This window comes from Papaver somniferum, unplaced genomic scaffold (assembly GCF_003573695.1).
Source record: "Papaver somniferum cultivar HN1 unplaced genomic scaffold, ASM357369v1 unplaced-scaffold_10, whole genome shotgun sequence".
Taxonomy (NCBI): domain Eukaryota; kingdom Viridiplantae; phylum Streptophyta; class Magnoliopsida; order Ranunculales; family Papaveraceae; genus Papaver; species Papaver somniferum.
In genome coordinates this window covers 9,757,231-9,885,571 of record NW_020618825.1, presented here as the reverse complement: position 1 = coordinate 9,885,571, position 128,341 = coordinate 9,757,231, and the positions used below count along the sequence as shown (strand labels likewise).

The window sequence follows — 128,341 nt, the reverse complement described above, 5'->3', positions numbered from 1 at the left end:
GAAAACCATGCCCAAAATACTTTAGTATTTTCCCCTACTGCATTTCTATCTCCTCTGCAATTTTTGGTCCGCCATTGTTGAAGATTGTTCTTCCTGCTGATGTTAGGAATTATGAGGAAACCTACGCGTAAGGACACGAGGCATAGATCTTCTGTTGGGTCTCCTCCGTGTATGGATCATCCTGATGATACTCCTTCTCCTCCTCCTGAGGAGGTTGATATTACATATGGAACTGAGATGGTTGCGGTCCCTGAGGTTATTGCGCAGTCGGATGCTGGAGAAGTCGCTTCCGAGGTTCTTCCTTCTCCTCAACCCCACTATGAGCTCCAGAGGCTGCACCTTCGTGACAAAGATATCTACGCTCATCTTTCTTTGGCTGACATCTCCAAGTCTTTTCGCCTCCATAAATTTGAGATCTCCTTTGTTGATGGCCCTGACGTTCTTACTGAGTCTTTGATCTGAAGCTTTCCTTATGATTAAAATAACTTTTTGATCAGCGTAGGTCAGTTGGCTGTAGGTTTTATCCTGCCTTTGTATAGTAGGAAAAATCCTTTCTACTATGATATTTTGTCCGCTAGGGATGATTCGGTGAACAAAACTCAAGTTCGAGGAGTAGAGCAGTATAATGGTAATTACTGGAGCGCCCTTCATGAGTCTTGGTACCGTAGCAAGAGTAAGACTACTTTGGAGTCTTACGACTCTTTTGCTCCAGGGAGATCTAAGAAAGAGGATTATACTCCTGCCAATTTCAATGCCACCTATGTTGATGCCATTCAGAAAAGCAGTTTTATTCCTTAGAGTGTTGGTCCTCGCCGTATTCACGTTACCGCCAAACAGATTAGGAAGGGTAATAAGCTTCATTTGTTGGAGGAAATAGGTAATACTAGGTTGACTGTCATTTCCTATTCCGCCAGGATTCCTTTGCCAAAAGTTGATCGCATTCGACAAGATCATGATGATTGTTGGTATCGTACACCCCTTCGCATTACTGGTCCTTGGGATTACGGATTTACCTCTGCAGACCCCAATGTTCCTCGCACAGCTTCATCTCTGCCTGCTAAGTATGATGGGTACCAACCTTGGGTCTTCAATCCTGCTACTTACGAGGTAAGATTTGTATAGATCATTTTTTTCTGTCTTGGTTTCTTTTGTCTTTTGGGTTTTGTTAAGCGAATTTTCTTGCAGCCTACCCCTACTTCTTCTGCTGGGACTGCTCCGGGCTCCGCTAGCAATTCTGTGGCTGCTAGGACATGGAAGAGGAGGGCTTCGTCTGAAACTGCCATTACACCTGCGGAGGTAAGGATTACAATCCTACCTAAGTGTTCGTAGATTCCTTAGTATCTTTCCCCTGATCTTTAGCTTTCGCATGTGCTTTTCTCTTAGATTTCCAGAAAGAAAGGAAAGTTAAAAGCTGTGATTGATGTTGAAAAATCTGATGATGACCCCAAATCTGGTGAGGAGGAGCCTTAGGACGAGGGCATGGAAGATATTGAGGATACCTCCTTTAGTCCTCACTTGGATGATATGGAGAAGGATTCTTTCAAGGATGTTCCCAGTCCTGCTCCGGCTAACTCTGTGGAAGGTGATAACCTTCATGGTGCTAGCGGTTCTTTGTCGGTGAGTCAAGTCAGCACCCAAGTTGCAACTCTTGTTTCTGCAGCGAAGGTACCTTCGTTGTATACTCCTGTTAGTTTTCATCCTGTTGCTTTTTCCATTGTTGGTGCTTCGATGATGTCCTCCAAGAGTCTTCCTTCTTCTCCTGCCATTTCGCTTCATTCGATTGGTTCATTTTCGAAGGATGTGGCTCCGGTTGTAAGAGATGGTAGTTCGGATTCTCAGCCGAAGAAGAAGATTGTGATCTCCCTTAGATTTTCTTACAATGTAGCCCCCGCTTCTCTGGGGAGTGCTCGGTCTATTTCTACTGTTCCTGTCATCAAACCTGTTGGACCTCCGCCTTCTTCTCCAGATTGGACTGTGCTGGGTAATCTTCCCTCAGCTGACAATATGGAATTGGGTGATCCTTCTAGCCAAGCTCATTCTTTGGTTCCTAGCTCATCCACCTCATCTTCTCTTCGTCTTGGTGACGGTTCATCCCTTGTGCCCCGTGCTTGCTCTCAAGTGATTGGTGGGGTCTCGGCTTAGAATTTGAGCCTTGGTAGCTCTGATGATGCCATTTTTTCCGCTATTCTTCGGGATTCGTAAAGACCCTTTTCTTCTGAAGTTGATCACCATTATCTGTCCAGCTCCTTCGACATTACCACAATGTTGGATACCTTGACTGCTCAGTTTCGAATGGATAAGGATCTATTCTTTGATCCAGATTACCTTCGTTTCAGTCAAGGCTTCGGAGAGTCTCGCAGAGGTAGTATCCAAGAGACGGAAGATTTCATGGATACCTAAGCTGACTTTCTTCCTCGCCTGTCTATATCGTGGGTAAGCAGTATTTCTATTACTGATCTTACGCCCTGTTTTGAACCTTCGTTCATTTTTATTGTCATTTGTTTGCAGCTTTGCAGCTTTGCAAACAAGTCGATGTTGGATGTACCCTATTCAAGTTCTAAAGGGCTAAGTGAACTCGCTTAAGTGCTTTACTGGAGCGTGTTCGCCAGTATTATGTACAACAACCTTCTTCTAGTTATTTTTCCCCGGCTGCCAAGATATCTTTGTTGGAGGGTGAGCTAAAGAAGACCCAAAGGTCCCTCGAAGCTTATTTGTTGGAACTTGAGAGAGCCAATAATGTCGCAAAGACTGCTGAGGAAGGTCGTAAATCTGCTAACTCTGCCCTTGATGTTGAGGCGTCCAAAGTTATAGGTTCGTTTTCCTTTACCCTTATATCGTTGTTTCTTTATTTTTTTCTGGTAGCATAGTCCTGAGTGAACCTACGCCTTCTAATTAGTAGATCCAGTGAACTTAGATACCTCATAGAGCAAGTATCCAAGCTAAGATCCGACGTTTGGTATTATCATAAGAAATCTGACAGATTAATGAACGTAACCGTTCATAATGAGGCCCAAATCTCCCTTGAGTCTGCTCATAAATCAGATCTTGTGAAACGCCTCTCAGCCCAAGAGATTATTCGTAAAAAACACCATACGACTTTCGAGGATGCTTGTGCTTCCTTATCTAAGATTACTGCTGAACGCAACATATTGGCTTTTGAAGTTTGTTCTCTTAAGAGCAAACTAAACGAAGTTGCCTCCGCTTCATCTCCATGTCTCATATGGATAAGGTAAAATGGTTGTAAGAGTTAGAAAATATTTACCAAGACTTATCCTTTGAGAATGCTTAGCTCCGGATTTATGTTGATGATCTTCGCACCGAACAGGATTCCCTTGCTGAAGATCTTGATTCTGTTGAAGTGGATCTTGCTGAGGCTCAATATAGTCCAGAAGAATCCCTTAGCCATGACGGAGGTAGATTAGGATTTTTATTTTCCCGTACCCTCCTTTGCGCCTTTGATGTATCTTTGTTTGTTGCTTATGCGCAGGTCTCTAAGAACAGATTGTAGGTTTGGATGCCAAGGTTAGCCATCTCGAGGGCCAAGTATCTTCGTTGGAAATATCTCGCCAGTTTGATGCTTCTACGAATTTTAAGGCCGAGTCGCTTTAACATGCCAATGATCAACTTAATGCTCAGTTGTGGGAGCTTCGTCGCAAATCGATCTCATAGTTGGAAGCTGAGTCCTCCCTAATGAAGTTGGAGTTCGAGCGCTCCACTATTGACTATATTAGTAGTGCCTTTGATGATGTTGAACTCTAGGATGAAGGAGTTACCTATCCTCGCCTTCCTTATCCTTGATCTGTTTTGAGCTTTACCTTCGTATAAACTTTTCCTTGTTGTTTATGTCCTCAGTTGAGGTGTCTTTCTTAGTTGAGATGTCTCATTTCTTTGAAACAATTCTCTACGATGGTTTTAACCTTCTTTATATGCGATTTTCTAAGACATGTCAGTCATATTTTGGTAACATTATCAGTTTACCCTTGTTATTGCATGGATATTTCATTTGTAGACGTATTGTGTCTATTCGATCGCACATTCTAGTCATCACTAGGTGCTAAGGTATGTTTAACCTTTGATGGAACATTGATCGTACTACCTAAGTATCCTTTAGTCAGAAGGTACCGTGGTGGCGAAGGTCCCCACGTGGGCAATAGTTTTCCTGTGACCCTACGTGTTCAGCGCTGAGACTGCTTTACTTCGACAAGGTATCTCTATAGTGGATATCTTAATTTTTCTTACTGCTTCTTTAGGGGTGTTGTCGCTCCGGGGATCCGAGTATTCACATATACGCAGTTATGTCTTGCCTTGTCTCATCGTCAATCCTGACAGAGGGTGTCTATTCTATCCCAATTATACTAATCAAACTTAATTTTATATCAAAAAAGTTTCTTTCATTGATTAGTTAAGTTTATAATACCTTTGATTAGGGATAGAACATGGTGGGCTACGGACCGTTCCTTTCTTCTCGTGAGTAATCACCATTCTCTTACGGGTAGTACTTTTTTTAGGTACATTGCATTCCAAGGGTGTTGTAACACTTCACCCTTCATGGTCCTTAATAAGACCCTTTTCCTGCGATGTCATGTATTATGTAGGGTCTGTTCCATGTAGGAGCTAGTTTGCCCCACTCTTTGTTCCTTTGATATGGTGGTATCTGACGCAGTACGTATTCCTCGACCACAAAGCTTATAGAAATAACCTTTTTGTTGTACTCCCGAGCTAGCCTGCGTTGGTAGTTCACCATCTTTTGCAAAGCTACTTCCCGTCTTTCTTTGAGATCATCCAGCTTTTCTAACATCAAATATGTTGTTAGGTTCTTCTCTCATGCCTCTGTTTTTGTTGTTGGAAGTATTATCTCCGTTGGGATGACTGCTTCGGCTCCGTAGGTTAGTAAGAACGGAGTTTCTCCGGTGGCTGACCTTCTTGTAGTTCGATAGGCCCACATGACATTGTGCACCATCTCTTTTTGTATGCTCCTAACTTATTTTTCAAGTTCATTGCTATGGTTTTGTTGGTCGCCTCCGCTTATCCATTGCTCTTAGGATATATAGGAGTAGACTTGTTCTTCTGAATGTTGAAGGTATCGAAAAACATATAGATGTTCTTTCCTTGCAGTTGTTTGCCATTATCAGAGACTATGGAAGCTGGTATTACGAACCTGCATATAATTTGTTCAAACAAGAACTTGAAGACATTTGTGTCTCTAATTCTTGCCAAAGGCTTGGTATAATACCTGGCATTTTTGAACCCGGTCTTAAAGACCGTTTCAACTCATAAGAGTTGACATAATGATTTGTATATATGTGGGTGTACAAATCCTAGTTTATTTATCATAATTTTTGTGATGGTTTTTGGGGTGCATATAGCTCAAATTAGTGGGTGGCTAAAAGAAATGGTTAGCACATGGAATGATGGGGTCACTACCTAGTAGAGCACATGATTTTTATGGTTCGTAATACGTGTGGGAAAGAGAATAAGTCTTTCTCTCTTTTTGCATCTACTTTTAGGGTTATTATATATATATTGTTTTGTCATTTTCCCAAAACCCTTGAAAAGAAAAAGAAATCATCTCTTTTCCTTCCTCTTTTGATTTCTGCTACTCTACAAAAAAATAAAAATAATAATAATCTGTTTTGTTACTTTACTGGCTTGGAATACCGATTGCTTGGATTGATAAGGATTTCTGAATTTTTCTTGGATTGCGTTAAAGGTATGGGTTTCTCGTAATAAGTAAAAACTAAAACTATTTTTCATGATTTAACTCTCTGATTTGCTGAGTATCATATTTCTAAATTATGTCTATGGCTATACTTGTCCATATATGTCAGTGATTCATTTGTTTTCGTGTAAATCTCGTTTTACATACAAAGATCCCTGTTTTATGCAACTATGTCAGTAACTTGTTGTTTAAATCTGATTGCTAATGGTGGTGTTCCCTAGTTTTTGTCCTCATTATGTTATTTGACTCCCCTGATCTTGTGAAAACAAAAGTAAACTCCCCTCACTCCTTCTGATGCCTTTACCAAACAAATGAAAAGAAAAAAAAATCCAAGCTTTTGTTTGATTGTACGCTTCTGTTAAAAGAAAACATTTAAAAATATCTTGCATGTATAAATGTGTGCTTTATGATTTGAGTTAAAGGGTCTTGTTAACTTGTATATCCGTGTGTATTTTAAGGTTCACTAAAACAACAATTTCTTGCATTGGAAACCAAATTTATTTGTTTTATTACATTGAAAACAGTAATTCTTTGTATTGGGAACAAAAAATGTTGTTTTTAGTGTAAGAATAATAAATTTCTAGTAGAATAAGACAAACAAATATAATTTCCAAAGAAATAAAATAATTCTTTATTAAACGTTAACATGTATACGGGTATATAAGTTAACAAAAAACTTAAATAAAGAGAAAAACTATTTTGTTCCCTAGCCTTTGGTTTTAACAAAACCACCTACAACTGTTTGACTTCTCTGTTTTTGGTGTAACAAGAGTAAGCCTTTGCATTTTTGAAAAAAAAGTTAAGAATATATTAAGGCTTTGTCTTCTATCCCATTTGATACTACTGTCCCCACTCACAATCACTATTACTTGTTTAGATTTTGTTGTAAACCTCTTACATTTCTATTCCATTAATCTCCTAATGGTTCTAATGTATAAAATGAGAAGTCTAATTCCTTCATTTTCTTGCCAATCATTTGGCTACGTCTGTAGCCGTAGGAAGTTGTTGTTATTTAACAGGGAGTCAAAACAACCTCTTGTTTGATGTGCAAATATAATCAAAATGGTTTTAATTCTTTTCCTGTTTAAGTCAGTGATTTGACGTGGGTTTTTCTTTATTGATTCTCACTAGTAGAGTCAGTCTGATTTGTGAACTAGGTGTCCTATGCATATAAAATAAAATTCTGGTTTTGAACATGGATGCATTTTGTCTGTTACCTGTAAGTACTACACAGAGGCAGTGATAAAATTTTCGGGTTTCGAAAACATTTTCTTTTTGTACTTGTGTGTACGTGGATATATAGAAGGTGTTGTTAGAAATGAAACATAGTTGTATAACCTTTCTGCTGCTGAAGTGTCAGGCCTTTATGACATCCCATTAATGTCAGGCCTATTCTTAGTTTAATAGTTTTTAAGTTATTGTTCTTACTTTATGAATTTTGAAACATCATTAGTGATTATTATTTGGAAACTCTTTATTTGGAATTTAATTTGAAAAGCCATTAGGTGATATCGTTTTTATTCATTTTATATTTTTATTCTGTTTTATTAGTTGTTTTTTTAAATATAGCATGTTCCATAGTCATGTCTCAAGGATCCGGTCTTGTTAGTTGGATTGGAATTGATCCATTGGGTTAAATCTAGCTCAATAGAAGCACGAATTTTTGACGGACGTGACAGTTTGGTATCAAAGCATGGTTCCGATTTACTCGGACAGTTAGGTATTTGATTAATTTTTTATTTTTTTGATAATATATTAACTTTGATCCTATGTTAGGTATTTGATTTATTTTTTTTGATCATATAACGTGATCTTATATTACGTGGGTATTTGTTTTTCTTTCTTTTTGTGATGTTCCCGGTACTTGATCGTGTGTTAGGTATTTGAATTAATTTTTTTTGATCAGATATCAACTTGATCTTTTTATATTACGTAGGTATTTGATCTTGGAACGGTGAATAAGATAACACAAATGAATCGTTTAATAACGATGGTACATACAGTTTTTAATTTAGGTGGCTTCATAGTTTAGGTCTACCAGCAATTTTCAGTTGGGTCTCTGCAGGTAATTTAATGGAATCGTATATTAACTTCAAGTTCTCTCGTATGATTTGATTTGTCATATTATTGTTGGAAATTGTATTTTGTAATCTAGAGTTGTCTAGATTAGTTTAGAGGAGTGTAGAGAATTCTACACCGTGATGGTTGTGGAGTTACGTAGTTAGAATAGTTTAGAAATTTCTAGAGTTAGCTACAGTTGTTGCTTCTGTAGCAATAAAACACTCAAGAAAGATGTTAGAGAGATGTTAGAATAAAAGGATTAATTTCTGGAAAGTAAATAGACACTCAATTGGACTGCAAACAGAGGACAGAGTCACGTGTTCAACACGCTGTCCTTAACACGATATTTGACCGGTACGCCTCAAGAATGAGTGATGCCTATACCATGTGGTCAAGTTCGTATCCAGGATAAAACTGCCCGTTGCAAGCACTGTTAGCACTACAGTACTTGCCCACTCTTACGACCTCAACAGCAATTGCGCACAGAATGAAAATAAAGGACCACACAGGGGGAGAAGAAGAAAAGAAGAGGATAGTAGCTCTTCTGGACACGAATTGAAAATGAAAAATTTGGGCGGTTTATATAGAGGAGAAATGAGAGAAGTCTCATTGATGCACATTAAATCGAATGGAATTAATTTCACTTAATTCAAATTTTTCGAAACAGTATAAAACGTTCATGTATTGATTTAAAAAGTTTCATGCATCATAATGTGGTTATAAAACGTTCATGCATCATAATGTGTTTGTAAAACGTTCATGCACGTTTCATGCATCATAATGTGTTTGTAAAGCGTAAGGAAACATCCGCCGGGTCAGACGCCCCCAACGATTAAGAAATGATTTGTTTAAAATATTTTAGATAATAATTCAAAGGAAGTTTCGCCAAAAAGATAAGTCACACCCACACCCGAATCCGAACCCGAGCCCGGCCCGGCCCGCCCGACCGCACGGACGGCGGCGGCGGCGTGCTTCGCTGCGAAGCACCGCGCGTGTGTGAAAATGTGTGATTGCACCAACTAGCCCATTGCCTAAGTCCTCTCCCTCGCACAAAAGTGCTAATGACCCAAGGGCCACTCTAATATCAAAATTTTCAATACTTATGGAGAGGTATCATCTTTAGTTTTCCCTATGTGGGACTAAAGGTTCATTCACAAATAGTGAAAATGAGCTAGTGTCCTTAGTGACCAATAGATCCTAAGTTCCAATCCCACCAAGACCAAAAACCAAACTATTTTATAAACTCATTTGCTCTAACAATCCCCCACATGAATGAAATACCGATAAAAAAAATCAGAAAACGGAAAGCGAAAAATACCACTTAGGCAAGAGGTGTCCATGAGGTCTTGAACCTTTGCTTAGTGAGAAATTGCCGGAACTACTTGATGGACAGTGAACGCGATGTCTTGAACTACCATCGTTTGGTGTAATCCGCGATAATAACCACGCGTGATATCTCTCTAGGTGTTGTCGAGTTCGTGTCGTTGTGTCCTTTTTGGCCCTGGAAAAATCCCGTTTCTCAGAATGCTCTAGAGAATCAGCTCTTTTCTCATAGGAAGTGACCCACTTCCACATTCAGATAGGTGAGTTCCATCAAGAGTGTTTACTGCTACACCCCACTTCAATCTAAAATTGAAACTATACAACTCATTAAGACTTAATACAAAGTCATCATCACATGCAGTCACACTATCACGTCTACACCATATGGAAGGGGCAGAGAATGAATTCTCTGATAGTGTTTACCTTGACCCGCCACAAATTAGTTTCTCATTCGAAACCTTGATCTTGGGATCTCCAGTCAGCAAGGTTGAGTATCCTTCATGGCAAGTTTATTTAATGAGCCTAAGCCCCATCCCCTTAGATGCATTACTAACTATCTCCTTGGACAAACCTTTCGTCAAAGGGTCCGCGATATTCTCCTTGGACTTAACCCAATCAATGGAAATAACGCCTTTTGAGATTAGTTGTTTTTGGGTATCGTGTCTTCTTTCTATATGTATAGACTTCCCATTATAGTAGCTGTTTTTAGCTTTAGCTATGGCAGCTTGATTATCACAATGTATAGATATAGTCGGCATAGGCCTATGCCAGAGAGGAATGTCTTCTAAAAAGCATCTTAGCCAAGCGGCTTCCTCTCCTGCTTTATCTAGCGCAATAAACTCAGATTCCATAGTGGATCGAACTATGCAGGTCTGTTTGGAACTCTTCCAAGAAACAGCCCCACATGCTAGAGTGAAAACATATCCACTCGTAGACTTAGACTCTCTGAGTATGATATCCAGTTTGCATCACAAAATCCCTCAAGGACAGCAGGATACCTTTCATAGTTCAAACAAAAGGTCAACGTGTATTTCAGATACCTCAACACTCTAAAAAGTGCATCCCAGTGTTCCTGCCCTGGATTACAAGTATACCTACTTAACCTACTCACAGCATAAGCAATGTCTGGCCTAGTACAGTTCATCAAATACATCAGAATTCCCATAAATCGTGAGTATTCAAGTTGTGATACTCCATTACCTCTGTTCTTTTTGAGTTTAAAACAAGGATCATACGGAGTATAAGCAGGTTTACAATCAAAATGATTGAATTTTCTAAGCACGGATTCAACATAATGAGACTGACTAAGACTATAACCGTTAGAATTTCTCCTAATTTTCATCCCTAAGATTACATCTGCAGGGCCTAAGTCTTTCATGTCAAAGTTCTCGTTCAGCATGTTCTTAGTGGAATTAATTAAATCCATGTTTGTACCAAGTATAAGCATATCATCAACATACAAGCATACAATCACACATGCATCATTTACAAGCTTAGTATATACACACTTGTCAGATTCATTGATTCTAAAACCACTAGAAAACATTACAAGATCAAATTTTTCATGCCATTGTTTAGGTTCTTGTTTTAATCCATACAAAGATTTTTTCAGTTTACAAACTTTGTTTTCACAACCTTTCACTACAAATCCCTCAGGTTGTTCCATGTAAATTTCTTCGTATAATTCACCATGTAGGAAAGCTGTCTTTACATCCATTTGATGTATTTCTAGGTTATGAACCGCGGCTATAGCAATTAACATCCTAATGGAAGTAATTCTCGTAACGGGTGAGTAAGTATCAAAGAAATCTACACCTTCCTTTTGTTTGTATCCTTTGACTACTAACCTAGCCTTGTATATTTGAATAGTTCCATCTATGTTACGTTTCCTCCTGAAGATCCATTTACATCCTATGGCCTTACACCCTGGAGGTAAATCTACTATCTCCCATGTATCATTTTCTTTGATGGATTCCATTTCACTAATAGAAGACTCTTTCCACCACGGAGCTTCAGAAGAAGTCATGGCTTCTCTATAAGTCTGAGGATCAGACTCTGCTAGTGTTATGAAGTCAGGTCCAAAAGAGGTTTTGGTTCTAGCCCTTTTACTCCTCCTAAGATCAAATTCCACTTCATCTTCCTCTAAAGGTAAAGTCTGACTGGTTGAAGGAACATCTAGGGGATCAACACCTCTCTTACGAGAGTCATATTTTAAAGGAAAAACATTTTCAAAAAACACAACATCCCTAGACTCCATAATAGTATTCACACCAATTTCAGAAACATCAGAATTCACAACCATAAATCTATATGCAGGTGTATGCTCAAGATACCCTATGAAGACATAGTCAACAGTTTTGGGTCCTATCTTGGTTGCTTTAGGTTTAGGGATCTGAAACTTAGCCAAACACCCCCACACTTTAAAGTATGCTAAAGAAGGTTGTCTACCTTTCCACAATTCGTATGGAGTTTTGTCTGATCCTTTAAAAGGTACTCTGTTCAGGATATAGCAGGATGAGAGGACAGCTTCCCCCCACAAGTTCGAAGGTAATCCTGAACTAATTAACATGGCATTCATCATCTCCTTAAGGGTGCGGTTCTTACGCTCAGCTACTCCATTCGACTGAGGTGAATAAGGAGGGGTAACCTCGTGTGTTATGCCATGTTCTACACAGAAATCTCCTATAGGAGTTATGTACTCACCACCACGGTCATACCTAATGGTTTTAATGGTAGTATTCAATTGGTTTTCAACTTCTAGTTTATACCTCTTAAATGCTTCTAAGGCATCATCCTTACCTCTAAGCAGATAAATATGACAGTACCTAGTACAGTCGTCTATAAAGGTAACAAACCATTTCTTACCGCCTCTAGTTTGAACTGATTTCATGTCAACTAGGTCTGAGTGAATTAATTCTAAGGGTTTAGAATTTCTATGAACATTTTTGCTAAAAGGTTTTCTAGCATACTTTGATTCTACGCATATTTCACATTTGTGTTCCTTTTCCAAACTAAATTTGGGTATGCAACCCACATTGGCTAGTTTAAGCATTGATTTATAATTTACATGTCCAAGTCTACCATGCCAAATGTTCAAAGAATCACAAACATAAGTAGAAGAATCATTATTATTCATTACAGCAGAGTTTACATTAAGCTTATACAGACCCTCAGTCTTATAACCCTGCCCCACATAATCCTTACCCTTAGTTACAACACATTTCCCAAATTCTATTACAATTTTAAAACCCTTATCATCTAAAACAGCACAAGAAACAAGATTTTTGCAGATGTCCGGAACATGAAGAACTTCATTCAAAGTGAGAGTCTTGCCAGAAGTGAGCTTAAGCCCAACTTTGCCTTTTCCTACAACCGCAGCTGCAGATGAGTTACCCATATAGAGTTTCTCTCCTTCCCCTACCTTACTGTAGGAGGTGAACATTTCTTTGTTCCCACGGACATGTTTGGTAGCCCCAGAGTCTACCCACCAGTCCCTCATATTTGTTACCAAATTTACTTCAGACACCGTGCCAGAAAATTCATCTTTGTTGTTTTCAACCAAATTAGCATTATTTTTATTTTTAAGGTCCTTACGGTTTCTACAGTGAACCTCCATATGGCCAGGATTTCCGCAAGCATAACAATCACCCTTAATTTTATTAATGCTAGATTTAGGTTTCTGAAACATACCTTTCTTTCCTGGAGGTTTCTTGGAGTTGTTTCGGTTCTTATCAGCATTGGAACCTTTATGTTCAGTCACATGAGCTTTGTAAGACATGTCCCTTGAAGAAGATACATTTTTTCCCTTGGAGCACAACAATTCTTCAACTTGAATTTTCTTACCCAGTTCAACCATAGTAACTTCAGCAGTTTCATGTCTCAGTTTCTTCTTGTACTCGGACCAGGAAGTAGGCAATTTCTCGATAGCAGTAGACACTTGAAAAGTTTCATCAATCACCATACCTTCGGCAAGAATTTCATTCATAATTTGCTGGAGTTCAAGGAATTGATCAACCACAGATTTTTCATTCACAATTTTATACTCATAAAGTCTGGCTACCAAAAATTTCTTACTTCCGGCAGTTTCAACTTGGTATTTTGCCTCCAAAGCAGCCCATAAATCAAAAGCAGAAAAGTTGTCCTTAGCATTGTAAAAATCATACAAAGCATCCTGTAAACAATTCAGAATATGATTTTTAGCCATGTAATTGTTCCTCTTCCATTCATCAAAAAGAGACTCACTACCAGCATTCTTCAATGACTCATCAAACGGTTTCAGAACATAGGAGTCCAACTCATGATAACTCAGAAAAAATAACATTTTTGACTGCCACCTCTTAAAGTCTTTTCCAGAAAACTTTGCTAGTCTTTCAACATCGTTCTTACCCATTGTTACAGACAGAAAACAGAAATATCGTGTTAAGATTGTTGCTTCTGTAACAATAATACACTCAAGATACATGTTAGAGAGATGTTAGAATAAAAGGATTAATTTCTGGAAAGTAAATAGACACTCAATTGGACTTCAAACAGAGGACAAATTCACGTATTCAACACGCTGTCCTTAACACGATATTTGACCGGTATGCCTCAAGAATGAGTGATGCCTATACCGTGTGGTCAAGTTCGTATCCAGGATAAAACTGCCCGTTGCAAGCACTGTTAGCACTACAGTACTTGCTCACTCTTACGACCTCAACAGCAATTGCGCACATAATGAAAATAAAGGACAGTAGACACTCAATTGGACACTCAGGGGGAGAAGACGAAAAGAAGAGGATAGTAGCTCTTCTGGACACGAATTGAAAATGAAAAATTTGGTCGATTTATATAGAGGAGAAATGAGAGAAGTCTCATTGATGCGCATTAAATCGAATGGAATTAATTTCAATTAATTCAAATTTTTCGAAACAGTATAAAACGTTCATGTATTGATTTAAAACGTTTCATGCATCATAATGTGGTTATAAAACGTTCATGCATTATAATGTGTTTGTAAAACGTTCATGCACGTTTCATGCATCATAATGTGTTTGTAAAACGTAAGGAAACATCCGCCGGGTCAGACGCCCCCAACGATTAAGAAATGATTTGTTTAAAATCTTTTAGATAATAATTCAAATAAAGTTTCGCCAAAAAGATAAGTCTTGACACACCCACACCCACACCCACACCCGAGCCCGGCCCGGCCCTGCCCGCCCGCCCGCACGAACGGACGGCGGCGGCGGCGTGCGTGCTTCGGTGCGAAGCACCGCGGGTGTGTGAAAATGTGTGATTGCACCAACTAGCCCATTGCCTAAGTCCTCTCCCTCGCACAAAAGTGTTAATGACCCAAGGGCCACTCTAATATCAAAGTTTTCAATACTTATGGAGAGGTATCATCTTTAGTTTTCCCTATGTGGGACTAAAGGTTCATTCACAAATAGTGAAAATGAGCTAGTGTCCTTAGTGACCAATAGATCCTAAGTTCCAATCCAACCAAGACCAAAAACCAAACTATTTTATAAACTCATTTTCTCTAACAACAGTAACTCAAGTATAGAAAAGTATAGAGTTAGCTTAGTCGAGAGAGTTCTATAATGTGAACAGTTGTGTAATTGGTAATGTGGTTTAAAAGTGTTCTCTAGAAGTATCTAGAGGTTGTCAGGCCGGGCTTGTAGTGCCTATAAATAGGCAGTGATACATTCATTTGTAATCGTAACGAAGCAAGAAGTTAATAATAAGAAGTTGAGTTTTGTAAGAGTTAGTCTTCCTTCCTAGGAGCTCTATACGAGCAACATAACCATGCTCGTATATCTCCGAAGTTTCTATATCCAAAATTCCAACATGGTATCAGAGCGGAGGTTCGATTTATATGGGACGTCAAAGTCGTCTGTGCAAATTGAAATCGTTTATGGAGTCCGAAAGGAGATGAGAGGATGAAAGGTACGAGTCTCAACTATGTGCAATTTGAGTTTTTGAGTTTTGGATGTTTGTTTTAGACCCCCATATGAATGCTATCACCCATGTCTACGATAAAAAGAGAATTGTGAGAAAGAAGAAGATGTTGCTCGTGACAAGACCCAAGTTAGTTTATAGTAGTTTGGAGTTTTGAAGATATGAAACTTTCTTCATCAAATGAGAGTTAGAAAGAAAAAGAGAAGTTGTAGGGAGTGCACATAAAAATGCAGTTTCGAACATGGCATGAGAAAGCCATGTTGTCACGAGATACTAATCCTCTACTCGTGATGAAAGTAGCCGAGTGAAGGCTAAAGGAAAGCCGAGTGAAGGCTAAGGGAAGGCCATGTAAAGGCCGAGACAGTGGGAACGCACCCACTGAGAGGCTAGCAGAAAGGGTAGGCTAGCTTGAAGAAAAGAGGATAGAAGACGAGCTATGGAGACATCACGAGAAGGTGAGGCATGTCGACGCAAAGAAATGTCGGACATGAAAGAAAGGAAAATTAGAGTACGAGCATGAGAAGTGAAAAATGAACGAGAAATTGGGTGAAGATCCAACTACGAAATAGAGATTACAAATTAGGACGGGATGTTGGAAATTGTATTTTGTAATCTAGAGTTGTCTAGATTAGTTTAGAGGAGTGTAGAGAATTCTACGAAGTGATGGTTGTGGAGTTAGGTAGTTTGAATAGTTTAGAAGTTTCTAGAGTTAGCTACAGTAACTCAAGTATAGAAAAGTCTAGAGTTAGCTTAGTCCAGAGAGTTCTATAATGTGAACAGTTGTGTAATTGGTAATGTGGTTTACAAGTGTTCTCTAGAAGTATCTAGAGGTTGTCAGGTCGGTCTTGTAGTGCCTATAAATAGGCAGTGATACATTCATTTGTAATCGTAACGAAGCAAGAAGTTAATAATAAGAAGTTTGAGTTTTGTAAGAGTTAGTCTTGCTTCCTAGAAGCTCTATACGAGCAACATAACCATGCTCGTATATCTCCGAAGTTTCTATATTCAAAATTCCAACATTGATCATAGATTAACTTTGAATTCTCTCATATGATTTGATTTGTCGTACTATTTGATCATAGATTAACTTTGAGTTCTCTCATATAAATGGTGTCAGTTACACAAAGGTTATCTACATGGTTTATAACTATGATTTGATATAATGCATTCTTACATAATAGGTATGGACGAGCAAACAAACAACGTATACTATGTAGGATATTCAATTATAAACAAATTCGTGCCAGGGAGAACAGGAGACTTCACAAACAACTTGGTGAAGAGATGCGGTGTATAGATGTCGAGCATGGAGCACCAAGAGAAGTTTCTTTTTTTTAAGGATAGTACCCTTTTTGTTTTGGGGTGTGTTGTTTTCTCTGCATCGTTTCGTGATTTTCTCACTCCTCAATTTTGGCTTTTTAGTAACGAATATGTAAGATGTGTAGGCAAGCTTGATCAAGACTACACCTAATATGCAGGTGAGCAATCTGAAAAAGGGATTGAGGTAATGTTTATCCTTTGATGATTACATTAATCCTGAAGTAATCATTTTCCTTCCACTGTCGTTCTTTTGTATATCTTGCAGACGCAGCTGAAATGAATGTTCTTCACTTTGTTAGTGGCCTTAGTTATTCCAACTTTCCTTTGTGTATAATCTAAGTAGATTAACAGAAGTTTCCGGATCCCATCCCTGAGTTTGTGGTGGCTGTAAGTTCTTTTTGTCGCTCATTAGTTCTCCGTTTCCCGTCTCATAGTGGCCTTTTTAAAACCCACGAAGAAATTTAGGTTTTTTATTTTAGGTTTCAGGAAACAAATGGTTGGAATCTCTACTAAGGTAGTATTCACTAGTCAACCTATTATTTTCCTGTAATTTTTTCTGTAAGTTGAGTTTAAGAATCCAAAGCAAAAAGGGTCAGGTACCAGAATCAATACCCTTGATTCCAAGTCGGTTAAAATGCAATTTTATGCAAGCAGAGAGACAATCCATATGATCTAATAGAATGTCATCTTGGAATGGGGTTTGCATAGGGAAGAAAAGTTGTATAATACTACATCCGTCCCATTATTAGATGACCTAGTTCAAGTTTGCACAATTCTTAAGGTAAGGAGTGAAAGAAAGTATTTGTTAAGTATTTTTTACGATTATACCTTTATGGATAATAATTTGTCAAATTTAAAATTGATTTATCTCTCAAACTATACCAAGGGTTTTCGTAAACTTTGTATCATTGAAAAGCATTTTAAAACACCTATGTAACGAATACAAACATGAATATCAAATTATACATATTTCTTATACTACCGATAATCAATCAAAAGGATGATCTTAGAAAATACGAGATAGGTCAAGTAATAATGGGACAAAGATTTAATCCAAATAGGTTATCTAATAATGGGACGGAGGGAATATCATGAAAATGACATCACCCACTTCTTTTCATTTCTTTTAAAAACGTAATAATCAAAGCACACTAATTAGTAGGTCAATTAGTACCTAGAGCGGCAGCCATAGAACACAGAGCAATGCTTCGCATTCTGTTGTTCTATTCTTTAGAACGATCCGCCTACCGAAAACTGGGGCTAGATGTCTTGCTTCGTCTGTCATGGTGATTGGAGCAGGCATGTCAGGTGAGTAAGCTCAAATTTACTAAAACTTGCTTTGTCCAGATGTTTTTTAGGGGTTTCGTGCATATAATAATACATATGTAGCACCGAAATGAAAAAAACATAAAGAGTTCGAGTCTAAGGTACAATTTTACTAACATCATCCAGAAATGGTAATCTAAGTAAACAAAATGCAGGGTAACAAGAAAATTCCATTATACTTTGTTGGATGCAAGGCTATTGTAATAACTCAATGCTTGAGCGGATGGCCAGTACTCAACAATCTGTGCATGACGTATATGTCATCTTTTTTTCTTTTTTTTTTTGATGGAAATTTCGTATTTGTTAATTAGATATTCAAGTAGGAAAGCTCCAAACTTTACCATGGTGCACTGGGCCACTGCTACTTACTGAAGCTCTTAGGCATGGATTAGTTCTTAAAATGGAAAAAAAACATCTTAATATCTCAGACGCAACAAAATGTAACCGCATAGGTTATTTCCGTCTACTGTTATGTATCTCAATAATTGTAGTGTCTATTTCACTGAAGCAATTGCTGCTAAAAATTCCCAGAAATCTCAAAGTAATACTCAATCATTGATCATATAATTGTATGTGTTTGAATTTTGTGTTTGATTGTGATGGTTTGGGTTGCTTTTGTGCTGTAGGTTGTGTTTTGCTTTAAGAGTGGCAGACTACTGTTCATGCAATCAGAGTCCAATTTAAGGTTAGCTTTGCTGATGACGTTTTATTTAAGCTCTTTGTCTTAGCTATTATCTTATCACTTCTTTCATGTCGTCTATGCACTTTATTTCCATGTAGCAATAAATCTAAACTTTCTGGGAAATGTTTTCAACACTCTTTATGAAATATTATAGATGCACTTGATCTCCAACCATTTACTGTGAACCATTTTTATAAACTTCAGCTAACACTCGGTACATTTTGTAGCGTTAAATCATTTCAGGTGGTGTAAAAATTGTTTCATGTCTCAATCATTTCATATTGATGGAGCAGTCTTGGCTGTCAATTTTACCCCTATCTTTTATCCAAATATTTTTTGGTTCATGCATTTGTTCTTCAAATTGCTGCTTACTGGAATCAATAATGGCATCTTTAAGCTATCCATTTTTCCATATATTTTGGTTACCTCTGCATTTTTTTTTGCAATCAAGCGACAGTTCAAAGATCCCCTAATAACTCTTTTTCTTCTTGGAGGACAAGGATAACATTGCAAAACTACGGAAGTGCTTTGCTGGATTGTGGAGATTCGAAGAAAGAAAGCTTTACCACCATATGCTGTTTTTTTTTCTTAATGAGACATCTGGATTGTAGATGAAGTGGCAAGTTGGCGAGGGAAAAGATAACGTGGTAAACTGGGAACGCGAAACTTGAATATGTGTTAGGGAAAAGTGATCAGTGAACACATTAAGTGTATATGGCTGCGTTAAGTGAACTTGAATTTCAAAGGTCCTAAGAGTCGTTAAAATTGATTTGCTGTGTATTTGTTTTTTGTTCTTCAGTACGATGTTTACGAAGGGTTTTGAGGTATTACTACTTCTACTATTGTCAATTGGGAATGGTCGATACACTAATTCTTATAAAAGATTTTTGTTATAGGGAAAGCTAAATCATTTAGGGGGAAAGCCGATTCTGGTCAAATGATGTTGATTTTGTGTCACACTAGGGTGGAATTAAAAATTGCTAAAACCTCTCCGATCACACGGTACCATTCTAACTAACTTTGGATCGTATTCTTCTTGAGTTTTGATCTAAATTAGGGTTTATTATTTTTTTATCGAATCAAAGCAGAAACGAACTAACGATTCTTACCGATCTATTCCATATGAAATCAACATATCACTGCAAAATTAATAAAATTAAACGAGTAATAGTTTTCATGAGTAGTTATCAGAATATGCTTAAAGAAAGAGAAGAGTAGTTATCAGAATACTTGATGATTTACGAACTATGAAGACCTTATCTCCTAGCAACACATAAAAATATCAGTCCTTCAAAATAGTGATATTCATTAGAAGATCTCTGGGTAGTTTTCTTGGATTGATGCACCATGATTCATAACCACATTCCACAAAAACAACTAACAGCAATATTGATCTGATGATATCATTTAATTACGGGACCATCTTACCTTCATGTTTACAATCATTAATTAGTCATGTAGCAAATCGATCTCATTATGCGAGATAACAAATGTTTCAAAGATATAATTGCAGAAGCAAGAAAGAATGAATAAAGTATCAGATTATGGAGAGCCACACAAAAAAAAATCAACCACGGGTGAGAACATTAGCGGTGGTCTTTGGGGTAGTCACGGTGGTGAATGGAAAAAAAACTCCAACATCAAGAACGGCCGGCACCTTTCTATTTCACCCCCATTGACTATAAGTCAAATCCCACATATCCGAAATAAGCTTTTCCCTAAATGATTTAGCTTTCCCAATAACAAAAATCTTTTAAAACACAAAAAAAAAAACACAGGAAGATTATTGGATTCCCGACCTGAGCCCGTGCAACGCACGGGTGAAACACTAGTTCATATAGATTCTAGATATTGGGATATTTCTAGAAAAGATATCTTGCTGCTAAGTAAGCTTTGTAATCTAGACAACGTAATTTCCTTAGTTCTACAATATTTTCCTTTAACAAAGATTTCTGTTTTCTTTTTTTTTTTTTTTTTTTTTTTGCATGTTTGGGTTTCTATTAATCGACAATTTATTATTAATCTAATTGAACTGAACTAAATTTATCGTATACATTTTTCATTGTCCAATTGCACTCTCACAAAAAATCGGAGCACTTTGCTATCTTTAGCCTTTACTTTATTACTGATTTGAATTTCAATAGTTGGTTATCAATGGGCTAAATTGACCCTTTGAAGAATCATAAATGATAAAGATAAACTAAAATTACCAGCAGCTATATTTTTATTCGATCTTCCCTCAAAGAGCAGATACATATAGCTAGTAGTAAAAAAACTAAAATAACTGGTAGTGATTACTAAACGATGCAAGTAATAACGGATCACAGCTCAGCAGTAGATGATGACAATTGTGGCAGTTCGTACTTGCATGGTGACTGACCAGGGGCGGACGAGATCTGAATATCGATATTAACACCACAACTTCCACTGCAAGGGCATGGTGGGGGTGATGGGGAGGGTGGAGGATTTGGTTTACAACAACAAGGGCAGACTAAATGTTGATCGATAAGAGTTGTCGTACCTACTTGGAAATTCTGGAAGCAGACTTCCCTAGTCGCTGTAGCTCCTATGGCTTCACATTTTGTTTTACAACCATTTACACAAAGGCTGCAATCAATCACTGATTTTTGTAGGTCAAAATACTTATTTGTTTCTTCAGGTGGACATTGATTCCAAATTATTGGTTTGGATGGTGGAGTTGAGGATGGTAACCCACAACAACACTTGCATACGGCTTGTTCCGAACCCCAAAAGTTGCATTCTAACTGAGATACTTCTCTGCCTTGTGACTTGCATTGGGTTATGCACTGGTCTTGACAACCATAACAATAGATCATAGGATGAGAAACCGATCTACTCTCTGTGGAAGTTTCCCCGGGGCCACACGAAATGGCTGCAGCTGATGGCATCTCTACATGCGTATGTGTAAAACACAAAGATTAATATCGATGGGAAATCAAATCAAAAGGAATAGTCAGCTAAAAAGAAGAAAATTTTAGAATAATCCAAAGCTCGTGTGCAGTACAATGAGAGTATAAATCGAAGGAAACAAAGTAGATGATAGAAAAATCTAATTATAAAAAGAAAGCACTTACCTAACATACCAACAATCACAAAGATGAAAAGAACAAGAAGAAGCAAAGCACCGGAAAAACTTTTAGTTGCCGCCATATTCTTGAAATGGCTGGTTGAAACAGTTGGTTTTGTTTTTGTATAACCACCCCTCCTCATACACAATATGGGTCTCTTTTATAACAAAACTGGATCTTACAAGTTTAATAAAAACTTATTAAAGATGATTCCCACTCCTTTAACGCTATTGAGAGATAAACAGATTAAATATTATATTCACTAAACAGGAAACAAGAGCAGGCAACATTTATGATTCTTATAAATTTAGCATGTGAACAATCGAGAAATCTGAGTTTTGCATTCAATTTTTCTTGGAAACATTTATAGGATCCTCAATTTTAGAGATATGGTGGTGCAACTAAGATTTTGTCTGGTTACCTAAAATCAGAAACCTTGAAAGATGCAAAACCAACCAATAAATGAACCTTTTATTCTGCAATAGCACATGTAATGTATGCATGTATGCAGTGGGCACCTTCTGTCGTGTTCTTCTGATGTGATAAATTTTCAAACTTCGGGATGATGATACGCTTATAAATTACTATATATAGTAACCGTGAATTGCAGTGGACAGTGGACACATGCATGTTACCAAGTACCAACTATCAATATAATCTTCAGTCAGGAACCATCCTTCAGTAATAATGATGTAATAATATGAAGAAAAAAGAATCCTCTTTCTAGATAACTAAAAGAATTTTATTAAAAAAATTAGCCGATACTGAAATTTTAATCTCTGGCTAAGAAGTTAAAAATTCTAGACGGAATGATATGGTATCATTCTAGATTAGCTGAATGTTTTCTAACAAGTCTAGATATAGCATCAGCAACCTGATTATCATTCCTGCTAACATAAGAAAAAAAAAGTACAAACTTCAAAACTAGAACTCATATGTTTAGTTTCTTTGATAATATTCCGGTGATCCCAGTGAATGAATTACTAATTTAGCATCAGCTTTGATATGAATTCTCCTAATCTGTAAAGCTTTGGCTCATATTAGTGACTCACATACAGCTTTACATTCGGCATCTTCAGGGTCTAAACAATTTGTTGAGAATGTCCTGCATGATTTCGAAAGACCAGACCAGTACCAGTAAATTAAAGTTATTTTCATAACAAAAAGATTCATCTATATCGAATTTAACAAAACCAAAGTCAGGGGGTTTCCAATGTGAAACTGGCAAAACAATAGAGATACTGTCGATGTTAGTATTATCATGCAGGTCGCAGAGATTCCAATAATATTAATTATGTTCATGGAAGTGAAAGGGTTTAGTGATAATCCCTAAATGACAGAATCACATCTATCTTTCAAATTATCCAAGAACCAATCATAAATCTATATAACCAGCTTTCTACTCTTGTTTCTTGATTGTTGGAGAACCAACCAACACACCGTTGTTCCTCTGTAAGTGAGGTGTTTTTAACTTCATCAATATTAACATTAATGCATCGCCATGTGGCTCTCACATGTCCGCATTCTAATAGGAGATGGTCAATAATTTTCTCAACTCTGCCGCAACTACCACATAGGGTTCCACCTCCGGCTTAAACCCTGCTATTCTGCTTCCAGTTGGAATAATGTCTCTGATGCATATCCACACAAATAATTTAATTATGTGTGCAACTTTACATTTCCACAGTGCTTTCCAAGTTTGAGTTGGAACGGAAACCCTGTTATCTTGAGCATCACTCTGGTTGTTTGATAGCATGTAGTAGGCGCTTTTAAATGAACATCTCTCATCCTTGGATGGCATCTAAATCATGTTGTATTCCTTAGATGTGTCCAAGAATATTGCGGATATCCTTGCAGCAATTGGCGCATCAAACAGATCATTAACTAGAGTAATATTCCAATTACTAGAGTTTGACAGTATTAACTCACTTACAAAGATGCATGAGTTATAATTTTCAGAAGCTGGAGTTGGAGGCTGATAAATGTCTGAAATCCACATATCCTTCCAAATTTTTGTTCTTTTTCCATTGTTTACTTCCATGAAAAAAATGGTCTTGAATAACTTTGAGTCCTTTTTCAATTCCTTTCCAAACCCATGAAGAATTAGAACAAGAAGTATTCTGGTGAAGAACATCCACATCTCTAAAATATTTGGGTTTGAGAAATTTAACCCAAAGTTGAGAAGATGTTGTGCGTACCCTCCATCTAGCTTTGTAAGCAAAAGACAAATTGAGTGGTTGAAGATCCCTGAAACCTAAGCCACCAAGACCCTTAGATTTACATAGTTTGTTCCAAGCTAGTGGATTGAAACCTTTATTTAAATTATACCCCTAGAAGAACTTCCTTTGCAATGTTGTTAACTGATTTATCAGCTGTTCAAGCAACTGAAATGTGCCATATGATAGAGAGATACTGCATTAGGGACAAGCTCTACCTGCTTGAGTCAAAGTACTTGAAGACCAACCTGACACCATGTGCACAAAATTTTATTTGATATCTTTAAATGACTCTTGTTTATAATACCCAAAAATAAGAGGTGATCCTAAATACATGCCTTTAGCATTCATGGTCTTGATACCAAGAAAATGTGTAAAAGCAGAAGCAACTTCTGGATTAACAGACTTGCTGAAATAAACTGAAGATTTATCAGAGTTGATTACCTGACCAAATTGTGAGATGAACTCTTGAAGTAATTGCAATAAATTGTTAACTGACGAGAGGGATGCTTGAGTGAAGATCAAGCAATCATCTGCAAAAAATAGATGATTAATAGCTGGTGAGTTACCACCTGATACTTTAATACCAATAACAGTTGTATCTTCATTGGATTTAGATAGGTGTCTTGAAAAAAGCTTCATTGCCATGATGAATAAGTAGGGAAAAAGTGGGTCACACTACAGCAAATTTAGTGATTAGCAACAGTAGGTGGCAGATGCAAAGTGGTGTCGCAACGTTTCATCTCTGTTGTGAAAGTCGGTGTTGTAATTTTTCGCGACAGCTACATTGCCGTTAAATTTTCAGTTTCAACAGTTCCAAACTGTTGCAACACAAAAAAGCTGAAACTGCTTGAAACATTTGCGAAATTAGATGGTTGCAGCAGTTTTAAACATTTGTGAACTGGAATTTCGCAACAGCAGCCCGCAGTTGCAAAAACTTTTGCAACATAAAAAAAATAGTGGTTTTGACCGGTCAAAACCAGGTCAAAATTAGATTTCCCTGTAGGATAATCAAGTTTCCCCTACTCATTTGGAAATCAAATTAATCTAAAAAAAGTATCAAGAACGTACCCTTACAGTTGATTCACCATGATAATATATACAGAAAGTATGAAGCATATCAGAAAAAATCATATGAAGGATTGTCATGTGGGTGTATCGAAAAAACAACTCTCACATTCATTGCAACTACGAAAACCAGCTATCTGGGTGAACTTTTCTGCCGCGTAAGGCATGTCTAAAGGTTAAAGTTTAAGTTTTTATTATGCGTTGTCAGGCTTTTTTACTGGAGGAACCAGCAAGACTAATGTGCTTGGTGTAGCATGCTCATTTTCATTGAAGCTGCTCAAAATATATAATAAACAATGAACCATTTAAGTATTCAATATTGAAATAAGAACGCTATCGTTTTACTTGTTGGATGGTAGGCTTAGAAACGTACAATAATAATACTACAAGTGCACAGTGTCTAACTAGTAGATAGAGGCAAGTACAGGTCATTCCCACGAGAAGTATGAAAATACTACTGCAAGGGACGCCATTTGTTTCCATCGTGGGATGGAAAAGGAAGGAATGTGTATGCTTTCCTGAAATATCGGCTGATTTTACAAATATTTTTCATTATATAATCTGGAACACTTGGAATTAGGTTGGTCGTGTATAATCTGGAGCAAATGGAATTAGGTTTGAACTCTCTGATAATATCAGCTGCTATTCATAATTTACAGAAAGTACTAATAATGATGTAACAATATTAAAAGACAAAAAAAATTCCCAGTAATAAGAAATTTAGAAGAAAAAAAAATTCCCGGCAATAAGTGTTAACACAACATTCAGTACGAGTATAGCGTGACCCAACGTTATACACGGTAGTTTATCTTTTAAGATTTTGTTCTCTTGGAATTCATTGTATATCAGGAAACCATAAGTTAGGAAACACTTCAGCTTTAAACTAAAGCAAAGTTTGTATATAAATATGTTGTATAATCTTTACGATCTTTCTTGTACAAGTACCAATCAATGAAAGTTATCTTCTGCCCTATTTTGTTTCTCAACCTCTTCTTATTCTAGTTAACCTAAACCTGGGTAGTTCTGACTTGGTATCAGTTAGGTTTTTCGATCCTATCAAATGTCTATTGAGCCTTCAACTATTTCCTCTACAACCTCTGCTATGATGTCCTCTTCCAGCTCTTCTTTGCAAACTTTCGTTATGTCGATTGTTCAATTTTCACAGCCTCATCACATCATCACCGTTAAAATGGATGAAACCAATTACTCTTTGTGGCGTGCTCAGTTTTTGCCGTATCTTCAGGGCTATGATTTGGATGGTCACGTCACAGGTACAACTCCTTGCCTTGCGTCTGCTCTTGCTGATGAATCTCCCAATCCTGCTTACGTTTCATGGAGAAAACAAGATAAAATCCTGGTTAGTTGGCTGTTCTCATCCCTTACTCCTTCTGTTCTCCATCATGTTCATCGTCTTACAACATCCAAAGAAATCTGGACCTTCCTTGAAGCTCAGTATGCTTCTAAGTCTGATGCTCAAATCCACCATCTTCACTGTGAGTTACGTGCCCTTAAGAAAGGATCTCAGACCATGCAATCTTATATTGATCGCGCTCGAGATTTAGTTGATAGTCTCGCTGCTGCCAACACAAAAGTTATGGATAAAGAATTTCGTCATTGCCTCCTTGCTGGTTTAGACAGTTCTTATGATGCGATTTTTACATCTCTCACTACTACTATGAGCTATCTTACAATCGAGGATTTTCTTACGTATCTTCTTACGTTTGAGTTGCGTATTGAACAGCAAACTAAGACGTTAAATTCTCAGCATGTTGCTAATGTAGTCGCACCATCTCGACAACCTGCATATCAGTCATCTCGGTTTTCTATAACGAATATCTCTCTTGCACCGTATGACTCCTCATCCTTTGCTCCGTCTCGCTTCATGAAGCTCCAGACTGTTGGAATCGTTTTGATAGAAGCTTACGTCCACCTCGGCGTCAACCACCATCATCTGCACATCGCGCCTATACTACTCAAGGGACTGGCTTGCTGCCATCTCCTCCATGGACTCCTGAAAGTGGTGCCACAGATCATATCACTAATGATTTTTCTCGTCTTCAATTCTCAACTGAGTATACTGGTCCTGATCAAATACAGATTGGTAATGGTTCTTCTATTCCAATTTCTAATGTTGGAACCTTTATTTTTGGAACTCCCAACCGTAAGTTGCAGCTTCGCAATGTTCTTTTTGCACCAGAAATATCTCACAATCTCTTATCTGTTTCTCGTCTCACCACTGATAATAATGTTTTATTTGAATTTCATCTGAATTTTTGTCTTGTGAAGGATCGATGTACCGGGAAGGTTCTTCTCCGCGGCATTAGGAAGGGTGGTCTCTATCAACTTGATGATTCGTATGAATCTCCTACAGCTTGCGTAGGAGAACGTTCTAGTTTACAAGAATGGCACTCTAGAATGGGACATCCAATGATACGTACAGTTTGTAAAGTCGTTTCTCAATTTTCTCTTCGGGTTTCAAGTCATACTATTAGTTTTTTTCCATCATGTCATGAACATAGGAGTCATAAATTGCCTTTCAATTCTAGTAAAACTACTTATTCCAATCGCTTAGATCCAATTGTCTCAGATGTATGGGACCTTCTCATATTTTATCTAATGAAGGATACAAATATTATATTATTTTTATTTATGCGTTTAGTCGTTTTACTTGGATGTTTTCTATGTCTCAGAAATCTGATATCTTTTCTATATTTTTTTTGTTTCAAAAGCATGTTGAAAATCTTTTTAACCGAAAGATCAAAATATTTCAATCTGATAATGCTGCTGAGTATCGTACACTTACTCTGCATCTTCAAGAACTTGGTACATGCCCTCATACTTCTGAACAAAATGGTTTAGTAGAATTTCGTCATCGTCATATTCGTGAAACTGGTCTTACGATTCTAAACATGGATTATGTATCGTCCTCATATTGGTATGATTCTTTTTACACTGCTTGTTATTTAATGAATCGTGTTCCTTCCACTTCTATTAATAATTCTTCCCCATATGAGGTTCTTTTTGGTCTCCCACCAGACTACACTTCGCTTCGTTTGTTTGGTTGTCTATATTATCCCCACCTACGTCCGTATAGGTCTCATAAAATGGAATCTCTTTCTTTTCCTTATGTTATTATTGGATATAGTCCATATCACAAAGGTTACAAATGTCTTCACATTCCTAAGGGTCGTATATATGTTAGTCGTCATGTTACTTTTGATGAGACCACTTTTCCCTTTGCATCCGCATCATCACCTTCTTCGGCATCGACACCTTCGCATGTAACTCTTTCTACCCACTGAGTTTGTCTTTACCACCGGTATTATCCACACGTTCTACTGTTCACTCGGTTCGTCCAGAATGCCCAGTTTCCGCTGCATCTCTTGACTTCGATCAATCTTCCAGTGTACAACCAACATCATCTGATTTGGCTCCTCCACGTATTGTTTCGACAACAGATAGTAATGTACTTTCGGAAATTCAAGATGTACAGCCAACAGTACCTGCTACAACACCAACTCCTCTTTTGTCATCTAATATGCTCTTGCCAGCACCTGCTTCTGCTACAGTACCTTTGTCTGCTACAGTACCTGCGTATACTACAGTAATTCCTTCTACTCCTGTTTTGTCGACTGAAGTCTTGACCGCGCCTGCTCCCGTTTCAGCTGTGGTTCCTGCTCTTGGGACACATCCAATGATTACTCGGCAAAAGATGGAATTTTTAAACCTAAAGTCCTTGGTGCTTCCAAATATGCACTGGTATGTGATTCACTTCGTGAATCAACTTGTATTTCACAGGCTCATAAAGATCCACAGTGGCGTACATCATCAGATAATGAGATCAATGCATTGCTTCGGAATGGTACATGGTCACTAGTGCCATATGATCCTTCTATGAACGTTATTGGATGTAAATGGGTATTTCGTATCAAACGAAAGGATGATTGTAAGATTAAACTCTTTAAAGCTCGCTTGGTTGCTAAAAGGCTACAATCAACAAGATGGAATAGATTATTCCGAAACATTTAGTCTAGTTGTTAAACCATGCACTATTAGTATTATTCTTACATTGGATTTGTCTTCCAATTGGACTATTCATCAACTTGATGTGCAGAATTCTTTCTTACACGGCGAACTTCAAGAAGAGGTGTATATGAAACAGCCTCCGGGTTATGTGGATCCTCATTTTCCTATACATGTTTGCAAATTACACCGTTCTCTCTACGGACTTAAACAGGCTCCTCGTGCGTGGTACCACAAACTTAGTACCTTTTTGCTGCAAATTGGGTTTATTACCTCAAAGTGCGACTCGTCTCTGTTTATTCACAATGGTAGTTATGATATTATTTATTTGTTAGTTTGCGTGGATGACATTATAGTTACTGACTCCAGTACCATAGGTATCAATTCTATTCTCACTCGTTTACAACAAGAATTTGAGATTAAAGATCTTGGTTCCTTGTCTTATTTTCTTGTCATTTAGGCGACTCGTACTTCCTCGGGTTTATTTCTTTCTCAACAACGTTATGATCATGATATCCTTATTCGAGCAAAACTGGATGGAGTTAAACTAATTCAAACCCCACTTAGTACTTCTGGCGACATCACATCTGATCGTAGTACCTTATTATCTGACGCTACTGAATATCGTAGTATTGTTGGAGCTTTACAATATTTGACATTTACTCGTCCTGATCTTGATTATGCTGTCAATAAGGTATGTCAATTTATGCATGCTCCTACTATTTTTCACTGGGTTTAGTAAAGTGCATACTACGTTATCTTAAGAATACACCTACTTTTGGTATACTTGTTCGGCCATCCCCTTATCTACAGCTATCCTTTAGTGCGTATATTGATTCTAATTGGGCTGGTTCTCTTGATGATTTCTACTAGTGGTTATTGTGTTTACTTGGGCGGTAATATTATTTCTTGGAGCGCTGGTAAGCAGAAAACAGTGTCTCGTTCTAGTACTAAACCGGAATATAGGGGTCTTGCAATTTCCACTGCTGAAATTATGTGGATTCAGTCACTTCTTTCGAACTTCGTGTATCTACTCATTCTCCTCCTGTTCTATGGTGTGACAATCTTGGTGCAACTTATTTCACTGTCAATCCTATATTCCATGCAAAGACGAAGCATATTGAAATTGACTATCATTTTGTTCGTGATCAAGTTGCTTCCAAACTTCTTGATGCCAGGTTCATATCATCTAAAGATCAAATTTCTGATATATTCACCAAACCACTGTCCAATGATCGTTTTTCTCTTTTAAGGTCCAAGCTAACGGTTCAGGATAACCCGTTACGCTGCGAAAGGGTGTTAACACAACATTCAGTACGTGTATAATGTGACCCAACGTTATACACGGTAGTTTCTCTTTTAAGAGTTTGTTATTTTGGAATTCATTGTATATCAGGAAACCATAGGTTAGGAAATACTTTAGCTTTAAACTCAAGCAAAGTTTGTATATAAATATGTAGTGTAATCTTTACGATCTTTCTTGTACAAGTACCAATCAATAAAAGTTATCTTCTACCCTATTCTAATTCTCAACCTCTTGTTCTTCTGGTTAACCTAAACCTAGGTAGTTCTGACTGTAAGAAATTGGTCCTACTAAACCATAGAATGCCTCCCTTTTCAAACAAGAATATCAAACTTGAAATTTGGGATCTATCGGCGTTCATATGAATACATATATCTGTTACTAATAATCATAAAGAATACCAAATAAATTAACCAAATCTTAGAAGAGCTTTAGCCATGACTTATACTTCTTGCCCAATCATTGTTGTCCCAGAAAGTTATTTACTACCAGTTCCTACTACTTCCCCTACCCATTGGTCTCCTCCCCCCTAGGTTGGACCCCTATTACTATTGATGCAGTGTGGGATTCAAATTCTCTAAAAGATGGTATAGGATTTCTGATTAGAAGTGATTCGGGGAAATGTCTCTATGCAGCGGAAAATTCTACTCCTATTTTTTCAGCAGAAGAAGGAAAAGTAATTGCCGCTTAAGGAAGGTTATAGAACTGAAGATAACTCATTTGCTAATACAGAGTGATAATGAAGATTTAATGACTCGTCTGCAAAATGGAGAATTTGAAGGAAACTCAGTAACAGATGCAAGATTGAAGGATATTAAATATTTTGCTACTTTATTGTCCCACTGTAAATTTAGATTTGTTCCCCAGATTTGTAACGGAAACTCAGTAACAGAAACAACAACTCTATGTTTTGGAGAACCCCACCAACTTGGCTTTCGGCTATACTTGGAGGTGGTTACTAAGTCTTGATATATTTGATTTTCTTTTTTGCTAATAAAAAACATTGTATTAAACCAAAAAGAATTACAAATGAGTTTTCCGAAAGTCAGGGTGATTTCCCACCACTCATTACTAGAGTTTGAGCTTCTACAATGTTTAGCATCTTTGACTGCTTTAGAGTTGAAATCTCTACTAAGATGACTAGATTGAATGAAATAAAAGGAATTTAAAAGTAAAAAACAATCATCTACAATAGTAGTACTGAACGAACATAAGTTGTTGGTTTTATTTTTTAAGATATCCATGACTTTTTTTGCATTGCTGTAGAGGCAAATGGAGTAGAGATTTTTGATTTTCGCCCATTTTATGGCTTCAAATACCGCCAGACACTCTGCCTCTTCTGGATTCCTTACTAAGAAATTGACAGTTTTTCATCCCTTGTAGCTCCCTGAACCTGTAGTTACATAAATACCAATACCAGTATTATTAGTATTTTTTTCATATGAAGCATCACAGTAAACTAACCAACAATCAGTAGGTAATTGGTGGGTAGATAATGGAAAAGAAATACTACTATCATTAGTTGAAGAACTACTAGTAGAATAGGTAGATTGAGCATTCACAGAAGAGATAGAACCAATAGTATCATTGGACGGTTTTAGAGATAGTCTAGCCGTAGTTGTTGGCTGAGACATCTTGATATATTTGATTTGCTTAAGAAAAAAAAGTAACCAAATTTTAGATCCATCGTCCTTTTCATTTTTAGAAATTATTAAAATTAAAATGAAACCTATTTTGAGGCATGCTGAATTTTTTTGAGGCATACAAAATAATGCCAAAATAGGGTAACTAAATGAAAAACAACATCACCCCTTATCCACCCTTTTTGATAATGACATAACTACCCTTACATAGTTAGTATTAATGATTATGATTAGATTTGATTAGCTAGGAATTTTAAGGATTGAAAATTAAATTATTAGCGGTGAATTAGTAGGAAATCAAATTTATGTGAGAGAGTCGGGGTTTTTGAGAAGAAGAAGAAGAATAAGTGAAAAAAACTTGGATTTTGAATTTTGAGATTTTAGTGATTAGAAGTGACCAAAATGTGCGATTCAATTCAGAGGTAGATTATATACGAGGTTTAATTTCTTTTTATAAGTTGAATCTGTCTAAAATTGAAATTTTAAAACCCAGATCTACTGACCAGATGAACAGTTCGGCTGATAACTTTTCAACCGAACTTCATTCTGTAATTGACGAATTTAGGTTCGGCTAATTCGAACAAAATCTAGCAAAGTCGCATTAGCCGAACATAGTGTTTGTCCAAATCATACACTAGGTTCGATTCAAAATTGATACTCCAAGATCAGCCAACTGATCTTCTGAAAACCCGAATTTCATCTTTGAAATTATATTCTATCGATCAAACAAAATAAAATCAATCAAAAACAAGATGAGTTTGATACATATACATTCTAAAATACATCTAAGAGCAATTTATATTTGGATTTCACACTCGAGCATCGCTTACTTCTGTTCGTGTTTGCATTGCTTGATCAATTTCTTGATTGAATTGGAGTCCAAGATGTTTAAGTTTAAAGTTTATTTTGATTTTTGATTTTAGGTTTTTGAGGATAAGGACATTCTAGTAATTTAAACTGTTCACGGATATATGGGTAATCGCACTACCTTTAGACACCCCTTATAAACCCATCTCAATGGTATAATGAATGAGTATGCCTCGAAAAAATTGAGTATGCCTCGAAACAGGTTTCATTAAAATCCAACTGGTAACATTTGATAGAACAGAAATCAAGATTAAGTCCAGCTGGTTAAGCCCATCAAAGAAAACAGTATCATGAATGGGCCCACATATTATTGCTGCATATAGCTAGTAGTAGTAAACAAATTCAAATAACCAGTTGTGATTAGTGGTTACTAGTACGTACTAGTAATATGAATTATTAGTATTATTATCATAGCTCAGCAGTAGATGATGACGAATGAGGTAGTTCGTACTTGCGTGATGCCTGACCAGCTACCGACGATATTTGAATATTGATATCCACACCACAACTTTCACTGCAAGGGCATGCTGGTGGGGGTGGAGGTTTTGGTTTACAACAACAAGGGCATGCTAAGACTCCATCGATAAGAATCGTCGTACCTACATTGAAATCCTGGAAGCAGACTTCCCTAGCCACTGTAGCTCCTATGGCATCACATTTAGTTTTACAACCATTTACACAGAGCCTGCAATCAATCAAAGAATTACGTAGTAAAAAATACTCATTTGTTTCTTCAGTTGGACATTGATTCCAAATTATTGGTTTGGGTGGTGGAGTTGATGATGGTAACCCACAACAACACTTGCATACGGCCTGTTCCGAACCCCAAAAGTTGCATTCTAACTGAGATACTTCTCTGTCTTGCGACTTACATTGGGTTATGCACTGGTCTTGACAACCATAGCAATAGATCATCGGACGATCTACTCTCTGTGGAAGTTTCCCCGGGGCCACACGAAATGGCTGCAGCTGATGGCATCTCTACAAGCGTATATGTAAAACACAAAGATTAATATCGATGGGAAATCAAATCAAAAGGAATAGTCAGCTAAAAGGAATAAAATTTTAGAATAATCCAAAGCTCGTGTGCAGTACAATGAGAGTCTAGATCGAAGGAAACAAAGTAGATGATAAAAAAATTAATTATAAAAAGAAAGCACTTACCTAACATACCAACAATCACAAAGATGAAAAGAACAAGAAGAAGCAAAGCACTGGAAAAACTTTTAGTTTCGGCCATATTCTTGAAATGGCTGGTTGAAACAGTTGGTTTTGTTTTTGTATTCTGTTTGTGCTTTATATTACCATCCTTCATACACGATATGGGTCTCTTTTATAACAAAACTGGATCTTACAATAAGTTTAATTAAAACGTATTAGAGATGATTCCCAGTCTTTCTTTAACAATAGAGAGACTAACAGATTAAATATTATATTCACTGAACAGGAAACAAGAGCAAGCAACATTTATGATTTTGAGAAATCTGAGTTTTGCATTCAATTTTTCTTGGAAAGATTTATAGGATCCTCAATTTTAGAGATATGATGCAACTCAGATTTTGTTGGCTACTTAATCTAAGAAATCTTGAAAGATCCAAAACCAAACAATAAATGCTCCTTCTATTCTGCATTAGCACATGTATGTATGTATGTATGTACGTATGTAGGGAATATTATTTTACTGATGTATCCAGAAAAATGATCCAGTCTTTTTCTATTAGAGACTACATAAAATCCTCATCGGTTCATGGCTTTCACAATCCAGATATAGTATTTCTCAAAAAGATTATATGCAAGGGTTCTAGACAGATGATCATCACTTAACCTCACAACAACACCCAAGGTAAATATGTAACTAGCCTCTGGGATCAGAATTGTTTGGTCTTATAGTCAACTAGCCGCAGTAAATGATGTATGCAAATGATAGAAATGCAGGCTGGTGAGTGAGACTAAGATGCTAAAACAGAAAGTAAGACGCATTAGGATGCACATTCAACATATTTTAATAAGAAATTTGATTGTCCTTGTCATTTTACAGATGTGAATAAATGTCAAACTTCAGGATGATGACACACTTATAAACTACTATATATAGTAATCCTGAATTTCAGTGGACACATGCATGTTACCAAGTACCAACTATCAATCAATACTAGATAATCTTCAGTGAGGAACCATCCTTTAGCACGATTAAATACTGATGTAATAATATGAAGAAAAAAAAAATCCCAAGTCCCGAAGTCTCTCGATTAGAGTAACAAAGTGGCCCCACGTATGCCATAGAATGCGTGCCTTCTTAAATGATTTTTTAAATTTAAAACTCTGGATCTATCATCCTTTCCCTTTTAAGAAATGAATAAAATCCAATAGATAACTAGGGATGGCCATGGAGCGGGCATGACAATCCCGATCACTCCCCGTGGTAACATTGTATAGAACAAGAGTCATAACCCAACCAGAAGGTGTTGTGAGGAGGTTAAAGTAACTACTTACCCCAGCTGCTTAAGTCCATTAAGGATGGGCCTTTTAATTGATAGATTTACTAAATTTGGACCACAGGCTTCAGTAGAACCATACTCTAGGGTTTGTAAAAATGCAGACTGGGTTCAATGGGTTGCAGATCTAAACGAACATCATCTAAAATCCTAAACTCCATGGGACAATTGGCTAGCACGGGGAGAAATTTATAATTAGACATCGATCGATGTCTCATTGTGAATAGACATGCTCACTCAACTGTTTGGAAACAGTATAGCTCAAGATTAGCCAGAGGTAATAGAGCTGCTAACAACAAGTGTGGGAACTTGGACCTGCATTTTACGAAAATTGAACTCTAAAGCGAAGAATACTCCTGTGACATTGTGCAACTACTGTGAAAGAAGTTTTGACCATACTATATAAATGCTCTTGTCACATTATGATTCATCCCAAAGTCGAACTACATAATCTAGGATGATAATTTTCAAACAACATACTGTTTTTTTGCTTGCATTCCGTGTTTGGGGATTGTGAGAAAATGGCCTACTAGAATTAGCACGTACAGAAAAAATAAAATTCAGATTCTTTTAAATTTTAATTGGCATACCTGACAGAAACCCCCGTTAGGTCCAGAACAATGGATGCAGTTTCTGATACACCGGAATAAGTTGACTGCAACAACATAAAATTTAATGGTTAAGGACAAACATTTGACAAGGTTCTTGTCATAGTCCTTCTCTGCTGTGCCTATAAAAAGGTGACACAATATGTTAAGTATGACTGAAGATGATGCACCAAAAAGCTTAAACATAGAATGAAGCTGATAATGTCTGAATGTGTCTGTACAATTGCATATTTAAAATGTAACCAGGGATTTTAAGATGATACTAAAATCTTACCAATGTGCGCAGTTTTTGGCTTCCAAAATCCTCTGTTGAAACATTTTGTGGTTTTCATTCTTCTTCAATCCTGCTATTGGCCCTGTAAAACGCAGAGAACTCTTGTATCTTCAAACATATAACTTATTAGGGTAATAGTAGGGAAAACTTTTTGCATCCAAAAATCAAAGTAAAATAAAATGAAGATAGCAAAAATAAAAAAATTAAAAAGAAAACAGTGTCATAAGAGAGAAAATTAAAATGGAAACGCTGAGCTTCAAAAAGTTGGTTTATCTTTAAATTTTCCAAATAAAAATACAAAACTACGTTTCCCAGAAAATTGAGCTGATTACAATTCAAGCTAGAGCAACAAGTGCAAATTAGTACTACAGTTTTTGTAAATACATACATACCTGTACTAGCAGAAAATAACAGGATTTGCTATTTTAGTTAATTTTTGTATCAGCGTGGTCCAAGATGTACTCTTCTGAATCAGTCTCACTATCAAAGTTTATGTCTTGGTCTTCGCCTAGTTCTAAGGATTGAACATCTGGTTCTAAAAGATCTTTTAAATTATCTAGAATGTATGACTCTGTCAGTTTCCAAAACCCCAATGAGTTGCTCTCAAAAAAACCAATCCAAGAAACTCTTCCTTTCTTCTTAACCTTGCAATCCAGAGACATTGCTTTCAATGACTTAACAATCCTGTCAACATCTTCTCGATTACCACCCTTTAGTTTCAGCAATATATCCCCCGAGGATGTTCTACGGCCGCCATACATATACCAATAAGCTAATACACGAGGTGACAACCATCGATGGATCAGTTTTGGTATACTAGGTCTGCCCTTTGGCCAGAACTGGTGTGCATAGAAACCGAAGTAAGTGTGTGCAATGATGGAGAATTTAGATGGTATCTCTTCAACCTCCTCATCAGCCTTACTTGGATTCTTTACCCATTCATGGTATTCGTCGTGGATATGTCTCTTCAGTGCACTATGAACACTAGACTCCTGATTAAACTCAAACTGGATAGCATGGACCTTCCTTTCTTCATCTGATTCTATCTGCAAACCACCCAGCAATAAACCAATCAAGATCTCTCTCTGTTCTTTGGTGAGATTCAGCCTTGTAGGCTTCTTAATCACCTTTTTGCTCAGGCTCAGAATAGGCCCTAGCTTTTCCATTAGTAGCGGCTCAACATCAAATTTCTTCTGGCACATCAGATCATATACTTTTTCTGCTTCATCATTTTCTCCACATAAAAGATACACGCCCAATATGGTGTTGCAAGCTCGGGAGTTGACACCAATCGCCCCATCACATTGCATACGGTTGAAGATCTCTGAAGCCTTGACAAAATTACCAACTTTTACTAGAGATTCCAAATAGATATTATAAACTGTTCTATTTGGAATGCATTTCTCAACACAGCGGAGAAAAGCTGCTTCCAGTTCACCGTGCATGTTCAATCTAGAATACATACGCATTAGGTTAGTAAAAGCTGGCAAAAGAGGCTTCAGACCACTTGTTATAAACTCATCCACAAGGGTTCCCACAATTTCAATTTCCTCGGTTTTAGACATCACCTCTATGATTTTGTTATATGCCACAAAAGTGGTGAAACCCAAATGGTCTTGCATCGCCCTGAATATATCCAATGATTTCATAGGTTCTCCGATCTTAGAATAAACTTCCATTCGGTAAACAAAAGCTTGATAAGGAAGAGTAGCATCAGAACTGAGGAGTTTAAGCCATGTACGTTCTGTCCCTTCCACATCCCCTTCCTTCGAGTAAGCCCTTAATATGGACACAAGAACATCTGTCCCCTCTTCAAATCCAAGTCGCTGCATTTCTTTTCTTAATTCCATAATCCTTTCTCTATCGATTTCATCTTGGTAGCTATGCAACCAAATCAAACCTGCATATATATCCTTTTGTATCTCTAATTCACATGTTTTTATGTTATGGAAAATGAATTCCGCTTGCTGGAGAAATTGCTTCGAGGAGCCTCCTGTTTTACCAATAAGAGCTCTGAATAGAGAATTGTGTAAGCTAAGACGAGGTTGGTATCCCCCAAACTGAATCATACGGTTGTAAATCCCACATGCTTCTTCTAAACAACCTTCGTCTGACGAGCTTAGATAAGCAACTGTAAGAATATGGAATGTTGACTCACTAGACACTCGACCTTTATTGATTATATCGTCAAATATCTCACGACATCTAGAGAATTTCCGCTCCTTCCCTGTGTAATCTGCTAGCCTGGTTGCCAGTGCAAAATCAAATTGAAACCAGCGTTGTCGAATCATCCATTTATACACCTGAAATTCAAATTATCTCATTTCCCAATATTCAAACATGTAATAAAACCAAACAAAAAGATCTAATGTTGATCACTGCAAATTATACAGAAATAACCACAAAATCAAGGTTCATCGTAATAACTAATAAGGCTTCCACATGGGTAGTGTACACCAAATCCTCCACCCTAGCAAAGCTCATACAATAAACAAAAAATCAAGGTTCGTGATAAGTCATCTACATGGACAGCGTGCACCACATACACTAAACCACTTACACCGAATCTATGTGCTTTAAGTGCCAGGTTCATACAGATTATACCAACAATACAACAAAAGAGCAACAATTTCTCCTTAAATAAGTTGTCTAAGGCGTACCCTAGGTGCCAAAGTTGCATAAATTTCCACTGGGCACCAAGCAGTGCAAGAGAGATACCACTTTAAAACAGCGCCCAGGCAAGGCGCCCAAAGTGGTATTTTTCTATAACAATACTCCTTATCCTAATTTTGCCAAATTCAGTCAATTGATGCATAAATTTCACCAAACAAATGAAAATTTGAGGTTCAATTGAAAATTAATTACCCAATAAGCGGTTTCGTTGTTTTACGCATCGAATGAACAGCAATGTAAGTAGCATCTTCCTGAGTAATCCATTTCCTCTGTGCATTGAGAAGTCTAAGTGCAGTAGGTGGTTTATGAGATGGCAATTCTTTACATAACCAAGCTATTCTAGTTCTCCGCCATTGTTCAGGTAATTCTTCTAATTCTTTCACTTCGATCACCGGTGAAGATGGTAAATTCTTCACTAAAATACCACCATCATCAGAATCAGAATAATCAAAATTACTCAAATCCAAACCCTCCTCTTCTTCTTCTTCTGGTAGGATTTTTTCGATTGGAGTAGAAGAAAAAGAAGATGAAGAATATGAAGGGATATTATTTACTGAACGAAAACCAGAAGGTTTAGGGTTTAAGAGTTTGAAGGAATGATGAGGGAGAGTACTACGGTGGGAGCTATGAGAATGATAAGTAAAGGTATTATTACTACATGGGAGTGGTGGCGATTTTAAGATGAGAGTCATTATCAATGGTTGATTATGGTGGTGCTGGTGGTGGAGGTGGTGGTGGTGGTGAAATGAGAAAGAGGTATAAGAAACAGAAGAAAGCATTTCGTCCGAGAATGTACTGCTTTTTCTTATCTCTTAAAAAAACGCTACAATGGCTAAAACTAATATCGGATTTTATATTCTTAAAAAACGTTTGGGGGTAGATATTTTTATCTTCTCTCCCGTAGCGCGGGTTGAGAGTTCGAGCACTTGTAGCAGCGGCTGCTATTACTAGTGTTAACTCGCACTCCATGATACCAGTACTGTAGGGAAAAATACTGTTCACTCCATAAATACGGTTTAGTCTAGGTCGAGTAAACTAGGTACAAATTAGTAATATATGAAAAGTATACATATATTAAAGTATATATATGTTGCAGATGGATTTTACATAAATCGTCTTTGTTCGAAGATTTAAAGTATGGAATTTTTTCTCGGGTAAATTTCAATATCAATGGGAATCACTGTACTCATGGTTATTATCTTGCAGATGGAATTTATCTAAAATGGTCAACTTTAGTTTAATGTTACCGTCAGCCACCTGCCGGTGAAATGGGTCGTTCAAACTCGTATTTCAATAGTAAACCTATGAATCTAAGAAAGGATGTGGAACGGGCTTTTGGAATTCTGAAGCGGAAGTTCGCAATCGTTTGTGGGCCTTATCGTGGTTTAAGTGCTCGTGAAATGCATAAGATTATGCTGACTTGCATCATTATGCACAACATGGTTATCCAGGAGACCCGTCGTAATAAGAATTGGACTAACCATCAAGATGAAGACTTAATGCTTGAGATTATACCAGCTAGAGGATTACCTGCAAGGAACTATGCGCAAATGACCAGTCATATTGAGAACATAACTCTGTATAACATGTCTAGGGAAGATCTCAGAGCGAATTTGTGGGCTAAGTTTGGAAGAGATGGGGGACGAATTGAGTAGTGTTTGTTTCATTTGTTTTTGTTTTTTCATTATTGTTTTTTTTATTATTGTTTCACTTGTTATTTATTTTTATTTTTTAAAATTGTTTATGTTTCATTTGTTGTTCCATAATTTTGTTTTGTAGTTGTTTTTTAAGTTTAAATTTTTTAACGGTCATTAAAAGTAGCGGTCTAGACTTCATCGCTAGCGGTCTAGACTCAACCACTAGCATTCCTTATAAATCCTTCACTTCATCCGTTTCAAACTCACACATCACTTCTATACAAAAACTTCTCTACTTTCTGGTTAAATTATGGATGATCTTAGTTTCACTAAAGATGAAAATTTATCTCTTTGTAAAAACTATGTAATACACTATCCAAAGAGAGGTGAAGAACGACGGATGAACGGTTTACCTAGTATGAGTTATTTGGGTAAAATTCATGATGCCTTCTACACAGAGACAAGTAATCCTCATAACCGGGATCGTGCTGCTTTGTTTTGCCGATTCATGGATATCAAAAAAGAGCTTGTGGATTTTATAGCTATGAAAAGGATTGTCACTCGATACCGTCTTAGAGGTGAGACTAATGTTGAATTGGGAATACGAACTCGAGACGAGTGGCGAAGATGGAAACGAAAAGATTTCGAATAAGAAGCACATTGCCAAATTCTTAAGGAGTTTTTAATAGCTCGTATGAGATGTTAAGTTTAATAATGTTTTCACGGATGTTGTCAAATTTATGTTTTAATGTACTGCAAAAAATTAGTTTAAGCTTTAATATAATGAAAAAAGTAGACCAATTTGTAATTAAAAAAACAACAGAACAATTTCATTCACCATAACCAAACTACTACATATTCACTAAAATTAAAGCTGATACATTAATTAATTAAGTGGCACTACTTCATCGTCGTCTTCATCATCCTCATCTTCAGCTTGAACCCCAAATTGTTTTTCCATGTTTCTCTTGTTTCTTTTTTCTTCCAATTCCTCTGGTAACCTTTACATCTCCATCTCCCATGCCATGAATTGTCTGAGATTCATTTTCTCGGTGTTTACATTTAGAATCTTATTCTTGTCATAGTCTGAAACAAATTTTTCTTGAGTTAGTCATGTTTTTTCATCTCCTTAGTCAAGAACTTGCGGTCTACAACTCTTTGTTTTTCGACAGTCTTCTGATGCTCTATCAAAGTTTCCATAGTACTACTACCTCCTTCACTTGCTTCTCCTTCTTGGGCAGCTTTTCTCGCTGCTCTTGCATGATTTCTTCCTAATAATTTTCTCTTAATTGAAGTATTGACATTCAAGTTGGATTTGTTGTTTCTGGTGGTTTCTGGTGAAGAAAATGTATTATCTGAAAGGGGATGAGATGATTGAGGTGGTTGTTGTGAAACTGGCGTTGAAGGTGAAGAAGTGTATGGTGAACTTGCAGGTATGTTCTGCATGTTTTCTAACACTTATGGATTATATTTAGGCAACACTTTCAAAATAACAACTTTCATAAGAAAAATTTTTCCTATTTTTATGGTGCCAATCAGTTCGGCACTTTCGTTCGAAATCAACACCAACAAGACACCTCTCTCGACCACGAGCAGCTTGCATTAGAGCGGCGATATACAAGGCAACTTGGGCGTTGATTGTAACAAAGCGACCGGAAAATCCATTTGCATCACGCTCGTTGATGTTCATAGTTTCGTTTCGAAAATTAGCAAATATGTTATCCCACAACTTGGTAGATTGTTGACTGGCACCGTCGATACTATCTTGTGTAAAGAACACACAGTTTCTTCAAATGCTTTCATCTTCGGTTACGGTAAATTTTGGACCCCTAATCTTCTTCTTTTGTTGTTTAGATTGAGTATTAGATCGATACATATTAAAGAAATTGTACAATAGTAGTGAATGAAATAGTTAGATGATGAAATTTGTTTTAGATTAACAAATGTGAAGAGTAGAGAAGAGAAGGTGTGGGTTAAAATGTTAGAGAAATATGGTATTTATAGGGAGGGGGGAATTATGGATGTTGGATCAGATTATACTCAACGGTGCAAACTAAACCGGTCGGTCTTAAAAAACCCGGTAGCGGTGCAGTAAACACCTAACGGTGTAAACTGGACCGAGCGGTCGAGACTCGACCGCTCTGTTGAAACTTGACCTGGCCTGGCTAAGTGGCAAATTTTCCACTTAGCCAGGCCAGTTTTTCAGTTTTCCCCTTCAATAGTGGGTGCTTAAATGGTAAACTCTTTGGTTTGCCACACCCATAGGAAGGGGCCTAAGGCCATTTACTACACCGCAAGGTCAGGTCAAGTTTCCACCGAGCACCCAAAGGCCTTAATAACCCTTATTATTTACTCCCTCCGTCCCCTATATATAAGAGAAAAAGTGGAATTCTCTTAGAATAAGAAAAAATTTGGTTTTTATAAATTTTCCTAATTGTACCTGATTTACCCTCATCAATTCCCAATACATTTTCCTAGGAAATATGTAAAATATGAATATATTAAAAGTTTTTATTTCACTAAAGTATTTAAGAAATATAATTGTTCTTGGGCATTAACTAAGTTTATGAATATCATACTCTTCAATAAGGGTATATTGGGAATAAATCACATTGGAAATACATATCTGCCTAAATATAAGGCCTAAAATTTTTTACTTCTCCGCCTTTATAACAGGGACAGAGGGAGTACAATTTAGTCCAAATATTTGCATTTTAGTTTAGAGTAATTCTAAACAGACCGAGAAAAAGAAACCATGAGAAAACCGCCTCTCACACAACTTTTATTTTCTTTTTTGTAGGTCCCAGTTGGCCCACGCCCTCGGGAGACGTGCAGGGGGGCGTTTTGTGAGAGGCGGTTTTCTTTTAGTTTTCCTTTTCTCGGTCTGCCAAGAATTTTTGTTTAGTTTAAAATGACTGGAGATGATGTCAGCAACTTTAAATAATACATAAATAATTAAAAAACAATTAATCTTTCGAACAGCTCGTCTAAAATTCACAAATTTAATATATTTTGAAAGTTATTTTTCGAGATATCCAAAAAGAGTACCCATATAACTATATAATTTTCACTTTTTAAATTTTTTTAATTCACGCTAGTGTACAACTATGTACACATTGGCAAAATACAGAAAATCCAACATTCATGATAGCTAGACTGCCACTCTAGTCTACACATACTGGAGAAAATATTAACCATGCCAAGCTCTTGCAGAATAATGGCAGGATTTGCATAGGATGGTTTAGCAGTTAACCTGTATCCAGGAAAAACCAATAAAATATAAGAAACCAAAGCTTGAAAAAAAATTGATAACCTTTCACCAACAACCACATAAGAAACAAAGCAAAGAAACAGATGAAAAAAAAAGTTAGGCAGTTATTAAATTAAAGGGACACAATCCATTTGGGAATAACTTCACAAACTTAATATCAGCAAATACGAACCAAAGTTTCCCTTCCTGACAAATCATTCACATGCTGCAAACCAAATTGAAACATACTAGAGTTCAATAAAACTTCCACAGGAAAAATATAACTTTCAAAACATGCATAAAGCCGATCATTCACAATTGCACACAAACGTATTTTTTCATGGAAATTACCTAGGTGCACCAATATGTACACTGTTGTAAAACATGCGAAACCTACTTTTTTATGGAAAATACGCAGATGCACCAATGTGTACACCCCTTCCAAACATGCAAAAAAACCGATCACTCATAACCACATATAGACCTACTTTTTGATGGAAAATACACAGGTGCAGCAATATGTACACCATTGCAAAACATGGATAAATACGATCATTCATAACCACACATAAACCTACTTTTTCTTGGAAATTCCACTAGTGCACCAATATGTACACACCTCCAGCACATGTATAAAACCTAAATTTACAACTAAGATATCCTAATGCACAAAATCATATTATCAGCTTAAGGTGCGCATCAAAAAGGGAACCAAGTATACAATTAGACCAAATACCTATCACCATGTTGCAACATATTGGGTTGCAAGCATAGAAGTAAGGCGAGGATCCATCTTTATCATCTTTGACCTTCATTTCCCTTGCAATTGAGAGAAAGAAAAGGATTGACAATTTGAGACACATATATTTTACTAATGATCTAGTGCCTAAAAAATAATTTGATACCCATCCACATCAAAAGTTTTAACATATAAGATAAGAAAAAGACAAGCACAAAAACAAGGCTCTAACATTACTGGGTGAACATATATCTCATAATAACAACATAAACATAACTACATGCAGAGCACTCAAAACTACTAGATAAATCAAGAAAAATGTGAAATAATTAGCTAAAACAAATTCATACCAGAAATAAGAATCATAGTTTCCCTTCCTAACAAATTTGTCACATGCTGCAAACCAAATTGATACATACTAGAGCTCAATAAAGGTATACAACTATGTGCACATTAAAAATCAACATGTGTGAAATCATGTGCACAATAACGACCAATAGGTGTACAATTATGTACGCATTAACTAACAAGTGTACAACAGTGTGCACATAAAAGTCAACATGTGTACAATTATGTAGACATCAAGAACCAACATGTGTCCAAATATATATCCAATTGCATATATATAACTGTATCCTATAAGAGCATGCATACAAGTATAAGTTTAGGAGTAAGAAACCACGTAATGCTTTTCATTACACAGATATAAATCATCCTTTAAAGTATAAGTTTGCACCAGTTTGTACACCCTAGTCAAGTATAAGTTTATAGAGTTATTTTTTAACATGTGCACTAGTTTGCACACCATAATTTCCATGTAATGATTTTCATTGGAATCAGATGTGATCCTTGGATAAGAACCACAAATTAAATAAGATATAGTGCATTGCGTATAACCGGTGTACAAGCATATACACCTCGTATAACATGCACAATAAAACCGGTGCACTTCTACGTGAACCGCATACAAATAGTATACAAGAAAATACACATATATCTTAGACATTGCAAGCTGACCAACAAATCTACACTAGCTGGTCCTCCCCCAATAAACATCAAGCTTACTAGTTGGCTCTCCCCAATGATTAATTAACCATTGAAACTGTAGACTCTATCTTGTTGTAGTCTGTCATAAATAAGATAAAAATGATATATCAACACTTTAATTTTTAGAAATCATCCCTTCAATGAACTCAGTACAAAGATAAACATTTTATTGTTCATTTTACGAGATACTGGTTAGTTATCATACAACGTAAAAATCGACAGGTTTTGCATTTTATTTTTGGTAAGGGAGGATTTCGCTTGCTTACAAACCTACCTTTCCACCCAAAAATCTCTTGCTTACAACATTATGGGTTTCTGACCTGTATCTGCTAGGTATTTCACGTTTGATAAACCAGCAAATCCTATAAGTAACTTAGCGACATTTTAAATTTAGAACATATAAGGGATCTGTATCTATTTGTTCTGCTATAAACTTGTGTACCTGCTTTTTAGATTCGTCTAACATGCAGTAAAATGCTATCTGCAATCAATGATCAAAGAAAAAGGGCTAAAGTGATTATCAAAATGACTACCGAGTAAAATCCATTTCATAAGACTACTACTGTGAACTGTTACCAATAAGCAATTCATAAGGCTCTATATCAAGTTGTTGAAGCGAAGGAGATAAGACGCTACTACCATGTATATAAATATGGCCTAAAGTAGATGTGAGTCTCTGGTATCATCTTAAAATCCCCTCTTGTTAATAAGATAATTTACTTTCGTCGTACATGTCAAGCACCAATACTATCACTTGCACTTGCAGATGTAGCATCGGAAATTACTTGATCTAAACAATTTTGAAAAAATTTCCTTAACCCAATCCCTTATTTCTAAAGCTACCATGAATCGTTCACATTACTGACGGGAAGGCATGGATCTCCACATGTGTACCAGTTTGTACACCTCATTTATTTACGCAAGCATAATCTTATGAAGTAATTTTTTTCACATGTACACCATAATTATTTATGCATGCTAAGTTTATGGAGTCAATTTCCCACATGTGTACCAGTTTGTACACCCCGTTAATTTACCCCAAACATAAACTTATAGTAATTTTACAACAAATGATATTGTAGGGAATTTAAAATTCGATAAAAATCCATATTTTACGGCATCCATAAAAAACAAATAGCTACATATACTAAACTCACCAGCTTATATCCTAGTGTGATCTTGAGCTTGTGTCATTTAAGGAAGTTATACCCACTTATCTTTTAGCTGCAAACAAAAATCGTGGTAAATACGATAAATTGTGTATTGCCAGATTAAAATAACCACCTTACAAATGTAATGCAGGTTGAACTTATATACCTAAGAAAATATTAATTAAGCTCCTCAAATGATCATTGTCCCTCACTACTTCTTTAACCAACTTTTCAACAATTGTCCCTTTCTACATTCAGAATAAAGGATAGAAAATGGATCACTGAATATGTCATATACAAAAATAAAATAAAAATAAAACAGTGTTTTAAACTTTCTCAAATAATATCCTAAAATTAGTACAAACCCATATTTGGTATCACAATAATGAACAAGAAGGTACACAAGTTTTAATTACTACTTGAAACATTCTAAGGACTACTCAATCTTGTAACAACAGTAACTATAATAAACTTTAAAATGAAAACCGTTGTATAATCAACCATCGTATACCTCAACATCTCCAGATTTGATTGCAGCAGGAAAAAAAATCTGTATCACCCCAATCAGTTTCCTAGGAAGATAACGACTAATACTAGTCGGCAAGGAAGGAAAAAAAATACCCTGACGAATTTTCATATTAATGTACGGAATCATACGGATTGTGATTGGGTACAAAATCATACCCAATCTCTTTTCCCGTATCCCCAAATTTCAAATTCGTGAATTTTTTCTGTTTCGTTTTGATTTTTTTTTTCATCAGGATAGGATTAGAGTTTTCTATTGAAGATTGATTTTGAAAATTATTTGGATGAGTTTTAGTCGTCAGGTTATGAAAGTTTTAGCTAGTTTTTTGGTTTAGTAAGGACAATTTGGTCTTTTAATATTTTTTAGACACCTCTTAACACACTACTTTGGATGGGTTTAAATTTTGTATACCCCAATTAATCTGGGTATATCCCAATCCAACCAGGTTATTTTATAAATGATGGTAACGAAGAAAAATGGTTAGGTCAAAAGGATGGTGTAGAACCTAGTGATCGACAATGGGCAGAATAAAGAAAACAAAAAATGTGAGCATGGTAAACATGGACAGTCCTGTAAGCACCAAAATTTGTAAGAAGAAAACAAGATTTCAGCGATGGATTTGTCAGTGCAACCCTAATGCAGATAAATCAACTTTTTACTTATCTTTTATGCTCAAGGTAAAAAATTGTTAATCAATAACGGAGTCATGCATCTCGTTATTGCCTGATGTAGAAGTTGGAGTAATTTGGAAACGATGGAAACTCAACGGCTGCAAACCAGATTTCATTTTCAAGTTTATCGTATCTTTAAGGCTTTATCTTATCATGCTTCATATTTCAACATTCAATATTGGACACGTCAGCTAAAATCAACATCCAAGCGGATTCAAGGTTGAATCAAATTAGCGCCATATGATTTACCACCAGGCACAACTGATTTAACGCATAAGATTAGAGTTATTAGATTTTAGCATTAAAGAAAAATCTAATGGTTAATAATAGAAGTGCCAATGGTTTGGCGCGATAACCGTTAGTTTTAATTTCTAAAATAAAATATAATAGCTCGGATTTGAAGCACCGTATGATTTGACAAAAAAAGTAAATTTGGAGCGCCAAACCATTTCGTGCCATAAATTTGATTCCATATTGCATTCAAGCTATTTATATGGTCTCATATCGCTCAGGAAACATCCATACTCCATAGCCTTAGCTAATAAGGTGTGCTTCGGATCCTCCATGTTGACAAGGCCTCTTTGGGAAGTTAACCCCTAGGAACAAAATCACGTACCTGTGTAGGTGTCCAAAGGGTGGGCAATATCACCAGCCGTGGTCAAGGGGGTGTTACAAACTTGGTATCGAATCCGAGATTGCTAACTCGGGGGTGTGGGTGTAATATCCCCATATAGCTCAGGAAACATCCAAATCTTGGATGATGAAGCGCGCTTCGGATTCTCCATGTTGACAAGGCCTTTTGGGGGGCTAAAATCTATGGAACAAAAACACCTACTTGTGCAGGTGTCCAAAGGACGGGAAACATCGTTATCCGTGGTCAAGGGGGTGTTACAAACTTGGTATCAAAGCCGAGGACGATTCTCTTTGCGGTGTGGGTGAAATATTCCCATATAGCTAGCTCAGGAAACGTCCAAAGCTTGGTCAATAAGGTGCGCTTCGGATTCTCCCTGTTGATGAGGCCTTTCGGGGGGCTAACGAAAAAAACCAAAAATGGATTTTCGTCACGGTTGACATAGTCACGGTAGTTATTAGAAACGAGACTAAAGTCTTGTTTGTCCCGGGTAAATGTGTAATCGTGACCACTTCGTATCTCTTTGGGCACGGGCATGTTCGACGCGAGTCTAATACATCGATCCGCATTTTCTTAAACACGAATACACGATGAGAAGTTAGAACTCCTTCGGTTTCTTAACCCACATTCTACTCTCCCACGACCTACGTACATCTCCACTTTCCAGTTTATCTTGATGAATTTCCACTTTCATTTTTACGAACAATCTTCTTCTCTCTGTCGTTCATAATCAAATGAAACCCTTTGTATGCCCGATATGATTTCAGTTGATTCAGGAGTTTCAATCAGACAACCCATGTTGTTTTTGTCCAATTACATAGTTTGAAATTCTTTATGGTCAAAATTAGAAGAAAATGTAGTGAATAATGAGGCTTGCTCTTTTACTGTTTCAAGGTAATACTGCTAGTAATTTTTTCTTGGTGCTTTATTGGATCTACACCAATTTTTTTTATGGTTGCTACGATTTTGGATTTTTTTTATTGTTGTGCAATTTGGTTATCTCTGTGAAAATTGACTTTTTTTTGGGTGAATTATCTATTTTCTTATGGAATTAGGGCAAACGATTTTATTGTGTTCGATTAAGTTCCAGCGGATTGATTTCTTTTTTCTGGTAAGAGTCTCCAATCGTTATCAAATTTTTGGTTAATAGATGTAATAGTGTACTCGAGTATGAAATCAGGGATTGAATGTATTCTAGAGTTTTCTTATTTGAAATCAAGGTGAATTATTTCTGCAATTTTGATTGTATTTGAAATTTAAAAGTAGGTACCCTAAGATAAACATTGCTAGATTGTGGGAAATCCATGACTTTCTCTATATGTGAAAAATATGTTTGTTTCTTCGTTGGTATCATATTTTGTGTTAATTCCTATTGTATTTTAAAGATGAATTGGCTTTCTATGTTGCTTTGACAATGAACCCAAAGATCATAATGGCAACTAATCCAGTCGAGAACTTAGATTCTCGCACTTATAAGGCCTTTCTGAATCACAGACTGTATAAAAATAAGTTTCACCTTCTTGATAGACTTGCTAGTTGTTACTATATGAATTCCTTATGGGTAGAAATTAGTTAACCTTCATTAAAGCTTCCCCTGTCAACTTCTAAACTTCTGGTTGTGGTCGACTTAATTATTTGACAATCTTGAAACTTGTAGTGTAGTAATTCAGATGTGATTTTAGTTATTGAATTCATCCGTCATCCTATCTATTTGGGATAAAAAAATGGAGACAAATTAGCCTGAAAAATATTAGTAAAGTTTAGATCTTATCTGTTTTAAACTTAGTACTGTTGTATTAGCAGTAAAACTTATGCTTTGATTTATTTTTGTGTAGGTATATAGTGCTATGATGAATAGGAACAATGAAATTGATGTTGAAGACTATGTAACTCGCCCAGATATAATCATATAGTTTTCATGGATGAGGCTAGGTTCCAGCAGGCAGCATCAATAACTGAGTTTGATTGGCTTGGTCATGAATACCTGGGTTCCCATTCTGAAAGGTTTGTGATAGTGTTGTTGTTTTTTGTTTTTGTTAAAGTACATCAAAAAAAAGTACATAAAAAAAATTACATAAAAAAAATGCTAAAAGTACATAAAAAAATTCCTGAGATGGTGCTTGATTCACGTGTTTGATATCCTTAACCTAATGTGGCTTTGGTTTTATGTTACAACAGTACCTATAAGATATACCCAAAGAGGCCTTTCCTTATGAGACTTTAGATATCATGTTTCATTGTCGTGGTTTGATTGCAGGTAACATTTTGTCTCGTCAGCTGACATATTAAATAAGTATGAAATATTTTACCGAGTTTTAAGTCGAGTGATTACTTTTCTCCTGCATGTTTTTCATCGAATTATCTGAAAACTTATACGCATAATGCCAAATCAAGGGCTGTTGATGCTAGTTTTATAGACTGTAAATCCATGTTGAGTTTGTTCAGTTGGATGAACTGCGAAGGTTCGTAAATTAATGATGCAACTTCTTAATGGAACAGAAAGTTAATTGGTATAAAAACTTGCTTTATTTCATTTAGAGCCACCACAATTGGCTTGCGAAACTTACTTTTGTCGAAGGTGTAGTTTAGCTTATAGTTGACAGTCAATATAAGGAAGGGGAGGCAATTTTATCCGGTATATCATCTCTTTTCACATGATCACTTAATTCTGTCGTTGTGGTGTCCAGTTTCTCTATAAGTGGTCATTGTACTGTGTTGTATATATCTCATATGCGATTTTTTTTTTCTGTAGACTCAGGCCACAACCAAACTTAAAGATTTTTATAAACTGAGGCTTTGTTGATGAAGATCACTCTTCTGATTGCATTTGATTGAGGTAAAATTGAGTTCATTCTTATGGGGTGGTTTCTAAGCCTACTTTTTTCTTTATTTATACATTGTTAGTCTTAGGTCTTACATGATCTCTTCAGTTTTTTTGTTTTGTTTTTTGTTCTGTTGTAGACCTTTACACTTGACAGGGATTCTGGTCTCTTTTTTCTTGCAAGATATTTATTGTGTTTAATATCAATCTCCAAATTCTTTTCTGTTGTATCACATGGTTAACCACCTGACTTCATTTTGTAAACAGGAAGTCGTGGAACTTGAATAATGGAGGGACATACAACACTAGAAACACTGTTAAAATCTTTCTTTGTGATTTGAGACTGAAAACTTGCACGTCTTGTATTTGCAATAGAAATTCATATTTATGGTGTACAAATGTCTCTTCCCCTTGGACAACATAAGAATTGTATTGGAACTTGACGGATACACTTTGTTTTGTTTTTCTCTTTTGCAGCCAAGCTACATCCTAGAGATAGAGTTTGGAGGAGCTCATGTAGTGCAATTGGGCACGGTCATATTGAGTAAAACCTGGAGTAGGCATGCATTGGAAGTGCAGCTGTCCTTTGGGAACTTTTTTGAGGCCTCCCTTCCTTCTGTTGTATTTATATGTTTTGATAGTGATTTTGAGATGTCCTTCTTAACTCTTGCTGAATTCGTATATCAATATAAATGTAAACTATGTTGATTGTGCAAGATATTATCATATTCAATGCCATGTTTAGTAATTGTAATCGATAATACTTCATTGTTTTGCCATTTTCTTTTTCACAAGGCATATGAGATATATACAACACAGTACAATGACCACTTATAGAGAAACTGGACACCACAACTCATTTATGAACTCATCCAAATCTTACATATGTTTTACAGTTCATAAATGAGTAAACTTGGTCACGGTGTCTTCTAGCATCCCGTGACTAAAGAACAAACTTGTCACGGTGTATTATGAAAATCCGTGACTGTTGAATCTGTGGTCACAGTGGATTTTAGATATAGCCCCGAAATTCACCGTGACCAAATATTAGACTTTTGGACTCGCAGGCTTTGGTCACGTTTTTTCAGAAATGAATCACCGTGACGATAGACATTTGGACACGGTAAATTACTGTGACTAAAGGCCATTTTTGTATTAGTAAACTTGCCTTTCCTATCAGGTTTCCATATAAGATAATCTTCACCAGAGGAAGGAACATTCATGTTAACAATGGAAGAAGAAGTTTCATGATTAAAGAGAGAATAAATGAGCTCATGATTCCAATTCCTAGTACCAGGCACAAACAAGATCACAATAACCCTTTGTTATTAGGGTTATTAGGGTCTTCGATTAGGGTCTTCTATCAGTATGATCCAGTATTTTAGTTTAGATTATGTTTATGATCACAAAGGGTTATTAGGGTCTTCGATTTCCACCAATTCAAACAAGATGAAATAAAAATAACAAAGACGTAACCAAGAAAATGAAAGGTTTGTTAGGGTCTTCGATTTCCACCAATTCAATCATATAAAACTATAATAATCTCTATTTATTACTCAAGACAAATATCGAACTCAATCTCATGTCTCGGAAGATGGTATATTAAATTATAATATATAGTTTCTCCGCTGTAATCTCCTTCGCTTAATGGGTAGTGATTCTAAAGCATTACCTATCAATCCTAAAGCATATCACGTCAATGATTTTATCAAAGCACGAAATATCAATTGAAAAGCATAAATAATCAAGAAAATCACATGAGCAATTAAACGCCAAGCTATATTAAGAGAAAATCACTATTCAATCAAATCATTATTAGAAATATCATCATAGAGTTCATATAAATAAATTGGCTTCTATCTAAACCCTACATGGCTCTAGTTAGCCATGGCTTTCTCAAAAGCCAAAAACAAAATGGAAAAATGAAAACAAAACTCCAAACCCCTTTTTTTGTTGCGGCACTGTGGCCGGGTGACCCCCATTTTCATTTTGAAACAACACATAAATATAGCCCACAAATGAATTCACGTCGTCTCCGCATCACCTCCCAATAGAAGTCTGCCACATGTCATGAAATACAATCCGCCCAATAATATTGTGCCGCGTGTCATAATATGACGAAACATTGTAAAGTATGAGCGAATCTCCACTTTCCATAATATATGAAACCACCAAGGAAATGAATTAATTTCATTTAAAAAACATGATATTTTCTTGCATGTGCTGGGCCCACCTTAACTGTATTTGCACAAATGACGTCATTTGGTCTCAAACATTCCTTCAGATTCTTTATATATATATAGAAAGAGAACTTATGTAAGGACAAGATATGTTAATATTTCTTTTTTCTTCATTTTCACTTCATTTGCACGTGGTCATGGAGGTGATATTCTTCAATTCTTATGCTAACAATAATAAAGTCACTCTTGACCAATCTTATGTGGCATTAGCGTGCTGACGTCGACTCGCTTCACCATGCATTAATTGAAGAGAAAATTAAAACTTGTCTGCCCATTGTGACCTCGGCTGTGAAATAATTCTATGTTGCTGATATATATGGAGATACCAGGCCAACATAATAAGTGCTGATGATATATAGAAATACCAGGCCAGCATAATAAGTGCTGCTGATATATAGAAATACCAGGCAAACATATTTGATCATTGTGCTTGCTGATACATGGAAATACCAGGCCAACCCCATTTCATCATTGTGGTTGCTTATACATGGAAATACCAGGCCAACCCCATTTCATCATTGTGATTGCTGATATATGGAAATACCAGGCCAACCACATTTCATCATTGTGGTTGCTGATATCTGAAAATACCAGGCCAACCACATTTTGCAATTTTCGTCGCAAACACCATTAAGTCTCACATTTTGCTGTTTATTCGCTGGATGATTGAATTCACTTGTACTTTCTACAAAAACACTAAAATATTATTAGCAACTAAAATATTGTATCCTAGCTAATATAAATATGGGTATAAAATGTAGCATTTACATGCTTATCAATAACACCTTACCCAACTTTTTCGAGAGCAACCTGTATGGACTAAACCTTAATAAGATTCCGAGAGTAAAAACTTAATCAAGGAATAATACCAAAGTAGTTGATCTCTTTCTATACACAATCAGTAACTAAACAGATACGAGTCCGTAAACCTGATTGTAGTGTAAGAGAAACTTGGATGGTACCAATGACCAATATCAACGATCAATCAAGTCTTATCCAACAAACAAGGTTGGATTTAAAAAATATGATTGGTATACGCACAACCTATGATATTTTAATTATATAAAGAAAATATAATGAGGAAAAGAAATAACATAGAAATCAGAAATTTTGTTAACGAGGAAACCGCGAGTGCAGAAAAACCCCGGGACCTAGTACAGACTTGAACACCACATTGTATTAATCTGATACACACACTATCTAGCCTACTGACAAGATAACTTCGGACTAGAATGTAGTTGAGCCCTAACCAAGTCTCACACCGATTAAGGTATAGTCACGTTCCTTAACCACTTGAGTCTTGCAAAACCCTACATACTTAATTCCCCTAACTAACGTCCTTTATAGCCTATAAATTGCTACAACCCGAAGTCGAAGACTTATTAACAAATCTGTATCCCACAGATATGTCTATTCTATTTGTTACTTATTTTGATACAAGATCAAGGTGAACATGAACTAACTAATAATCCAGTCTTACAACACCATGTGCATCCTAGAATAATAGTCACCTCACAATAACCTAACTAAATATATAGAAAAATTATCGTGGAACCACAAAGTTAGAGACGAAGTACTTTGTGATTTCTTTGTATCTTACCTATCGGAGATAAATCTCGAGATAATATTAGAGAAGATTAAACTCAATACGATAGAAAGTGTAATATCAGGATACATAACTACAGATAAAATAGTTGGATCTGGCTTCACGAATCCCAAACGAAGTCTTTAAGTCGTTAAACCTAGTAATGGTTTTTAGAAGAACTAGAAACCTAGGTTAAGAGATAATCGACTCTAGTTTGCAACTAGGACAGACGGAAGTGTCGGGATTAGGTTTCCCAGTTGCTGGACGCTCTCCTTATATAGTCTTTCAAATCAGGGTTTGCTTGAAAAAAAAACTAAGTTATCTTGGTAAAAAAGCTATCAATATTAACCCTTAGATGAAAACCTGGTTTCAGATTCAAGCTAAGTTGGCCTAGAAATAAAACAACTAATATCCACCGTTAGATGGTTTATCTTGATACACACAAATGAAATATACGCTTATTTAGATAAGGATGAACACCTAAACATGTATAACAAGTTGTCTCAATAACAGTTAACCGAAGTTAGCCATATGAACACTTTTAGCTTAGGCATTTTCATCAAACACTTATAGATTCAATTTGATAATAAATCATGATTTAGATGAGTGATAAAATGTATCTAAAATGTGTTTAAGAGAGTTATTCAAATGCTCAATATCTCATAGAAATATATGTGAAGCATTCGATACATTCGGCTTGGTTTGTAAGTGTACAAAGTACATATACAAGAAACGATTCATAAACATTATGCCATGGGTTGCAAACTGAGTTTGCATACCTTTTAAAGCATTTAAAGTTCAGGGACTTTAATTCGTAAAAAATCCTGAGTTCATGAGTTTAAACAATTTTAGTTTGAATACGAAGTTTGTGAACAAGTTGTCTTAACTTCCGATTTTAGAACATAAACTATTAGTTCTCAAACATAATTCACAAACTATAATTCCAGACCTTGTCTAGTTTTGATGTTCGTAAAAAATGTTTGCGAACTACAGTTCCGGACCCATCACAGGTGAACCTGTTCGCAAACAAGAGTTCTGAACCTAACACAGGTGAACCTGTTCGCAAACAAGAGTTCCGGACCCATGACTAGTTTCACAGTTTGCATATATGATACACATAATGTGCTGTATCCAGACATTGGTAGTAGTTCTAAAAACTCTCGATAATCAATTTGAAACATCTTTAGAAGAACGACAATGGTAATCTTACACATTCCACTAGATTCAAGTAATTTTCAAATGATTATTTAATCAATAGGTAACATCCCGAGTTAACATCAAATGATTGTCTCACACAAATCATGTAAGATGTCCAAGGTAATTTTCACATGATCATCTTGACTTAATTATTAGTTTCCAACAAAGTGAATTGTTCTTAACTAACGTTGACAAGTAGATGAATAATGCATTCTAATCTTTAAACTCCTAGTTCGAGAATTATATTAACGAGATAAACTCAACTTGAAATTTCAATGTGTATATAGTATAAAGTCTATATAGCCATAAGACTTAGTCTCATTTAGTAGATAGAATTGAATAGACATCTGAGTGACAAGAAAAGTTTTAGTCTTCACATATCTTTTGTCTTCGAAGTTCCTCAAAAGTCTTCAGTACGTAGATCTTCTTCTTCAAATATTGGTGAGCGACGTGAAGTCTAATGCTCAACTACACACTTCTATCCTAATCCGAGACATGACTATCAGTAGACTAGAAATCAAGATATAGTTCTGATCAACTAAATTTGACAACAAGCTTGAGATAGAAACACTTGTAAGTTCGACTGCGCAATGCTCTAAAAAAATAAAAAGCAATATCAAACATTTGTTTTGATGTAGTTATGTGGTGGTTTAATCCAGATTTCGCTTCTCTTCTCGACACTTCTATTTTGCATTTGCAACAGATTGATTCTTGAAATGACTTTTGAAATCACCCAAGTCTTCTTCAAAACTCTTTCTTTAGAAAATGTCATCTTCCATATATCCCAAATAAGGCAAGAACCCAGAACGAAGTACTTATCGTAACCATCTGACAACTACGTCTTTAGCATCTTGACAGATATTTAAGGAAACCGAGTAGATTTACAGATTAAATGGTCGGAGCTGATTCCAAATTATAACATCATTCATCCGTTCTACAATTAGAAAATTGGATCACTTTGCACTATATGTCTCTTTCTTTTTGAGATTTATTCATAATCGATATCTTTTTTGTATTAGAAATTTGGTTATTTTGTATTTTGATGTTTTTATTAATATCAAGTACCCGTATAACCACTATTTTAATTTTATTGATCGACCGGAAAAAAAGACTTAAAATTTAATTATATGATTGATAGGAAAAAGAAAGAAAAAAGAAAAGAAAGACTATCAAAATTTAGTTCCTTATATCCTTCGAGATGTGTTGGTATCACATAACCATGTAATATGCATATATAAATAGCACACAATTACCCATGCAATATCATGCATCATACATTTAGCACACAAATCACTCATGCATTATACATATAGCACATAAATCACTCAGCACACCTGGAATATCACGCAGTATACATATAGCTCACAGTAACCCATCAGCCATCACCCATGATATATCAAGCATATACATCATACAATCTTTTATTTTCTTTTAAATAGATTTCCTAACCACATGCTTGATGGGTACAAGTTCAAGTGGATATCTACTCCCTAGGCCTGCAAACTCCTCCTTGTTTAAGTCTTCGCTTGTCAATCCTTCTGGCAATTCCCAATTGAAAGTACACAATACATTGGCAAGGACAAACTCTACAAACACAATTGACATATTGATTGCAGGGCAAACTCTTCGACCTCCTCCAAAAGGCGTGTATTCAAAACTTTGATCTCCACCAAAATCAATGGAGCTGTCTTTAAACCTCTCTGGCAAGAATTCTTCTGGATTTTCCCAATACTCTGGATTTCTTCCCATCACCCATGTATTTATTAACACCCATGTCTTGGGATATATGTCGAAACAACCAATTTTGCTGTGTTTCATGGTTTCTCTTAAAAGGAATGAAGCTATTGGATGCAACCTCATAGTCTCTTTAACTACCATTTTCAAGTATAGGAAATTATCAAGGTCCGGTTCCTCTACCTTTCCTTTTGAGCCTACATAGCTTCTGATCTCTTCCTGAACTTTCTTCATTGCTTTGGGATTTTTAACTAGTACTATCATGGCCCAATTCATTATTACTGCCGGTGAGTCTACTCCACCAAGATATAAATTCTGGTAATTTTTAAACAAAATATCATAAACATCAACTGGTATATATAACATATAAGTTTATGCTAAAAATGTAGAAACCAATAAATTAAGAAAACAACTCCATCATCATCATGTTTTAAACATTTATATCTTAGGGATGAGACGTGGGCACAGATTTTTTCTAATCCACACAGCCTGCTGAACACGGAGTACTATATATAATTATAACAAAAAAAAAACTGCTGACCTAATTAACTACAGAGAAAAGGAAGTTAATTCTACTACAAAACTGGGTATCAAGTTTTTTGAGGACTTGTTCGGCAGCTTCAACGGAGAAGATTACAACTGTAGGTACACGACCATATTGTAGAAACATGACTGGACCATATGTGTTAGATAGTTGTGACAGTGCTTGATGATGAGGCTGTTTTATGAGTTGATGTAAGTTACCAATGATTGGAAGCTTCGGAGGACCAGGTGGGAAGTTGGGTTTTACTTGATCACCGGTCTTTCTGTTTTTGATTGCAGTGAGAAAATATAGAGGAACGAGAATAAGCGGGACAAGTAGTAGGAAACCGTAAGGAAAAATCTCCATACTAGCTTAAATGAAATCACGCTACTATTATTTCCTTTGTTGTGTGAATGGTGTTGACCGTGTTGTTTTCCGAAGACACCAAGATGAGGTTCTTTTTATGGATGACAATGTACTATGATGATAATGTACTATGAATCGAAGGGTAATGATCATACATTTGTAATGCATTGTATGTCCCTTGAAGCACCGACACGATGGAGTGTAGAAATTTACACCCATTTTACTAGTTGGGTAATATAGTATGTCAGAAAAATTAGTATAATGGTTAATTTTCTTCCCGGTGGGCTGACCTAACGACATAAAATTGAGCTTTTTTTTTTAATATATTCGATATACTATAACATTATGATCTTCGCATATAAAAATTATTTATATATAGAAACCTAATATATATAGAAACCTGTCCGAGTCTTGATGATTTTGAATTTTATCCGTGTCCTGTGGCCGTGTCAGTGCTTGCTTCTCAGATCGACATCAAGTTGCCCTTTCAAGGAATAGAAAGGTTTCTTTTTTTGGTATGACAAAAGATAACTTTTTTGTTTAATAGGAAAGAAATATATTAAGAACTTAAACTAGATTTTACATAAGAGGAGTATTTCATGAGTTTGGTATGACAAAAGATAACCTTTTTTTTTAATAGGAAAAAAATATATTAAGAACTTAAACTAGATTTTATATAAGAGGAGTATTTCATGAGATCTCCAAACTCTTGAGCTGAGACTCGATCCGCACATAAGAGGAGTATTTTATAAGATCTCCAAACTCTTGAGCGGAGACTCGATCTGCTGACCTCATACCTGAGTATCAGACTCCTGGTCAACTGGGCTAACCTCTGTAAAAAAAACTTACTATTTTTTTTCTTTCATTTTTACTTCTTCACTTGATTTTGTGCATTCTTTTGATTTCTTAGTATAAGATCTGGAAGATAGAAAACGTAATGTGGGTAGGAAATAAGAAAAGTGGGGATAGGAAAATTGAGGATGGAACTAATGTGGGTAGGAAACAGGAAAAATGGGGATAGGAAATAGGTAAAATCAAATCTTTGTAGTCTCAAATTTTTTAAGCAACTTTTGGATGTCTAACATCAGGTAAAAACTATAGGCCCCCAAAAAGTCAGGACCGGTCTTGTTAAGGGTTCGCAAGCTGCTAGTACTAAGCTAGCCCTTTCTTACTTTTTGTTGTAAGGATATGGTTTTGCAACGTGCATGTGCAGAAAATTGCTTACTTTTTTTTTGCATCAAGCTTTTGGATCCTTGCAAATTTTCCTGCAAATGTTTATATGGAAATTATGAAATACAATTCTGTCAATTATGAGCAAAAAAAAAAACTTAAGGTCATTCTTATTAACACTTGCAATTTCATTCCTTTTTTTTTTTTTTTTTTTTGAAGCAGCAATTCCGTTCGATGTTATCTTAGTTATAGAAATCATACCTACAGGCTACAGTACTTCAACCATAAAAACTAGGGACTAGCTATGCGAAATTGTCCCATGTATATATAAGCAGCTCAAGTTATTTCTTTTTTTTCAAATCCCATTTTGATAAGGAAATTCAGTTGATTCCAGCCATTCGTCTCCTGTAATTAGCTCCGAGACAGTGAAGTTTAATGCATCTTCATAATCCATAACTTTATACCCCGGCCATGTAACACGGTTATCAGTTCCTGACCCCGGTCCGGTGTTATCATATTCACCGTAGTACAATGTATCTAAACTCAAGTCATCTGCCCGTTCTCTCCAGCCTAGAGGGTGAATCAAATCATCAATGTACGACTCCATAACCACAGTTGTTGCATATAACTTCCATGGCCTTCCTAAGTAACTTTTAACAGTTCTATTACTTCCTAACAAATCTTCAGAAGCTAAGATGGAGCAATTTTGTATTGAAATCCCAGTGTTCTCGTCAGGGCTATCCCTACCTGAAGCTGTTAAGGCATTGAATTGGCGATACATCGGTAATCTTGCTATAATATTACATGCTTGAAAAACAGCAGCTGCATTTCCGAAAATGAAATCAACTGTTCCTGAGATGTTGCATTCGGTGTAGAATTGTCTATATGAATGAGCATACAATGTATCTTGGTAACCATTGATGTTGCAATGGTACACCGCGGTTAAATCCGCGATAATTCTCAATGCAACAGCTTGATGTTTTTCTGGTCCGGCTGTGTTTTGAAACGTTATATCTCGTGCTAGAAAACCATCACCGGCTACCGCTGAAAAGAAGGTAAAAATTTGCGAGGTGAGCAGAGAAATATCTCAATTTATAAAACTAGGCAACACATATAAATACTTACCAAATGTTGCAGATTTAAATGTAGTATATCCACCATCAACACTTCTCTTCCCAGAAATGACAGTGACATCACTTCCGTCGCCTAAAAAAACCAAATTAGTTTTATCTTTAGGAATGTAAACATTTTCATGGTAAACCCCTTCTTTGACATAAATGATGGTTCTGTCATAACTATCACTTGGAGCAAACTCAATAGCATCATTTATCCTACTAAAATTTCCAGACCCATCTTTAGCCACGGTAATAATGTCACTTGGGTCATATTCAGTATCGGAATCCTCGAGAATCCGACAGAATTTCCGTGATAGCCACTTTGGAAAACCTAATAGACGACGGTTATTTGTGTTCACAATTGCTTGTGCTTTCGATTTTGCATCTGGCTTGGACAGAATTGAAAGAGAATTACTAACATGTTTGTAAGCGGCAGTAATGGAATTGACAAGAACTGGTTTAAATGGACCACTAGCAGATTCTAGACCTTCTAAACAAGTGTTTTTGTTAGTTAAAGCAGCACTGAGGAAAGCATTAGCATCCGCCAATTGACGTTTATTGAGCGTTTTGGAAGATTGCATACGAGAAACGGTTTTTTGTAAAGAAGAAATGGTAATTTGATGAAGCTCTCTACAATCCTGAAGTGTACCTATTTGTTTTTCAACAACACCATTATTAACAACATTGGTAAAAACATTAGTGAGTTTTCCGGCTTCGGAAATTGCGGTTTGAAGGATTGGGAGGACAAGTGCAATGATATTTGGGTTTATGTTAATGGAGATCGAAAGTTTTAATGAGTTAAAACAAAGATCTGGATATGGTGTAGGTTCGCAAATAGACTTTATCAATGGAAAATGAGTATAATCAAGTGTAGATGGAGATGGTGAAACTGTGAAAGAATTAGAGTTTTTTGCTAATGTTGTTGTTGCAAAGACGAAAGAAGCATAGAGGAGATCTACTAGAAATGTTGTTGTTTTTGATAGGATAGAAGCCATTGACAGAGCTGTGGGAATGTCGTGGTTAGGAATTGGTGATAAATGGATATATGTAATGAGCTGCTAGTTGCATGTAATTTGTATAGATATGGATATTACGCGTAGTGTCAAGGTCTAAAAAGTATAAAGTTTGTAGTCATATGTAGAATGAGATACTAGTTGAGTAGAATGTAATTTTGGAAGTATTTCTAAGTTGGATTGTTGGAAAGCACTTGACGAACAACATGAGAAAAATATCAGTGCATTGATTGTCTGATGGAGAAAGCACCTAGCTACAACCCACTTGGGGTGTCATGTGGCCATCTTATTTGATTCATGCAACAAGAAGCCAAGGCCTGTCTATGTATGTAATATTTCTTACACTTGGTTTGCCTGGATCTGACTCGGCCTGAATCAGATGTCAGACGTTTGTTTTTTGCATTTTCCTAAGGTCCTAAGGTTTTTCTAATGTCTGACGTGAGGTATGATTCGGCTCATACGTCTTTAGTCGGAAGGTATATATTTGAGTCAGCTATGCGCATATCTGACTGGATTCTGAAGCTTTCTGTAATCAAACTATTTAGGAGTATAATTCTTGAGTCAGATATATTAAGTCAGATCGGATGTAATAGCATCCTAACAAATCTGTTGTGTTAGACAAAAGAAAAAGAAAGCTCTTTAATCCCAAAAAATCTGCATACTAGCTAGTACCAAGTATACTAGACCATGATCAAGTGTGAACAGTACAAGCTAGCTCAGAGGTCAGAGCAGTAAGATATCTCGTGATCTCTCAAAATTATTGTCCTCATGGTAGCCATAAAAATCCAGTTTACATTATAATCTTGTGAATTTTCCTTGTCCTTTTACCATTGGAATCAAGTAGGCTAAAGAACAAACACTAAAGTAAATTAGACATTTTCCTTACAATATGCTATTCTCCTCATATTTGAAATCCCGGCTGACTCAGTTATTGTTATAGCTTGTCCAATCGATGTGTTTATAAAAGAGGGGGTTGTACTAGTGCTCAATCAGATCGAGTAAGCTAATTAGCCAGCCAACGCGCATGGGCAGGTAGAGCAAAGTCTCCGGGTAAAGAAAACAAGAGATGGCATGCAGCATGGTGAATATGGGTAGGCAGTATAAACACCAAAAAAAGGAAGAAAACGAGATTTTTTCAGTGGAGCTGTCGGTGCATCCCCCCTTTTGCAGAATAAATCACCTCATAATCCATCCACTAATCAAGCTTATATCTTTAAGTTCAAGGTAAACAACTTTTTAGCGGAGTTGTTCGTACACTCCTAACCGACAGTCGTTTTCCCGTTGCAGGTGTACCTGTTGGTGTAATTTGGAAAGAGTGGAAGCTCAATTTTCTGTTTAACTCGTTCCCTCGTTTTCACTATATATTTTCATCTCTTTTTGATTAAGTGTGCACTTTCTTCGTCAATTAGTAGCATTTAGCATTGCTGGTAGCCCTTGCTTGTTTTTGTATTAATCAACTTAACAGACAAAATTGCGGTGGCTATGTCATGCATGTGATGGGGACCCAAATGAGAGTAAAGGGAGATAACACAAAGAGAAACCAGATCCAGCGAGCAGTGAAAAACATGTGTAAGTGGGTGGATATGGTATGGTCTTTTCATTTAGATCCATGTTCCAATAATATCTATGTAATGAAAGAAGAATCCAAGCTTTCTTAATTGCCCCATCTTCTTTGCCTTTTTGGGGAGGGATAATAGAGACTCTCAGCGGACTCATCAATCTTTGGAATTTTGTGTATAGCTATGTGCAATAATATTGGTACGCAATACCAACTTGTTTGTATGTCATTTTCCTGCAAGATATTATTATGAGTTATGATTCTCTACTACTTTCTAACAGTTCATCAGACATGGTGTTTATTTGGCACTTGACTCGTTTTACTAGCAGCTAGTGTCGATGGAGCCAGATTCCAGGCAGCGTGGGTTAAAATAAATAAATCGGGTAACTAATCTCACTTGCCCCGCCCAGGGGCGGATCTATATACTAACTTGGGCTGGCTTAAGCCGGGCTAAAGTGAAAAGAAAAAATTACATTTTGTAGTGCAATTGTGTTTGGTTACAAAAAAAATCAAGCCTAAACAACAGGTTTAAGCTAGCCCAAGTCAAACAAATCCGTTTTCAAGCCACCCCAACATTCATTTTCTGTGGTTCCGCCACTGCCCCGCCAATGTTTAGCTACGCCCATATTGGCAGCTTAGATGGTGGCAATGTACATCCTTTGGTTTAGTACGTACACTTGCATACGTAATTCAACCATCATGTATACGTATGGATAAACTTGAATTAACGTACAATAATTGATCGAGCTTCTATGTTTGGGGTAATCTAAATTATGAACGGAATAGAACGTGCCTGGCTTGTGCCATCGCTGTTGATGTGGTTCTGGTAGGATTTTATTTCTAGTTGAGAACGCGGTTACAGCAGAGTTCGGATATGAGGGATACTGCTAATATGAATTGTCATGTTGAAAGCAATAGGTAGACGAAGCTGACCTTTTCATGTGGTTGGGAATGGACCACTGCTAAATCCACATGATGAGTTAAGGATAGCATCTTTCGCTATCCAAATCCATAGTTCTCAGTAGCGCTACCTCTTTATGTCCATTACTACATTTGATTTTGATAGTTTTGCTTGTAAATAAGTTTGGAATCTTTCTTTTTTACTAATGGTAGATTACATACATTTTCGGTACATGAAAAGAAAACACAGATTCATTGCGTCAGTTGTAACGAACGCACAAAAATGCAAGCTATTGATCATTCTCACAAAAAATCATACAACATAGAGAAACTTGACTAAATTTCACAGGGGAAACCGATATTACATTATATACAAAAAGAAAAATCAATGAGTTTCAATAGGAATTCAATAAATCGCTCAGACATAAGATATAAATTCGGTTTATTAGAAACAAAATGAAATTTTTATATATACGACAGATGAATCACGCAACACGAATCCTTTTGACTATTCCCCCAAGCCTGCTGTGAATGAAACACCAGTTGATGGCAACCATAAATTGCCATCCAAAAAATTGCCAACAGTGAAGAAACTTGCCTGAGTCGAGTTATAAAGCGGATGGTAACCCGGCCATTTGACACGGTTCTCTAAACCGGCTCCTGGTCCATAGTTCATGTACTCACCATAATACAATGTATCCAAAGCAAAATCTCCATCCCATGGTAACCAACCTTCTGGTCTGATAGCACTACTCATAAAAGATTTCATGAAAACAGTTCTTGAATACTGCTTCCATGGGCGACCCAAGTAGGTCTGAGTCATGTTACCCGATGCAAACAGATCCGAATCAGCGGAAATGTTAGAGAATTGGATTGAGAAACCTGTATTTTGGTTTGGGTCTTTACGGCCGTGTGCGGTGATAGTGTTCTTCTGGTTAGGAAGACCTTTTCTTGCAAGAATTTGACAGTTTTGAAATATAGCAGCACCGTTGCCAAATATGAAATCTACCGTACCAGTAATTTTGCATTCACGGTAAAATTGACGCAGCGAATGTGCGTATAACGTGTCTTGGTACCCAAGAATGCCACATCTGTAAAATGCAGATAGATCGGAGTCTGACCGTAGTGCCACCGCTTGGTGCTTCTCAGGTCCGGCTGTGTTCTCAAAAGTTATATCTCTGGCTATGAATCCTCTGCCCGCCACAGCTGCGAAATAAATTGAAATAGTTTTAGCGACATTTTCTGGTGTTGCAAAGATTTCTTTATAATATTTTCTGAAACTTACCAAATGTTGCTGATCGGAATGTCGTCCAACCATCAATGAAGTTGCGGTTACCAGTAATAACTGTAGAGTTCATTCCATCTCCAATTATCATGATATGCCATTTTTTCTTCTTGATTTCGACATTCTCTATATAGACACCACTCTTCACATGTATCACGTATCTACTCGCACTGCTATCAGGAGCAGCTAACACCGCATCCATAATCGTTGCATGCGTACCAGATCCATCCACAGCAACAACAGCATTAGCTGTTATCCCACTCGGCGAAACTTGTAAAAGCCTTCGGTCAGCACGTTTCATCCACTGCGGAAATTTGATATCCCCATCGTCAGCCCTCAATAGCTTCCTATTAGGGTGATTACCTGGTGGTGGCAATTTCGACGACGGCTTGGTTGCTTTTGATAGCGGCGCCGGCTTGGTTGTTCTTGACGGCAACGAAGATGAGCCGGCCGAGGGAACTCCATTACAGACCATACCGAGTACATTTCTAACCAAGGACGACACTTGTATCAGATTTGTTCCAATTATGTTGGCTATAAAACTGTTGGTACCTTCAAAACCGTCTCTACATGTCTCTTGATTTCCTAACGCAGCACTTAGCCACGATTGTAGGTCAGATTTCCGGTTCCCAGTACTGTTATCCTTACCTGAAATATAAAGCACCCTTAGATGTTGCACCAAATGTATATTTATGACACTTTATTGAAAAATATGCAACCAAAATGTCAGGATAGGGACATTAATGTGACATAAGTCTGTGACAACATCAAAATCAGCATCATATTGGATTCCGCTAAAGAAAAGGATGCATTCACGAGGCAAAAGAAAAAGGAGAGGAGTAAATTAAATGTTCATCATGAATTCTTAGGTCATGTGGCCACTGGCCAGGCTGCACATGCAACACTGCGAATCTTATTAAAAGCGGTGGTTGGCGATTAAGCATTATGATCAAGTAATGTCATCTGGAGAATCTCTTAATCTAGCTCTAAAAGTAGCAACAATGGTTGCAGAAGACTAGAAATCATAGCCTAAGAAAGTAATAACCACGGTTTATTCAAAATTACTGTCACTAACTAACTAGTTAATTAATTATACTGTTCACATGCCGGCATGCAAGAATATGTATGTAATCAAATATGATCTCAAGTACTAAATATAGAGAATGACTTACCATGGGGATTCTGTGTTGCAGAAGCAGACCAGCTTAACTCATCAGCAGAGAAATCGAGCAAGTCGATGCAATCGTTAACTGCATTGGTTAGACGGAAATCGTCGAATTGGTTAATGAACCCGGCAACAAGAGTAGTAACAGTTTTTATCTGTTCAATTGATGTGGTAAGTGATGCTAAAAGTTCATTTGAGGACGGATTTCCCGAACATGATCCCGGCATCGACAAATCATTGGCATCAAAAGAAGAAGAAAAGGAGTGAACATAAACAGGTGAAGATGATAAGAAGATGACAATTGAGATCAGGGGTATGAGTAACATGGAGAGGGATGAGACATTGCTAGAAGAAGCTGCCATTAGGAGGGATATATTTAGGTGTGGAATTGGTTAGTGATGAAGGGGTTAAATATATGATAAGCATCTATGTTTGGGAGGGTGGTGGTGGGTCATGAAATACAGTAGTGTAGTTAAGGAATGTATAAAAGTGCATTCCGCAGTTGAGAGAATTGAAGAAGAGGTGTCGGCAGGTAGGATCGAAGATAGAGCCGTAGAGAGGTTATCTTTTCCAAGTAGTAAACAGTTTTCCGGGAAATGAACCCGAGCTAGTCAGGGTGGGTCATTTTGATTAAATTTTCTTGAAGGACACCCAATTTATTCCAATCCTTTTATACTAGTATTTCCGTTTCAAAATGATAGGGCTGTTTCACGTAGAAATTACATGTGAAACTTTTTTGAAATGGAGGTTGTTTTATGGCGAAGCTAATACCGAAAGTACAACACTATTTAAAATTTGTTCGAACTGAAGGTAAAACATTATTTTGAATTTGTTTCGTGACTGATGGAACCAGGACGGAAGGTAAAAAGAAGTGAAGCAAAAAAGTTACTACCAATTCTATGTTAAGGTAAAAAGAAGTGAAACAGAAAAGTTACTACTAATTCTATGTTTATTGATCTTGATCTTTGGGCCACAGTAGAAAAACATTCTGTTGTATATCTTTTCCGGGTAAGGCCATGCGCTATTTGGTACTATTGGGGCTAACTAATGAAGTGAATTTGAGGGCATCTCCAACAAACATATGCATGTTCGCAATATTCGTATATTTTGCTAAGGAAGAATACATCAGTATCATTGCATTCAACTCTCTTGGTTGGTTCCCTTAAATCTACTGAACCGTGTTGATCTGCAACACTTGTTTGGATGACCTTGAAATATGAAAGAAGGATGACAACCCCATGTACCCACCATGCCAAAGAGTGGTCTCATAATCCATAAATTTTGTAGGAAATCTTAAAAGTCAAGGAACACTCTGTCTCTTCAAATTTGACTTTGGTCCAACAAATTATTGGTATCTTCCCCAACCAATTTGTCTAAGTAATAACTGCATTCAAAACAAGGCTGGCCAGAGTTATTATTTAGGTACTCTTCTTGGTCATTCCATCAAAGCAAAAAAACAAGACCTCACACATGAGGGCACCATGAAAATGCATCTTTAACCCCTCTGATTTATGTTTTGCAGAAATGTACATAAAATGGATGTGAGCGGCTTACAGGACACGTTCTTTGTGTTAAAAGGGAAATTGATTCAAAATTTTCTCATGCCATAGGCTATTTTTTTTTTATTTTTTTTTATCGCATTAACAGTCGTCTTAAAATATAACGCTTTCCGGTGGTTACCCATACATTTATGGCATCGGCATTACAAAGATGACAGAAGGATTTAACACCTCTCTAGTTCACTATCTCTCTGACGCAGACTAATCCTAAATTCACTGTTGTGGTCCTCTTGCTTAGGTCATATTCACATCAGCACCACCACCATATTCTTAAATCGAGAAACATTTCCAGCTGGGAAAATTGGCATTGATGGATGAGGATATACATTCATAATTTGTTCATTCAATTCATCCTTAACAAGAATTTTGTGAGAGCCCTCCACCAACATGGATAATGTTATCATATTTTGGCTCATCTGATTAATAATGATAACTATCTAATCAATGATATATCAACAACGAAAAGAAACTACCAATTTTAATCGTAGCTAAAGAGTTCCTAAAATTAAAATTACAAATCGCACAATCACATAAAATGGGGCTCGTTTTTTTTGGGGATTTACAGGTTGCTGGTTTTTGAGGCCCATTTGTGAATGAGCGGTTTTTGACTTGTTCAAAAACATGATTCAGATAGAATTTTTGATTAAATTATACGAATTTTAGATTTAGCCGTATCTGAAAAATATCTTTCGGTTGGGGATAAATTTTTTTCTAAAGATTATAAACTAGTCGAACACAATTAGCTTAATTGGGTCAGTTGGTTTTACAAAAAGAAATCTAGTTGAATCTGGTTCGACCTGGTTTTCAACAAATTGGTTCATTTCATTCTTAAGCGAACCTTTATTGTTTAAAAAGATTTTTGTCTATAACTATTTTGTTCTTCGTTATCGTTATTGAAAATAAAATAAAAGAAAATAAACAAATACTTTCCAGTCTCTTTACAATTCAAATAACAAAATCAATATGAAAATTAAATCTTACTTCTTAACATCCTAAAAATTAATCAAGGTGTTTTGGGCATATATAGAAAAAGAAAGATAAAAATCACCATTCATTATTTCTTAATTTTTCTATTTTGTTTTATTAGCTAGTCTCTAAATCAGGATTTGAGTTCCAAATCTCGTTATTAGCCGCCTGAAGGTAGGCCTTTTTGTAGGGTTATTAGAGTAATTAATGTAACTCACATTTTCGGCTGCAGTTATTTTTTCTTAAAATAAAAATCATTTCTATTCAATTCGATAAAATCGGATCGATACTGTTCATCTTATTTCGTAAATTTGGTAACCAAAGATTGGTAGTCCCAAATTATTGTTAAACTCCTTTAACTTGATCTTTGGTCTTCAATTGCTTCAAAATTAAAACAAAACTAAAACATCGTGGTGTAACAAAATTAAAAAATCGTGATGTAAAACAGGATCAATTAGGAACGAGTCGACAGGAACACGAAATGTTACGAAATTAAAAACAAAATAGCTAAAATTGGTTAGGACTAAATGGGTTCAAATTTTATCCTCGTCATCCACCGTGGAAGCGATCATCTAGTGACAAATAATACGATTATTTGACCATGATAAAATTGTCACATATGGGATCAGAATATTGTTAAAACCATTATTCAGCTGTCATCCGATCAACGGTCAAAGTCAACGACCGATCAATGGTCAAAATCAACGACCGATCAATGGTCAAAGTAACCGGTCAGTCAACATTCAGAGTGAACAATCATTCAACGGTCGAAGCCATGCTTCCTACCGCACTGTCAACCAGTTTTCAGTCACGTTGCCAGTCGTGATGCTAGCCGGCCTCCGTCTAAGATCAACAGTCTCAGTCAACAGGAAAAGTCAAACCTGCCAGACAAAGTCAAGGTCGTTGGTCAAACCCGCTAGCCCATGTCATTTTGGCTTGTTTCCCCGATCCACAAAAATCCTGGAAGAAGATTCTCGAAGTTTCTGGATGACTTGCCGACGAAGTTATTGGAGAGAAGTTCTGGAATATTCCAAATGAATTGTTGGCCAAGATGCTTCCTATGAAGTTTATCTAGAAATTAGGGTTTAATTTATATATTCAACCGTATAAATAGAGGGGAATCTCAACCCTAAAAGAGAGACACCCTGACAGGGGCAGAGCTAGGTTTTGAAAAATGGGTGGGGAAGCTATGAATTATTGGACATTCAAGGGGGTGCAAAATGGGTAAAAATGACTAAATTGGGCTAAAATACGAAAAATTGGGCTTGGAAACCAGATGGGCTGGGTGGGAAAGTGCACACCCACCCTTCTATGTGGCTCCTCCCCTGCACCCTGATATACGAGAATACACCAGTAAACCCGAAAATGGATCAGAAATTCAGTTTTCATTTATACATCAATATAATATCTCTCCCTACGGGGATTCGTCCGTGAATGTAAGCAAAACTTTCTGAACCGTGTTAAATTTGTGTCTCTTATTTTTGTTTGTTCCATGTTATTAACCCTAATTCACACCATAACCATAAAATCAATCGTGTTCTGTGGCTGGAAATATTTTTGGGCACAAACAACAATATAATACAATTATTACCACATAAATTGTTGTTGTCTGCCCAAAATTGTATCCATGGGGTACTGAAACAATACAACTTTCATTTTTAAAATCATGATCGTTTTCTAGGGACAAACTATAAATATAATTTATCATTTCATAGTTAATAAACGAAAGGATGAAAATGACGGTAAAAATCAAATGAGAAATTGGGTCAATTGCCCAAATATTTTTAAAACAAGGTTCTAATGGACGAGTAAAAATTAGTATGGGTGAAATGGACACCAGAAAAATAGCATGAATGAATCTGGATTCATCCTGGCTTAAACTTAAAAAATAGCGAGGGTGAAACTGGATTCATCCTGATGTAAATTAAAAATAAAAAAAAATATTTGAAAATGGGTAGGATGAACTGTTTACATCCTGGCTATTTTTACATTCTCGTCCATTTAAATAGTATCAAATTTTACCTGTCTTTTTCACCCAGAAATTGACGTTATTGGGTTAATTGACCAATTTTATGAAATCAAATGTAGTAGTAAATTCCGACAATTAGGCTAAGTCTTACAATTCTTCAACTTCAAGATTCAAGTTGGAAAATCGTTTTTTATTCCGCTTATTTAAGCTGCGCAACAAGCAAGTTGTTAAATGTAAAGTTGAACTAAATTTTCCGCGAGTACCTAATTAGCATAAAGAAATTTCATGTTTATACCCAACCATTAGGTGCAAAAATTTGAGCCATCAGATTAATACATTTATACCCAACCATTAGGTGTAATATTACCTTTAGGAAGGAAAGTCAAAACAGTGTAATTACAGCAGACCATATAGCGAAGTATATCAATAATTATATGGTTGTAAACAAAACAGGTTACAACATAATGCATTCCTTATCCTATAATCGTATGGATGATGAAAATCTGAAAGTAAGTACTCAGTAAACATGGGAACAACCATACTATGACTCTGAAAATGAACATTGTCTTATCAATGAGGGAATCAGCTGCATAGGCAGGAATTGGGATAACTTTGTGTGATTACACGGGCACGATCAGAGAAGCTATAGGACTCACTTCAGACTGTATAACATGTGAACAATTAGAGATGAAGGGGGCTGAAGCGACATTCCAATGGGCCACATAATGGAGTGGACATACTAACTCGTTTAGAAGCAACTATGAACCTGTTTTACTGCTGCTGATTGAAAGTATGCAACAACAAGGGAACAAAGATACCATATAAGTGCAGATTTTGGAAACACGACCAAGTTTCCGATAAGCTTTATAGACCAGCATTTCATTTTAGATATGCGTATTAATGTAATATGGGAGGAAAATCTCTCAGTTTTTTGTAATAAGTATGCAATACAACATACATGGAAAGACTTTAGACTAGGTGCATTATTAACCTATTTGAACATTCAAACTCGGATTGAAGTTGTAACTGTTTTCCCAAACTTCCATTATGGAGAAAGCCGAACTTACTAATATATCTTTTGAGGGAAACATCTTTTTCCAAAAAAAAAAAGAAAAAGGTCATATGTGCTAAATCATTGGGCCCAACTACGCAAAAAAAATTAGGTACAAACAATCTGAATCTTGAAACGCCATAAGTTCTAGAATGCTAGTTGCCAATTCAAGATAACGTGAATTCAAGTTTTTGCTTAAACTTGGAGTGCCGTAAGTCTCAACTTTATAATTATGGTGATCAACGAGTGAAATTTGTGTATTCGGTGCCACCCACGTCCGGTCTATCTAGTGTTAAATTTCCTTCCAACCTCAGTCCATCACCCACAGGTTGGCATTTGTGGGTGGACCGGTGATAAGTTGGATGCGCATGGAACGGCAAATATGTATTATGGTTTCCATTTAAGTGAGATGAAAGTAAAATTAAATAAAAATATAGTTTAACTATTTTTTTATTTTTTTTAACAATCAACATATTTCAATTCAAAACAGTGATTACATGTTCGCTACAAGAATGACAAAAACATTAAAATAAGAGATAATCAAACACCTAATACAAATAAGGACATCAACTACAAGTAGATCGCGAAGAGAAAGAGCGATAAACCGCAAAGATATCCAAAACAACTTTATGTATAAGGGAAAGATGATGGTATATCCGGAAATATATTCAGACTATTCAATCTGATTGTATTCTTCTTCCATAAGAGATGCTCCTAAAACGAAGGAGTAATTTGCCCAAACGAACACGAATGCGTGATATCGTGATAAATCGTCGATGTTTTTGAATCGAGAATATCAAGCCACGAACCAGCCATTAAAATTTTAAGAACTCGCCCTACAACAACGAAGAAAAATCGCCCTAACATGACGAAGAAATATGTCAAAAATAAGACACCAAAAATGATGTAAAAACATCTTATTTTATTACTTATTATCAACAACTTTAAAAGGAAACGAATCCTTGCTCAGATCTGGTCCAAAAGGACAAAATCTGAACAAGACGTCTCTTGAGTTTTTTTCTTTTTTGAGAATGGGAAAATGAAGAGTCAAAAAATTTCTTATACTATTACAAATGAAACGTTCTCTTTTTCTTCTTATTATTATTATTATAGTTTAACTACTGATTTATAACATCGTAAATCATTCTTAGATAACATGTTTCATTAAAACCTCTTCGCCTCTTTACTAGGAACATGCAAACCTAAACCTTTCCATAAATGCATAAAACGAATTAGATACACTAATTATTAGAGCATTGCTCGGTCGAACTCGCACGCGTTTCTATCTCAAGCATGTTTGTCAATGTTAGTGATCAAAACTATAAGTCTTGATTTCTAGTCTATTAAAGCTAAGTCTCGAACTAGGATAGAAAGTGTAGTTGAGATCAAGGACTTCATGGCGGTTCATCATATAAGAAGAAGAATTACTCAAGGAACCGGTGGAACTTCTCGACAAAAAGGTATGTGAAGACTTGAACTTATCTGTCACTCAAAAGTATATCTACTCTATCTCCTACTCTTTCAGACAAGAAGTCGTATGCTATATATATAGACTTGGATTATACAAATTTGGTATTTCGAGCCAAGTATACCTCGCCTATCTGTATCTTGAAATACGTGTTGGTAAGCTTTTCACTTCGATCAAGTTTATCTTTACCTAGTGACGAAAGTCATGTTATGTTTCAATCACTTTGAAAATTGCTTTTACGAAAAATGGTTTGTGAATAACAACTATATAACGTCCTCTGAGAATGTTTCAAAGATTGAAATGAGAGTTTAGATTACATAACCAATGGTGGACATAAGAATTATTGTGGAAACACATTTATGTATAAGTCATATTCCTTGAACCAAAGTTTGCGAACTTTGTTAATCAATAGAACCGGAAGAATGGCGTGAGCCAAGTCTGCGAACTCAGTCCACGAACTGCCGAAGTTCTCAAACCCGAGAATTTCTGCTGGAGTTGACAAACTACTTGCGTGAAGCTAAGTCCGCGAACCGATGAAGTTTTCAAACCCGAGAATTTCCGCTGGAGTTTGTAAACTGTGTCCGGTAACTCAAGTCCGCGAACCTAGTCTGCGAACTTGATAAGGTTATATATCTAAGTTGATTTCTGAACATAAACTTAAAAAGACTAAGGAATGCAATTTGCAAACCGTGGCTATAAAAGTTCATGAACCGATTCAAGTGAATCAAATCATCTTTGTTTCAATTGTGTCTTGTGTAGTACATGAGATTTCCATGCAATTGAAAAACTCTCTAACTAGTTCATTTGAAGTCATTTGAACTAGTTATGGTGAAGAAGAACATGGTTGATATGAAATGCTCATATGGCTAACCTTTTTGTTAACTAACCTAGAAGTGTGCATTGTCAAGTGTGCGTAGCAAGCTAAGTTTTCGATCTAACGGTTGAGAAATATTTGCTTGAATCTAAATCAGGTTTTCATCTAACGGTGAATATTAAATGCTTTGTTATTAAGATAACATTGATTGCAAACCCTGATTTGAAAGACTATATAAAGGAGACATCTAGTATTGTACAAAACTAATCCCCACACCTTACGTGTGATACTAGTTTGCGTGCTAGAGTCGATTCTCCTGTAACCTTTGGTTTTCTTCTTCTAAAACCAGGTAAACGATTTAAATACTTGATTGGGATTGTGAAGCAAAACCGATACTACTTTTATCGTAGTTGTGTGATCTGATCTTGCATCTTCTATCGTACGACTACAATCATATTGATTGGCTTGAGATTGATATCTCCGATAGGCAAGATATAAAAAGTAATTACAAACATCTTCTTCTCATTGTTTGTGATTCCGCAACATCTTGTTTCGCTACCATACGATTAAGATTTTTGTGAGGTAATTGATAACTCTAAGCTGTTCTTCGGGAATATAAGACAAGATTATCAATTTGTTCATGTTTACCTTGATTATTATCAAAAGAAAGAACAAAACATTTAGGGTTTATCAGTGTGAGACAGATTGATCCTTTGGTAGACTTTTCTGTGGGAGACAGATTTGTTTATTGTCAAAGCCAGTGATTTTGGGTCGTAGCAACTCTTAGTTGTGGATGAGATCAACTAAGGGAATCAAGTGCGCAGTATCCTGCTGGGATCAAGGCGTAGGAGCATAACTGTACCTTGGATCCGTGGGAGATTGATTTGGGTTCAACTACAGTCCAGTCCTAAGTTAGCTTGGAGTTGGCTAGTGTCTGTAGCGGCTTAATAAAGTGTGTGTTCAATCTGGACTAGGTCCCGGGGTTTTTCTGCATTTGTGGTTTCCTCGTTAACAAAATTCTGGTGTCTGTGTTATTTATATTTCCGCATTATATTGTTTATCTTCATAATTAAAATAATACAGGTTGTGCGTTAGATCATCAATTAGAGTAATCCAACCTTTGGTTGTTGATTGTCATTGATTGATCCTTGGATATTGGTCTTTGGTACCATCCAAGTTATTCCTTGTATTTGATTAAAACTCGCAGTTCTTGCTTGAGTAAATCAAATCAAGAAGAGATATATAAACTCGTTGATATACTTTTAATTGATTGAGTCTTGTTGATTCTCTTAAAACTATATTCGAGTTTGTCCATAAAGATTGTTAATCGAAATATTGAGTGGTATCAGAGCAGGAAAATACGCTCAAGACCTTACAAGTCTGTGTTTGTAGCGATCTGACTCTATGGACAAGAGTACTATCTCTGATAAACGCTTTACCAGAAATAAAAGTTTTATCTCGTATAACTCTATTAAAGAGAAAGTTTCTACAATCTCGAATATAGATAAACCTTTTGTACTGACGAGACAGACTAACACTGACATGTGTACTTTCGATTACCCTTCAAATGTAAGCCTCTCCATTAATGAACGGGATTCAGCTGAAGAGAGTGAATTGATTCTAAATCTTGTTAGAATCCAAGCTGATAGATTCAATCGGTTGAAGCACCATGTTAATGTTCTACTTGGTGTAATAAGAGATTGTGAACCCAAAGGTAATTCTGAGTTCATTATTCGTGTACGTCTCTTGAAGCTAGTCTCAGAAGATATGCCTTGGAAATTGACCATCGCTTGAGTAAGCTCTCTATTCAAGGATACTCAAAGCAATCAATTATGCCAAGTACTTCTGACACAACGAAAGATGGTTCATGCTCAGAAGTAAAAACAGAATCCCCTTCTAGTAAAACGGATGTGCCTGAAGTCACCAACACTCAAGGATGTTGCACATCAAATGAAGGGAAGAAATCTTCTAACGATGATATTAAGACTGTACTATCTAATCATTTTGATGATCAGAAAGTATGTCTTGTTTGTGAGACAAAGAGTTCTGTTAAACGAAAGGGAACCTCTAGGTTGAAGAAAAACTCCTTGGTTCAACTTCAACACAACTCACATTTAATTCTTAAAGGTGTAACTGACATTCGTATGACTAACCCAATTGGTTTTTGTACCTACCCTGTGTATGCTACCAGGAAAGTCAGTTCAATGAGTTCCTCGAACACTCAAGAACAAAACAAACGTCTTAATAAACATCGTCTAAAGGAAGATTGTGTCGTGGTCTCTGGAAGTAACACTGCTCTTGTTGAGAATAGAAGTTCATAAGAAAGAAGAAAAATTGATGAAATGAGAGATAATCTGAAAAAGATAATTGAAGGGTATAAATAATTCGTCAACAGGTTGTCTTCCTACTCAAACCAAAATTATTCTGGTAAAAACTCAAACTATGTCTCGTATTTTGATGACAGTAAGTTTTATGATAATTTCTCACATAAAAATGTGTCCTTCTCTAGATTCAGGAGGAAAAAGAGACTTGACCTTAAACACAAATCTCTTGATGAGCGTGTATCTCATACTTGTGCTAATTAATCACAAGGTTTGAAGAGCTTACTCATAAAAACCCTGTTGAGTAAGATGTGTTAATAATCAGGTATACTTTTGGCATCTGTGTCCGTTGAGTTGAGCTATCTTCTTATCATCCATAGCTAAACTATTTGTTGTGCTTAAGGTATTATTTAAATTTGCTTCTCTTTTCTTTAGGAAGTTCCATTTGAGTCTTGTTTCTTGCTACAACTATGCTCAAAATTGCTTTCCTGAGTATGGAATTTTTCGAGTCTTTTGTTGCAAAAAGTCCCTTTTGGGCTTTATTTTTTTGGGGTCATGTTGTACTCGAACGGGTACCCGTGTTCTGGGAAGAGTCAACTGTTTAAGAAAACCCTAGAATCTCTTCCCTAAGAAACCCTTTTATACTCACGTACGCATACTCTAGGTTGGTTTCTGGGTTGTCAAGAATGTCTTCTTCTTCATCTTGCTATGGTGGTTTTAAAGAGGATTCCTTGACAAAGGTGTTGTTGAGTCCAATAAGAAAAGAACCCTTGTATATGAATATCATCCTAATGCTTCATCTTATTTTTTCTATGTTCATGAGGATGCTGAAAAGGATGATATGATTTCTGCTGAAGTTGTTCATGACTTTTTTAAGTACTTTGGGGAAGCAAAACAAGAGATCATTGTGACTCTGAAAAATCTTGATGCATTGAAAACTGAGTTGGAAAAGGTTACTGTTGACCTTGGTCTCATAAAGTCTTACATCAATGATCTTTGCAAATAGAATCACCTCTCCGATGTTACAATGAATGTTGTTGATCGTAATCTCAAAGACCCTTTGTCTCGTGAGGATTCTGAACCGTCTATATGATCTTAGTTCGTGTTCGGGATAGCACTGGAGTCTGTTTTCCTTTAGCTTGTTTTATTTATGATGCCTAGTATGTCTTCTTTTTGTTTAGTTGGAAGAATAACTAGTGCCTTGAATAGCAATAATTGTGACTACACATAGCTATTATGTTTCATCTTCTTGTTCTTATTTTAGGTTTATTGGTTTAAATTCTCAAAATATTTGGACGATGATGTTTTTGTAGTATTAATCTTTATGATTTGATATATTGCAATCTGTTATGGGATATTGGTGTTTACGTCCGTGAACTATGTTTGTCCCATACTTTGTTAAAAGTAAAGTCGTTCGTCTTCGGTATTCACGTACTGGTAAAAGAATGAATGGACTTTTGGCAAATACAAAAGTTAAGCCTATATTGTCAATCTTGATGGAAGTAGGTTAAAATCTTTTGTTTTCAAAGATTATGTCTATTATTGTTGTTATGCAAATAGTGATTGAAGATAGAATGAATCCTTGTGTGTTCTGCAGTATTGATCATCCCTGATCCATATTACCGTGAGGCTCCGTAATGTATCTTATGTTGAGCATTATACAACCAAGTTGATTTTCTTAGCTTAGTTGTTCTTCCGTGAGATATGTTATGTCGAGCATATTGAACTAAATTAATCATCTTGATTGGTTATTTAGTTATTGCTCCGAAAGAATTCTTATGTCGAGCAAAAAAAATGAAAATTAAATTGATTACTTTTGTAATTAGTTTGGTTGTGTATTCCAATTAGATTAATTATGGGTTCTCTTGTAATTAATCAAGTTGAGTATTTTCGTGACTCCATAAGGTTTTCTTGTGTTGAGTATATGAACGGTTAAGCTAATTATTATCTTATGGTTATCTTATGTTGAGCACAATCAATTGAACTGATCACTTTTTGTGTTTAATTTGGTTGCGTATTCCGATTAAATTAATCATGGGTTTACTTGTGATTAATTTGACTGAGTTTTTGGATATAGAAAATCATTCTCATGGTTTTTGGTGTTCAATAAAAATCCTTCTTTTCTTTGGAAATTAAGGTCGCTCGTTGTTGTTCTTTCGGGAATTACATCACATGGGGGAGAGTTCTTTTGAACTTGTGATTTATGGTTACATCTTTAAACTCCTTGATGAATGCATTTAGCTTCGGCTTTATGATTGAATTTAGAGGGATTATCTTGTATCTTTAAACTCCTTGATGAATACATTTAGCTTCGGCTTTATGATTGCATTTAGAGGGGTTATCTTGTATCTTTAAACTCCTTGATGAATGCATTTAGCTTCGGCTTTATGATTGCATCTAAATTAGTTGGTATGTATTTTTTTCTTTTAGTCATGAAATGTCTCTTTCGGAAATTTCATTACGATCCCGTTCTTGTCCCTTTGCCAATTTTATTGACAAAAAGGGGGAGAATTAATATGTGGTTCACACTACAAATACATATGGTTTTCGGATCATTGTGTACGGGGGAGTGGTTTCCAAGTGAGATGGAGTATTGACTAAGGGGGAGTGATACATATCACCATAGTATTATTGTTGAAGTTCTGATACAATTGGACTTTGACACTATGTAATAATACTATGACACTGTATAACAATGATCGAGACCGATGCTTTCTCATTGTTATAGCTACGGATCTTCAACAGCGGTGATGCTATCATTGGAGTACTTGGAAGTGATGAAGATTTCAAGGAATGTTGAAGATTAGACATATGGAATAGGAGCTACTAAAGTTTCTTTATCTTTTTTTATATTCCATATGTATTGATAGTTTTATCACTAAAATTGACAAAGGGGGAGATTGTTAAAGCATTGCTCGGTCGAACTCGCATGCGTTTCTATCTCAAGCATGATTGTCAATGTTAGTGATCAAAACAATAAGTCTTGATTTCTAGTCTATTATAGCTAAGTCTCGGACTAGGATAGAAAGTGTCGTTGAGCTCAAGGACTTCATGGAGATTCATCATACAAGAAGAAGAACTACTCAAGGAACCTGTGGAACTTCTCGACAAAAAGGTATGTGAAGACTTGAACTTATTTGTCACTCAAAAGTATATCTACTCTATCTCCTACTCTTTGAGACAAGAAGTCGTATGCTATATATATAGACTTGGATTATACAAATTTGGTATTTCGAGCCAAGTATACCTCTCCTATCTATATCTCGAAATATGTGTTGGCAAGATTTTCGCTTCGATCAAGTTTATCTTTACCTAGTGACGAAAGTCATGTTATGTTTCAATCACTTTGAAAATTGCTCTGACGAAAAATGGTTTGTGAATAACAACTATATAACGTCCTCTGAGAATGTTTCAATGATTGAAATGAGAGTTTAGATTACATAACCAATGGTGGACATAAGAATTGTTGTGGAAACACATTTATGTGTAAGTCCTATTCCTTGAACCAAAGTTTGCGAACTTTGTTGATCAAGAGAACCGGAAGAATGGCGTGAGCCAATTCCGCAAACTCAGTCCGCGAACTGCCGAAGTTCTCAAACCCGAGAATTTCTGCTGGAGTTTATAAACTTAAAAAGCCTAAGGAATGCAGTTTGCAAACAGTGGCTATAAAAGTTCATGAACCGATTCAAGTGAATCAAATCATCTTTGCTTCAATTGTGTCTTGTGTAGTACATGAGATTTCCTTGCAATTGAACAACTCTCTAACTAGTTCATTTGAAGTCATTTGAACTAGTTATGGTGAAGAGAGCATGGTTGATATGAAATACTCATATAGCTAACCTTTTGGTTAACTATTGTTGTACCAACAAGTGCATACGTTTGGGTACGGTTAACAAACCTAGAAGCGTGCTTTGTCAAGTGTGTGTAACAAGTTAAGTTTTCGATCTAACGGTTGAGAAATATTAGCTTGAATCTAAATCAGGTTTTCATCTAACGGTGAATATTGAATGGTTTGTTACTAAGCTAACATTGATTGCAAACCCTGATCTGAAAGACTATATAAAGGAGACATCTAGTATTGTGCAAAACTAATCCCCACACCTTACGTGTGATACTAGTTTGCGTGCTAGAGTCGATTCTCCTGTAACCTTTGGTTTTCTTCTTCTAAAACCAGGTTAACGACTTAAATACTTCATTGGGATTGTGAAGCCAGACCGATACTACTTTTATCGTAGTTGTGTGATCTGATCTTGCATCTTTTATCATACGAGTACAATCATATTGATTGGCTTGAGATTGATATCTCCGTTAGGCAAGATATAAAAAGTATTCACAAACATCTTCGTCTCATTGTTTGTAATTCCACAACATCTTGTTTCGCTACTATACAATTAAGATTGTTGTGAGGTGATTGATAACTCTAGGCTGTTCTTCGAGAATATAAGACCGTATTATCAATTGGTTCCTGTTCACCTTGATTATTATCAAAAGACGAAACAAAACTTTTAGGGTTTATCTGTGGGAGACAAATTGATCCTTTGATAGAATTGTCTGTGGGAGACATATTTGTTTATTGTCAAAGCCTGCGATTTTGGGCCGTAACAACTCTTAGTTGTGGGTAAGATCAGCTAAGGAAATCAAGTGCGCATTATCCTGCTAGGATCAGAGGCGTAGGGAGTACAACTGTACCTTGGATCAGTGGGAGACTGATTGGGGTTCAACTACAGTCCAGTCCGGAGTTAGCTTGGAGTAGGCTAGTGTCTGTAGCGGCTTAATACAGTGTGTGTTCAATCTGGACTAGGTCTCGTGGGTTTCTGTATTTGCGGTTTCCTCGTTAACAAAATTCTGGTGTCTGTGTTATCTTTATTTCCGCGTTATATTGTTTATCTTTATAATTGAAATAATACAGGTTGTGCGTTAGATCATCAATTAGAGTAATCCAACCTTAGGTTGTTGATTGTCATTGATTGATCCTTGGATATTGGTCTTTGGTACCATCAAAGTTATTCCTTGTATTTGATTAGAACTCGCAGTTCTTGCTTGAGTAAATCAAATCAAGAAGAGAGATATAAAATCGTTGATATACTTTTAATTGATTGAGTCTTGTTGATTCTCTTAAAAGTATATTCGAGTTTGTCCATACAGATTGCTAAGCGAAATATTGGGTGGTGTTGTTAGACGCCCATTTTTTCACTAATGAGTATAAATTTACTAGACTTACCTTAATACCCTGCATAATTCTAAAAATATCCTTAACCTGACTGGTCCTAGTGTTCATTGGATATTCTAGACTTGCATCTGCAATCGGTCTGATATTTATTGGGATTTTTTATGGGAATCCCCATGCATGTGATAGGTGTCCACTCGCTAAATTGCGGATGGATTGGATTGGGTTGGTCGGTTACAATAGAAAGGTTAACATTACTACGTACATTATGATGAATCCTTTTTCAGCAAAATTGTTAATTGAGGTACCATTTTACTTGGAGGTGTAGGGAATTACATATAAGAGCATCTCCAACGGGATTGAGTTGTCTTCCTATTTTTAAGGCCACATCGGATTTTTCTTTTATTTTGGCAAAAAATTCTCTCCAACGACAATGTAAAGGGAGACTGTGAGGGTGACGTGGTTGACGGTTTCTATAACATCCTCTACTTCATCCTCTTGTTTCAGATGTCTGTCTAGAGGATGTGATGAGTGCCATGTAAACAATTTTTTCTAAATTAGTTATTTTGTAGAAATGTAAGCCAACCAAATTTGTACACGTACATAAAAGTCTTAGTTTAAACCCCTACGATTGGAGATGATTTTGTTTATCTTCCTTGATTTAAGGAATTTTTGTTTTCACATTGCATTAGAATACCTTTCATATAGGATCCACACCACATTCCCGTTGGAGATGCTCTAAGACAGATCGTCATTTTCCTTTAAAATGGTACACACCCAGATTGCAAACAAATTGGTACCCTTATTAGCAAGTTACAAATGGGCTAAGGCCTTTGCAATTGGCCCAATGAATGCCTGGCAGTACACAAATTATCTGTATCTATTTATTTTTTCCATTTTCATCTGTAAACACAATCATTTCTTCTTTTGCTTTATACAGCAAAGGTTGGTTTTGGTGCTTTTGACTTCACTTTACTCTTTTTGTTGTCTGAAAACTTAAATCCCTGTAGCCAATTCCAAATCTCTAGCTAATTAGATCACCATCTTCTTCTAGTTTCTTCAGAATCCTATCCTGAATTCGTCACTCTCTTATATCATTTCAAACAATATTGATGGGGAATTTAACAATCTCCCACCAGATATCATACTAGATATTTTAAGTAGATTACAAACAGAATCAGTATTGGAGTGTAAACTAGTTTGCAAATTCGTGGAGGAATCAGGTACGCCATCCATCCTTTTCTCGGATGCAATTAACTCATCTCAGTGATGATCCTGCAGGTAAGCTCACTTTTCTTTTATTGAAACCTTATCGATACACAGAACATCAACAGATTCACTACTTAGAGTATGATCATGATGATGAGACACATCGAATAAGAAAAATCAACATAAAACCTCCATTTGATGGGAACGGTGGAGGTTATGGTATTATTGGTTCTGTTAATGGGCTCATTTGTCTCAATGCTTGTTATGACCATAAATTATTTGATTATCAACCTGCTTATATCTGTAATCCTGTCACAAAGGAGTATGTTATACTTCCGAAGTTGAACAGAGAAATGGGTGATGATGATGTCAATATACGTCAGAATTTCCATGATGTTTACAGTGGATTCGGTTATCTTCGTTCGAGTAATGAGTACAAGGTTGTTAGACTCGATCCAAGATCCAATTTTGAGCGCGTCGAGGTGTACACTCTTGGGTGTGGAAATGGATGGAGAAACATAGTAGGGGAATACGGATTGGATTTCTCTGCGTGTTCTTTTGTTAATGGTGATGGTGTGTTTGCAAACGAAACGCTTCATTGGATTACATTGGATGGAAAGATAGTGGCCTTCAATCTGGCTGACGAAAAGTTGTGAACTTCCAGAACTACCTTGTCTATCAGTAGCTGATAATGTGGATCTTTATTTTGAAATTGGGGTTTTGGGTGGAATTTTGTGGTGTTCGATCCTTGATGAGTGCACAAGAAAGACCGACATTTGGTTATTAAGGAAAAATGGAAATCCAAACATGGAGGAGCAGGAGGATTACCGGTCATTGACTTGGAGTCAAGAGTTCGATCTAGTCGGTATGAAACCACTTGCATTGACGAAGAGTGGTAGAGTTCTATGTTATAGTCCTACTGATCTCTATTGTTATGACATAAACTCTTCCTGTTTCAAAATGCTTGTGAATTTTGCCGAACAATTTCTCTTAGAATCTCCTTAATTCCTCATATGAACACCTTGATTTCACTGAAAGCATTAGGAGAAGAAGAGATGAAAACTATGGGCAAAAGCGGAATATGATCTTGTCTCAACTAAGAAGCTACGAACAATAGTGTTAGCAGAGGAAGCAGCAATACGCAGGAAGCTCTTGTCCACGGTCCATCCCGTATATGCAGAATTAGAAACCGGTAAATCTTGTTGAAACCTTAAGCATTTCCTTATAATTGAAGCTTATTGAAATGGCACTGTCCAATGACTATCGTATGTGGATTCTTCTTGTTTATGTGTTGTTGCATTTTAATTGTGGTCTATCCTTGAACAATAAAGAATGTGATGCACACTTAAACAAACATAACTCGTGCGGATTTATATTTGTTTTAGCTTTAAGTACATCATGGGATTTCTATTGCTGTTGCTTATATTTGTCATGCTTATTAGATTACTAGTTTTGTCATTTCTATCTGGTCACCGGAGGAAAAAACAAGCACCCATAAAATACACCTAGAATAGTAAAGTTTCCAAAATAAAACCAACAAACAAGCACCCGTGGCCTAATGGATAAGGCGTCTGACTTCTAATCAGGTGATTGTGGGTTCGAGTCACACCGGGTGTGCACATTTTGTTCATCATGGAATAATACTTTTATGGTACTAATTGTAATCAATTACACAACACCAATAAAGCTAAAGGCTCTCTCTCTCGTTTTGTTTTGTTTTGTTTTTTTTCCATCTCAAATTTGTGACAGTTATGTAGAACTTAGCCGTAGCTAGCTAGCACTCATTAAAAAGGTAGCCCTAAACTAATTTTGCAACCAAATCCAGTGGCTAATTTGGATTTTGAATATTTTGATATTGTTTCTTTCATGATCCTGAAGTGCAGATACCATATACTATGGTGGTTGAATTCAATTTTATGTGACTCATCGCGTTTCATATCAGATGTAGTCAATTGAAATATTAAGAGAGTGCAGCCTACATATATTGTTTTGATTTTATACATATGTGACATTTTATCAATATGGATTGCCTATACCGTGGTAACTTCTAGATAATCAGAAGCAAAAGACTAGCTTTATTATGATGTGGCCCTATAAATACCGGATACATATGATAGTTATTATTTATCACATGGTAGTTCCCACTTGATCTTCTGGTTTAGGCCTCCCACTAGGCGTAAAAATGGTGTCTTCTTCGGTATACTAGTCAAATCCATCGTAATTGGAAATGGGTTTGACCGAGATTGAGTATAGTTCACGAAAATCAGCAACTTTAAAGAAAGAACGGACATAACCCAATGTATCTTTGGCCGTTTGCACAAATAACAGCAGTTGCATGCGGGCATGAGAGACTTAAAAACTCTATCCTTGGCAGGGCAAGTCCCTTTCTCCAAATCAACAGAATGAGACCTGCATAATACAAAAATACGCATACTCACATATGTTAAAATCAAAACATAACAATTTAGCGGTGTTATTGAATTTCAATAATTCCGCCAAAAAAACGATATTAAAACAACGTCCTACATTGCAGCCACCCGGAGGACAAAAAGCAGAAACGCGTCTGCAGTTTTGCAGGGAAACACAGAAAATTGTCTATTCAATTACAGCCGTTCATTTATTTGTAATAATATAGAATTATTCTGGTCCATCGGATCTAGATCTAAGTTCTCTTTTATTTTTTTCTCCTCTTGTTTCTCTCTCACAATCAGTTTTCGTCTGGCCATAGAAAGCTATGGAGAATTCTTTTCGTCCAGTAACTCATTAACATCAACAATTTTTTTCGTTTTTGCAGACATCAAAAACAGAAACATTTTGAGGAATTGCCTCTTTTATGGCTTAAGAAGAAAGTCCATGGACATTGTGTAGCGTAGACAGCTCTTTTCAATCTACATTTTATGTTTAGATACTTGTCATATCTTCTTAGCTTTTCGGGTATCTTCTTCGTAATATGCCACAAACACCATCTACGCTTAGCTTCTGGAAAAACTTGTTCAACAGCACTTTTCATTGCAGCGTCTTGGTTCCTCCCATACAATCAAGCCATGTTTCGAACAACCAAATAAAAGTGGGTATCTCCTGGTTCGCAAGCAAACCACAACCAAATAAAATAGACTGCCCATGGTGGTTTACCCCAACAAAAGGGGCGAAAGGCATGTCGTACTTATTAGTCAAATAGGTTGTGTCAAATGTTACCACTTCGCCAAATTCTTTATACGCTTCTCTGCACCTTTTGTCTGCCCAAAAGACATTCTTCAAGCGATTGTGCTTACCCATGTCAATCCTATAATAAAAATCTGGATTCAATTTTTTCATTCTCTCAAAGTAATTATAAAGTGCGGTAGCATCTCCTTCTCGAAGATCTAAATGCTTCTTTTTCGCAAGCATGTTTCTAAGATCTTTTTCATCATACGGAAGGTTCCCAGGTCCACCGGCTTTAGCTGCACACATATTGAAGTTTTGGTACATTTTTATTCCGGCCTTGTCATGGTTATGATCCTTCTTTTCACACTTTTCCTAATAAACTTGTTGCACCTCATGAACCTAGCTTTACTTGGGGTCGTCCTATGAGTGTGGTCGGAAACAAAAACGGTAATCATCCATTTATCATCCCACCCTAAACATGCTGTTACCCTAGCCTCGCATTCACATTTTCCTGTTGGATCAAGCTCAAACGGAGTAACTGATGTAGTTTTATGCTTTCCTTCCCGAACACAAGCAATTGTTACATGTCTTAAAACCCCCATCCTTTTTTGACAACCGCATCTTACATCCAAATCCTTTTCCAACTGCACAACGTCTATAAAATTCATATACATTATCGACGTCATCAAATGCCATTCCAACTTCCGGTACCACTATATTGCAATTATCATCTTTTCCACCTGAGTTAGCACTCTCATCCAACTCAATGCTTACTAGATTGTTATCCATCTGCATATAAAAAGTTTTAATAACTCTCTAAGCTTAAAAAAGAAAAAGTCAATATTAGATCTATTGATGTTAGTAGTGACTAGGACCAAAACGACGGATTCTTAAACAAATAACTATTGAACATTCTCTAGAATTTCTAGACATCTCCCCCCTGGCCCTCTTTAATGTCAACAAGCCCAACCGAAAACGTTAACCTTTTTTTCTTTGTTCCCGAATATTTCGTCTGTGAGCGTAAGACAGGCATTTCGAATGAGGTTCAAAATCATTTTCACTGATAATTGCTTTCAGTTTTTAGTTTTTTTATTTTAAATTGTTGATTCCCTGTTTTACTTTGAAAACTAGGGGTTTGCAGAATTTGCATTTCGAATGTGCTCCAGCAACAGCTCTTAGTAATTCTTAATGCATGATTTTTTAATTGATGTTGGTCAAGTGGATAATCCTCAATCTGATCATGGAAATAGCAATAGAAGAAGGAGAACCTAATTGCAGGGAGGTAAGATTTTCACAAGTCTTCAGATTTTAATTCTTATTAAGAATGGCTTAGTTCAACAATGTCGATGATCTTGATCCATATGCCTCTCTCTTTTCGGAATGTTTCTATCTTCAAAATTTTGATTCGACAAGAATTTGATGTGCTTTTAGACTTTAGAGCATAAACGTTGTGTGCAACTAAGACAGGCAATTATTAGCTAGCCTGTCGCCCAGGAGGAAATGGAATACAAAGGTATTAGTTTTATTCTAATCTGTATCTCATTATGAATTGTTTAGAAAAACTGTAAAAACAATGTTTGTCAAATCTGTATCAATTTTAATTTGATGTCTAAAGGAGTGTTCACATGATAATTGATTGTAATGGTTTCCGTATATTTTGATACATTGTCACCTTCCCATGTGTGTGACTAACATTTATCTTCGGTTAAGTCAGTCAGTAGAGTACCTTACAATGAGAATTCTTGATCTTTGCATTTTGTGTACTTAGTCTAATATTTCATTATCTAATATCTGTGTCTTTTGCTTACTTGAGTACAAACACGTGCATTTCCTTCGTGATCTGAATTGTTTCAATTCTCTTTTTCTGCAGGTTCAACAAGATTCTTACAGTTACGGAGGTACTGCCACTTACAACCAAGGTTGAGACGTTAACTCCATCTTACCGAGTTTCATCTTAGGTACGCAACATTGTCGAGTTTCAATCAGAAAGTGGCGGTAAACTTGGGAAGTAGGAAATATAAGGTGCTGCAGTTGAACTTGGTGACTGGACGAAGAAAATTGTAGAATGCCCGGTGTTCGCCGACGTGCAACGCACGTGCACTCTACTTGTACAGATTAATTACAATAGTTAAGATTCTATAAACATTGAAACTGATAATTTATTGTTCTCAGGAAAAAGAGATTTTTATTTTAATGTCAGAAAGTAAATAGCAATTTTTGCTTTGTAACCCAAAAGCTAGAATATTAAACTTTGATTTACAGTATTTACGTCTTATTAGTTCTTCTTTTCACTAGATCTAAGATGGGTATGAAAATCATACATTACCGTAACAATGGTGATTGGAATGTATGAAGCACAGTAATAAAGAGAGAAGAAGTCACTTCTTGGTCTTACCGCAAGAGAAGCTAATTAAGAAAGAAAATATATTTGGGGAGATTTTTATTAGATTTAGATCCAATGGACCGGAATAGCTCCTTACTATTACAATTAAATCGACGACTCTAATTGAATAGACAGTTTTCTCTGTCTTCCTGCAAAACTGCAGACGCGTTTTTCTGCTTTTTATCCTCCACGTAGCTGCCACGTTGGATGTTGTTTTAGTATTGTTTTTCGGGTAGTACATATAGAACTATTGATTGAATTTACATTGAACATTATACAATTAAAAGAAACCGTTGGAAAAAATTTCATTTTTAGCCCCCCTTAGTGACCGTACAGAAGGGACGACCAAAATGACCGTATGGACTTGGACAAGACTCACAAGATATAAAAGGACAATTAAGGAAAAAATAAAAGATTTCTTTTTTTATTCTCCATGAAAAATCATTCAAATTATAGTCAAAACTCTAAAATATGGTAGTTAAAAATACTGAACACATGTCGACTGATGATTTGGTGGACCAGATGAGCATAAGGAGTTGGGCAACACGATCCGGAGCCACTTTGCATTATATATCCCACTTTCCTGATATATTGGCCACAACGGGCAAAATAATATCACTTGGAGATATTCTCTCCGTTTATAAAGAAAGGCTGCATTTTCATTTTTTAGGTTTTCACTTGAAATTTCTGTTTAGGATCAGTTTTTTTCTGAAGCAGGAATAACAAACTCAAATCAGTGGTTTCCAATGGCAACTGCTGATAACACCATCAACCACTCTTACGAAAAAGAGCGCGAAAAGCATTTGGAAGAAAACGAGAGACGATTTAAGGTTAGTTATTTCAATAAATGACTGTTGTTTATCTTTTTCTTTTTCTAGCTGCATAATTAAGATGCCAATAACTTTCAAGACCGCACATTAATGATGTGTTATGATGTAGGCTTGGGGTGTTGCAAAGAAGGCTCGGAGTCGAAGTCTCATTGTAAAAAAGGATTCTGCTGTGGTGGTAAGTTTTGTTTGTCAAATTGCAAGTCATCGATCTATCGGGTTTGTTTGCAGGGATTTGATATTAGTGTAATGGTATTTTGTGTTTTTCTGCGTAAAAAATGTAGTTCTGTTTGAGATGGTTAATTCTAGTGTAATCAAGTTTAAATCTTAGCATTTCATGTAATGTGTTTCAGTTTGTTAAAGACCGTCCTCAGCATAAAAATTCGAAATCATCTAGATCGTCTAGAAGGTAAAATTTCTATCTAGCTGCTAGATGTCTATTTCATATGTTTAGTTTTTCTGGATTCCCCTTGATATATTAGTAGGTGCTAATACACTGAGCTAATAACAAGACCCGGGCAACTGTACCAGAAAGTTGCTACCAAAGAGGAGCGTGCTGATAGGTTGAAGCAGGCCATGACTTTACAAGCTCGTTTGGAGTCAGAAGGACACCAATGTTTTGTTAAGTCGATGAGGCGATCTCATGTGTACCAAGGATTTTGGCTGGTAAGCTCATAACGTGAATATGTCCATTTTTGTGTGGAAGTGAAAAAGATTGATAATTCGTTTTTTATTTTTCTTATATATATATGTTAATTACAATTTCCTTTACGTAGAATGTTCCTTCCGAATTCTGCAATAAATACTTGGACAAGAAAACATTCGATATTTGGTTGGAGGACAAGGAAGGTAGAGAGTATGAGACGAATTTCATTGGTACAAGCAACGGTCTCAGCGGAGGTTGGGGAACGTTTGCCGTGGATCATAAGTTGCACGATGGTGATGCCCTTGTGTTTCAACTCATTGATAAAACAAGATTTAAGGTAGAATTACTGAAATCTTTTTCTGTTTTTTTTTATTGCTTGTAGTTTGTTCTGATCCCATTTTCAGTCCACTGCCTCGTTGTCCCTTAAGATGATATACATTGATAACTTTTTTGTACAGGTACACATATTCAGAGGGTCCAACGACGGAGGCGAAGGAAATGCGGAGATTCTGAAGAAAGATAGAGAAGTAACATCCGACAAAGAGGATGTTGAACTAGGTAACTCAAGCAAATATAAAGATTGGGGTAGTGATGTTGTTGCAGAGAACCGTAAGGAAGAGAAAGCAACAAATCCTGCCAGAAAAACCAAGGGTTCTACATCGCGAAGGCTCCAACCAAGTAGATCCTCAAAACAACTTGCTCAACCAAGAATACAAGCAGAGGTTTCAAAGAAATGTCAAAGAGAAGCAGCTGAACGGAAAAAACCTGTTCAAAAAAGGAAAATGAAGGAAAAATTGCTTACGAAAAAGCGATTTGACATATCCCAGGTTACTTATTTTAGGCAAATCGTAAAGAACCTTTATAAAGGTTCGAAAAAGGTCCCCTTAGTAACAAATTCATAAATTAGCAAAGGAACGTTGCTCTCTAGAAAACAACCTAAGTGCTGAACAGCAATTTCATTTATGAGTTGCTTATTTTGTTTCGTCTCTACTATTTTCGTCTTCTTAATTGCAACTACTTCACCATTTGATAAGGTTCCATTATACACTGTGCCAAACCCTGCTCGCCCAAAAATTTGAATTTCGTGAATGTGATAGTTGTTAGATGCCTTGCTTAGCTCTTTCTTTTAATAAACATAGCCTTAAGAATCTGTTCATCTACATTATCACACTTGTTAACCGGAGGTTCGTTTCCTGCTTGAAGTTTGATGTCAGAGACTTGTAGTTCTTCCCAGCTGAATAACCAGTCTTGAATATATTATTGTCTATGAGCAAAATAATAAGATATTAGTAGTTTTTCTTGTTGCTGCCAGCAAGTGGCAGGAATACAAGTATTTTCTGAGATAAAATGGCACTTCAAAGGTAGTATGTGAGCTATCATCCATGAGAAGCAGAGTATATTCTGTCGAAGTTTGTTATAGTTTAAAAAGCAAAGACCTTTATGAGCTTTGGTTGATAATGAGGTTTCTTTTGTTCAGTGAAATTTGAACATTTTAGGGTTTTGTGTTTGGTGGGTGAGATAAGCGTTATGTTTTGCCTTTGCAAATACTGGAATTTGGTCGAAATTTTGGAAGAATTTGAGAAAAGTGCTGTGGGATTGAGATTTATGCAGTTTAAGCAAATGTGGGTTTCTTTGTTATATTGGAAATTTTTTGCTCCAGTTAGGTGTCCTTTATCTGCCTAGAATGTTCATGCATCATTTCTCATTATTAGGCCAAATGCAGCAAGACTAGCTTTTTTACTTATAACAGGCGTCTGGATTACTTTATATGCCAATTCATTGGTATTTTAGTTCAGTTTGAATCAGTGTTAACACCTGCAATTTTAGGAATGCGATTATTAGTGAACGCAGCAGTATAATAGTGGAATACATATCTGATCAAATGAGTTTTTGGTATTGGATTTTTGGGATTTTGTAAAGTGAATAAGATATGAGGTGCTGCGGCCAACCAAATGGCCCTTGCATGTATATGGGCAAGATAATAACGTATGAGTAGCTGTTTCTTGTTGCTGCTGTCACAGAGGGCTGGTGACAGGAACATAAGTAATATTGTGAAATAAGATGGCTCTTACTGGGTAGTATGTTCTGAGCTATCCCCCATGAGAAGTGAAATACTTTCTGTAGTTGATAATTTTATGGTGTTCAATCCTTGGCTTGACGAGTGCACAAGAAAGACTGACATTTGGTTATTAAGGAAAAATGGAAATCAGAATATTGAGAAGCAGAAGGAATACCAGTCGTTATCTTGGTTGGAGTCAAGAGTTCGGTCTAGTGGGTATGAAACCAGTTGCATTGACGAAGAGTGGTGCAGTTTTATGTTATAGTCATACTGACATTGTAGTTGCGGAAAATCCCACAACTATACCCAATGAAATGATAAGAACACAAAGTCTAAGCTATAGAGAGAAACTTAAATATTAATGATATTATACACCTCTTAACACTAGATATGATCTTTACACAAGCTTTTTATTAAGGATATGGTGTTCTTACAAATATGATGAAGATTCAAGTTTATAACAATGGAGATGACAAATAAAAGATTAAACTTTAATGGCTTATTTTCTCTCTTCTAAAAGTGGTTTTAGCTTTGATACTTCATTGAATTCTCTCTGAACCTCCCCCCTCTCTTCATTATTTGAATCAATATATAGCCAGATATCCTGGTAGAAGACAACTAAGTTCACGTGCAAATCTCTGCTAGCTGATCTCTGCTCATTCTGTCTTATTCGCCAGGCTTTGGGGAGGTGTCGCTGTCCTTCGCGCTGCTGCTTCGTGCTCTTCCTGATATACATCGTGCTATACCTGTCGCATGGTTATTCTTCATGCTTCCTTCTCCTTATCGCATAATTACTCTTCGCCTAGTTTCTCTCTTCTTCGTGTTAATGGTTTTCTTAATCAGGGAGAGGTCATGTGTTTAGCTTTGTGCGATATTTCGCCCCTACATTTTGCCTCTTCTCGCTTTATTCCTCTGTAAGTGAAATAATGCGAGAATCCCTTGGTCAATGCTTCGTGTCAGACCTGTCTCGTGTCAGACCCGTCTCTGTTCAACGTATTTCCGTTTCTTCCGCACTTTATTACTCGTGATGTCAGTCTCCTCGATTTTCGGTGGTGTGCCTTTACTGCTCTTCCAATAAATACCAACGGGGGAGGAGGATATTTTCGCATTCTCTTTCTCTTTTGTTTGATTTCTTTTCTTCTTTCTTGGATTTCATGGAGGGTTATGAAGTGTTTTATCCTATTGTTGTTGTATTTTCTCGGTAAGTCTTTTGCCTCAGTTCTTCATACTTTGTATTTCTCCTGTCGTCTTTGGGAGTTCGTTCCTTATTCCAATGTTTCTCCTCCTCTGCAGATCTGTATTTTTTGGCAGTTTAATCGATGGATCTGTAAGGAGCTTTCATCATAACTGGGGTCCTTCTATATATGTGCTTCTGTCTTTTAAGCATGACGATATTTCCTCTTGACTACTTGGTACCCAATTTGATCCTCGGGTCACCATTCAGAACAAGTTATCCACCGAGCCTGTCGGAAGGATCAATCTTCGGAAAGGGCTATCCACCAATTGTGTTGGAAGTGTCTACTTTGCTTTGGTTCGTGCTTTGAGCTTGGAGTCACCTCTGGTCACTCTTCGGAACAGCTAAACCGTCGGGTCTGTTGGGGGGACTTGTTTTGTTTCCTGCGTCATAGTTTGAAGTCACCTTGCGATACTGAACCCAATTACTCTGGTGGATTTGATGCGCTACTGGTGGTGAGGCTTCGTGGGGAGAAATTTTGATCGCATGCTTTACATCTTTCCCTTTGTTCATACATCTCTACACTGTATTGCTTTCCTGCATTTTATCTTGGAAACGGATATTATTCAAATTTTTAAAGTTGATTGAATTGAATTTTTGAGTTTTAACTATTTGATGTATGTGACATTGTGCGAAGCGTGGTGTGGGTTTCTTCCTGAGGAGGTGGGAAGCATTATTCCCCTACTTGCCTCTGCTTTCAATCTCCGAAGGGAGTTCCTTATTTATTCGTGGGAATGTTATTCGTGTGAATTAATACTGTATTATCTTACGATGAATGCTTAAATTCTTTCGAATAAAATTCTAATGCGAAGACTGCATGTGTGAAGATAATTCTCGTGGCTCGTCATTTTGAATTAAGTTCTATGATGCGAAGCAAATCTTTATGCGTATGCAAAGCATGGCATCAGGGTGAACGTCGTAATGTGTTCATGCTTTCCAATATGCTTTAATTACTAAAATGTTTAAAATCTTTAAATTAAGTATACTTAGCTCGAGAGGAGTGCATTTCCTTCTTGCCTCTGTGTATCCCTTTTATGCCTTAGTGTCCATTCGCGCTCCTTAGATATCTTCTATTTGCATAAACTTTGTAGGTCTTAATTGCCTCCTAAATAAGGTCTTAATTCCTTCCCCACATAGAAATTTAAAGGACATATGGTCGTTTTGGGTAGGGTCTTCCACCTGTTGGGCGATGAGATCTCAGTTCCATGTGCTCTTGCGAGTCATTGGCCATCGATCTCGCCTTAACTGTGTTAGTATTCTTAACTCCTTAGGCTATCCTGCGACAATGTACCAGGCCTAGGTACTCCCGTGAGTAGAAAACCCAGTAAATTGTCGTCTTTGACACAATCAGCTCCCCAATGGAGGGTGTCGTCCATTTATATTCCCCCTGAATCGCCCTTCAAGGAGGTTACCCCTAACCATTTCAGTTGGGCTCCTCCCATACAGTGATACAACGACCAGTGTTGTCGCAACCTCATGCTTTTAGCCTATGTGGCTTATTAGGCACGAGATCACACCCTAGGTGGGGTTTCTTTGGACCGGGTCTATCACAAGTTCCAGGCCATCTTTTATCTCCAGTGGAATGCTTTTACACCCCATACCGGAGAACTTATTCTCTGAGTGGTTCGTTCTCAGTGGCCTCCAGCGGATAGGCATTTCGCCCCAATATAAGTAACTTTCCCAGGATCACCAACTGTGACCCGCGTTAGGGATTAAGGGTCTCCTCTTACACACTGTGCAGTCCTCCGGTCGCACAATTTTATGCGAACTAAGTTGACACGCCACAATCGTTGTCCTAGCCTCCCTAGGTATAGGTTTTAATAGTATCTTTCTGCCCCCTATTGAGGTCTTACGAGTAATTCTTGCTTCTTCGCTTTGTAGCTATCGCCTGTGGCTTGCTCGCTTACTTATCAAAAGAACTTGTTTCATTTTTATTGGAAACATATGTCAGGTACATTTCTTCTCCTTCTTTAATTTCTCGTTTTGTTGCTTCATGGATAGTACTTCTTGAGATAAATGTTGTTCCATGGGTGTGTTTGTGTATGTTCTACATCTTTTTCTGTTAGTTCATACGCTCCATTTCCGACGACGATTTTCACGATGTAAGATCCTTCCCAGTTGTTTGCGAGTTTTCCTCCTGACTTCCTCTGGTATGGCGGGATTTCGCGCAACACCAAGTCTCAAACATTGAAACGTCTTGGTTTGACCTTTTTGTTACATTCCCGAGATATTCTTCTGTGATAATTGATCATGTGCTGCAGCGCGATTTCCCTATTCTCTTCTGCATCATCGGGTTTTGCTAATATGATATCTGTATTCAAGTTATTTTCCCAAGCTTCGCGCTTAGTGGTTGGTATGATGACTTATGTTGGTAGTACAGCTTCTACACCGTATGTTAGATAGAAGGGAGACATTCCAGTAGCTTCTCGTCGCGTTGTGTGGTATTCCCATAGGGTGTTATGGAGTTGTTCGCACCATCCCTTATGGTGACCATCAAGTTTTTTCTTCAGAATATCTGCCAAGGTTTTATTGGTTGCCTCAGCTTGACCATTACTCTTGGGGAATAATGGGGTGTACTTCCCACTATAGATTTTGAACGCATTGAGTAACATGGCGACGTTCTGTCCTTCAAATTGCTTCCCATTATCCGACACCAATTACACTGGTATTCCAAATCTACATATGATTTTCTCGAATATGAAGGAGAATACATCAGAGTCTCTGATGTGCTGTGTCGCCCTTGCTTCGACCCACTTTGTAAAGTAATCGGTTGCTACGATCAAGAATATTCGTTCTTTGCTACCTGGTACGAGGGGTCCTTGATGTATTTTGAAAGTTGTTGTAGAAAGTGGTAGTAAAGTATTGTTCACTCAAACTTGTGAAGATTTGTTTTAGACTTAAATTAAAATAAAAACTCAAATAAAGTCGATTTCAAGATTGTAGAGAAACTGAGACTATGGATTCCACCATTAACCAATTATCAGTGATTCAATAGTAATTATTATTATGCAACTCATACATTCAATTTGATTATTAAATATTGCCTAGACAAGTAAATTCTCAAAACAATAGATGTAAATCGAAAGCATGGACCATCAAAAGACTTAACCTAAGCATGACCTATCAATTCAAAACACAACTACTTAATCAAAATCATATATTCGATTTAGGTTCAATGCAAATAATCATAAAGAATTGCAATAATTAATTTAAATAGAATTTACCACATAATAATTGGAAAAACGGCTTCCTCTGTCGCCTCAGCAATGGGGTTTAGATTCTCATATTATTCACATTCTCAGAATAGGTGTTCATAGCTCAAAAGGGTGAAAAACAAGAGAAAACTACTGAAGCAGCGAGTTTGTAACAGATATAGTTGTTACAGAACTCACTGTTACAGAGACTACTGTTGCAAAGAAACCCTAATAGAAGTAATTGTTGGCGAACTGTTGCATAGTTGAAAGATATGTGACGGTTTTTTCTATCTCCTTCTTCCTCGTTATGCTGGTGATGAAGAACTCTCTGCAACTTTATTTTATGGCTCTGTTCTACCCCGAAAGTATCCCTAGGTCTCGACACCCCTTTTGTGACCTCCCAGCAAGCCTTTTATACACGGAAAGTGAATGAATCCCGAGAATCTTTGTCCTTTTTCTTCTCTGCAAGTCACGGCAATATTTCCCTTTCTTTTCTCATATGCGTCTGCTGTGGCATATATTCCGTAAATTGTATAGGAGAGTATATCTTCTCCCATGTACACGTAAACTCCAAAAACAAAACCAAAGAAATCCCGAGATATCCTCACTGCCTCAACACCAGAAACCGAGTTTCTAAGCCTCCCCTGTTTCGTGTAAATCGTTATTTTCTTCGAAACTGCTGCACCCGTCAGTCCTATTTGATCTAAATAGGCCCAAAAGAAACTGAACCCATAAGAAATCCGAAAAGAACTCCATGAAAATCAGCAGAGAGTGCTCGTAGCTTTCTCCCCTCTGTTTTCACGAATTCCGGATTATTCAGCCAAAGTTCTTCGATTCCAACAGCTATACCTATCCTGTTTAGTTGAATCAAGTCCAGCCTGCAAATATGGGCGATTGAATCTGTACAGAAGTATCCCAAAAATCGAACCCTAATTTGAAACTTCCTGCAACAGCTATTCCCGCCAAAACCTCAAATTTGAATTCTTGAAGATGACCTCCCCTTATCCGACAGTGGAGTCCCTTTAGCAACTGGGGCGGAAACAATAATTTTTGGGGTGCAAATATCCATGGGATGCCCCTTATCAATTGAGTGCCCCTTATCCAAACTGAGAGTCCGAATGGTAGGTGTCCTCCGGGTGCCTTTATCAACTTTTCGAACCGATTTCGTCGCAAAGCTTACTTCTCCAAAAACACCTACAAAGACACAAAAATCCATGATAAATACAAAATCGAGCACTAACAATATATACAATTGAGATTATATCAGACTGTCTATCAAATACCCCCAACTTATTTTTTGCTCGTCGGTTGCACTTAGCATGTGCAACAAGCCTTTAAACCCCTGGGTGGCCCTAGTGGCCGAGTTATAGTCTCGGGAGGGCTTACCAGAGATATACCCACAAAACCTTTACTCCAGACCCTAACTATCTACGCAGAATCTTGGAAGGCACTAAAGAATCTCCTTGGTTGGCATACTTTTTGGCTATAGGAGGAAGTACCCTGATGCGAAATTCCAATTGTTGTACACGATTTTGCACTCAAGCATAAAAAATTCATATATAAGTGACAGAGCTCTACTCAGATAGTTTCTGGACATCATAACCGGAGTCAACCAATCACAAGATGGATATAGAGAAAAACATAGATGGTTTTGATGTTGACTAGGTGAACGGTGTTTCTCAAATCTGTCTGAAGGCCACTGCCAAAATGACCTATCCTAATGGACTGAGATAATGTTCTGGACTAATATCAACACAGTGGCATATACAAGGGAACCAGTGGTCGATAATCCTAACTCTAGGTCAACACAACTGGCATATACAACGGTACCAGTGGCCGACTTTATTGAATTTATTCCGGTTGGTCTAATGGTCTGGTCTCAATTTCTATTCTTTTTTTTTGGTATCTCAATCACTCTATTTTACCCTATTGTAACAACTTCATTCGTGAGCCCCACCTAATCACTTAGAGAAACAAAATTTAAAAAGAACAAAATAAAAACATAAGTGAAAAAGACTCAACGAGATATGACGAAACTACCATGTTATTTCTAACATCTGAGCTCTGTGCTTTTATGAATAGACTCTTTAGATGTTTCCATCTAATCAGATTGGTTCCTCAACTCCTACAACCAAAATGCTTCCATCCACTTAGATTGGTTAGTGCCATCCTTAATAGGCATAAATTTCTAGGTTCTGGAGTTTATTTATTGCAACTAAAAGTTTCTCCCATACCCCAAACTTAAATCTAACATTGTCCTCAATGTTCTAAAGATAAAATTAAAAGCATGAACAAGGAGAAACTGTTACCATTTGAAGCAAAAGATTTAAGAAAAGATATTACCGTGTTGCATGAGATTGGGTTACCTCCCAAGAAGTGCTAAGGTTAAAGTCTTCAGCCAGACATTACGTACCCCTAAAATGGCTAATTACCCTTTCAAATCGTATATCAATAGTCGAAACAACTGTGGATCATCAAAACCAAATAAAACTGCCACTAAAATGAGACAACTGCACAGGATCAGAAAAATTAACATATGGATCACAACCTCATTGAAAGTTTCTTGCTAGACAACTGGATTTATTTGGGGCACTCACTTGGGCTTCATATGAGTGTCTTAAAAAACAGATTCATCCGAACAACAGGACTTTAATAGATGGATTTCCTCCTGGACAGTATCAGGAGGATCGGGTTGTGGAGTCTGAATAGACTCAAGTGATACCTCATATGCACTAGGCTCGAGTCCCAAGTTAGGGACTTCTAATGGGGATAATTGACGATCACTACCCCCAAACTTAGAGTAATCAATACTCTCCGTAAGACCTTTAACTATGGCTTGAATTTCCGGATCCTCAGAGTATTTAAAATACTCAAGAGCTTCTTCTAGTTCACTACCCCCAAACTTAGGGTCATCACTACTTTCAGAAAGACCTAATACTATTTCCTGAATTTCTAGGTCTGTAGAGTCCTTAAAATATTCGAGAGATTATTCTAGTTCTAAAGTCTGGTCATCTAACTGACCTAAGAGAATTGTCTCATCAAATTCATCCAAAAAATCACCAAATAAAGTTTCGTCCCAATTATCCTGAACTAGAGCATGAACTAAAGTACTAATCATATTCACTTCCTCTAAATCATCGGAAGGTTGTCTAGCAACATTATAGACATTTAATTCAGTGATCATATTACCAAAGGATATATTCATAAGTCCAGTCCTACAGTTGATAACAACATTAGACGTGACTAAAAATGGGAAACCTAAAATCACTGGTATTTGGTTTTCTGGTTCAGGGACAGGTTATGTGTCTAGGACTATGAAATCCAAAGGATAAATAAACTTGTCGACCTCAATAAGAACATCCTTTATCACACCGCGAGGAATATTAACAGATCTATCAGCTAACTGCAGTGTTATCTTGGTAGGTTTCAATTCACCAAGTCCTAGCTGTAAGTACACATGGTACGAGGGTAGGTTTCAATTCACCAAGTCCTAGCTCCTAAGTCAAGTAAAGCTTTTTCTACCGTGTGTTTTCCTATCGTGCAAGCAATGGTAGGGGCACCTGGGTCTTTATAATTAGGAGTTGTGGTGTTATGAATGATAGAACTTACATGACTAGCTAAAAAGGCTTTTTTAGGGACACTAAGCTTTCGATTTCGCGTACACATATCTTTAAGGAATTTGGCATAATCCGGAAGTTTCCTAATTGCTTCTAGTAGCGGAAGGTTTATGGTCACTTTCTTAAAAACCTCCCTTATGTCATTAAAGTTGGATTCACTCTTTGTTGGTACTAATAGCTGTGGAAATGGGGCTCTGGGCATAAAATAGGGCCTCTCAGGAACCGAATTGGCATCATCAAAGATTTTATCATTCCCCTCATCCATGGATGGTCCTGAGGGGTGTACTACACTATGCTCACTATCGGGCATGGTAACCTGATTGTCTACTACTCTACCACTCCTAAAGGTTCTAATTGAATTCAACTATTGTAATGGTTTTGCACCTACTTCATGAACTCCTCTAGGGTTGGGTTGTGTTTGACTAGGGAACCTACCTTTTTCTCTCAAAGATTCATTTATCAGACTAAACTGGTCTTTTAACTCAGAAATAGCCTGAGAATTAGCCTGGCTTATATTTTTACTTTCTTCTATGCCATGTGAAAGCGTTTGGTGAATCTTATCTGTGTTTCGAATAAACGAGATTAGAGTTTCTTCTAGACTTGAAATTTTCTTATCAGACTGATTCTGAAACTGAGATGGTCTTGAAGGATTCTTAGTACAGACAAAACATGGGGGAACATTAGAATTACTAAACTGACCTTGACTCTGGCCCTTAGACCACGAAAGGTTCGGATGGTTTCTCCAAACAGGGTTATAAGTTTCTGAATATGGGTCGAACTTCTGAGAGTTATCGAATCTAGTGTTATTGTAAAGAGCATTGGCTTTCTCTTCCATAGTATGGCCTTCCCAAAAAGGCTCCACCCGACTACTAGTGTGACCCAATTCTAAAGATTCTAACCTTTTAGCTATTGCTGCAATTTTGAAATCTGATTCATAGCCTCCTTCTACCCTATTAACTTTTCCTCTGCCTAGAAGAATTGTTTTTTGGGGTACCCTACTATTTTCCCATTTTTCAGTCTTTTCAGCGATTTCATGCAAATATGTCATCGAGGCATCAACTGTTTGGTTTTCAAACCCACCTGTACACATAATTTCTTCTGTGGTTGTAGTGGAATAATCTAAACCCTCATAAAGGATCTGAACTAACCTAACCTTTTCTAAACCATGATGAGGACATTGGGCTAATAAATCATTGAACCTTTCCAAATACCTATACAAAGATTCTCCCTCTTGTTGTGAAAACGTGCATATTTGCGTCCTAATAGACGATGTTTTGTGCCTAGGGAAAAACTTGTTCAGAAACGCAGATGTAAGTTGTTCATAAATTTCAATTGACCCGGAAGCCAAACTATACAGCCATGATTTGGACTTATCTTTCAAGGAAGGTTTCTAATTTCTAGGGTACTACAAATTCCCTCAAAATCCGTAACATAGAAATTGGGTTTTTCATTTTCTTTCCGTAAAAAGATTTCGAGCAACTGTAAGGTCCCGGGCATAAGTTCATATTTTTCTTTAATTTCAGCTAACCTGATACAAGAGGGACGAGTAGTCCTAGTCGGGTTCAACAAATCTTTCAAAGTTGCCATTTCTGGGTCTATAGGGATTCTTTACTTAGTAAAAGGCGGACGTTCAAAACCGGATTTTCCGAAAATCAGACTTTCTAAATTAAGATAATAGAGATTCTTAGAACTAATGAATCGACCTAGAGTGTGTCTTCTACGTTCAGGCATACAAAAGAAATTATTTCCTAAATTGGAAGGGTAAGCAATCACAAATCAAGGTCGACTCAACCAAATCAAACCTATTGATTTCTAGCAAACAAAAAGCATGATGGCTCCACTTAGATTATTTCTAGACCAGCTTCTACTCTTACAAGAGGAAACTAGTACAATTTTAGCAAACCTCGTAGGAAGATCCTAATAAAGTAAGTCGAAGAGAAGTAGGAGAAGCTCTGAGGAGCTTTGATACCCCCACCTCTGTGGAAACGCTTCCCTCCTGGGTTACAAGGCGGCTCTAATCGACTTCCAGTAATCTTCCTGAACTTTGAGCTAGGCTAACAAGATACCCAATACTATCCTTTTGAACGACTTTCCTATAAGCTCGTTACCTTATTGGTCTCGTTCTAGTCAAAATTTTAAGGCTTAGGTTCGCGTGGGTAACGTGTTCCTAAGGCGGGCAAGGGGAGAACGGTGATGAAATCCGAACCCTTATCTTGTATGGCCAGTCCTTTCCATTTACTAGAAAAATAAATGTCCGTATTCAGTCCTCAACATATAAGCATACGAAGGAGTCCAGTAACTCGCTGACAGGAGATTCACGAGTGCTTAGAGTCTTACCTCCCACTCCATACGGGGGATTAATCGGTTGTAGTCGACTTGGGCCATGCCTCCATACCGCTGGCTCCCAAACGGAAGGTTGCAACAATTAACGGATGTCCTTCCTCCCAAGATGCAGATCTCATCCGTACAAACTTGCCACCAAACGACTTGTGGAAATCTCTTGGCTACAGTGTCAACTCCTGGCCACGGTGCCAAAACCCTAATTTGGCCACGCCAATGCCATGTCGTTCATGCCTCCATGCTGCTGGCTGCCAAATGGAAGGTTGCAACAATCAACGACTATCCTTCCTCATGAGATGCAGATCTTAGCCATACAAACTTTCCACCAAGAGACTTCTGGCAATCTCTTGGATACAGTGCCAACTCTTGGCCACTGTGCCAAAGCCCTAATTTGGCCACGCCAAAGCTATGCCATCCATGCCTCCATGCCGCTGGCTGCCAAACGGAAGGTTGCAACAATCAACGACTATCCTTCCTCCTGAGATGCAGATCATAGCCGTACAAACTTTCCACCAAACGAATTGTGGCAACCTCTTGGCTACGGTGCCAAATCTTGTCCACGGTACCAAATCCCTAACTTGAATAGGACAAATCCATGCCGGTCATGCTTTCATGCCACTGGATGCCAAACGGAAGGTTGCAACAATCAACGGCTATCCTTCCTCCTGAGATGTAGATCTTAGTCGTACAAACTTGCCACCAAACGACTTGTGGCAACCTTTGGCTACGCTGCCAACTCTTTGCCCACGACACATACTTAGCAACGCCAATACTTTGGTCATGGCACCAAACCCTAATTATCCATGCCAGCACCGTGGCCACGCCACTGGCTACCAACAGAAGGTAACCACAATCAACGGCTAACATTCCTCTCGAGATGCGAAATCTCGGTCGTCGAAATTCAGCACCGAACCGGCAAGCCTCTCAACCTTAACTTGCGAAACAATAGAAACATGATACACGTTTTCCACGAAAACACTCGAGACATCAAAACATGTCACAAAGTGGGGGATGCTCATCAGGGTATTGGTCTGGCGGTTTACAGCGTGCGGCGTACACTACGCCCGTTACAAGAAAGTGCCATAAGAATGAGTCGGTTAGTAAATACAAGAAGTAATGGTGAAACGTTCCCTTAATTATGGAAACATCAATTCCAGGCGTTACCTGTTACCGCTTTCTTCTATTTACTCAACCGTTTCCACTTCTTACGAGGCCAGAATACGTTTCGTTGCGACTTGTATAAATAGGTCTCACCTATTTCCACCAAAGACAAGTTTTTGGTCTGGAGAATACACCACACTCAGAAATCACTTGCTAGTTTTCCAACCTGCTAGCGTCTCACTTTCTGATACAAGTCGTCAAACAACTACTCTTTCATAATCAATTATTCTGGTCTCAACACTCTCTTCGCTTCCCTCCCTAAGACCAACCCTTCTCCTTCACTTTGTGACCGAAGCAAGTCTGGAACGACCATTTCTTGGTTTAAGTCAGATTCTTATAGATTGATCTCTCGAACCAAAGTACTCCCTTGCAGTACATTGTTTAGGGTTTAGACTTGAAATTACCGAAATCAGCAGAAACCGTTTTCATCCCCAAACAATTGGCGACCACAGTGGGAGATTAATCTCTCGGTTACAATATCAATTTCCAACTACCGATTTCATTCTTCAACCAAGATATCAAGGTGGTAGAAGCAAACGATCCGCTCAGGGATCAACGACTCAGTTACCAGGCAACCCAGTTACCAGTTATCACACGACAAGGAGTGACTGGGGACTTCTAAGATGGTATAAGAAAACGATCCGCTCGATGATCAATGGATCAGTCACCAAACGGCTCATTTATCAATTATCACACGACGGGGAATGACTGGGGACTTCTCGCGAGCAACACGATGTCGCCAATAAAAGCGGTCTTACGCCCTAAGATCCGTTTTGTTGGGGATGGGAGGGGGGACCCTAAAAGCAAGTAAGTCTTGTCAGGAAAAATACATAACCGATTACTTTAGGTTTCCGCGTTGAAACCAAACACCATGTTATTCCCAAATTTCATCCTATACTTCCCACTATTATACAACATTCACGATTCCATGACTCTCCTGGAATTTCTGTGCTACTTACAGTCATAATCAAAACAACATTATTCTTAAATAATGCATCCAAAAGAATAATCCAAAACCCTCATAGGAAACAATTATCTATTAACCCAAGAATCCAGAAAACCACACCATGAGCTAGGCGCTCTGTTCGCCTTCAAAAAAAAAAAGAAAAAGGAAAGAAGCCTAAATAAAGAAGTTCAAAAGACAGGAGTACATTCAAGGAAAACCATCTAGTAATGACTTGCTCTTCTTGGTGAAAGCCTCCTTCGTGCTTTCGAAAGACGCCCGTTTTAGCTTCAGCTCCGTGGATAACCTTTCGATTTCCTCCTTCTGCTGTGCGACCTCATCCGCGGAAGGGCCTTCAGCCGCCATAGTCTGCAACTTTTTGATCTCATAGAAACCTTCAGCAAACCAGGGAACATTGAACCCGTGGTCTACGCACACATCACGACTAGTAACCTTTTTGGTTGTGGCAATGTGTCCATACCTTTCCCATATCTTGGTATATAACGTCTCGTATTTGGCTGGCACGCTGAAGCCGCCGATCAACACATGATATGGATAAGGAACTAAGTATGGAGGAGCGAAAACGGCACCCGCAACCGAACTGGCAACTGGAAAGGGATTCCTAAATACAATGGAACCAGCGCCCTCTGGAGCACTCTCCGCTACTTGAGCCGAAACAACATCTTCATCTTGATCGACCTCCATTTCCGGACAGCCAGGCGCAGCTGCCACGGTTGGAGACAAAGTTGTATCACCACGGTTTTCCGCCTCGGGGCCATCTTCAGGAGCGGGTTATGCCTGCGATATCGTGGTTTAGACATTTTTCAAAAAAAAAAATGAGAGAGAAAGGAAGAAGAAGAATGCGTGGAAGACTCACTGAATCACTTTCAAGATGACTAGAAAAATACTCAGCGCTGCTGTTGGAAGAACTATTTTCATCATTACTAGATTCCGAGCTTCCCTCCTTTTTGAGCTCTTCCTCACCAAAAGAAGGCTCGGCATTGTCACCCTATGCCGCGAGAGCAGCCGTTCTTTGATGCTGAGTAGTGTCACCCTCTGCTGCGAGAGCCACCGTTTTCTGACTACGTGCAAGATGGGAAAAGGCGTTCACGCCCTAGTTACGGAATAAGGAAAGATTTTCGGTAAAGAAAGAACTGTGAAATCCGTATGAGTGGGCAAGAAAAAGATTACATACCCGAACATTGGAAGAACTGAAATTCATAAGGGCCGTTGAATCTGATCGAAAACCACCCGCGCGATCTTTCGACCTTCGCTCCTTCTTTTGGGGACTGTCTGTGTCCGTGTTAGGAGACTTCCGTTTGGGCGAGGAAGTATCCCTTAACAATGGATGTCTTGCTAAAGTTGCAGCAGAAGGCTTACCACATGTATTCTTCACTACGTCATTCATGAATCTATGAATGGAAAGGAACTCATCCTGCCAGAGTATGTTATACTTGGAAGTTGTTGTCGGATTTCGTGCCGAGAGAAAGAAGGGAAGACTTATACCCGGCGCAAGAGCACTAGCATCAAGGCATCTGACAACAAGTTTTCTGGAACGACCGACTGACGAGGGCGAGGGACCCATTGGTCAAATCCCATATGTCGAGCCGCCCTGTCAATGTTGTAAGAGACTGCCTGACAAGATCCTCGAAAGAAATCCGGTACATAACCATGCGTGGAACTTCGCATGAACACGACCTCGCCAATGCTCGTATTCTTTTTGGAAAGCAAAAATGTATTCTGAACAAAGGAAAAATTGTTTATTTGAACTATGGATCCGTGCACTGGAGCCCATGGACGAAAGTTGATTGTGTAGGAGTTGTCAAGGAAGTCAACCAGGTTCGAGCCAGATCTTGGGTGCATGTTCACCCAGCGAAGTATCCTGGAACCACCTCGAGACTCGGAAAGTAAAACCAGCGGTTTGGGAGCGCACTTCTCGAAATTCTCCCGCAACCACGCTTGAAGAAAAGCAACATAAACATAAGAGTCCACTTTCATGTAGCCGTTTGAAGCACGCATGTCCGCAACCAGGTGATCCAAATGTGTGTACAGAGAACCGAAAAACAAGCCGCCAATGGGAAGAACAACACCTTTCTCTAATATGATATCAAATTTAATGAGACCCTGTATTATTTCCTTCATACCAGAGTCGTCGTCAAAAATGTCCCTGGATAACCAAAGAACCAAGAATGCCGCGACATGAAGTGTACTATTCTTTTGATCCAGCTCCGACTCATCTGGGAACCATTGAGACACCCACCTGACGTAGAAGCACCTCATCTCGTTTTCCTTCCGAACAAAATTTTTTGACTTCGCAACGAGAGCAGCGTGCATTTGTTCTTCATATTCAGACAAGGTGATATCAAGATTCTCTGTTATGGGAAGGTTCAGCAAGAAAGACACACTTTCCAAAGAGATAGTCATTTCACCCTACCTGCATATGCCTGTGTGAGTGTCTGGACACCATCGAGAGATGAAAGCAACTAAGCTCGGGATATCTTTCCTGATTTGAAGCGCCGCAAAAGCTGTTACAGCTCCAATGATTTGCGCTTTGATCAAATTTGCTTTTACGCAGTCCTAACTTATCATGAATTGCATCCACTTGACGAAAGAACGTAACGGACTCTGACAGATTCTGAAGTCAATGGAAGAAGCAGGATACTCTTACCTCAGAAGGAAAAATCGTACTACACAACCTGGTCGAACCGACTGGGTGTTTCCTTCACCCTCTGAACCGGTCAGAAGGACGGGCACAAACTTAGGATGATTTCTCCTAGCTGTGGTGGACGTTGTGAAAAATTTATCATCCATGTTTGGCCTAGAGCTGCCAATATTTTTCAAAGACGCAGCAGGGATTTTCTCAGGCGACATCCTAACGAAACCTTCTTGAGCTACTTATGCTTCCAACCACAACAAAGAAAGGGGTACGAAGAGAAGTTACTACAAAGTGCATGAAAACTACTTTATCAACAACGGAGAATCCATTTCGGACGCGAACCAATCTTTTTTGAATTACAAATCATAAAGCTCGTAACCGAAGAAATGAGGGACTGGAAAACCCTACGTTTCCGTGGAAAACACGCCCCTTGCCGAAGCCGTACCTTGCAGCGAAAAGTACGCACCCGGCCAAGAAAGCGAGCCCCCAACGCGGAAACTATGCACACGGTCACCCCAAGGAAAAAGAAGAAACCCTAAAAACTAGGTTTTCGCGGGAAAGGAATTGGTGGCAGTCACCTGTGATAGACACATTTTTGTGTTTAATTTGATCTCAATACTATATATTGTTGGCACTCGAGTTTGTACTAATTTTGGTGTTTTATGTGTTTGTAGGCACCTTTGGAAAATAAACATTTTTTGGAAAATTCGGCTCGAAAAGTTGGTAAAATCCCCGGAGGACACGTGTTATTCGGACTCTCACCGTTGGGTAGGGGCGCCCCCTTTCTTCTTCACATTTCAAATAATCCAATTTGGCGGGAAATTCTTTCACGTCTGCATGAATTTTGGATTCGAACTCTCGGGAAGTTTTAAAGAGATTCAACAATGTAAATCATTTGGGCTGGACTTGGTAGAGCAAAACAAAGTTAGTTTAATCAATTGAATCAACTGAATTGGGATGGATCGAGTGAAACGGAGGTCAACAAGGAACTGCAGTAAAGAAGAAATATTTCATCGAATATTTGATTCGATGCGTATTGCATGGGACAAGATTTTCTTCTTTACTCAACAAAATTCGTCCCTATCAAATCAGGATAAAAAAGGAAAGACAGCTTAGAAGACACAAAGAAGAGAAAGAAAATATTCTCATATCTTCCAGTTTTGAAGAGAAATTATATGGAGTTAACTCGAAATATTTCAATGCCTGTCGAGTATAAAAAGGCCTGTTGGGTCGATTAGGAAAGGGGTGGAGAGTTGGAGGTCGAGAGTTGGGAGTAGAGAGGAGAGCGCTGCAGAGGAAGAATCCACCATTTTTCTCTGTTGCTGCTGCTGCCATTGATGAAGATGAAGAACACGAAGAACAGACAGCCAAAAACCGTCGTTCCTCAACAGTGACAACGACCAGTTCTTGTGGGTCGTAGTCAGCTAAGCAGACAACAACAGTATTCTTTTATCGTTCTTTGTAACGGTGTTTGCAACAATTATAAACGTTGCAAACACCCGATTTTCATCATTTTCTCTTTATTTCATCACTGTGAACCAGTTTTGAGCCATAAATAATTATTTTGAGAGCATTTTTACTATGATGAGTTAAACCCCAACACTGGGACGACGGAGGAGGCCGAGCTTCATACATGGGTAATTTAATTAATTCTTTTTAAGACTTTTGCATTAAAAATTAATTGAAATATGATTTGATTAAATTGGGTGTTATTTGATTAGATGGGTCATGCTTAGCTTAGGTGATTTGATGTTCCATGCTTAACATTTACAATCAATTTTTTGAGAATCTACTTTGGCAAAATAAGAGTCCATATAACTTATGTTTTGAGCGATTATTGTCGAGAATAATTCATTGAGCCCTATTTTATGAAGATTGGCCGAATCATTAGTCCCAGTTCCTCTCACCATTGTTAATATTTTTGTATATATATTTTTGTTAAATCTAAAAATTCCATTTCCTTCACAAGTCTGAAACGAATCCTATTTACTACAATCACAATCAAAAATCTTTAATCAAATTGGCGCCGCCGACGCGGATTTGTGTTTAGGTAGAATTTTTAGGTTTTTATTATTTTTTGTTATTCCATTTGTTTACGTCTCTTTGGTTGTGTCTTTGTATTACAGGTTTGAAGTTGGATACTAAAGACCTTGGAATCAAAGCTTAAAGCTAAAAGAGAAGGAAAAAAGACAAAGCAAAAAAAAGAAGAAAAAAGAGAGAAAAAGAAAAAAAAGAGAGAATTATTTTTTTAAAGAGACTTTCCATTTTTTTGTAATTATTATTATTATTATTATTATTTTTTATTTTTTTTTCTTTTCTTTGGACTGGACAATCGGGACATTATATTTATTTATTTATTTTAAACCCTACGGAAGGGTTATATATAAAAAATATATATATATATATATACTGTTTGCAGGGAAGGACGACGATTACTATATCGTCTCGGCCCCTCGGGTTCGTACATGACATAGGAGTCGTGGCCCGAGTCGACTTCAACGGTTCATCCCCCGTCTGGTACGGGAGGTAAGCCCATCGAAACACTCGCGAATCTCCTGTAAGCGAGTTACTGTATTCCTTAAGGTGATTCATTGATTGAGGACGAATTTGGACTTTTTTTAAATTCCTAGTAAAGGGCAAGGCCTGGCCAATACAAGATAAGGGTTCGGATTCCATCACCGCTCCCTTCTTGCCCGTCTTAGGAAAACGAAACCTAACGCGAACCCAAGCTTTAAAATTTGGAATAGAACGAGACCGATAGTGTAACGAGCTTAATAGGAAACTCGTTCGAAAAATATTGGTTGCTCTTTAAGCACACTTCAAAGTTCATGATGGTTTCTGTGAGTTGAATGCGTGACTGCGCCGCCTTCTAATGCGGTGAGGCCTTGGGTATCAAAGCTCTACTAAGCTTCCCTCGCCTCGATTCAACTTACATTAGCTCGGATTGATTCCATTGGGGTGTGCTCAAATTGTAACGAATTCCTTTTCGAAGAAATAGAAGCTGGTCTAGAAAACAATCTAAGTGGAGCCATCATGCTTTTTGTTTGCTAGATTTTATAGGTTTGATTTGGTCGAGTCAGCCTTGTTTGTGATTGTGTAGAATTCCCTTGCAATTAAGAATGTCGAACTGGTATGACAGAAGCCAATACAATGAGTATCGATCTGAATTTGAATATGGACATCATCATTTTTATGACCATGGTGGGAATAGTAGTTGGGAACACCAACCTTTTCAAGGTTATGGTTCATACCATGGTGAGCCCAATTACTATCCACACGCGAATTGGCCTCACGAGCAAGAAAATCAAGAACAGTGTAGTACTGGTTACTCGTTTTTGGAAACTATTCCTGATTATGATATTTCTGAACCTGTTCCATCTCTAGAAGAGACCCAACAACGGATTGAAAGGACGTATAAAATTTTAGTTGCAATGAATAGTTCAAAAGAAGAGTGTACACGATATTCTGATATGATAAACGAGAGTGGTGAACGTATAAGTGTTATGCTCAGTGAAATTCAGGCACGTCTAGAGGCAGAAAATGAACAGTTGGCTAATGCTGCTCGAAATAATCTAAATTTACAAAATAGGGTTTCTAATTCTACCCTTGATATCAATAGTGAATATTTTCCTAATTTAGAGGACGAGGCTCGAATAAAAGACACTACTTATTTGGATAAGGTTCAATCATCTTTGTACTATTATGATGATGAGGATAGTAGTAATGAAGAATCTGAAATATGTAGGCATAGTGATCAGGAATCTATTAATCCAATTGAGATTTATAATGATTATATTATTTCTAGTTCAAATCCAAATAATTTTTATGATTATTCACCTATTCAAAAGGACGAGGATTTGATTAGGGATACCACCGTTTTAGACGATGTAGTTTTTCCTTTTGATTACGAAGCCGATAGTGGTTTAGAGGAACGGGTTTATTCCGAAAATGTTGTTTTAGAGTCTAGCAACTTAGAAACAATAGTATTATATGAATAAGATATACCCGTAGAGATGAGTAAAGATGCACTACCTGATAATAAATTAGAAGAATCAATTGACCATTTTCAAGAATCTAATGATCCAGAAATTAGGGAGATTGTAACTAGTCTATCTAGAGACACTGAAAACTCTAAGTTTGTGGGTGATTATCACCTTCCTAGTGCCTTACCTTTAACTCTCAGAAAGTCCCTTCACTTAGGACTTGATATCTCTGCCTCGACAATTTTACAAGATTACCTTCATACTCGTTTTCCCGAACCTAATGATGTCTAGGAAGAAGTTCAGTCGTTAGAAACCCATCCTATGGTTGATGTGGTTTGCCCAGGCTATGATCCCCAGATTGACTTTGTTTTCCCACCAAATAGTTTTCTTCCAACTGTGGGAACGTTTATATTCCAAATGTGTCGAATATTAAGTTGTGAGACTAAACCTAAATGCTTTAGGAAAATAGAATCGACACATTTGCTTAAGAATGACCACTACTCTCATTGTGGTCAATTATGTAAGTCAAATATTATTGACTTAGAGGATCCTCAGTTATTTAGGTTATTATTGTGCGCTTCTAAGATCATATTTTAGTTTTTCCAGACTCTAGGACCTAATGATTCGGATCCCACCTATAAAGAAACGCAGACAATGAAAATTTTCTATTTACACCCTTTCATAGAACCTGAACCTGAACCACAATTACATATAAATTTCTTAATCAGAAAACTAAGTAAGGGCATGCTAGTCTTGTTCACTTTCTTGGTTCATTGCAGTTTCCTTTCGTCAGCTCTATTTAGTTTTGAAGACCCACAGTTATTTCGACTGTTACTTTATGGTTCGAGTTGAGTAATCCTTTCCTAAGTCTGGATGAAGACTTTAAACTTAGCACTTCTTGGGAGGTATCCCATGCTCATGCAACACGGTAATATCTTTCCTTAACTCTTTCGCTTCAAATGGTAACAGTTTCTCCTTGTTCATGCTTTTAGTTTCATCTTTAGAACATTGAGGACAATGTTAGATTTAAGTTTGGGGGTATGGGAGAAACTTTTTAGTTGCAATTAGTAACTCCAGAGCCTAGAAATTTATGCCTATTAAGGTTTGCACTAACCAATCTAAGTGGATGGGAACATCTTGGTTATAGGAGTTGAGGAACCAATCTGATTAGATGGAAACATCGAAAGAGTCTATTCATAAAAGCACAGAGCTCAGGTGTTATTAATAACATGATAGTTTCACCATATCTCGTTGAGTCCTTTTCACTTCTATTCTTATTTTATTTTTTCATTTTAAACTATGTTTCTCTAAGTGATTAGGTGGGGCACACGATTCAAGTTGTTACCACTGCTATGGTGAATTAGAGTGACTGAGTTACTAAAAAAAAAAAAAAAAAAAAATAAAGACCGGACCAGTTAGACCAATCGGAATAAGTATTAACACTTGGATAGCAATATGCGTGTGTTCTCCTTGTTTCCGTCGCCTAAGCAAGCGTGGAATGCAGGACCCGCGGGAACTATCGTGTAATCTACTGACAAGAAGCATGCGCTTGGATCAAAAAGATCTATTCATGCCGTTAAGTTAAAAAAAAATGGTTATTGTTCTGTGTAGTCAACTGCTGGTTCCCTTGTATTTGCCAGTTTGTTGATCTAGATTTAAGTTATTGACCACTGGTTCCCTTGTATATGCCAGTTGTGTTGATATTAGTCATACCAGTATCTCAGTCCATTAGGATAGGTTCATTCTGGCAGTGGCCTTCAGACAGATATGTGAAACATCGATCATTTGGTTAACATCAAAACCATCTACATTTTTCTATTTCCATCTCCTTTTAGTTTGGCTCCGAATACGATGTCCATAGTGCAACTATCTGAGTAGCGCTCTGTCACTTTATATGAATTTTAGTATGCTTGAGTATAAACTCGTGTACAGCAATTGGAATTTCGCATCATGGTACTTCCTCCTGTAGTCAGTGATTGTAAGGCAACCAAGGAGATTCTTTAGTGCTTTCCAAGGTTCTGCATAGATAAGCTAGGGTCTGGAGTAATGGTTTTGTGGGCACACCTCTGGTAAACCCTTCCGAGATTAACTCGGTTTTATTTATTTTTTATTAGTTTTGCTCGAGGACTAGCAAATAATAAGTTTGGGGGTATTTGATAGACACATTTTTGTGTTTAATTTAATCTCAATACTATATATTGTTGGCACTCGAGTTTGTACTAATTTTGGTGTTTTATGTGTTTGTAGGCACCTTTGGAAAATAAACATTTTTTGGAAAATTCTGCTCGAAAAGTTGGTAAAAGCCCCGGAGGACACGTGTTATTCGGACTCTCACCGTTGGATAGGGGCGCCCCCTTTCTTCTTCACATTTCAAATAATCGAATTTGGTGGGAAATTCTTTCACGTCTGCATGAATTTTGGATTCGAACTCTCGGGAAGTTTTAAAGAGATTCAACAATGTAAATCATTTGGGATGGACTTGGTAGAGCAAAACAGCGTTAGTTTAATCAATTGGATCAACTGAATTGGGCTGGATCGAGTGAAACGGAGCTCAACAGGGAACTGCAGTAAAGAAAAAATATTTCATCGAATATTTGATTCGATGCGTATTGCATGGGACAAGATTTTCTTCTTTACTCAACAAAATTCGTCCCTATCAAATCAGGATAAAAAAGGAAAGACAGCTTAGAAGACGCAAAGAAGAGAAAGAAAATATTCTCGTATCTGCCAGTTTTGAAGAGAAATTATATGGAGTTAACTCGAAATATTTCAATGCCTGTCGAGTATAAAAAGGCATGTTGGGTCGATTAGAAAAGGGGTGGAGAGTTGGAGGTCGAGAGTTGGGAGTAGAGAGGAGAGCGTTGCAGAGGAAGAATCCACCATTTTTCTCTGTTGCTGCTGCTGCCATTGATGAAGATGAAGAACACGAAGAACAGACAGCCAAAAACCATCATTCTTCGACAGTGACAACGACCAGTTCCTGTGGGTCCAACAACAGTATTCTTTTATCGTTATTTGTAACGGTGTTTTCAACAATTATAAACGTTGCAAACACCCGATTTTCATCATTTTCTCTTTATTTCATCACTGTGAACCATTTTTGATCCATAAATAATTATTTTGAGAGCATTTTTACTATGATGAGTTAAACCCCAAAACTGGGACGACGGAGGAGGCCGAACTTCATACATGGGTAATTTAATTAATTCTTTTTAAGACTTTTGCGATAGAAATTAATTGAAATATGATTTGATTAAATTGGGTGTTATTTGATTAGATGGGTCATGCTTAGGTTAGGTGATTTGATGTTCCATGCTTAACATTTACAATCAATTTTTTGAGAATCTACTTTGGCAAAATAAGAGTCCATATAACTTATGTTTTGAGCGATTATTGTCGAGAATAATTCATTGAGCCCTATTTTATGAAGATTGGCCGAATCATTAGTCCCAGTTCCTCTCACCATTGTTAATATTTTTGTATATATATTTTTATTAAATCTAAAAATTCGATTTCCTTCACAAGTCTGAAACGAATCCTATTTACAACAATCACAATCAAAAATCTTTAAACAACCTTCCCGTGCATACCTATTTTGCATAATAATTGAGGTTTCTCGGACTTGATGTAACCAAATTTCGAGTGGGCCAAAATTTCAAAATTCCAAAAACCAACAGTGAGCTTTACTCACCAGCAGTGGGCCTGTTTTTCAAAAACGTAGTTGGGCTTCGCAAAACCCAACAGTGGGCTTGGTCTCCTTATCCCATTAAAAACCAAATGTTTTTCTCCCATAAAAACCAAAGTTTTCCGAATGTTTCCCTAAAAACCAAAAATTTTCTTTTTCCCATCAAAACCAAATGTCTCCCGATAAAAACCAAATTTTTCCCAAAAAGTCCAATCCCATTAAAATCCAAATTTTCTTGTATAGAGTCTAGTAGATAGTTTCTTAGTTAAATCTTTTGTTTCTTTTGTACATATTTTGCTAATCCAATGTGACTCTTAACTGAAATATGTTGGATTTTTTTTCCTTGAATAACGGAGTTCTAATTTTGCTTTCGCCGTCAAATCGGGTATTCTCTTTCCTTTCTCTCTACTCAGCATAATCCTCTTCGTATGTTATAATTCTTTCATATTTTGGAATTGAGGACAATGTTTAGTTTAGCTTTGGGGGTATGGTATAGATACCACGATCACATGCTATAATTGAAAACTGAACTCTTTCTTTTTGTTAAAAAAAAAAAAAAAAAAAATGAAAAAAATGAAAAATCAAAATAAAAAATTAAAAAATGAAAAAAAATCATAAAAATGGAGCTCATTTACCTTGAAATGTTGACTTTTGTGCATGTATGTAAACATAAGGATTCTTAGTCTAGATATTTAGGCACCCTGATTCTAGCACAATTCACATAGTGATAAGAAACTTGCACACGCACGATCTATCAATACATGTATAGCCTAGATCTTCAAGGTGTTTGATAGGAAGTTAGATTGCCAATCACTTTAGAATACTGAATGAGACTTGACTATCTTGTTCTTTGGTTGGCTGGGATAGAAGTTGGAGGATACGTTAAGAAAAGCAACCATAGAATTTGACCGGATGCATTCGATAAGGGCCACCTCTTGCTAAGAGTCATGTAATTATGTTTTCTTTTTGTTCATGTATCAAAAGTGTCACTATGTTGTAAAGATCAAAGTTATTTCTTACAAAAAAAAAAAAAAAAAAAAAATATCAGAAAAAATATCAGAAAAAAAAAATAAAAAAAATCAAGTATTTATTTATTCCATGTTTTGTCATGTTAAAGACAATAGATCTCTCTTGTTCCAAAAATAAAAGAGAGTAATCAATGTAAATAAGAGTCATGTAAAGAGTCATCTTTTTGTTGTAAATAGTCTTGTAATAAGCAAGGAGGGTGCAACCATCGATGTATAACGCGGGTAAACTGAAATATCACCAACTCATTGGGTGAACATTCACAATTCTCGTAAAGCCGGACAGCTAGCTTGGCTTAGAATTCGGTTCTTAGCCTAAAAACTATCTCTTGGTGATTAGTAGTCATAACTTCAGGTCATTCTAGAAACATGTGTAGATACACTTTACACTCTTATCACGTGTCTTTAGTTGTTATCAGTGCTAGGATTGTGCCTTTGATAGCTAGATTTACATCTCCATTTTGCTGTGAGCTTAAACTGACTTGCACATGTCACATTTGATGGAATCTGAGCTTATATTTTGGCCTAGAACTTTGTAGGTACGTTCTACGCAAACCTTCACGAGACTTCACTCGTCCACTAGGGACACTTAGTGGTTTAAAAGGCTTAGTGCATATGCTAAATGCATTCGAGAGACCAGCGACAGTGGTATAGGTAGGATTTCCTTAGTTTTTTTTTACTTGAGGACAAGTAAAATTCAGGTTTGGGGGTATTTGATGAGTGCTAAAAAGTGCATATTTCTATATCTTTTTGTTGGCATTTAACTCATCTTTTGTGCATTAATTCTACATTTTATCCCATATTCTGTATTTTCTTTGTTTTCAAGAATAAATATTTTTATTAACTAATTTTGCATTTTTAGGTAATAAATAAAGTTTGGATGAATAGCGGAGCAAAAAGAGCAGAAAAGTGGTGGAAGCCAAGAGGAATCACACAAGGAAGCCGCGAAGAATGTTGTGCGCAAGACCAAAAGGCTAGAACTGTGCTTGAAGAGGAAGAATTGTACTTAAAGAAGATATGGGCTTGGCATAACCAAGGCCCAAAACCCTCACCCAAATCCATTTCCTATATCCATACCCGTGTCCCTTTCTAGCCGTCAGAATGGATCATCTCAGCATCCTATGGTCGCAGCATCGCCAGTACATCAAAGTCTGAAGCTCCTGTCTAACACTACAACACCTAACTCCATCTTGAGCCATCAGTTTCGTTGTATCAGGCATACGACGGTCGATACCATCCTCTTCACTTGTAGCCGTTAGATCAATCTATCATTTCCGCATCCCACGACTCAGCTTTGCGAATCATCGAGACTTGATGCATCCGCTCAACACCCAAACACCTAACACCTATACCCTTCAGCCAAACGCACCTTACCCAAATTCTCATCTTCCTCCTTCGAGCAGTCGAGCTCTGCTCCTGCCAACTCCACCCTCTCCGTCGCCTCAACCACCACCACTCCCCTCCACGAGCCATCAAATCCCCAAACACTAGAACCCATCACTACCACCTAATCCCCCATCATTCTAGCCTACTATTCTATCACTTTCTCCTCTTCACAGTTCCTGAAACCCTAGGAGAGAAAATGATGGAATAGCTCGAGCTAGGGAAATTGTACCAGAAGAGTGAGCAGAAGAGGAAGAGGAAGCGTGGGTCAAGCTAATTGAGTGGATATCAGAAGTAGTTGGTAAGAATTTTTGATTTAATTTGTAAACCCTAATTTTAGAAATTAGGTATTTTGGGGGAATTGAAATTGGGTATAAATAGAAGGCTTGGGTGTTGTAGAAGGTATGCCTGGATTAGCCAGAGCATCAGTAGAATAGTTTAAGTTTTTTTTCAGTTTTGTTATTTCCATGAACTGTAGCTTTGAGGGTTTTCAATCTTTTCAATTCCATGATTCTCAATTCAAATGCATTGTTAATTTTAGCTGTTCAGAACTCCAACATGTATTGAATTTGATTGTGTGATTGTTACAATTTACATCAAGCTCATGTTCATGTTTATGTTATGTTTTGTTCTTATGATTTGTTCTTAGGATAGTCTCATTTGCCCTAGCCCTGCTGTGTAATAATTTGACAAAAGCCTTAGAATGATAAACAAGTTTAGGAACACTTGAACTTAGTTTAAGCTGCAACTTCATGCTGAATTCACATACCTTTGACTAGTTGTACCTTAAAAAGACAACTAGTACTTTGGAAAGAACTATAGTTGTGTTTAACATTTCAATAAGAGAATGCATAGCATGAACTAGGGTGAAATCAAACCCCTTATTTCACTGATCTTCTTAATCCACAACTTCTTTCATATTCATTTAGTTTGCTATTTCATGTCCTGTTAGTGTCTTGTTTAATTCTGTTAGTTCAATTCATTGTTAGTTTTCACATTCTTGTTTACTGTCACTGTTTAGTATAATCTTAGCTTAGGAATCTTCAACTTTACACACCCTAGTCCCTGTGGAAATGACCCGTTCTTGCACAAGCTACAATCGACACCGTGCACTTGCGGTCAACAAGTAGGCTTCCTCTTACTCTTATTTCTTACATCCTTAAAAGCCTACCAAGTTTTTGGCGCCGCTGCCGGGGACTTGGTTGTGTTGTGTTGAATTTTTCTTGGCTGTTTTTGCATGTTAGTTCATTTGCATCATTGCATACTCTTTTGCATATTGTTTCATTCTAGCATACTCATCATGCATTGCATTCTTGCATTTTAGTGTAACTTGCTGTTTTAGTAGCTGCTGTGTAGTGCAGCTGAACTTCTTAGCTTCTAGCAAGAAACTAATCTTCTCCTTGAGCTGTCCAGGTACCTTGCTGTGATGCTATTCAAAGGCTGCTGTGCTGTGCAACTTGCCTTGAGCTGCTACAGCTGCTGTTGTTGAGCTGAGCCTGTGTTGCTGGTCCCCTGCTGCTGCTGCTGTCTTTCCTTCCCTTGCTGTCCTGTTGCCGCTGCTGTGAGCCAGGCCAAGCTTGTTGCTGCTGAGAACCAAGCCCAACTGGGCTGTGCAACTGAAATTTCTGAGCAGCTGGGCTGTGCTAAGAGTGTACATGAGGTGTTGCTGATCAAGCTTGTGGTGCTGCTGCCTCTTTCTGCTGTTGTGCTACTGTGAAGCCCAAATGGTGCTGCTGCTGTTACCTGTGGTGCTGCAGCAGAGCTGCTGTTGCTGAAGCTGTTGCCCCTGCTGTTGTTGTTGTGACCTTGCCACAAACTGACCTGGTGCTGCCGCTGTTTCCTGCCAGGCCAAGCCTATTGCTGTTGCTGAGTTGATCTTGTGTTGTTGTCTGCTGCTGCTGTAACTATACCAAAACACAACTGGGCTACACAAGCTTAGGATGATCCAAAGCCCAACTGGGCTTTTGCAACCAAACTGAACAGCTGGGCTGTGCTTAAGCAAGTAAGCCTAAACCCATTAAGAGAACCCAGACTGTGGGCTTCCATTTTTCTTGTGGGCTTGTAATATTAAACCCAACATTTGGGCTTATATTTTCTGTTGGGTTTGTAATTAATTTCTTGTGGGCTTGTTTGTTTAATTTCTTGTGGGCTTGTGGTTTTAGATTGATTTGGGCCTGTTGTTTTAATTAAAGAAAACTGAACTTTTGAAAGCCCAGTTGAGCCTCATATTTTAGTTAGTAGCTAGCCAAAGCCCAACTAAATTTCTGGGACTGTGGGCTTAACATCCATTTGAAAACTAAACATTTACACTGTGGGCTTGACCCAAAAACAGAAAACGTTTTCAAAGCCCAGTTGGGCCTCGACCTTTGGCTATTTAAGAGCCCAAATTTCAAATTGTTACCTGGGCTTGTTTCTGAACTGTGGGCCTGAACCAAAGTTCGAGTGGGCCAAAATTTCAAAATTCCAAAAACCAACAGTGAGCTTTACTCACCAGCAGTGGACCTGTTTTTCAAAAACGTAGCTGGGCTTCGCAAAACCCAACAGTGGGCTTGGTCTCCTTATCCCATTAAAAACCAAATGTTTTTCTCCCATAAAAACCAAAGTTTTCCGAATGTTTCCCTAAAAACCAAAAATTTTCTTTTTCCCATCAAAACCAAATGTCTCCCGATAAAAACCAAATTTTTCCCAAAAAGTCCAATCCCATTAAAAACCAAATTTTCTTGTATAGAGTCTAGTAGATAGTTTCTTAGTTAAATCTTTTGTTTCTTTTGTACATATTTTGCTAATCCAATGTGACTCTTAACTGAAATATGTTGGATTTTTTTTCCTTGAATAACGGAGTTCTAATTTTGCTTTCGCCGTCAAATCGGGTATTCTCTTTCCTTTCTCTCTACTCAGCATAATCCTCTTCGTATGTTATAATTCTTTCATATTTTGGAATTGAGGACAATGTTTAGTTTAGGTTTGGGGGTATGGTATAGATACCACGATCACATGCTATAATTGAAAACTGAACTCTTTCTTTTTGTTAAAAAAAAAAAAAAAAAAAAAAATGAAAAAATTAAAAAATCAAAATAAAAAAATTAAAAAAATGAAAAAAATCATAAAAATGGAGCTCATTTACCTTGAAATGTTAACTTTTGTGCATGTATGTAAACATAAGGATTCTTAGTCTAGATATTTAGGCACCCTGATTCTAGCACAATTCACATAGTGATAAGAAACTTGCACACGCACGATCTATCAATACATGTATAGCCTCGATCTTCAAGGTGTTTGATAGGAAGTTAGATTGCCAATCACTTTAGAATACTGAATGAGACTTGACTATCTTGTTCTTTGGTTGGCTGGGATAGAAGTTGGAGGATACGTTAAGAAAAGCAACCATATAATTTGACCGGATGCATTCGATAAGGGCCACCTCTTGCTAAGAGTCATGTAATTATGTTTTTCTTTTTGTTCATGTATCAAAAGTGTCACTATGTTGTAAAGATCAAAGTTATTTCTTACAAAAAAAAAAAAAAAATATCAGAAAAATATCAGAAAAAAAAAATAAAAAAAATCAAGTATTTATTTATTCCATGTTTTGTCATGTTAAAGACAATAGATCTCTCTTGTTCCAAAAATAAAAGAGAGTAATCAATGTAAATAAGAGTCATGTAAAGAGTCATCTTTTTGTTGTAAATAGTCTTGTAATAAGCAAGGAGGGTGCAACCATCGATGTATAACGCGGGTAAACTGAAATATCACCAACTCATTGGGTGAACATTCACAATTCTCGTAAAGCCGGACAGCTAGCTTGGCTTAGAATTCGGTTCTTAGCCTAAAAACTATCTCTTGGTGATTAGTAGTCATAACTTCAGGTCATTCTAGAAACATGTGTAGATACACTTTACACTCTTATCACGTGTCTTTAGTTGTTATCAGTGCTAGGATTGTGCCTTTGATAGCTAGATTTACATCTCCATTTTGCTGTGAGCTTAAACTGACTTGCACATGTCACATTTGATGGAATCTGAGCTTATATTTTGGCCTAGAACTTTGTAGGTACGTTCTACGCAAACCTTCACGAGACTTCACTCGTCCACTAGGGACACTTAGTGGTTTAAAAGGCTTAGTGCATATGCTAAATGCATTCGAGAGACCAGCGACAGTGGTATAGGTAGGATTTCCTTAGTTTTTTTTTACTTGAGGACAAGTAAAATTCAGGTTTGGGGGTATTTGATGAGTGCTAAAAAGTGCATATTTCTATATCTTTTTGTTGGCATTTAACTCATCTTTTGTGCATTAATTCTACATTTTATCCCATATTCTGTATTTTCTTTGTTTTCAAGAATAAATATTTTTATTAACTAATTTTGCATTTTTAGGTAATAAATAAAGTTTGGATGAATAGCGGAGCAAAAAGAGCAGAAAAGTGGTGGAAGCCAAGAGGAATCACACAAGGAAGCCGCGAAGAATGTTGTGCGCAAGACCAAAAGGCTAGAACTGTGCTTGAAGAGGAAGAATTGTACTTAAAGAAGATATGGGCTTGGCATACCCAAGGCCCAAAACCCTCACCCAAATCCATTTCCTATATCCATACCCGTGTCCCTTTCTAGCCGTCAGATTGGATCATCTCAGCATCCTATGGTCGCAGCATCGCCAGTACATCAAAGTCTGAAGCTCCTGTCTAACACTACAACACCTAACTCCATCTTGAGCCGTCAGTTTCGTTGTATCAGGCATCCGACGGTCGATACCATCCTCTTCACTTGTAGCCGTTATATCAATCTATCATTTCCGCATCCCACGGCTCAGCTTTGCGAATCATCGAGACTTGATGCATCCGCTCAACACCCAAACACCTAACACATATACCCTTCAGCCAAACACACCTTACCCAAATTCTCATCTTCCTCCTTCGAGCAGTCGAGCTCTGCTCCTGCCAACTCCACCCTCTCCGTCGCCTCAACCACCACCACTCCCCTCCACGAGCCATCAAATACCCAAACACTAGAACCCATCACTACCACCTAATCCCCCATCATTCTAGCCTACTATTCTATCACTTTCTCCTCTTCACAGTTCCTGAAACCCTAGGAGAGAAAATGATGGAATAGCTCGAGCTAGGGAAATTGTACCAGAAGAGTGAGCAGAAGAGGAAGAGGAAGCGTGGGTCAAGCTAATTGAGTGGATATCAGAAGTAGTTGGTAAGAATTTTTGATTTAATTTGTAAACCCTAATTTTAGAAATTAGGTATTTTGGGGGAATTGAAATTGGGTATAAATAGAAGGCTTGGGTGTTGTAGAAGGTATGCCTGGATTAGCCAGAGCATCAGTAGAATAGTTTAAGTTTTTTTTCAGTTTTGTTATTTCCATGAACTGTAGCTTTGAGGGTTTTCAATCTTTTCAATTCCATGATTCTCAATTCAAATGCATTGTTAATTTTAGCTGTTCAGAACTCCAACATGTATTGAATTTGATTGTGTGATTGTTACAATTTACATCAAGCTCATGTTCATGTTTATGTTATGTTTTGTTCTTATGATTTGTTCTTAGGATAGTTTCATTTTCCCTAGCCCTGCTGTGTAATAATTTGACAAAAGCCTTAGAATGTTAAACAAGTTTAGGAACACTTGAACTTAGTTTAAGCTGCAACTTCATGCTGAATTCACATACCTTTGACTAGTTGTACCTTAAAAAGACAACTAGTACTTTGGAAAGAACTATAGTTGTGTTTAACATTTCAATAAGAGAATGCATAGCATGAACTAGGGTGAAATCAAACCCCTTATTTCACTGATCTTCTTAATCCACAACTTCTTTCATATTCATTTAGTTTGATGTTTCATGTCCTGTTAGTGTCTTGTTTAATTCTGTTAGTTCAATTCACTGTTAGTTTTCACATTCTTGTTTATTGTCACTGTTTAGTATAATCTTAGCTTAGGAATCTTCAACTTTACACACCCTAGTCCCTGTGGAAATGACCCGTTCTTGCACAAGCTACAATCGACACCGTGCACTTGCGGTTAACAAGTAGGCTTCCTCTTACTCTTATTTCTTACATCCTTAAAAGCCTACCACATATACAAAAGGAAACAAAAATTTCATGACTCTTAGAAAGAGGTGTCCCTTTTTGATGCACCCAGTTAAATTTGATGGTTGTTTTTCTTAACGTAACCTCCACCTTATATCCCAACCAACCAAAGAACAAGCTAGTCAAGTCTCCTTCAGTATTCTAAAGTGATTGGCACTAAAACTTCCGTTAGAACACCTCAAGGTTGAGGCTATACATGTATTGGTAGATCGTGCGTGTGCGAATTTCTAATCACGATGTAAATTGTGCTAGAATCAGGGGTGCCTTTATTTCTAGACTAAGATTCCTAATATTACATATTTGCACATGAGTCAACATTTCAAGGTAAATGAGCTCCATTTTTATGTTTTTATCATTTTTTATTTTTTTTCATTTTCATTTTTCATTTTTTTTTTCAAAAAGAAAGAGTTTTATTTTTCGATTATAGCATGTTATCAAAGTATCTACTTTTCACCCCCAAACCTAAACTAAACATTTTCCTCAATGTTTCAAAAGATAAACATGATTATAACACATACCATGAGAACGATGCTAAGTGTAGAAAAAGGAAAGAGACTACCGGATATTGGCGAAAGCAAGTTTTGAACTCCATTATTCAAGGCAAAACCCAACAGTAACTCAACTGAATTCACGTTGGGTTAGCACAATATATACAAGAAACATATGATTCCACTAAACATTACCTACCAGATTATATACAAAAAATTCATTATATACATAAAGTCTAAAGAGTTGAGGATCAACCCAAAAGAAAAAGTGTTGAAACATAGACAGTTTCAAAACACTAAAATTGGACTTAAATGGGAGTGAGAGTGAAAAACCGAATCAATCACCCCTAAACCTGAATTTTTCAACAGATTTATTTTTAAGCACAAAATCTAGCAATTTTGGGGGTTCGGGATTCACCAGGTCTAACTCAAAATGGAATTTTTGCGGGATGGGCAAAGAAATGTATTCCAATTGTGGCTCCTTAAAAGTATTTTATTTTGATGCAAAATAGTCCAAAAGGACTTGGGAGGCACACAGTTCCAATCCTAGGTTGGGAATTTTCAGAAAAGTTGGTTTAAAAGTTTTGTTACAAACCAAATCTAGGTTGGGTGGAATAATCTCAATATGCGATTTAGGTAAGAAAGTTGGTACTTCTAAGTTATTTTCATGGATAAGATCAATAGTACCAACACATACTTCCCCTAAATCAGAAATTGGTAAATCATGCTCACATTCATCGAACAAAACATCAAGACCTAAATCGGTATCATGATTGTCCGTAGTACTCAAATCAACATCGGAAGAAATAACATTTTGTGACTTAGGCAAGGAATCAGACACATCAAATTTGTTTTCATGCATATTAACATTAGTGTCTACAGAAGATTCAACTATTCCTATGTCATGCTCATCTTCGAAGAACAATTGTACAAGTACCATATCAATATCAAAATCATATGATTTGCTATGAGTATTAGAAGAAACAACATTCATGAAGGTCGAGGGAGAGAAGCCATATGTTATTGAACCAAAAGTTTCCACAATATTTTCAATGTTCTTCTAACATAACATTATTATCATCATAATCTTCATAATCATCATCATGGTAACATGCATATTGGTCCTCATTAACAGTGGTGATGTCATTAGTCGATTCATGTGCCTCTAAATTAGGTTCATATTCGACATCATTTACATGATTGGGACTAGACACTTCATTAGGGATAACATACATTTCCTCATGAATTTCCTCCTTTTGTAGGTGAAGCAAAATCTGATCTAAATATGCCTGAATTCGTGATGTAGATCTAGCAAAGTTTTGCTCACTGAGTCTGAAAGCTTCTGTGGTGGAGTCTAAATTCATGGGAGTACAAAATTCTTCATGTTCAAATTATGGTGAATGGTACATGTGTGCATGGTCATTAGGGTTTATAGAAGATTGATCGCAACCCTCAAAGGATTGATTATGGTCCCAATGACTACCAGCCTCACAATTTGTGGGCATTTCATAATTTGGATTTTCATGGGATTCTCTAAATTGCCTATAATCATGCAAAATATAGCAATATTTATCAGGGTGGTCTAAACCACCACATAAGGTACATGCATAGATTTCAGGTCGTTTATGTGAACTAGATTCTACAGATTTCTCATGTGTTTGCATTTCTAAAGCAGTGATCAGAGCCTCTAACTAATTCACAAGTGACGAATGTGTGAGTTGTATATTGTCTAGATGTTCATTTTCACTCAATGGTGGATGATACATGTGTGAATAGTCATTAGGGTTTGCATATTGAGGTTCATGACCTACAGAAGGTCCATAATAATAATCCCTATAACTACTGACATCATGGTCTGTGGGAGGCTCATAAGGTGAATCTTGCCCGTAAGCTTCTCTAATAGATTTATTCCCAGTGGCAGACCAAAATCCAGACATGTTATGTTTATCAAACAATCACACAATTCAAAAAGATAAATAAGGCCCACACTTTTCAGTTATGGGTTTCAAAAATTTGGTTTTTTAGGCTTTAAAGGTGAATCCTATTTGGGATTTTTGGTTAAAAAGAGGGAGAAAAATTTTGGTTTTTGAATGGGAGAAAACTTTTGGTTTTAAATGGGAGATAAAAAGAAAAATTTGGTTTTTAATATTGGGAGAAAAACTTTGGTTTTAAAATTGGGAGAAAGCCCACATTGGTGGAGCAAGAATTTTGTTTAGAGTTAGGAGAAAAATTTGGTTTTGTTGTTAGGAGCAAGCCCACATTGGTGGGAGAATTGTGCAGCCCAAAAGGAAGTTTTGAACAGGCCCAACTGGTATTTTAACAGGTCCCAAAGCATAGCCCAGTTAATGTTCAAAGTTATAAGCCCACAGTCCAATTAAAATTACAAGCCCAAAAGTCCAAAAACACAAGCCCACTGTTGGGTTTAAAATAATATTACAAGCCCAGAAAAAATATAAACCCAACAGACAATTAAGAAGGCCCAGTTGGGCTTTGCTAATGGGTTCAGGCTTACTTGTTTTTGGAGGGAAGCCCAGTTGGGCTTTTTCCCCTTTTCTTTTGTTGCACAGCCCAGTTGGGCCTTGTTCAATCTTTCAACTCCAACAGCAGCAAGATCACCTCTTCAGTGGCAGTAAGCTAGCTCACAGCCCACAGCAACAACAGGTCATGGTCTTTGGCCCAACAGCAGAAGAGAAGGACCAAGATCAGCTTAAGAGTTAAGAATGGAGATGCATTGCTAAGATGGAGTGAAAAACAGTTGAAGAACAAGTTCAATGTGCAAATGACAGATGAAGAGTATGTAATGAAGGGGATGCAAGATGTAACAGGATGCAAGTAGAGAAAAATGCAACAGTAAAAGAAGATGCTAGTAGTGACAGTTATGCAGTGAACAATAGAGCAATGATAAAGAAGATGCAAGCAGTGACAGGAGTGAGATGGAGCAAGTGAGATGAAGGTGAAAGAAACAGCAGGTTATGCAGGAATGATGCAAATGTATTTACAAGTTATGCTAAATGAAATGAAATGATTTTTTATAAACAGCAAAGAATATGCTACGAGAATGCAATAGAAGCATGGGATGAATAGATGCAAGAAAATGATGCAGTGAAGACTGCAAGATGATATAATGCAAATAAGATGCAAGAAACAGCAAGACAAGGGAATGTACAGCAAGAACATGACAGTAAATATCAAGATCAAGAGAAAACAGTGAGCAAAGAGTGAACAACATATGCGCCTCCACTGAGTCCCCGGCAGCGGCGCCAAAAACTTGGTAGGACTTGAAAGAAGCCTCAGGGACAAGGTGGGAACTGATGTTGTTTTTCTAATATTTTCCTAACTAATTTCTAACCTACAGTGACAATGACTAAGGAATTTGGGATATGGGAGGGACTGCTAGGCTTTGAATCCACCTTTAGCCCTATACTAAGCATTCAACTGAGTATGATACTCATGTCCTTGTAACAGATAAGGAATAAGTGTCAATTCCATCACTTACCTAAGGTATTTCACCAATGGATAGTTCAATCGCAACTAAAGTATTAACCCGGAGCACTAATTGTCTAATCAAGCACAATTAGTCAAAGGATTAACAATAATCTATCAAACATGAGTTGCAGTTCAATCAACACAATGTTATCCTAACTACAATGGATACTTGACATACATTGTGAGAGCAGAGTATTGATGCACTGAGATTAAATCTATCATACAACATTTTAAGCATTCAAGAATCACACAAACAGCATAAATAACATAGTACAAAGCTATGGTTTCATCTCAACCTTAGCTTAGTGAACTAAAACATGATCAAATTATACTACTGGATGAAACAGATGAAATAGTAAAATTACAGAACACTAAGAGCTTGGTGCTCCGGTAGCCCGGGCATGAATCCTACTCACACCCACACACTCAATTTATAGTTACAATGAGTTCTAAAAAAAATCCCTAATTTCCAAAACTAGGGTTTCGAAAATTACCTAACTAATTCGTACCACCCATGATAGATAACTGCTCTAT

General features: G+C 37.0%; 7 protein-coding genes, 1 long non-coding RNA gene, 1 other non-coding gene and 2 pseudogenes across 15 annotated transcripts; 4 read left to right on the top strand and 7 right to left on the bottom strand.

The window, feature by feature from the left end:
- Positions 1-20,532: 20,532 nt before the first annotated feature.
- Positions 20,533-21,578, bottom strand: LOC113326591 (WAP four-disulfide core domain protein 8-like). Its single transcript, XM_026574288.1, has 2 exons — positions 21,464-21,578; positions 20,533-21,279 (listed from the first exon to the last, which is right to left on the bottom strand). The coding sequence occupies exons 1-2, from the start codon at positions 21,537-21,539 to the stop codon at positions 20,690-20,692; spliced, it is 666 nt and encodes a 221-aa protein (XP_026430073.1). The 5' UTR covers positions 21,540-21,578; the 3' UTR covers positions 20,533-20,689.
- A 2,365-nt stretch (positions 21,579-23,943) lies between these two features.
- LOC113326302 lies at positions 23,944-24,321 on the bottom strand. The gene has a single exon (XM_026574055.1). The coding sequence runs from the start codon at positions 24,319-24,321 to the stop codon at positions 23,944-23,946; it is 378 nt and encodes a 125-aa protein (XP_026429840.1).
- Positions 24,322-32,880: 8,559 nt separating this feature from the next.
- On the bottom strand, positions 32,881-36,051 carry LOC113326617. Of its 6 annotated transcripts, none has more exons than XM_026574316.1 (4): positions 35,955-36,051; positions 35,663-35,727; positions 33,450-33,558; positions 32,881-33,262 (listed from the first exon to the last, which is right to left on the bottom strand). In XM_026574316.1, exons 3-4 carry the CDS (start codon positions 33,554-33,556, stop codon positions 32,986-32,988), a joined length of 384 nt encoding a protein of 127 aa, XP_026430101.1. In that variant the 5' UTR covers positions 33,557-33,558; positions 35,663-35,727; positions 35,955-36,051; the 3' UTR covers positions 32,881-32,985. The 6 variants fall into 6 exon arrangements, with proteins under 6 accessions (XP_026430101.1, XP_026430102.1, XP_026430099.1 ...); XM_026574317.1 differs by having other exon boundaries at positions 35,663-35,802; positions 35,955-36,028; XM_026574314.1 differs by having other exon boundaries at positions 32,881-33,558.
- On the bottom strand, positions 35,962-39,377 carry LOC113326616 (annotated as a pseudogene).
- An 18,176-nt stretch (positions 39,378-57,553) lies between these two features.
- Positions 57,554-58,132, bottom strand: LOC113326301 (cytochrome P450 71B20-like). Its single transcript, XM_026574054.1, has one exon. The coding sequence runs from the start codon at positions 58,130-58,132 to the stop codon at positions 57,554-57,556; it is 579 nt and encodes a 192-aa protein (XP_026429839.1).
- Positions 58,133-60,056: 1,924 nt separating this feature from the next.
- Positions 60,057-62,055, bottom strand: LOC113326993 (probable pectinesterase/pectinesterase inhibitor 12). The gene is made up of 2 exons (XM_026574645.1): positions 61,041-62,055; positions 60,057-60,959 (listed from the first exon to the last, which is right to left on the bottom strand). The coding sequence occupies exons 1-2, from the start codon at positions 62,023-62,025 to the stop codon at positions 60,271-60,273; spliced, it is 1,674 nt and encodes a 557-aa protein (XP_026430430.1). The 5' UTR covers positions 62,026-62,055; the 3' UTR covers positions 60,057-60,270.
- Positions 62,056-64,752: 2,697 nt separating this feature from the next.
- LOC113326729 (pectinesterase/pectinesterase inhibitor PPE8B-like) lies at positions 64,753-67,500 on the bottom strand. Its single transcript, XM_026574394.1, has 3 exons — positions 66,959-67,500; positions 65,787-66,434; positions 64,753-65,707 (listed from the first exon to the last, which is right to left on the bottom strand). The coding sequence occupies exons 1-3, from the start codon at positions 67,311-67,313 to the stop codon at positions 65,010-65,012; spliced, it is 1,701 nt and encodes a 566-aa protein (XP_026430179.1). The 5' UTR covers positions 67,314-67,500; the 3' UTR covers positions 64,753-65,009.
- Positions 67,501-85,019: 17,519 nt separating this feature from the next.
- TRNAR-UCU lies at positions 85,020-85,092 on the top strand. The gene has a single exon. It is a non-coding gene; the product is annotated as a tRNA-Arg (tRNA).
- A 1,107-nt stretch (positions 85,093-86,199) lies between these two features.
- On the top strand, positions 86,200-88,883 carry LOC113327017. 2 transcript variants are annotated; one of them, XR_003348688.1, is made up of 3 exons: positions 86,200-87,901; positions 88,051-88,132; positions 88,490-88,883. It is a non-coding gene; the product is annotated as an uncharacterized LOC113327017 (long non-coding RNA). The 2 variants fall into 2 exon arrangements; XR_003348687.1 differs by having other exon boundaries at positions 86,200-88,132.
- An 865-nt stretch (positions 88,884-89,748) lies between these two features.
- LOC113326300 (B3 domain-containing protein At5g42700-like) lies at positions 89,749-91,377 on the top strand. Its single transcript, XM_026574053.1, has 6 exons — positions 89,749-89,832; positions 89,942-90,007; positions 90,183-90,238; positions 90,342-90,495; positions 90,606-90,812; positions 90,934-91,377. Exons 1-6 carry the CDS (start codon positions 89,749-89,751, stop codon positions 91,375-91,377), a joined length of 1,011 nt encoding a protein of 336 aa, XP_026429838.1.
- A 10,362-nt stretch (positions 91,378-101,739) lies between these two features.
- On the top strand, positions 101,740-101,839 carry LOC113327440 (annotated as a pseudogene).
- The last annotated feature ends 26,502 nt before the right edge of the window (positions 101,840-128,341 follow it).

Bases quoted from the DNA above. Each gene is read 5' to 3' on its own strand.
- LOC113326300 (XM_026574053.1), top strand. From the start codon at position 89,749: ATGGCAACTGCTGATAACACCATCAACCACTCTTACGAAAAAGAGCGC. The intron at 90,496-90,605 runs GTAAGCTCATAA...TCCTTTACGTAG, and splicing joins TGTACCAAGGATTTTGGCTG to AATGTTCCTTCCGAATTCTG. The intron at 90,813-90,933 runs GTAGAATTACTG...TTTTTTGTACAG, and splicing joins TTGATAAAACAAGATTTAAG to GTACACATATTCAGAGGGTC.
- LOC113326591 (XM_026574288.1), bottom strand. From the start codon at position 21,539: ATGGCGGCAACTAAAAGTTTTTCCGGTGCTTTGCTTCTTCTTGTTCTT. The intron at 21,280-21,463 runs GTAAGTGCTTTC...ATACGCATGTAG, and splicing joins TGTGATTGTTGGTATGTTAG to AGATGCCATCAGCTGCAGCC.
- LOC113326993 (XM_026574645.1), bottom strand. From the start codon at position 62,025: ATGGCTTCTATCCTATCAAAAACAACAACATTTCTAGTAGATCTCCTC. The intron at 60,960-61,040 runs GTAAGTATTTAT...CCTTCTTTTCAG, and splicing joins ATTTAAATCTGCAACATTTG to CGGTAGCCGGTGATGGTTTT.
- LOC113326729 (XM_026574394.1), bottom strand. From the start codon at position 67,313: ATGGCAGCTTCTTCTAGCAATGTCTCATCCCTCTCCATGTTACTCATA. The intron at 66,435-66,958 runs GTAAGTCATTCT...TTTATATTTCAG, and splicing joins TGCAACACAGAATCCCCATG to GTAAGGATAACAGTACTGGG. The intron at 65,708-65,786 runs GTAAGTTTCAGA...TTTATTTCGCAG, and splicing joins ATTCCGATCAGCAACATTTG to CTGTGGCGGGCAGAGGATTC.
- LOC113326301 (XM_026574054.1), bottom strand. From the start codon at position 58,132: ATGAATTGGGCCATGATAGTACTAGTTAAAAATCCCAAAGCAATGAAG.
- LOC113326302 (XM_026574055.1), bottom strand. From the start codon at position 24,321: ATGGCAATGAAGCTTTTTTCAAGACACCTATCTAAATCCAATGAAGAT.
- LOC113326617 (XM_026574312.1), bottom strand. From the start codon at position 36,012: ATGAAAACCACAAAATGTTTCAACAGAGGATTTTGGAAGCCAAAAACT. The intron at 35,803-35,954 runs GTAAGATTTTAG...ACCTTTTTATAG, and splicing joins GCCAAAAACTGCGCACATTG to GCACAGCAGAGAAGGACTAT. The intron at 33,559-35,662 runs GTATGCCAATTA...ATACGCTTGTAG, and splicing joins CTAACGGGGGTTTCTGTCAG to AGATGCCATCAGCTGCAGCC.